General features: G+C 36.3%; 2 long non-coding RNA genes across 3 annotated transcripts; one reads left to right on the top strand and one right to left on the bottom strand.

Moving 5' to 3' along the window:
- Positions 1-26,917: 26,917 nt before the first annotated feature.
- Positions 26,918-56,931, top strand: LOC140699017 (uncharacterized). 2 transcript variants are annotated; one of them, XR_012077046.1, is made up of 3 exons: positions 26,918-27,189; positions 43,592-43,728; positions 56,752-56,931. It is a non-coding gene; the product is annotated as an uncharacterized lncRNA (long non-coding RNA). The 2 variants fall into 2 exon arrangements; XR_012077045.1 differs by lacking the exon at positions 56,752-56,931 and adding an exon at positions 44,300-44,380.
- An 11,346-nt stretch (positions 56,932-68,277) lies between these two features.
- Positions 68,278-105,060, bottom strand: LOC116285438 (uncharacterized). Its single transcript, XR_012077047.1, has 3 exons — positions 104,927-105,060; positions 104,515-104,681; positions 68,278-68,511 (listed from the first exon to the last, which is right to left on the bottom strand). It is a non-coding gene; the product is annotated as an uncharacterized lncRNA (long non-coding RNA).
- Positions 105,061-144,179: the final 39,119 nt, after the last annotated feature.

Genomic DNA, 144,179 nt, shown 5'->3' with positions numbered 1-144,179 from the left:
ATATCTACTTCTTATTTGGAAATTCTTAACAAAGATTGTCTTCCCTCCATTCTACCTGCAAACATTAAAAAATTGTCCTCCATTTCCACAAATCCAACAAAACAGTTAAACGAGAAAGAGGGAGAGAGAGAATTCTAGATTTGTGAAAATAGTGATGAAAGGCAGTTTATAGCTTTTCTCATTAATAGTAAAGGTCTCCTTCAGCTTCTTCTACTGTCTAGTCTAAATGACTCCAGCAGAGTCTTAAAAGATTTATCTGCATCAGAGTTATCAACAATAGTTTGATTTCAACAGGATATTAGTAAGTCATCACTGAGGGGAATCATACAGCTGAAGCCCTGGCCTCTTGTCACCCCAGCTGGATGTGTTCTTTTCAGAAAAGGAATTGTGGTCAGTTACTATTACAATACTTGGGGAAATGGCTCTTAAAATTTGAGTCTAACAATTTATCATCTATTTAAGAAGAGAGTGGAGAAACGACACTGTACTTTCCATCCCAACCCTCTCTCCCCCATTCAACCTCCAACGAGGTTTTAAATACTGGATTCTTCAACAGCAGACATAATCCAGGTTTTTGGAACACTGTTAAAGGCACGTGTTTCTCTCAATCATGATGGGACAGAAAATGAATGGAACAACTGAATGAACTCTAAGTCCAGATTACAGGCATGTGTTAGCTATTTGTTCACAGGAAAGAATTCAGAGTATTTTCTGTGTATCAGCCCATGTGTTTGTCTGCTGAGAATGGGGATTATTGTCAACAATTTGGGAAGGGAGACAAATGAGATTTTCCTATAAATCTAAAAAGCCCAAACAACATAATTAGACAATCCTTTATGCCAATAGGTTCACATTCTGAAGAAGACATTTTTTCTCTGGCTTTCACAGGACCATAGAGTTCTTTTTTTAAAAATAAAAATTTATTGAGTCACTCAGCCTTGTAGTCAGAGGAAAAACTTAAAGTAGAAGAAAATCTTCTGAATTCCTAATTCAGAACACTTACCACACTTCTCTAAACACTGGTCTAGAAGGATTGGACTACAAGATATTGGACAGAGAAACATGTAACACACATCAAGTGAAAGAAAATAGATTATGTAAAGCAGCTAGGACCATGTCTTAATGGGAAAAGATGTTTCACTGGTCACTATTACTTAAATAATCCACTACTTCACTTATGTAAAGGGCTAGATACACATAGCAGACTTGGTTTAAGGAGATAATCGATCTGGGAATCACACTACCTACCTACTTTTACAGAAAAACAAAACAAATCAAAAATCATCCCCATTTTGGAATGTCCCTCTGTCTGTCCTGTATCCTTGACAGTTCTCTTATATAATGGTCTTCCACTCATAACAACAGATCCATTTTTATCAAACGGAATGCTACGTGAAATTCTAACTTATACAGCAGAACCAAAGGGTGTTTTGCTGGTATAAATTATTTCACGTTTAATTCAGTTTTGGTTTCCAATTTCTTTCTCAGTTTTGTTTTTCATGGCACTGAGTTGAGAAATTCTTGATTTACACGGATAAATAGCTGCAAATGAGCTTTAAACAGTTCTATGTGCTGTCTTTCTACAGCTTCCAATTAAATTGTTCTGGAAGCTTGACAAAGAAGCAGTGATTTTTTTTTTCAAAATTAAATCACTACCTTACCAATATTTAACTAGCACTTGCTTTCTGTAATTGAATCTGAAAATGTTCCTTTGCCAACTGAAATGTTCATTGTTTGAGAAGAGCTTTTTTTTTTTAATGTTATCTCGTAACTTAGAAATCTTTAAAAAATGTCTTAAATTAGATATCTTGGCTTCATCTATTAAATCATTATGCAATATTTCAAAATAGTCAAATTTATTTTTCCTTGCATACTGAAATCAAATATTAAGTTTCAGTTTTAGTGCTGACAATTTAATGCTTACAGTTAACTACATTTAGAAGTAGGTAACTCTATGAATGTGAGTTAGATTCATTTATATTATTAATATTAGGAGCAAAGTATGCAAGCTACTTCAACAATGTCTAGGGTTTAACTATTTAACATGTCATCAGAAATTAATTTGAAATTCTCATATTGTAAACTTTCATAGAAACGTAACAGATTCCAGTATTTAAAAAAAAGGTTCACTTCAACTAGTATTACTAATAACTTGAAATAAAATGCAGTGAAAACCCTCTGACTCAAAACTTAAATAAAAATGCAATTAGTAATGATATTTTATAACAATATATTTCTAGTAATTTTCTTAACTGGTGCTATTTTCCTATGAATCATGTAATGATAGCTTACACATCTTAAAAGTTTCATAGTTTTTTCCTTATGCTGTTTTCAAATTCTCAATACAGACATCATCACATTTTTGACACCTTACTTGATAGAATATTTTTAAATGCCCAACAACTACAAAGATTTTTTTTTAATAATCACTTTCTGTTCATCTTTTTTTTAAAAATAAACACCTGAAAAATGAAGAGAAGAGCAACGTTTTAAATCTCTGGGAAGAGGCTATGCAGCGTGAAGATTTTAAATATTCTCAGCCATCAAATTAATGTACCAAGTGCTTTGGAGCCATATCTTCGAGTTCTTTTCTATACTTTTATTAGGAAACTGGGCTAGTTGTATTTTCACAGATTTTTGTACTTTTAATATATTTTTTTACAATGTCAATAGCACTGCCTTGATGAATTATTCTCTGAGACTGTGCTTCTTCCTGAGTATCAGGTGGCAGCTTGCTTTTAACAGTATTACTAGTGCATTTTCACAATCAGATGCTAATAGTTTGCCAAAAATATTCAATAATATTGAGTTAATGCTGAAAAAATCTGAGAGTCTTCTTTCAAAACACATGAACTTTTGTTTCACATGATTTGGAATTTTACTATTCTTTATTAAAATGTTATTACATAAAACACATTAAAGATGTGAGTAAATTTTATCTTCCTAAAAGTTAAATCCCAAAGGAAAAAAAATAACTTATGTCAGATATTCTAGAGTTCAAGTGATCTATGTGTAAGTTTTAATACGTTGTTTTATTTCACCTACTTTTATCAGTGTGGCTGACATTAATGAAGATATTGATCAGAACTAATATTTGACATTTCACTTTGAGCCTCATCACGTGTCATCGTATAAATGGTAGCTTTTTCTTTTATTTTTTTCTGTTTTGATCATAGAACTATTTCAAACTTTAAGAGTAATTATCCTATCACAGCAAAAATATGTTTTGTATGTGCATGTGGATATATGTGCATGCATAAAACAAGAAACATGACAAAATTATAAAGTGCTATTTTTAACATGTTGTTACCACAAGCAACCTGCATCTTACCTGTTATTGCTTTTATAAAATAGACTGGTTTTCCATGCTGAGATCTTATTCCAGGAAAAACAACTGGATACTTCCTGGTATGTATTAGACACGAAGACATTAAGAGTTGAATGAAAATCTGAAGAATGGGTACAATTTGTAAACACAGAATCAGGAGAGGTTCTTCAGGTAAGGAAAGTAATTCACTAGAGCTTTTAGAGGTAGAACTGAGGATACTGTGTTGAGTCAGAGGTGTCTGCAGGTGAGGGTGTTGTGTAGCCTGTCTGTGATGGAAACTTTAGGGGACTAATAAATGCTAATGATGGAGGTGGAAGTGGAGCTGTTCTATGTTCCTGAGAACTCTGCCTAGAGGAGTTCAAACTTTAATTTTCTGTTAGGATATTGGCAGTTGAGAGCCCTTAAAAGATTTGTGGTACAGAATTGATAAGTATAAATTAATTCCTTCAAAATCCTGGTCTAGTTTAGAGACAGGGATAAATTTTAGATAGCAGTGTGGATTCAGGAAAAGGGACTAAGCCAGAGATGAGAAGATGGTGCCTCTGCTAGGGTCTTGGCACAGAGAAAAGAAAGAAAGAAAGAGCATAGTAGAGATGTTCTCCTAGGGGTACCATTTTTTTTAATGCCATCCTATTTTCACGTGACTTCTGGATGTCCTTCAGACTTGAGGGCATTATCTTTTGTGTGAACAATGACAGAAACTACTACACAGTATAGGCAATGTGGCTTATGCTCTGATTTCATCAACTTGGGCAAATCTGTTCTGCTTATGATCTGCATTTCAACAAAGGCACTAGGAAGTGGTTGCCTCCTGTGTCCAGATCTCAGCTCATCCTTCTACATGATGGTTCAAAACCTACCGTCTTCCTTCCCCACCTGAAAGGAATTCCGTTAAAGCTTTGGGTCAGAAGGAAAAAATGAGCTATCAACAAGCCACAGTTTCTGACACCTTTCCATCTGTATGTGCATTTCAATCAATTTTAAATCACGGAGACAATAAAGCAAAGTTTTTTCAGCTTTCAATTTGCCTCTGCAGGGATGGGTGCCCTGTCTGATGTTTATAGTTCACAGTCTCATAATAATGGATGATTTTAGCACCTTGCTTCTCTCTCTCTATTTTCCTAATGCTTTCAGCAATTTCATTAGAGTTGTTTTTTAAGATGACAATTAGAATAAAATGAAAAGCTCAAGAAGCTGTTTGAAACATAACGAAAAAGGAAATGTAATCTAACTTTGGAAAAACTGATTTTTTAAATTCTGCCTCTTTCTGACAGCCTCATTCATTTTCTACTCAAAAAATTCCAGGTAAATTTTACACTTTCTGTAACTGCACTACAGAGAAGATTTCCTCCCACACATTTCCCATGAGTAACCCTCACCCTATTCCTATCCACTCAAAAAATACCACTCTAACACACTGAAACAGAAGGGAAGGGGGCAGGGCACAGCCATTCAAGAAATGGCACAGCAATTAACACCAAGATGGCAGAAAATTCAAGGCCCAGTGGGCCCTGAGGCCCAAGGTGGCAGGAGATTTGATTTCCAGTAGACCCTGCGCTTCATTATACACTCATTGTAATATATTAACATGGTAAATGACACTCTCACAGGCACCATGATAGTTCGGAGGGTGACTATGAAAGATCAAAAAGTGGGTAGTGGCCATTTCTTGGGAATTGCCACCCCTCCCCCAAAGTATTTGATATAACCCTTCCACTTGTTAACATATGAAGTTACCAGGCCCATAAAAACTAACCACTCCCACACCTCATGGCTGCTTTCCCTTCTGAGTGAGCCGGGCCACATTCTGTTTTTGGAGTGTGTATCTACTTTTACTTTAAGCTGAGCACCCAACCCCTACACCTCATGGCCTTTCTCTTGCCTTCTGAGATAACCTGCACTCTATCTATGGAGTGCATATTTCTCTGAATACATCTACCTTTACTCAACCGTGGCTCACTTTCGAGTTCTTTCCTGCTTGGAGCCAAGGACACCAGCACGCATCCCAAAGACTCAGCTGAGACCTGGGACGTGGCCATTCTCTTGCCCCGTATTCCCTTTTCCTGTGTCACCTCTGCCTTATTGGTTTATTTTACTTGGATTTATCTAGTTCACCATTTTAGTTCCACTGTCATTCTATAAAATTAATTAAAAGCGTATCTAAGCTTTATTGCCGTTTAAAAAAAATTAGGTTGACATAACAAGGTATCTTGTTATAAAGCCATTTTTTCAGTAAAAAAACTTGTTTAAAGCAGCCTCCTTCAACACCTCGTGAAACCTAGTAAGGTGTAGCAGGTTTGAGTGTTTTCTTGGAAATGAAGTATAATTTCTTATGTTAAAAATATATTCTAAAAACAACGTACATTTAAGTGGCTTGAGTGGCTGATCAGATTACCGTCTCTCAAAATCCTCCCTGGTATGAAAGTAGGTGGCATCATCGTGACCAAAAATGGAAAGACGCTGATAATTATCAATCAGGAGGTAATAATATCACATTTTAATACATAAATCACAACCATATGTTGGGAAAATTAGAATAGCAAACATGTTTTTTTTTTCATCTAATTAGAACTACTTAGTAGAAATCAGACAGCAGTTAGAATCCATGTGTGCCATTTTGGGTGCTGATTTTAATGAGTCATTTTCTAATTATAAGCGATGGAACACCTACTGAATATAGTCTAGGAAAACAGAAATCCATTGGCTCTAATAAAAGGTGAAAAAAAAAAAAACCCAACAACCAGGGTTCAACTGGACTGCAAAGTTCTAGATCAACAATGTCACACAGTAGCTTTCTTGTCAGATCTCAGCCAGACTAATTTCTACTGATCCTCACTGTCCGCAGTATAAGACAGCTTTAGTTTACTAAGCCAGTTATTTGTTTTTTTGCTTTCTGTTAAAGGTCTCTAGCATTGGTGATGTGGGAAAGGAAAGGCCTCCACATGCTAACGTGGCAACTGCTGTGGCAAGGAGAGTTCTGGGGAGTGGGCCAAAGGGGCAAAATTCCCACTTACTGCTCTTTTTTTCTCCATATACTTCTACTAAGGGCCTACTTTTCTCTGTTCCTAATTGTTGTAAAATAGGCTTTAAGAAATATGAAACACTTTATAGGTACTAATCCCATTGCTGCTCTGTGCCTAGATAATCTCTTTCAACAACGCATGACGTGAAATACATAATGGCCTCCCCAAGATACCAAGTCCTAATTTCCCGTCTAATTCGTGAATGTTACCTTATTTGGATAAAGCATCTTTGCAAACGTGAGTTAAGGATCTTGAAATGAAGGAAGCACCTTGGATTACTTGTAGGAAAGTAATGTGAAGATGCAGGCAGGTATTACGGTAATGTGGCCTTAAGCCAAGGAATGCTAGAAACTACTTAAAGCTAGGAAAGGCAGAAATTTCTCTTAGAGTCTCTGTAGAGATTGTGGCCTTACTGACACCTTGATTTTGGAATTCTAACCTCCCAAATTGTAAGGGAATAAATTTATGTTATTTTAAGCCACTAAATGTATGGTAGTTTGTTATAGCAGTCTCAGGAAATAAATCAATGCAGGGTTTAGGTACCACTTAAATGGTCGAAGGGAACAGTAGAGAGAAAAGAGAGCAGATGGCAGCAAAGATGGGAAGTAAAATAGATGTTCAGACCGGATTTTCTGCGTTAATCTATTCTGACTTGGAACACAAAACAACAGGTAAAAATTCCCTACATATCTAACATGAAACGCTTGTCTTCTCAACAGTGCTTGCAAAGAAGGTGGTTAAAAACCAATAGATAAAAAAGAAAACAGATTCTGATAATAGTATGACACAGAATCTGCCCAAACTTCCATTAAAGACATGGTGGGAGAATTGTGACATATAAATTTACAGCCTAGAAACAGGCATGAATGGTCAGCTGCGGTGGAGGTGGAGGATAAAGGATTGACTTTTTTGATAACCTCTAGCATACTTCACTTGTTTGAGCTAATTGTTGAAGTGATGGTAAGAGAGGAAGATAACCGGTATCTGGCCATCAGTGTACCATGTTATGACTACATACAATTGAAGCAAATACTCCAAGAAAAGAGGTACTTATATTGTGCTGAAATTTGAAATGAAGCCTTCTTGCTAGCCTCTCATCTGCTGATGCAAACAAGAGCAGTCCAAATTTATTCTGCAGTGGTGGAGGGCGCTGGCTTTTAAGCATTCAAGCTAAATTTTTTCTGCCCTTTCTTTCTACTTCTTCGTCTGTAGGTTCAAGGTAAGGAGTCACTGTAAGGTAGACACTATAAAGTTAGGTGTTTATCAGTCGATGTCTGTCTGTCTATCATCTCTTTCTCTCTACTATTATCTATCATCTACCATTTATCTATCTACTATCATCTGTCTACTTCTATCTGTATCTTTCTCTTTTCCTCTTTCTCTTCTCCAAATACTTTCTTGTTGATTATGTAGAGAGAAAAATTGTTTGCAGTTGGCCAAAATGGCTTTAATAGTCTCTCAGCTCGACTAAACTTTAGACGGGCTTCTTCTTGACCCTATGGCCCTTGATTTCCTTTTTTCCTAGAGCATTTTCTTAAGAAAATTTGTAATAGTATACTTGTTCTCTATTAGTGAGATGCAAATTTTTTTAAGTCTCATTTTTAAAATCCAGGAATGTCTTTCTCTCAGACCTGGGAGTCATCCATTTGAAATGTAATTATAAAGGCAGATAAAGCCTCTATCTCCTATGCTCTGTGAGGAAGTAGAATCCTAACTTGAGTGGATGTCTCATTCCAAGTAGTAAGACAATCTCCTGCCATGAAGACAGGAGAAAGTGGACTTTTCCTTTGGGTTAGGCCAATTAGCAAACACAGAACTCCCCAATCTAGCTCCATAAAACCCTGCTGCCCTTTGTCTCAGAGGAGTTTAGTTCAGACGGAATTCTGAATTCACCTCTCTCTCCTATTGCAGTAGCCTTGAATAAAGTGTTTCTCCCCTGTTTGTTATTGTTTGGTGAAATTTCTACTTTGACACAATAAAGAAGGAAGCCAAATAGCTGCTTGCTTGCTTTTTTTTTTTTTCTTGTAAGTGCAATATATTTTGTAACTATCAGGAAAAATAGAACTTGGAGGCACCGTTAATAATTTTAAGATTTCCTGGACATAAGTAACACCATCTTTTCTTGAAAGCCCCACTTAGGGTTCTGTTCATATACTGGCCTTTCTGTTTAGTGAAAGCAGAATTTTTGCTTACTTAGTAGTTTGTTTATCTATTTTAAAAAAGGTCAAGACTCAGAGTGGCCACCTTGAAATTTTGGTTAAGCAGGTAACATAACCATGCTTTTTGCACCTCAATGGCAGACCTGTTTAGTAATATTATAAAACAAGTGGGGATGACTTCATTATCTCTCATGATGGGAAAGAGTGACAAATATATGGATCAATAGTTCATGTAATAGATGGTAGGAATTTTTCAGGTTTTGTGGAGGCATCATGCATTATCTATTGACCTCTGCCTTGTTTTAGCCTTATTCTTTAAAATAAAAGTTCATCTAAAAATATTGTAGAACAAGAGAACTCTAGTCATGGAGAGAATGTTAGAAGTAGTGTAGTCAGTACTTCCCTAGATGAGAAAGTTGAGCTTCACAACGTGTAAGTGACTTGACACAGTTCATGTAACTAACGGAGTCATGTTGTCTTTGGATGAGATTCTGCTGTATTTCAATTCTGCCTCTGAGTCTCTTACCGGATGGAAGGAAGCCTAAATTAGGAATCCCACCAAAGTGTGGGCTCTTGCCAATGGCTGTGAGAGGCTTCGCACAGCAGAGGCAGAGGGATGCAGTAAACCGCCACTTTACTGCTCAGAAGGGGAAGAGGAAGGAAAGCGCTCGAGCAGAGAGAAGGGGAGAAAAAGCCCTCTACTGAGGAACAGGCGCTCAAGCTGGGAGCCATCAGCCAAGATGGACGGCAGGGACAGATCCGGCCCGGACAGCTCGGTCCACGTGGACTTTTCGGAGAGGCGTCCACCAATACTATCATGTCCTTGTTCTGGGCGTGATGGAGTCAATCAGTCCTTGTTCAAGTTTTCCAGTTCTTGTGTGGGCTTTTCCAGTTGTTGTCATGGCAACTGTCAACTGTCATGGTGCCAGTGGGTGTGTCACCAGGCATGTTAATACACAATGAGGTCCTCTGGAAGTCAAATCCTCCACCAGTTCTAACCAGTTCTGGTTTCTTCTCTGCAGCTGACTCCTGAGACTAAGATAAAAGTAACTGGTTTCTAGTTGAGGGAGGGGCAGCGGTATGATCTTGGGAGCAACAGCCTTGGTAACAAAGGTAACAAAAAGGAAAGTTGTTTTAAACCAGAATGCTTGTAATCTGGTGGACCCAGCATCCCCTCAAAAAAGTATCTCCAAAGATTCTGTTCAGCCACAGAAGTTTTAAAGGGAACTGAAGAAATATTTTCAGTTATCGCTGAGATAGGTGGTCAGAGTCCTTGCCACCCCCCCAGTGCCTGCAGGCTTGTCCTAATGAACTGCTTGAGCCTGCACTGCTGTGACTCAGGGAGGCCTGGGGGACCTCAGCTTTCCTATAAACAAGGTAGGGGAGGGTGCGCATGGTCCTGCTCCCTTTCAAGACCATTGCATTTTGAATTTTAATCTCCCTTACTAATTCATTACTTCACCACTTTTTTAATCTTATTTTGCAGTTTCCCTAATACACTCACATTGTTTTGACATTTACTTAGGTAAAATCGAATGCAGCATTTGTGAATCAGACCGTTTTTCACACTGACTTGCACTACTGAAGAGAACAGTGCCTGTGATTAAACAGCTGCCTTGTTTCAGCCCAGAGGCAGCTGAACTTCTGTGATGACTAGGATGATCCCTGTTTACGTGACTTGTAATCAATTTCTAATTGTTGTTGAGCACAATGAGGCATTTGCATGAAAGCCCCTGTCAGGGCACTGCCGTGCCTGGAGGCTGGGCTTTGCAGGCAGTCCTCAGAAAGCCTTTGCCTGCAGGAAATACAAATGAGGGCATTTCCCTTCAACAGCTGAAATTAAACTGCAGGAAATCTTGTTGACGCAGTTATATTTTAGGACAACAGCACTCCAAATGTCAGTCATGATTAATCATTATTATGATGATTGTCATCTTCAATCTATGGCTCTCTTTCCATCGCCCTGAAAAATAATTCTAAAAAAAAGATCGGATACATATTTGTAACTCTGAAGAAGTGTGATTAATGTCCTCATGTCTGCAAGAGGAGTAAGACCAAATGGTGAAGCGCAGCTTCATATTGGGTAAATTACAGCTTTGTATACAGTAACACAAAATCTCTGAGCCTCAGTTTGCTCACATGTAAAATGGAGATAATGAGAGTCTCATCTAAATGGCTGAATTTGTGACCTCCATGTAACAGAGCATACAGCTGAAAAAAAACGTAAACTATGAAAATAATTTTGGTAGTATTATGACTAAGACTCTGAAATGGCTAAATTATGACAGCCTTATAATAGAAAGTATAATTAATTATCCTTTAAGAAAGAAAGAATTGACATCAGCATTATAGTGCATATATTATAATGATTATTCACGTTTGAACATATTGTTTATATCAGCATTTGGATCCTTTTTATTCTGTTTGGATTGCAAGATCTACTTTATATGGGTTGAGGAACTCTTTAGATTTGTTACTGGACTGCGCTCTTTGGTCTGTTAAGCCCTAGTAATTTCTCTAGATATGTTAATATCTGCGTGTGTGTGTGTTAAAATGATGGTGTTTAATGTACCATTAATTTATTTTACAGGCTCTTAGATTTAGAAATACTCAGCAGTTTATTTAGTCTACCTTTTCAATTAATGTAGGAAATCCCAGCACTTATTTATAATGTTCATTGACCATTCACTACATTCAATATTAAATTATATTCTGACCTCTACCAAAATTTTTTCAGGGACCAAATCTTATCATCTCCATAGGAGCACTGTTAGCACTATTCATCTGCACCTCAGAGAAGGCATCTATTTCTCAAATCCAATATAGACCCTAACACATGTTTTATAATGGTTCAGTGAATCCATTGTGGCTCCAATAACAATTTAAACAAAATAAAAGAAAGAAGGGAAGAAAGATTTATTTGGACTTAAAGGAGGATATGTGTCTGGGCACAAATCTGAACGAGTCAGAGCTAGAAAACCATAATTAACATATTTTCCCTTGTTAGACCAACAGAAAGGTAAAACAACATTTAATTCTTGATAACAAAGGGGCCTTTTTCAGGCAGTTATGCATTCCTCAGCACCCTGGCTGCCACATCCCAGCGCTTTATGCTGTTTCCTGTGTCACTGTGCTATGACTCTCCAAAGGCCATAATCGGTTTATGAATTGTATGAGAGCTGAGGTTCATATACCAGGTAGTTTGTCAGCACAGGGTGTCATTTATGCTTCACATTGTGATGATTGTTCAGGGAAGAATTAAAAGAGCCAAAAGGAAATCACTCAGCTAATTTTCATTTCCTACATTATCTAGATTGAAAAATGAAATGCTTGTTTCCCCCCACCCCACACACACCAAAGAAGCCATATTATATTATGGTCTTAAAAGTTCAGGATTCTCTAATCAGCCTGTGAGCGGATATGATGAGATTCTGTTGGGGAAGATGCATGTATGAGCATCTTTGATCCCATTAGAACCTGAAAGGTTTGGCTTTCTGGTTAAGGCCTAAGAGAGCCAGGGTTTCTTTCCCTTGCTTGCCTAAGAACTTGACTAAGACTGGTAAGTTGCTTCCGTAGCTAACAGTATGGCTCTCTTAGACGTTCCTTGGTCTTCTAGAGATTCACATATTTGACAAGGGTGAAGTCACACGGACCTTGCTTATCATTATATCCTTGGGATCTGACATAGTGCTGAGTACTGAAGATATGTAAAATATTTAAATGAACAGATTAACTTAGTATCCAGTATGATCAACTGGATGTTCACAGGAGGGAGGAAATAAGGAGACCCCTACCTTTAGACGAAACTGAACTGAAAGATTTGAAGCATCTGGGAGGGACAAGGCATTAGCTATGTAAATATGGAAGTCTTTGGAATTTGACACAACATTGTAAAATGATTATAAACCAATAAAAAATGTTTAAAAAATACGGAAGTCTTAGATTGGAAGACCCAATAATTTATGTTCAGAAACAGAAAGCTTTTGAGAATGAAAGAGGTTGCTCTCTGGATCAGACACTAAAACAAGAGTCATAAAACATGACAGTTTGAGGTAAATCAAGAATTATGGATACCCTAGAGATAGAAAAAATTCATTTGTGTTCAAAAGGGGGGGTAGAGTTCCTTAAATTTTTATTGAGTATCTATTCTATACAAGGCTGTATTAAGTATTGAATTTATTGAATTCCAATAAAATCAAAAGGGCTTACTCAGGATGTTTATTGAATTTATTGAATTCCAATAAAATCAAAAGGGCTTACTCAGGATGTTTTCTGATTGACAAACTATGAACCACAAACTAGTCAAAGAGGGCTTGTGTTCTGCAAAGAAAACTATCAACTAAGTGATAAATCAGAAGATTAACTGCAGACATACCCATAGATCAGATGCGTGGTCCCCAGACTCGTAGGTCACTATGATCATTGCAGGAAGCATTACAACCTAACTTGGGGCTCACGCTTTCAAATTAAAGTAAACATTACAATCATCATAACCTTAAACTTCTGACAACAAACTATGTTCATCTTTGAATTTTTTTCTTCTGAAAATAAACTCAGAATGAAGCCCAAGAACAATTTATTTGTTCTACTGATAGTTTGTGGTAGGGATTTCCCAACTGTTGAATTTAAACTATTTATTTTCTTGATAATACAACAGAAAGGGGATCTACATATACTGTTCTTACTGAGGCCTAATACTTCGGAAAAAAGAGCCATTGAAAACCTTTTAAAGCTTTTTGAAGATACTGAATGGACAAAACTAAAGTCAGACATGGTGGTATTTACAGACGTACTTCTAGTATCACTTTGTTGGGTCCTTGAGGGACAGGGTGATTTTAAGATTCAACCTTGTATATACTCCATCTTCTCTTTAGTTTGAATTAGTATTTTGTTACCAGAGGGTAAGATGATTGTCCCTGCTGGTTTTCCATTGACAGTACTGGTTGATGTCTGTTTTCCTGGTTTAATTTTCAACAGTGTCACTTTTTAGAAGATAAATGAAACGATTCCCCCTACCAGAGCCTGTCAAATAGGGGACAGACAATAAGTGACTATGGGATGAATTAATAACTACGTGTCACATAGAAACTCTGTTCTATGTCAGTCGTCTTCAAATAGGATTCTTTTATTATTAAAGTTAAAAGAGTCCACACTGTTGGGATAGTGCTAAATAATCTACAAGAGAGTTCTCCAAACACCTCATTCCATACATGATACTCGGTGGCTTTCTATTAAATTAGGATGCCTCCTAAATCAGTAAGAAGTATCCCTCATATTAATTCAATGAGAATTATGCAAATAAAAAAGCTATACAAATCAATTTCTGCTAGTTTGGTCAAATTAAGAAGTAAGTTTCCAGACTGATGAGTAAGAAGATAGTGGTGATAATTGTTGCGGGTGTTAGAAAAACAAAAGTTGAAGAATCTGAATTTGTTTGATTGACTTCTAGACTGCCTGGAGATTTCCAACATGAGAATAAAAAATATATACATTTTAGTCAGCTTGACGGATTTATATCTTGTAGGAGATGTAGATGCTGACAGTGATGACAAAAATATTTTTTGATCTTCCAATTCCCCTTGTCCAGATACCTTATCTACCTTTTGACTTCCATTTTGAATCTCTCATTGCCTTCTCTTCTCAAGAACGGTGGCGTTGGCCAACCAGCAGACATCATATCATATTGGTTCAACTGGCTGATTTCCAAGTAAAAAGCATCCGTTACCACTCTAGTCGAAAACTATCTTTTGAGAAGTTAGTTGGTGTAAAACATTATGCCAGAGTTTAATCTTGTCCAAATAAAATAAAGACCCTGAAACTACTAAGATGAACACTAGATCTTAGATCATTTAGGGCAAATCAAAGTGTAGAATCTTCGAACTTTAAGTCTCAAGCATATTTGGGCCTCCTGCACATTGTCCACAGCAAGAGTGAAGAGAAAGAGGGAAAGTAAATAAGACTATTAGGCACTGCATAATTGAGGATGGCTCAAAATAGTCTTAGTGGCCTGAAAAAAGTGCAGATTTCACATCCTGGAAATAGCTACCTCTGTGTCTCAATTGGGCCCTTGGCACTTTCCTGAAGGAAAATTTGTTTGTATAGACTCACTCTTTGTGCTTTTCTCGTCTTTGCATTGTAGGTACAAGAACTATTATTCCTCATTTGCTATACTACCCAAATGGATCAACAAAAATATGGTCTGAAACTGAAGCTTTTTTCCTTAACATTCTATCTCCACATCAAAAATATATACAATTTCTGTGAAATATTTAGTTCTTCTGACATTCAGAGACTAAGATGCTCGTATTTTGTATTGTCTATCTCAATTGAAAAAGTAGGTTGTGAAGTAAGTGGGATTTCTATTTTCCTCCTTAGGCTAATCTCATCAGTGGACCTGTCTGGAAACTAGCCTTTAAAAATCTACATTCAGAGAAATATGAAAATGAAAATATGTATATATACGTATGTCTGGGACATTGTGCTGCATACCAGAAATTGACACATTATAATTGACTGCACGTCAATAAAAAAAAATAAAATAAATATACAAATGCTAACAACTTCACCATTTCGATTAAGAAAAAAAAACTTGTTCAAAAGTCTTGTTTAAATGCTGAGGAAAATCTTTGCCTTGTTATTTTTATTTAAATCCATTTTTTAAAAATCATAATATATCTGAGAATCTCTCTTGCTGAGGCTCTGTGTGAAAGTTGCTGCATTCCAAGCCTAGGGCCAGAATGGATAATGTTAGCCAGAAAGCCACAGGCAGGGAACCCTAGCATCCCATCCCAGGCTAGATGTGTGGGTGTCAATTATATGACTATTCTCTGCTCTCTGGGGAGGACCAGCTCTCCTCTTCCAGGCAAAGGCACAACACTGGGCAAAGACTGCAAACTTCTTTCTTATTATTTCTCTTTTTTCACTGAACTTATTTCTCTGCCAGGAACACTCTGTACCTATGACTGCCTTCAGGATTTTGCAGTTGCTGTCTACTCTCCCTAGAATGTTCTGCTTCCAGAACACTGCAAGTTAGTAACATCTTACTATTTAATTATCTCACATATCACCTCCTCTGGATTTTATTTTATTTATGTACTAATCCCTCTGCAAAATTATCTTACTGATTTTGTATCAGTCTTCAAATAAAAGTTGTGTGGTATCTTTGCAACAGGCACTATTTCATGTTTCCAGAATATCAAGATGAAAAAAAAAATAGTGTCTCTGCCATCCAGGAACTCAAATTGTATTCATATGATAAGCATGTGAACAGATAAAGAAATGTAGGGATTGATACGTGCTAAGAAAACCACCAACCATGACTAACTCCAACCCTGGAGTGCGTAGTAATTGAAGATGCTCATATAACTAAGTCGGGGCAACCTCTTGAAGAGATTGTGTTTAAACTTGGGTCTGAGTCTGTGACAATCTAGGAAATAAGCACTGGAAGCGAAGGCACAGAAAAGTGCAAGGAGTTGGCATAAAATTGAGACAGAGAATGAAAACAAGTGAGTGAGTGAAGGAAGGTGAGTCTGGAGTGGTTGATAGAAGCCCACATGGGGTGAGTCTATAGAACGTAGTCAAGGATTTGAATTTCATCCACGGTCAATGGGAAGCACGTGAGTATTTTTTTAAAAAGGCGGGTAACAAGATGCTATTTACATTTCTGAATGTTTCCTCTGGGCTGCCTTTGTGGAGAATGATTGGAAGAGTGTTACATTAGGTAAATTAATGCTAAAATTGTTGTAGCCACATAGAACTATACTTTTCCCCCAGTTTAACACAACCAAGTCTATTTCTCATTCAGATAAAGAGATAAAGTGAGAGACTTCCTGATTCGATGACTCAGCAAGGATATGGCCTGACTGTCATCCCATCGCGTGGTTGTAAGTTTGCCATGACAGGAAGTGATGTATATCTTCTCATAGTTCTGTTTGCAAGAACTGAGTCACATGCTCAATCTAGCTGCAACAGTGCTGGAAAACTAGGGAAGCAACTGATATTCTGGGAGCACTAACGGAACACGGCAGAGAAAGGGAAAACAATGTAGACAAGAAATATGCCAGGAGGAAGTTCTAGAGTGAGAATAAGGGAGCTGGAAGGAAAGAACTTATGCTCAGAGAGGGTGCTGTTTTTGAAACTGAGCATTTTTTGGTGAAGTACATATAACCATAGGGGTGGATTCCTAAGGTGGAAAATATCATTACTAAAGACGAAAAATTGAGAAGCCATCTATGTGAATGTAAAGTTTCCTTTTTTATCAAGAGCAATATGTATTCTCTAAATAATCATTCTCTGTATCTTTATTTCTATTTTACATTATTTTGATTGGCAATACCCTCTCTTTCCATCCTGATTCAGTTAAATTTCATTTTATATGTGTGTACGCTATTTTTTCCCTAACCCCTATGTTGAATCTTTAGTTTTTTCTGTATCCTACTGACCATCCTTCTTTTGCCCACCTCCACCCAGTTATTTCTGTGTCAGAGTCTCACACGAATCTGTTACTTTATGGAGAACAAATTGTGTTCCTTCCTTTCATCCTCTCTTTTCTTTCCACATCTTTTTAACCTACTGTCTATTATGAGCCAGTTGTATGCTGCAAGACAACAGCTCTGGACTGAGTGTAAGGAGGCCTCCCTTTTTATAGGTCAAAACAACATGGACCAACGCACATGTTTGCTTCATACTGAGCAATTTTAACCTTTCTGGGTTTCAGACTATTAAGAAAATGAGGTGACTTGCAATTTATTTTCCTCCTGTGTAAACCCAGCATTTATAATTTCTGAGACCCGTGGATGAGACACTGTGCATACATACCAAGAGTTATTAATAAAGTGTGAGTGTTCACAGTGATGTCACTGAGAAATGACAGGAGCAAAGGAGTCCATTATTTTTATTGTCTCCAGCAATTGGAATTTTTTTAATATGTATAATAGTACTCTTCTTTATACATTGTGTCCAGTATTTTGGTTTCTTTAGTTTTTCTGTATATTGCTCTAAAATAGAAGACAGTAAAACAATAAATTTTGTTTCAATGGAAGATAGAAACTTGTAAAAAAAATAAATAAATAAACCTTTTAGGAATGTATACTACACTTTTTTATGTGACGCCAAGGTTTCTGGCCAGTTTCTTTGCCTGACTCCTATTGAACTTCTTACCTCTATGTCAATTTTATATCCAGTCAGGGAAAACCAAAGGTCAGGTAAACCAAGAACTGTCATGCTTTGCTCACCAATAGTCAGATATGACCGTTTTACTCCTAGAGATTTTCTCCCCACTCTGTTTGCCAACATGGACAGAAAAGGCTTGAATGCGCCCCAGGTCTGGTGGGATTGAGCACTGAAGTGGCTTCGTCTGCCCCTGCCTGGTTTTGCTTTGTCATTGTTCCCTCTACAAGATCCTGAACAGAGTTCTGGGTCCACAAACCTCTATTTGGGTCCTCTGCCTCCAGCATATCTCCTTAAGAAGCTCTTCCCCACTCAGAAATCAGCTTCCTTTTCTCGCTTGCTACAAAAGCTACAGACAGCTTTTGACTAATTCAGTTCAGATAAAGTTTTTGTTGCTGCTGTTGCTACTGTTGTTTATAATAGTCTTTTTTATATCATTTTATACATGTATGTGTAAAGGTATATGTATCAGTATATATTATCATTATTAAAATGTATATATTATTATATATACTTATATGTCATTATATGTATTAAGAATATATAAATATATATACTCAATCCTTATTATTTTACACTATTTTATTTAATGTCCTTATTCTGAATCACTCTTTCTCCATAATCTTTGGTCTAATCATAATTAGCATAGGAAGAATTCCAGATAAGTTCTTGCTTAAAAACAAAAACTAGAAATAGTATTATTTTTCCCTCATTGGGTTCAGGTGACATGTCTCCTGAGAGAGCGACAATTTCTTTAGTTAAAGGGCTACCATGAAGAATGTAGAGTTAATCTACGTTCCTAGGAAGACAAGTGAATTATAAGTGAAGTGATTCCTTCAAGAACATATGGATTCTGTCCAGACTTGTAGCTCCAGAAAACTATTAGAATAATGAGGGCAGCACCTTGACTCAAAAGAATTATGGGGTGTGTAGGTTTTGAAAAGTTTTGAAGAATGATGTTCTTTGAAAAGTTCGGTCTCTGTATGTGAGAATATCTGAGTTGGTATGCTCTAAATGTTTTGCTCAAAGATAAGAAAATTTGTGTTTAGTGACAATCTAAGAGCAGGCTCCAGGAACTATAAATGTAAACAGAAAAACCTATGTGAATAGCGTGTCAAATAAATTAATACTAATTTAGACACAGTAAATAAATCATATGGTGATGTAGGACACAAGTAGAACTGACCACGGGAACAGGTCAATGACTTTCAGAGAACTCTTCCAGTATTTTGAAAAACGTATGTGATTAATTTGAGGCAATTCAGCAGATTAACTAAAAGACTAAGCAATCTTAGTCTTTTAGTTAATCTGCTGGTAACACAGGTAATAAAGATAAACATTTCTATTATAACCCCCTTCAAAGTAAAGAACAAATAATTAAAATCCTCTGTGCCAGGCATTGTTATTCCATTTAATCTTCAGAGCAAAGCTACTGAGCAGTTATAATTAGTTGTAATTTATAGATGTAGAAATTAAGCTAAGGTAGGTGAATTAACTTGCCCAAGGTCGTACAGAAATGAATAAAATTTCATACTAAAACTTGTTCTGTCCAAAATGCACACTGCTGCTACTATATAAGAATACACTTGAATTTGGTAAATGTAATTATACGAGCTATTTGATGCTTTTTCAAATAACTAGCTTGGCAATCCTCACCATTCAAGTTTTATTTATTGGGAGAGACTGTGTTAATATTGCTGTTATATATTGTATTATTAAAGAAGTATCAAATGAAGTACTTTCATTTAGCAAATCACTTTTAAAAACGTAAATGTTATTTTAGTTCTAATTATAAGAGTTGCTCTCATTATGCTCATTGTAAAAAAAATTGAAAATCATGAGTAGAAAAAAATTTCCAATAATTTTTACTTAGCAATAATTGACACAAAGCTCTTAAAATCTGTATTTTCTAATTTTAATGCAGCAAAAAAGCTATAGTATACACACTGCATTTTCACTTAGTAATACATAATTTACTTGAGATAGTTTTCTGAAGTATTTTATTTTATATTATAAGTATGTAATTATATATATGCAATGTAAAGTAAAACATGAGTATAAGTAATAATTTAATGAGTAGAAAGAATTAGAATAAAGTTCTTTGAGGGTTGGGGACTTTATTCATTTATCAATTGCTGTATGATCTGTGTCTGGTACTGACATATAATAGATGCTTGATAACCATTTAAAAAATAATAAATGGATTTAGTCAATTAATCTTACTATACAGTCTAATACATTCTTTAGGATAAATACTTTAAAGTGGAATTGCTGATTCAAAGCATCTGCACATTTATAATATTTATTTTATTCATATGGAGCTTTTGTTTCCCAGAACTATTGTATTAATTTTTGCTCAAACAAGTAAAATACAGGGTGCCTATTTTCTTTGGTACTCGCTCTATTAAGTGTTATTATTTCATTTTAACTGGGTAAATATACCTTTTGCAGAAGTAATCCATTATTTTCTCAACCTCAAGTGACTGCTCCCCTAACGGCAGCCCTGCCTACAAGATTTTCTCCTTCAGGGGGTCTCTGTTGTAAAGAATTCAGCCTAGCTCATCCAGAGGTTTGGGCTTTGCCCTTGGATTCCCAGAGAGAATCTCTAAGCCCCTGGAATGCCATGCTTGATAGCTATGTTTTTGTTTGCCTGGGGTCCTGGAGCCAGCCAGATAATAATGTGATTTAAGGTAGGGACTTTGAGTCCTGTAATATCAGCTCAGTCTCCTAAGGAGCTGGAAACAGATCAGCCCCATGGGTTGTCAATTATGCCAGAAGGATGGAGCCACAATAAAAACTTTGAACACCAAGGGTCGGGTAAGCTTCCACAGTTGGCAATATTCCATGTATATTGTCTCATTATTGCCAAAAGGACTTGATGGTATCCTTGACTCCATGAAGAGAGGACCACTGGAAGCTCCCCACATTTACAATCCTCCTGGACTATGCCCCATGCATTTCTTCTCATGGCTCGTGTTAACGTGCTTCCTCTCCCTCTCATAAACCATAACTGTGAGTCGAACAGCTCTCAGTGAATACCAAGTCCTTTTAGTGAGTTATTGACTAAGAAGTTGTTTTGGGGAAAGCCCTGAACTTGCAACCAGTGTTAGAAGTGAGGGTGGTCTTGTGACCTGTTCCCTAACATTGCAGTTGGCTGCTTTTGATGTTGGTGTCCAAAGTGCAATTCAATAGAAAAACTCACGGATACATGTGGTTTGGGAAGAAGAAGGGGAGGAGAGGGATCATGAACCTTTGGTTCCCAGACTCTGCTTTATGTGCTTCATCCTTTGGCTGATTTTAGTCTCTATCCTTTAGCTACAATAAATGATTAACCCATGAGTGTAACAACTGTCAGTGAGTCTGAATCTGTGTAATGAATTATCAAGCCAATGGTGGTCCTCCAGACCTACAACTTCAGAGTCAGAAGTGAGGACAGTCTTGTGGACTATGCAAATTTTAAACTTCACTGGGTATCTGAGATTTCTTTCTCCCTTTTTCACTTATTGGTCCTGGGGTTACATTATTAATCGTTAGAATTCTTCTATGCTCAGCTCACAGTTCTGTAAAGCAGTGTTTCTATGGCAGCCTCAAATTATCCTAAGTTGTGGATACATTTCTTTTCTGCTGGGACCCAAACAACTGCAGCATCTTTCAGTCTTTTTTAATTTAGTACCTATAATTAAGAATTAATTTCAGTGTATGTGAAATAGATATATTAATTATTATTTTATATAAAGTTGTGTCATTTTCTGCCTCTAGTTTTACCTTGTACTGCAATATACCTTTTGTTTATATTCACACACACACACACAAACACACACACATGGGTGTATGGGTGTGTGTATATCCTTCAATATCCACTTAACTGAATGTTCTGGAGAAGCTTCTATCCTTTTCCAGGGCTTTTAGTACTTTATTTATTGCAATATTATAATATTTTTTAATCTTTTACAATGCAGGGCTTTCTTCATTAATACTAATTTGAAAATATCTTGCAAATTTATGAGAATTTATTTACCTTGATGACTTTTAATATGTATATGTATATAAATATGTATATATAAACACATATACTTATATATACATATTCAAATATATTTAAAATTAAAAGCAATTGGGATTTGGAGAAAACTGACAGTTTATACTATGTAAAGTTTCTAACTAGAACAGGTATAAATTACAATTTTCTTCCAATTTGCTTATCTTTTAATGATGCTCAGCATAAGGCTTCATAGAAGTTTTAAGTATCTGTTATTAAATTAATTTCTAGACATATTTTGACAGATATTTTAGGGATGTTTATTCTTCTGAATATTTTTGCATATGTTTAGCCAAAATCTGATTAGATTTCCGTATTGTAGTTACTTGCAATTTGTTCTTTGAGATTTAAATTCTATTCACATTTAAAAAAATGTATGTCTTCCTTTTAAACAGAACTATGTTTTTCTATTTGAATTTTACTGTCATAGCTCTCAGAACACTATTAAGTAATGGTAGCTGGCACCCTTGTCTTCTCCTGGTTTTAAAAGGAATGCCTAGGGTTTCAACATTGTCATGTTTATCATTGATTTAAAATAGATATTTTAAATTGTTAAAGAACAACCTGAAAGATTCTACAAAGTAACACTGGGTTTTATGAACTTATGAACACTTCTTTTAGTATTTGCTGAGACAAGGTTGTGAATTTCCTCCTTTGATTTATTTATGGGACACATTATGTTCAAGATGGTACTAACGTTAAAGAAAACTTGATGCTTATTGAGTGCTTAATATGAGCTAGACATTGGGTTAAGTGATAATTTACTAATATTAAATCATTTTGGCATTTCGAGAACAATGTTAATTGCATTCTATTTTAATAGCAGACTGTGTTTGTTGTACACTTATTTAATTTAGAATTATTCTCATTTCTTCACAGAGGAGGAAGTTAAATACTGAATTTTCTTCTCAAAAGAACTGAAAAACTAGCAGAATATATTGTTACATATTGACCATAAAATAGTTTTTTACATGTCCATATCCTTAATATCCTGTCTTTCCCACTGACTGCCTTCATTTGTCACCTACTGATTTGTACTGCACTTCTCTACATTACATTTAACTGAAGAAATGGATTTTACACCAGAGTCCAGTGTAGCAGGCATGTTTGGGCGATGTTAGCATGGAGATTAGGGAACCTTTTAGGAGAATTCCTAAGAAAAATTGAGATGCACCAGTTTAATTTAACCATCTGCCTCTCAGTTTTTCCTACACACCAACCCAAATTTTTTATATTTAAAAGCTTAAAAAAAAAAAACCTACACAAAAAGCTGTTGGTTGTTTGTTTCATTTTTTTTAATCTCCATGAATGTTTCTGACTTTAATATGTGACCACCATGGGTTCATCACAATGGTGTCCATGGCATCAGAGATGCTCCTGGTAGCAGCGGTGGTGGCACATTAGAAGAGGGAGTGGCAGCTCTGGGGACAGTGCCAGCACTGATACCAGCAGGGGCAGTGCATCCTCAGTGCAGGCACGCGCCCTCTACACAGGGGTCACTGTACTTCATCTCAGACACTGATGTTTCATTGGCAGTGTGAGTGTCTCTTTTGGGCATGGTAGTAGCTCTGGCATATTTCACTCTAGTGGACAATGAAGAACTCATGAGCATAACTCATCTAAACAAATAAAGAACTGGCGATAATCAAAATAATGACTTTTCATGGACTCCTCAGAAAGCCCTTAAAGTCTCCCTGAGATATTTGAGAGTGTAGGAAAGAGATACAGTCACACAGATGCTCTTGTGTGGCTGCAATGATTCATTTATTATCTCTGTGTTCAGAGAAAAGCAGGTTCTGGTTGAAACTTTTGAACTGTTCGGTTGTTCCCTACGTTACTGACCAAAGACCTAAAAGGGATATATTGAAGTGAAAGGGCTTTGGACTATACAATTGTGAACATTTGAAATTGCCTTTAAAGCAGGATAAATACGACTTACATGCACACATGTATGTGACACACACACAGGTTAGAATTTAGAGTATCTGTATGTATTTAGAATTGAAGAGAAATGATGGTACAAAATATCCTGTTTGATGTCCACTAAAAAGCTGAAGTTTCTTTCTTTTTAAGGATATTTAGAAGAAACTATTCACAGAGAGGAAAAAAATTTAAAGACGATTGAATGTAATGAATACAGGGCTCCCTTACGCATTTTTGCATAATCCCAGTTACTGAGAAGGAACATAAATAACACAGTCAACTTTAAGTTTTCTATCTGATTTTTAAACAGTAAAAATTCTTCTCAATGCCTCATTTGGCTAATATGTAGGAGCTGAACCTCTAAAATTATCTGATATAGTGCTTTGAAAAGGTCTAACAATGAGCTGGAGTAAGGTAAAAATGGCAATTCCTGAATAAAACAGGTTGATGACCGATATAGGAAGATAGACGGATGATATTAGATGACAGATTGATAGATGACAGATGATGATAGATAGATAGAGAGATAGACAGACAGACAAAGGTGATAAACAAAGCCATATAGTGTTTGATTCCCATTTCTTTAAATACAACATAAGAATCTCAAATACTAGAAATGACAAACTTAGCCAAGTAGCAACTATATGACTATTTCTAAATACAAAGTATAGAAGCAAAAGCTGAGTGTTGTGCAAAAGCTCAGGACGTGCACTTTGAAACCTTAAGACATCATTCCACTTCTGCTAATAACTGTTAAAAAGGGATCTTGGCTTTGGTATTACAGCGTGTGGGGGGGAATCTTGGGCAAATTAACCTCCTAAAGCTCAGTTTCTTAATCTGATGAATGGGGAGGATAAACTCAGGACTTTTGTGAGAATTAATTCAGATCATGTGAGGAAAGCCCTTCGACAAGACAAAGGCATGTAACATAATAAACGCTCAACAAAGTGTAACTAATGAAATAAACCAAAAAATGAAATTAGGCGCCCTGCCTGTCAACTCCTCTTGCTATAACTTTAGTTCCATAAAATCAAGAGATCAAACTACAGCTCATGGAATACTAATTGCAGTTGCTTAATTAAAGTACTGTTTTTCAATTAATTAATTTTTTGTTCAAAGGTTACTGAATGTGTGTGTGTGTGTGTGTGTGTGTGCCTGAGTATGTGTCTTTGAAGTAAGCAGAGGAGGGTGGGAAAGGGAGCCTGGCTTCCAGGAAGAAACCCGTAGGACATGAGCTGAAATATTACTTGCTCTATGAAATCAGACATTCTACTCCTTGTAACTGTGATAGGGCTTGTTTTCAGTCTGTTGTTGCAAGTTAAATTTGTAAGTGAATGTTGGGCCAGAAAAAAAAGAAACAAAACAAAACAAAAAAAAACAGAATGTATTAACGTGTCTGTGGCATAAACATTTTATTATTTTGCTTTTTTTTTTTTTTTTACACAAAAGTACTAAGATGATGGTTCATAGAATCTTTGAGTTGGAAGGAAACTTAGCAACCATTTTCAACCCAACTGCCTATCCCCTAGTTTTCTATTTAAAATATCTTTGGGACTATCCCTCACCCTCTAATGGCCAGGTATTAATAAGTGATGAATGCACTACATACTGGTAGGCTTAAGTAGATTACGTAAGAAAGCACAGCATTGTCTATAAGCAAAACAGAGGAAGAAGATTTTCAAAAGAGGGCTTTATTGCCGGAATGAGGATTGTTAAAATCCACAGCTCAAGAAATGTACAGTTTTGTTCTTTTTTTTTTTTAATACTTAGCAGCTTTATCTTGGGATTTCTGAAAAATGATACATATTAAACATAAGCTGGGATTTTCAGTATCCAATTAACTTTGAATACAAGTTGGCCCATTAAAAGACAGAGCCTTTTTAGCCTAGCTTTAAATATATCCTATTTTACAGTATGGAATTAAAGAATTCTGATTGTTTCTTGGTCAAAGATGACCCTCACTTGACAGTGTTAATTATCTGTACATGAATGTGGCTGTTAAGTCTGAATCATCTCAAACTTTTCAACTGATTTTGCATAGAATTTTCTGTTAGCTTTCTGTTATAGGCACATATGTTGAGAGAAACTGAAAACAAAAAATACAAAGAAATACATTGTTTTTTCTATGACCTGTCTAGTGCTCAAGGATAAAAGAACCATCCATTTCAGTTACGTTCAGTTCAATTCAATTCAGTTTGATTAGATTTGATTCTAGTCAAACTGACTTGGTTTGTTCAATAAATATTTCTATGAAGGTATAGAAAAGGAGGGAAAAAAATCTCTTGGCTTTCAAGAGTTATCGTTAGTACCACTAGGACTTGAAGTTTACTTGCCGTCTGACACGATTTGGGAAGACTGCTTAGAATTGGTGGTGTTTAAACTTTGTTTTGAAGAAAGAGTAGCGCCGACAAAGGCAAGTCTATGGGAGACAAATCATGGCTGGCAAATCGGTTAAAATAAAGCTCTGATTCTGGAAGAGTTGGGAAGTTCGGAGATGGAACTGAGACCTGCAGATATGGGAACGAGGAGCAGGCCTGAGGAAAGAAGATTCGTAGGACCTCAGTTTTGGTGGGTCAAGTTCCAGGTAGGTAGTTACACTTGGTTCTGGAGACTGCCATGAGGAGAAGAGGGATGTGAAATGGCTGAACTCAAAGAAAACAATGCTAGAGACAGAGGAACGAAGACGCGGAAGTGTCTACAGGACAGTAAATGAGCCTGAAAGCCTTGGCACTGGTCCAGGCTACAAGACGAAAGGCCTGGAATTGAGCCCTCGCTGCCTTGTGCACACTGGACCTCTGGACTGTCTTTGCTTCCAAACATCCATTCACGCGGCATCTCCAACCTGCCAAACCTACAGCCAACAGTTTTTCAAATGCCAGTATTTCCCACCTCCTCCATACTGACTCATGTCATTGCTACCTTGTTTGGCCCTTAGTTGCATCTTAGGTGTTCAATAAATATGTTTGATTAGATAATATAAATTACTCCTTCTCAAAATGTTTCAGCATCCACAGCTGGTGCCACACAATTTCCAATGAACTTTTGTTGTTTCATGTGTGCTGGCTTTACACCTCAGAAAGCTATCCAGGTTTAAGGTGGTGTTTTGGACTGAACTGTGACCCCCAAATGTCATATATTGAAGACATAACCCCCATTGTGATGGCATTTGGAGATGGGGGTCTTTGGAAGGTAATAAGGTTTGTATGAGTTCATGAGGTCATGGGGTCCTTATGATGGGATTAGTGCCTATATAAGAAAAGACTAGGCGGCTAGCTGGGCGCTCTCTCTCTCTCCCTCTCCACCTCATTCTTTCTCTCTTCCTCTCTCTCCCCTGCCTTCTCTCTCAGCCAAATGAATATACAGCAAGCAGGCAGCCTTCTGTCTCTCTGCCATGTGAAGTGTAGCAAGAAACCAGAAGAGGGCTTTCACTGGGACACCATGCTGGCACCTGATCTTGGACTTCTAAGGCTCCAGAACTGTGGGAAATGAACTGCAGCTTTAAGCCACGCGTTGTATGGTATTTTGTTACAGCAGGCTGAGCTCAGACAGGTGGGGATTGTGGTTTCTACCTCTGTCTAACTATTTTTCCCCCCTTTCCTTGTTCTTAGAGTTTTAGACAGGTAACTCATTACATACTGAGGGAATTATCCCATAGAGAAATCTATTCCAAACTGGATAATATTCCTCAGGGTTGTTTTTAATTGACAATATGATACAGTAACTTTTAAAATTTTTTTGAAAAGTGAAAAACCAAAACAAATAGACCACAATCTTACTACATACTGTTGCAAATACCTGTTTTAATTAATTTTCATTGTCTAATACTATTCCAAGACATGGATAGACAAAATTTATTTACTCATTCCAGTACATCTGAATCTCTGATTCCTTTCTAGTATGTTTTCTATTATTAACAATGCTGCTATAAAGGATCTTAAAAATCTCTGCTATAGAACGTATGCAAGGTTTTCCTTAGTGTATAAATTTTAAAATAAAACTATTAAGAAATTATGTATGGCTACTCAACTTTACTAGAAAATGGCACTTTATCCCCTCTTGTGGTTTGGCCAGTTTAAATTTCCAAATTAGTGAAAAGGTATTTTAGTTGCTTGGATCAACATTGTATGATTAGACTTATTTTGACCAACAAATGAGTGTAAAATAGTGTCTCATTGTGGTTTTAATTTGCAATTTCTTCACAGATGAGGTTGCCAATATTTTATATGTATATTGATCATTTAGGTTTTTCCTCCTCTGTGGTTTTTGTGAATACTTTTCCCATTGCTTTAAAAATACTGTTTGAATTTTTCTTACCACCACAAAGGAATTCTTTTTGTATTTTCGGTTCTATTTCTTTTTTAAGCATGTGTGTTCTGAATGCCTTCTTCCAAATCATGGATTGTCTTTTCACAATAATTTTGGTGAGTATATACGCATGCGTAATTTTAATTTGTGGAATTTGACAAATTTTGTGGTTCATGATTTCTTTTTTTTTAATGGAGGTACTGGGGATTGAACCCAGGACCTCATGCATGCTAAATATGCACTCTACCACTGAGCTATTTCCCTCCCTGCTGTGGGTCATGATTTCTGTGTTTAACACAAATGCCCAAAGATGTGTATGTTCTAACACTCTCTACCATGTGACGTTGATAAGACCAAATATTAGCAAAATTATACGGCAGGTGGAGAGAGAATCCTTCTATAGAATTTTTTTTTTCTTTGCTGACTTTCCATGTTGTCCCAGAGACTTCAAGATATCTTGTCCTTTCCATTTGACGTTTATAGCAATTTTTAGTACTATGCTCATAACATTTTACAGGAAATAACTCTTTGCTGTCTTTCCACTGAAAATGAATTGTCTTCATATTGCTTCAGTTTCTGGTTCCCCGTCATTAGAGTCTGCTTTCATCTCCCAACTTGACATAGCCTCTCTCTCCGGCTCAGCCCTGCTCCCAGAGCCCCAAGTCCAGCTCTCTGCTATGGATGGCCTTGAACCCTTAATGAATGTGTTTTAGGTAGAATTTTGACCCCCATGACCTTTGAGCCTTGGTGTAAGCCTGGGAATATTTTTTGTTATGTGCAAAGGGAATTTGCAGACATAATTAAGATTACAGACATTAAGATCATAAAGTTACCCTGAATTTTCTGGGTGGCCTCAGTCTAATCACATGAACCCTTAAAAACAGAACTTCCTCTGGAGTCCGACAGACACAGCAGAAGAGAAATCAGAAAGAATCAACCATGAGAAGGATGATGTGAAGCACTGACAGTTTGAAGGTGGAGAAGGCAACAGAATGGGGAACACATGTTGCCTTAAGAGCTGAGAGTTCTCTAACCTAATGGGCAGCGAAGAAATAGGGACCCTGGCCATACACCCACAGGAACTGAATTTTATCAACAACCTAAATAAGCTTGGAAGCGAATCTCCCTCAGAGCCTCCAGATAAGAGCACAGGCCAGCTGAAACCTTGATGTTGGCGTTAGGAGACTCTAAGCAGAGTACCCCGCCAAGCCCACCTGGACTTCAGACACACAGGGCTTTTAAAAAATAAATTTCCAGTGTTTTAGTCCCTAAGATTGTGCTAACTTGTCACAGCAGAAATAGAAAATTAATATTAAATGAGGTGTGACTTTCTGTGGATCCCAGTATGTCAGGCATTTTACACTTACGATCTTATAACAATGAAATACATTTCTCCTGTTATATAGTGCCAGCTCTGGGAGATTACCGATGCTGCCTTAGAAGATCATTTTAGTAGTATCATGTTTTAATGCTTACTCTCTAGTTACTGAATGAGAGCCAGATCCAAGTCTTTGATTTGACTTCTGTGGTCAAAATCCTTTCCTTTTTATGAGTAAGAAAGGTTTCCTGTTGACCTATGGGAAACAGAAAGAGAAAATGATGCAGTACCACACTGTGGAGAATAAAGATAAATCACCACCAAGGAAAGCAGAGAGAAGAGAACCCAGGTGCCCAGTGATGTAGTCTGGGCTGATGCAATAAGCCATGATAACATCTAGAGATTTTGGCCACATGCACCCAAAATTGTTCCTTTATTTTCAAGATCGTTTGCATTAGCTTTCCTGTCACATTCGATACTAAATTTTAATTGCTACATATCTATCTATCTATCTATATATATATATAAAATTTGTTTTAAATGGTACTAACTGAACTTACAGCACATAATCACTAAGGCACCCTGATACTAAGGATGACTGTGGTCCAGGTGTGTGTTAGGTTGATTACACCTTCCCTTTTCTGGCGCATCATAAATGCCTTGAAGTCAGAAACCGTGTCTAATGCACATGATGAATGCTTTGAGACTGTAATGGACTAAGTAGTTGAGAACAATTAGATAGAGAAGGAAAATAAAGTAATAATTTGAGGGACTGTTTTCCTTCTATGGAGAAATCAAGCACTTTACATTATGCAGCATTACATAGGAAGTTAACCCTAATATTCACACAAACCTTATGATACAGATAGGCACTGAAAGAAACTGATAGGTGATACAGATAAAAACAAAGTTAGATAACTTAGGTAGTGAATATTAGTTTGCTTTTTCTTTGTGTTCAGTGTATTGAAGTTGATGAATAAAACACTGCTTGGTTAGTGGGAAAACATTTTCTATATCAAGCAAAACATCACTGTCTTAGTCCTCATGGATAACTTAATGGAATCATATGTATTTGGATATCAGATTAATTTTTTTTCAGAATCTTCAAGGCATTCAGAAAACCACCTTGAAAAGAATAATCAGTGCTACCTTTCACTTGAATTCATGGGCCAGGTGTGTATTTGGCCAAAAACTTCTTTAAGAATAGACTTAAGTAATTCAACTTATACAGAAAATTGAAAGATCTAAGTGCATTTTCATATATGCATTTCAAAACTGTATCATTCTCATGACAATAAAGACTGTGAAGAACTCTTCAGGAAACTGGTTTGAGGACAAAGCAACCTGGCTTACTTTTGTGTACTGCCTGCATTGGCCATTAAGTCTCCACTTCAGCTGTTGCTTGTTTTAGAGAATAAGGTGGGTCTGATGTGTGCGGTTCTAGCAGAGCTGGTAAAGATACATCAATACCTATTCATTGAAATGCTCAGAGCCATACTACGATTTAACATAGTTATATTCTTGAGGAGATTTCCAGGGAGTATTTTGGATTTTTACTCTCTAACAACAAGGTTTCAACAATCAGAGAAAAGCACCGAGAGGCACATTGTACAGAGTTAGATATCCTGTCCCTGCAAAGGAATGGATTCCATGGCTTACTGGGTTCTAAATATCTGAGTGGTGATATATGACATCTTTGCAGTGGAATAAATAAATAATTGTTGACTAGCCTACCAAGGGATAGATTCCTTTTCTAAAATTTCTTTGTATTTTTTCAAGCATAAAGTAGAATACATTTTACTCTTCTACATATATAACGAGCAGAAGTTTTAAACATTTAGATAAAGGCAATTTACTTTGCCAGTACTGTTGAGCATTTTCCAGTTCTAAGCAGATGATCTTATTTGAGAGAATGCTTCACTCCTAGGCATAATTTCTTTTTTTTCTCCTGAATTCTACCAGTCTGCCAATGACTCTTTGTTTAAAACATCGCAGCTCATAGCCGTGGTCATGGCTGTCACAGATAGACGTCTGTGACCAACTGGATTTCACTAAACCATGGTTTTATATACATGACTCAATTCTATCTTTTGAGCCAATGGTTATTTTGAATATATTGATAACGTCATCTACATCGTTGAATTGTAAAGCTAGAGGATGCTATGCAAGTTAATTTCCCTCCTTCTGCTGTTAGGCAGGTAAAATTCTAAGCCATCTGGCAGAGGTTCTGTTCTTCTTTGAAATATTTTAAAGAGACAGACCCCACAACTTTGACTTCTATGTGATTTAAGTATTTTTCACCAGTGGTGATCAAGAAACTCTTTCATATATCTCACCAAAATCTCTTCCATGGCTGTTTCTTTTTTTCTGACATTCTGGAAATAAAACATAAAAAGGTTTTGCTTCAAGTCACCATTCAGAACTTTACATTTTAGGTGCACTGAAGTTTCTTTTTTGTTGTTTCATTTTTCTGGATATAAAACCGCATTTTCTAATGCTTATAAGTGTGTCATATTGATTTTATAAGAGTTTAACATAGAAGTGTCCGCAGAACATAGGTCTGACTGAAGATTCGTTTTCTGTCTATAAGACATATAACTGTTATTATAAATAAAACTAAATCATTTTTATTACAGTGCCTGAAAGTCTAAATTCAAATGAGCTCACCTAGATCTTTCTCACTGATTCTCTCACAGTTATTATTATTACATTCTTTTAAATAAGGAAAGGATAGTGAGGAATATAACAGCAGAATAGCTGAATTAAGAAAGATCTGAGATCCTTCGGAGTAAATTTAAGGTTTCATCTAATCCAACCATTCATTCACACAAGGAATCAGTAGAGAAGAAGAAAAATTAAACATTTATTTTGATCAGATCAAGAAGAAAACAGATAATGAAAGGGAGTTGGATTGAATAGAGACATCTTGCTTTATTTTAGTTTTAATCACTTAAAAATGAGAGGGAGAGACATTTTCCCACCAATGACTAGAGCTGATGCTGTAGGCCTGATTGGAGAGGTCCTTGTGTCCCTATCTTTGCTTGCCTCTTACCTTTGCCTCTTTCTAGAACCTGTGAACTGATGAAAGAAAGCAGATGACTCCACAGAGAGAATAAAATCCTTTTAAACTCTTAAGATTAATTCATGGAAGTATACAAATTTAATATTTTGCTGAGTAATGTTTAATACAAAATGCAATAAGGAGCTTTATTCAACTGAATAATATAAATTCTGTTCCAGTATTTGCTCTTGTAACTTCCCAGTGGTGTTGTATGGCTGGTTCACTTACTTTGTAGTCTATGTGACTTCTCTTTCTCCCATAGTTTCTCCCAGTTTCTATATTTAGCAAGCTTTTCCTTATCTTTTTAAAATTTTTCTTCCTTTCCTTTCCTCTTTTCTTTCCTTTCCTTCCTTTCTTTCTCTTTCTTTCTTCTTTCTTTCTTTCCCCAGTTATTTCTAATTCAGAAATTTACTGCTTTCAATTTTCCTCTTTAAATCTTGACCTGTTTTGTTTTCCTGTTTGTCAGGACTACCTAGTGCTGGGTGCGTGACACAGTAGATCAAGAAGTGACCCTTAAGGGGAAAAAAAAAACTGGAACTGGAAGACTCTTGCTCAGAGAAAAGACTTCGTTCCTTCAGGTTACTAGAGCAAAAAACCAGAGACTGAGTGTCTTGAAAACTCAATGCTTATTTCTCATAGTCCTGGAGTCTAAGAAGTCCAAGATCAAAATGCCAGTACGTTCAGCGTCTGGTGGGGGGGGGCTTTTCTGGTTCATAAATGGCTGTCTTCTTGTTGTGTCTTCACGTGGCAGACAGGGCAAGGGAACTTCTCTGGAGTCCTTTTTATAAGGGCACTGATCCTGTACACAAGGGCTCCACTCTCATGACCTAACCAGCTTCCAAAGGCCCTACCTCTAAATACCATCACACTGATGATTGGATTTCAAAATATAAACTTTGCGGGGAACAGACATTCAGCCAGTTGCTCTAGGAGAATAATTTATCCTAGTAGGACAAACCCAGAAACATACTTTGGACTGACAGAGATTCAGCAAGACAAAAGCCGTTATTATTATTATTATTATTATTATTATTATTGGCATTGTTATGATCATTGTATTTATTATTTTAACAGACAAAAATTACTTACATAATGTTGTTTATTGGATTTCAACAACACAGGACAATCGAGAGGAAGGATGCCATAATTATTTTCCTGTAGCTGAGGACACCATAGCTCAGAGGGTTTACAAAGTAACCATTTCAGAAATAGATGTTATTTAGATATAAATAAGTCAGAGCAAGAGAGTATGCTAAAGGTAGGCACATCTTAGGACTCTGCAGAAAGCCAGCCTCTTTTAAGGCACACCATTAAGAATGAGGTATAGAAATCTCTCCGGAAAAGACAGGATTTGAAATCAGGGGCAAAGAAGAGAGTGAAAAAGAATAAGGTTCTGGCACTGAGAGCAAAATTCTTAGAAAGACACATATCTAGGACACATGTCAACTCTAGAATTTAGGTTGTCCAGGATTTTAGCATAGAGTTGCTGGTATATATTATATTAGACCTTTAATTAAGTATCGTCTGTCTTCCTAGAAGGGAAGAATGTGGGTAAGGGATTTGGGTAGCTACTGTGTCCTTGAAAGCACACCTTTATCCATCTAACTTCTGTGGAGTAATTATCTTATTTCCCTGTGTTGCTGATGTGACTGTAATTTGAAAAGGTACCTTCCTGAAATTGAGATGGATGACATCTCTCACTGTTTTCTGTCTATCGTTCATTTCTATTCTCATAAGATGTCAACGTGAGTTACGGCTCTTCAGCTGAGTCAACATGGTTGACTTTACAGCGTGTTGTCAAACTTCAGTGTGCATCTTAATCACTTCGGAGGGCAGTTGTAAAAACACAGCACGCTAGACCTCACTCCAAGAGTTTTCAATTTGAAAAATGGAGGCGATATATTTGCATTTCTAATGGTTTCAGAGTGACCCTGAAACTGATGCTACTGGTCTTGGGCTACATTTCGAGAACCATCATTCCAAGCCACTAACATTAAGTCAGTTGCATTGATATTATACAAAGTTAGAACTTCGATGCAAAAGTGATGGTATTTCTGATCTTAATGTGTCTCTGAATACAGCAGTATGCAAGGCAAGTGGAAATTGTCGATATTTTCCCCTGAAACCAGCTTCACAAGGAAGGATCTTCTAGGTAGTCACTAAAGATACTCACTTGGAAATACATGACAAAAAAAATTACACTTTAACATATGAAAACTACATTTTTCCAAGCATTTCATGGCTCAGCCGTTGACAACTTATTTGTTAATGCTTAATAATTCAATCTCTGAAACAGTCATGAGAACCATGCTTTCCCCAAGAGATATGGTGATTATTATTCATAGGCATCATAGTAATGAATAATATCTTGCAGAAGCCAATTACATAATAAGTCAAAGAATGTTGGCCATTTATATTAGGGCCTATAATTTCATGTCCCTTAAACTATCTTAATTATCATTTCTCTCAGCTAGGCATTTGATAAGAACTGAGGGGTACATAATTAGATATTAAATTCTGTCTAGGATCTGAAGAACAGATTTTCTGTATTGCTGATTAAACACAAAACACTCTCTTAAAAATTGGTAGCAGGGTTGACAGTCTCTCGCTAAACCTACAAAGTATATCTAGTATTCTTATTATACTAACAGAATTTAGAAATATTATGTGATCATGTGATTTTAAGAATTGACCTGTATTCTGATGTGTTTCAAAGATGAGGCAAATGAATAATTTCTTTTTCCTAGACTGGGCGCAACCTCCATGTATAATTCTAGGATTATACTTAGCACACTTTTTTTTTTTAATTACTTGTTACCACTCTTCTCCTTAACTAGATTCTAAAGAGATGGAACTTTGTTTTTTATTTTATTTCCTCTGATGCCTGGCTCCTAGTAGAAATCTAAGGAGTATCTGTTGAACTGCTGTCCAGAAAGCTTCACTCAAACTACACAAATGATACCTAGAAGATGGGATTTTAATTTTCCTAGTTATCAGGTCATTCCCGCTGTGTACTGTGGCCCTAAAACACACGACCCACCCCCATAAGGTGGTTGTTATCACTTCACAGTCACTCCACGTTGATGGAGTCTCAGTCAGACTCCTCAGCTGTGACTCTGCAGAGCTTTGCTAGGGTAAAACATTGGTTAAATCCAGCCTTTCAGCCAGGCAAGGTGTATGATTTCAGGTCATACTTATAAACTAACTACTGATGATTCATACCAAGGTAGCTGAGTTCTGTCACTAAGCGCTGAGTGAGGGGCAACCTCCTGAGGTCAGATCGTGCAGCTCTCAGTGGGGACCGCCTGACACATCTCACAGCAACGGCATCAGCAGCCGTAACCACATCACCCAGATCATTTTAATGATGCCAAACTTCAAGTCAGGGCAAAGGAGCTGTGCACAGCACACCTCTGAAAATAGCTGTCTTTTACATCAAAAGAAATTACATCTCCATAGAGACTTTTATCTCGAGAAGTAAATGTGCGGCTGAAATTTTATGTCTCTGTAGTACTGCGAAAAAATACTCTGCCCATCTTTGCTGATAGGTTTGCAATCGCTAAGTCAGACTCACAAGTAGCTGTCATTAACTCCAAGAAAATAATTTGGCCTCAAATATACGTGTATCCTCTTTCATTTATACCCCTTAAACCCTGACTAGTCCAGCCCCTCTCAAAAGGCCAAAGTAACTCAGATGTTCAGATATCTGCTTATCTCAACGATGACATTTCATTCATCTTCTTCTTGATTATGTTTCTAAAGTCACACTGGCCTTTCCTTTTCTTTGACATACTATCTCTAGTGCTTCCTTAGTGCTTTGCTGTTTCCAGGACAGCTCACAAATGCCTTCTTGGCTGATATCTTTTTGTCATTTTTTTTTTCTCAGCTCAAATGTCATCCCTTCTCCAGTTGATGTATCTGACATCCATTCTCTATTCCAGTCATCTCCATCTATATCAGTTATCTATTGACATGTAATAGATCACCCTAAAATTTAGAAGATTAAATCAACACTTATTCAGTATTTCCCACAAGTCTATGAATAATTCTACGGATTTGGGGATGAGTAATTCCACTCAGCAAGGCCAGGCAGGTTCAGATGATCTTGGGTAGGTTCTCTCCTAGATCAGCTGGTGGCTGGGCTGGGGGACTGACTGTTCTAGGATGACCCCACTCACATATCTGGTGGTGATGCATGTGTTAGAGCTGGTGCCCGGGTCACATGCTTCTCATCATCCAGCACGTTGGTCTAAGCTTGCTCTCAAGGAGCTAGAGGAATCACATAAGAGGTTCTGAGCCCCTTTCACAGAGCTGGCACGCTGTCATTTCTGTCATAGTCTTCCAAAACAAGTCACAAAGCCAACCCAGAGTCAAAGGTGGCAAAAAGACCATACTTGTTAATGGGAGGAACTACAAAGTCATATTGCAAACAGCACTGATACATGGAGAACAAGAGAATCAGGACAACTCTTGTATAAAATCTACCATGTTACCTTACGATATCTTCCTCATAACTTTTAACATCCCTAAAGTTTTTGTCTTTTAAGTATTTTTTGCCTCACATGAATTTAAGCTCTAGGAGGAGATGAACCTTATTTGACTTTTTATCATCCTTGTACATACAGGGTCTAGAGCATTGTTTACTAAGTGATGATTACAATTTGTAACAATAAAATAGGTGAATGAACTCATTGGCATTATAAGTGTCAAATCTTTCTCAATTTCTATTGTTCTTTGATCAGTAAGTTAAAGGATACTCATCCCTGCCTCAAAAAAGAAACTCTCCACACACTACAGCCTTCTAGAGACTGAAGAAATATTACTCAGAAAGGATATGTAAAAATGTGTAGCTTTCTCATTACCTTCTTAAGCAGATTGCTCTTGGTCATATTACCTTATTTTCATTAAGTGTCTGAGCAAATGTTTCTTTCATGCTTCATACAACGGCCACTTTTCAGAATTTGAGAAAGCTAGTGGGGAATCTCAGTGAATAAAGGAGTCCCTAGGTCATGAACAGCAATGTGCCACCTAGACATGGCAGCCAGGAAAGAGCTGAAGCTTCAAAACCCTTTTTGTCTGCCAAGGAGGCAGCAGTTCAGGATGAGCCAGCAACCTTGGAAACTTGGACATTTTATTTCTTGTTCTGCATCTGTGTGGGGAAAGGGAAAAGGCACAGCCATATTTGAGAGCCAATTGTGCACAAAGCGCTTTTTTGGGTGCTCGACAGAATTCTCCTCCCCCTCATGACAGAATCTATTCCTATATCATTTATGAAGATATGGCACTAAGAGAAATTAAGTGATTTGCCAAAGACCATTTAGCTTGAATGTAGTAGAAGAGGGATGAGGGATTCAATCCCATGGTCTCCTCCTCCACCATGTGTGAAGAGCTAGAAACTTAAAAATAGAAATAGCAAACTATATAAATAGAATACCGATTTGTTTGTCAGAGATGGATCATCTTTTAGTGGACTTAACCAAAAAGGGCTAGACTCTTACAGATAAACAGCCTGTCCTAAGATACACAGTCAAATGAGTTTAGAAAGTATAGCTACTGAATCAACAGAATCAGGATGAAACATGTGATTAGTGATCGGATTCGCCAAAATGTCTGGCAATCTTAATACAGGGTCTTCAAAATCTAAAATCCCATGTTATAAGGTAAAGTGACCAAGAAAAACACTGTTTATGACAGTGATCATGAAAACAAGATCGACTAGGAATAAAGAGGTCACCGAGAATTTAGGCATCACAGTCTAAAGGAAACACAGACAGGACAATATATTATGACGTTGCTCAAACGGAAAGACAGTGATTAAAACAAGGACTATAACCCGGGGAAGAGTAGTCAGCAGTACTTCTCAAAATGTAATGTGCATACAAACCACCAGAGTAGCATGTTAAAATGCAGATTCTCACTCAGTACATTTGGGTTAGACACCAAAATCCTACATTTCTAACAAGTTCCTTGTAAAGCCAATGCTGTTGGTCCCAGAACCACACTTTGAGTATCAGACTTTTGCTTGTCTACAAAAGCACTTCGGTACAATTATAAGGCACCTAATAAGTGCAATAGAAATTTTCATGGCTGAAAAGCTCTCACATTCACACACAAACACTTGCTCTTTCATACATACACCTACATTCATGTACTCCATCCAGATATATGACAAAACATGCAATAGGATTGGGAAAATAACTAAAATACCATTTCCAACCACCCAGAGAATTAAAATGGGCAATTTACATCAGAATAAAAACTGAATTCTTTGGGATATGCACAAGTTTAATGGTTAAATTTCATTGCTGGTAAGCAACATGCATTGATATTTATTTATATTTTTTGATTACTCATATAAATATGCCTTTATTTCTGGAATTCTCTCATTTGGATGGTGGATTCACTACACTGGGTTTTAGAGGTGAACACACACTTACTGACCTGTTAAATAAACAGCTTCCTGACTAAAACCTTTATTATATAAATAGTTGCAGACCAGGTACGGGTTGCATGGCCAATGTCTGCAGAGAATTCTGCCTTCTTAACCACTTAGACATTTAAAATTTAAGTTTCCTTCTGTGTCTTAGGATCTAGAAGAAAAAGAATCAAGCTGTGAGTAACACGGAGAAATTAAATGTGGTTTAAAGAAACTAAGGTCATCTATCGAAAAGATTGGGAAATGAGTTATACAAAACTAAAAAAATACCTTTTGACTGAGCCTTAAGACAAAGAACATTAATAGCTCAATTAAAGTACACAAAGAATTGTTTCAAGATGCACCCAGGATGCAACTTCTACCTGTGCACAAAGTGCAAAAGTAAGTGAAGTAAGATAGATTTCACTTCACATTGAAGATTGCCTACTTACATGTGGAGGTCTTCAACAGAGAATCGGGCTATGCCAAGAGGCTTTGTGTGTTAGTCACGTTCTTTCCAGTTGCTGAGAATTAAACATGCTCAGGTTATCTCAGATAGAGGATTTTGCTGTCAAGATTCATGGAGACAGAGGAAAAGAATGTTGGAAAACTAGGATTCCTACAAGAAAAGTTCCCACAATCCAGTCATGAATTATGGTTGGGGAAGTACCTCTAACAGCCAAACAGCGGGGATTCGAGCAGCTGCCATCCCAGAAGAATGACTCCGTGGAACCTTATTCTCCCTGTAACGTTATAACCATTTAGCTATTCTGTACCCCTGCTTCTGTTTTCGCAGCAGCCTTTGATGATCTGAACCATTGCATGCATACTTTATTTAACATATTGAGAGAAAGAGAAAGAAGGAAATAGAGAGAGAGATAACTCATTGGTTTCGTTGGTCACTGATACCATCTAGGTCAAGCATCATTCTCCTGTCTGATCACCAATGAGGCCACTGGCCAGCTTATAAATCAGTAACCCTTGAGACAGACACACAACGTTAGTCAAACAAGCCAAGTCAAGGTAAAGAGCCCATATGGTCAACTTTCCTCAGAAGAAATGTGGACATGGGAGGCATTCAAAGCATGATACAAGTTCAGAAGACTCTCCTTTGAGATCTTCAAAAATAGGACTTCCAACAAGTTCCCTGGAGTAAACTGGACAGATTGCAAAGGGAAAAAGGAGTATAGCGCTATTTGAATCACTCTCAGCTCCAACTCAATGATTGTGAGAATGAAGTAAATGGAAATCTATTGAAAGGTCCCACTGAAAGTTGTCTTTTCAATAACTATATGCGTTTACTTCTTTATTATAAAGAGATACATTATCTACAGGGAATAGAATGAAGGATTTTATAACTGAAAATAACTTTTGAAGTTACCCAAGACAATCGATTACTTTTTAGATTAGCAAATTAAGGCCCAGAAAGTCTACTAAATATGCCTGTTGATAAATAAGAATTCATGGTAAAATCGGGTGTTTTTTATTTATTGTTTTTAAAAAAAGACTCTTTGAAACTTACTGTATTAAAAGGAACTACAAGTAAAGTTGAACCTCTATTTTCAAGGGGGCACATAAAGATACGGGCTTTGTAAATACATGTGGGTTAGAATTTTGGCTCTTCTGTTCATCAGCAGTGCCTTGGGAAAGTTGCTTATCTTCTCTAATTCTTGGTCTCCTTATCTGTACAGTAAGGATAATGGTACATACTTCATGGCTATTGAAAAGTTAAATTAAGTATCAACCAAAGTGCTTGGTACAGAGCCTGTGGCAGAGCAGGTATTTGCTCAATGTAAGTTATCATTAGACTAGTTCACTGTGTACTCTCCCATATTTGCTTCAATGTTAAAAGTTTATGTAACTTTACTAGGGACAAAAAAGCTAACAAAAACAGCAGTGGTAATAATAATAGTAATATTAACAGTAATAATAATGTTTATATATTGACACATACATATATGTTTATATATTATGTGAAAAAAAGGAGTAAAGAGATTGAATATAAACTCATTTCTGGTGCTTTGTTGATATGAATGATTTACACAGTTCTCAAAATGTACAGCTTATAAAGCAGACTACCTGAAGAGACTTAAGGACTGTAACCTGCAGAAAGGTCTCCCTAGCCCATGAAGAGGAGACAATGCCTAATACGAGAAGGGAAGGGAAATGTCCTAAATTCTTAAGAAATATTATGATTTGGTAGTAAAGCAAAGACTGGTCCTTGCCCCGATTTAGATAGTCCATAGTCTTGCGTGAAAATCACACTTATTAGCTGTTTGAATCCCTGCAAGCTATCTAACTTTTTAAGCCTTAGTTGCCATATCTATGAGAATATTAAAAGTATATAACTCTTATAGATTTTTGATATTTTTACAAAATGTGTGTAAAAATGCCTGGTACAATATCTATCGCAAAAGAGGCATTCCACATATGTCAATCAACTTGCCCTGTCCTGCCCTGAAGAAATGAAGGCTGTAAGGAATGCCCTTCTGAGTTCATTTGGCCAGCTGATCCAGGTCTTCAAGAGCTGGCCACGTCTTTATTTACAAATAACATTAAGATGTCCTGACAAGGCCAGATGCCCCTTCCTCTTAGCTGGGCTGTGTACATAATAAAGTGTGTTTCAACCAACTAGAAAAGTATTTTCCCTCAACGGGAAAATGAGTTGTCTGCATTGTCTGGTTTCTTATATGATGACAGCTTTCAATGACAAATTTTATCCTCTTTTCAAATGTCAGTAAAATCATGGATAGAAAAAAAAATAAAACCTGGGGAAAGCCCAAAACTTTAGAGGAGGAAATCTGGTCAAATGAAATTGTTACAGATTTAAAGATTAAAAAGGGCAATTACAAGGGTGGAGAATATACTGAGGTGAACGCCATGTAAGTTGTGTCGCCCTGTCTGAGGTTTTCAGAAATGCAAATTACTGTCTTTGGTTTATCACCTACTGAAGGGATGTTAACTAGCGTATCCTATCTTGAGTGGAGATTTAAACTACTCTTACAAGGGGATATTTTTTAAAAACTTCATATTCTCAATGAAAAAATAAAAATTACATCATTGTTATTTCAAAGGCATATAAACAACAAATTTGTAAATATAATTTCTAAGAAGTTTTAGCTTTCCGAATTCTCTATTAAAATCATTTATTGTCTCCTCCCAAGTGATTATCAATAGAAACTTTGAAATAAATAAATAAGTAAGTAAATAAATAAGAGCAAAAACATATTACTGCTTACTTTAGAGACAGAGAAATAGCAATTAAGTAATCCATCTGATTTCTCAGGGGTTAAAAATGTAGATAAACTATTAGAACTTGTGAAACAGGGAATATGAAAATCACCAGACCAGAGTTGTTTTCTGACTGTTGAGTTTTCAGAGTTATTTGCACATTTTTTCATAAAATTTTTTTATTTTATATATATATGGCAAATATTTTCTTGCATTTGGGGTTTCTTTTTTCATTCTCTCAATGGGTCCTCTGAAGAGCAGACTTTCTTTTCTTAATTAATAGACTTTATTTTTTAGAGCTATTTACATATTGTTTACACACTGAGCAGTAATTACAGAAAGTTCACGTATTTCCTTCTTTCCTCTATACACAGTTTCTCTTATTATTAACATTTCACATTAGTGTGGTACATTGGTTATAATTGATGAGCCAATACTGGTACATTACAGTGTCCCTTAGCATCCACAGGGGACTGGTTTCAGGATGTGCTGTGGATACCCAAATCCACAGGTGTTCAAGTCCCATAGCCAGTCCTCGGTATCTATCTGTGGATGTGGAACCCAGGGACATGAAGATTGACTGTTGTATTAAAGCCCATAGTTTACATTACCGCTCAGTCTTTGTGTTGTTGAGATCGGTTGGTTTTGACAAACACACAGGTCATGTACCCAACATTACAGTATCATACAGAAGTTTTACTACCTAATAATCCTCTGTGATCCATCCATTCATCCCTCTGCCCTTTTCCATGAACTCTGAACTCCTGGCAACTATTGATATTTTTACTGTCTCTATAGTTTTGCTGTTTACAGAATGTTATGTAGTCAGAATCTTACAGTATGCAGCCTTTTCAGACTGACTTCATTCACTAACCTTTGTACATTTAAGATTGTTTCATGTCTTTTCATGGCTTGATAGCTCATTTATTTTAATCATTGAATGATACTCCATTATAAGGCTACATCACATTTATTCATCTATTAAAAGGAGTAGAGCAGATTATTTTTATTTTAATAAAATTCACCTTTATTTGCTAATATACTTTTAAGGTTTTATTCCATCTATGTTCAGGAAGGATATTACTTATCTTGTAATGTCCTTATCAATTTTGGCTTTAGGGTGATGGTGGCCTCATAGAATGAGGTAGAAAATATTCATTCTGCTTCCATTTTGAGGAAGATATTGTAGAAAGTTACTGTCAGTTCTCTTTTAAATGTTTTGTAGAATTTACAAATGAAATTATCTGGACATGGTGCTTTCTTATTTGGAAGATTCTAATTTTTTTTTTTGAAAACTCCCAATGATTATTGATTCAATTCCTTAATAGACACAAGTCTTTTCAGATACTCGGTTTTTCCTTGTGTGAGTTTTCACAGTTCGTGCCTCTCAATGTGTATTAGATCCTTTAGGTTGCCAAAGCGAATCACCACAAACTGAGGGGCTTACAATAACAGAAATTTATTCTCTTACAATCAGATCCAAAAATAATACATTGGCAGAGCTATGCTCCTTGCAATGTCTCTGAGAGAGCTCCCTCCTTTCCTTTTCTGACTTCTTGTAGCTCCAGACGTCCCTTGACTTAAGGTTGCATAACCCCAATCTCTGCCTTTGTCTTCACAGGACAGTCATTCCTCTCTGTATGCCTTTGTCTCTTGTCTAAGGAGAGCACTCATGTTGGATAAAGACCCACCCTAATGACCTCAGTTTAACTTGACTCCATCTGCGAAGACCCTATTTCCAAATTATGTCATTCACAGGTGCTGCTTGCTTTATCAATTAATGAGAGGGATATAGAGGTCTCTATATAATAGTGAATTTACTTAATTCTCCTTGTAGTTCTATCAGTTTTTGCCCCATATTGTTTTATGCTTTGTTTTTAAGGATTTTTTTTTTAAGGTAATATCTTCTGGGAGAGTTGACCTATTTATCATTGTGTAACGTCATGTTTATTTCCTTGTTGGAAGGACAGATTTGATGACTTCCAACTTCTTTACCTAGTTAAGCTGAAACCGGATGTCTCAGTACATTTTTACTAAAAAAAATTCTGATGAAGAGAATTGATGTAATATAATCAGTATGGAATAAAGACAACATGAGAAAATGTGGACTTGACTAGCAAGTGTACTCCCTCTGACTCATCATCCAAGAGTTAAGTGAAGTGAATGGTGTTTTTAGAGAGAGGGATGCTGTGGTCAAATAAGTCATGGAAATGTTGAATTTCTTGTCTCTCATTTCAAGATTCATGGTATGTATTTTCATCTTAAAGAGTTTGAAAAAATATATTTATTTATCCTGAAAAATCTTTATTATTATTTATTTTTTCTACAGAGTATGCCATAGAACAACGTAGCCTGGGAACTTCTCACCTCTTCTCTGGTGATCACTTTACCTATCTATGAAAGGTGGAACCAACAATAACATTTACATATATTATTCATAAAATTATTGGTATTGAAACTAAGGACAGAAGTGTCCAGCTTCTATAATGAAGAAAAAACCTAAAATCATATTATCATAACTCTTGCTATTAATCTAAAATCTTCTAAAACCTATTTATATATGTTGGGTTTACCTGCCCTAATGTGACAGCTACATCTGAGCACTTGACTGTGATTAGTGCAAATTGAAATGTACTTGGTTCACAAAGTTTCTCAGGGGAAATATCTCAATAATTTTTATATTGTTTACATGTTGAAATTATAATATTTTGGAAAAGCTTAGTTAAATATATAATTAACTTCATTTGTTTTCCTTTTCCTTTTTAAAAAAAATTACTTTCAGAAAATTTTAAATTACATGTTTTAGAATTACAGTCCCAATGGAGAGCACGGGTCTGTACAAATGCTTGGTTTTAATGTCTTAAGTCAGCAAGTCTGGAGAATTTGAAAAACAACAATCAAAAGTTGTTGGTGGACTGTTTGAGCTTTTATAAGAGGTTATCAAATAAATGTGTATGAACATTAGAGCAAGTTCCTGAAATAGAGTCAGAAAAAATGGTAATTGGAGAGAAGGTGGTCATTGAATGAGATGTTGGATGATTTAACTTTTTAAAATCTGAAGGCTTGAAAAAATTATGATAGAAATTTAATATAATCAGGAAGTAAGCCAGGATGTAAAATGCTTCATAAATACGGGGAGAGAGACAACATCAGCAAATGACAATAAAAAATAGGACAACGTGGGTTTTCACACACATGCGTGCCATGTCTGTTCAGAAGGAGGAGAGGGACATCCTTCTACGGGTTGGGAAAAGGTTCTAGAAGTGAAGTTTTTATAACAGAGGGGGAATAATGTTTTGAAAGTGATGCAAACCCAATCTTCCAGCTCTGAGGTACGGAGTCGAGGAAACACAAACCAGCCTCATCTTGAGAGAGATTAGGAATAGTAGCATCTTTACAGACGAGGTATATTTCAGTAACGGAAAGGGGGTAAAAAGGGCACAAATTCTCAGAAAATATTAATAGAATTGCTCTCCTTTGTAGACAGTCACAAAGTCTTGGTAGAAGGACTTAAGATGGTAGGGGAGTAGATCTGAGTAGAAAGTGTATAGAATAATATAAAGATAAGCAGCCGAGTTTAATAACAGAGCCAATTTGACTTCCGGCCATGACTGAGATAAACAGGAACGTGAGAATGGGGTTAGTCCAGGGAGTCTCTGTGCAGAAAGTGCACTGCAAAACCTTATGCTATGGTTCAGTAAGCTTTCTTAGCGCTGTGATATGCTATGAGACAGTATACCTCAAGACTGTAGGTCTTAAGAAGGCAGCTCCTGGAGTTTTAGTATCATATGAAAGCAGTAACTGACACGTGGTAGTATCTACACATTTACTAGGCAGCATTTTGGCTTCTCAAGGAGGAAATATTGCTTAGCGTTTACAAGTTTAAGTTGCAGACTCAGACATAACTGGCTTCAGGTCACGGTTTGTTCTATTTTTGTTTTAGTTACCAGCTCTTCAGCCTTGAGCAAGTTACTTGAACTCTCCAAGTCTCAGTTTTTTCCTTTATAAAATGGAGATACTAATAGTATGACTTTCACACAATTTCTGTGAAGATTAAACAAGCTAATTTATGAAGATCAGCACTTAACAAAGTGTCTGGCACTTTGCAAGAAAACAGTAGTACTAGGACTGTTATGACTGTCTCTTTAAACTCAAAAGAGCAAATTCTGAACTATCTTACCCATTTTCAATATTTGTCATTCCAGACTTGAAAAATGCATTCATTTTTCTTTTTTTTTTCTTATTAAGAAGGAATGTTAAGAGAAAGTAATTTAGTCTCTCCATTGGCCCCCAGGAGGTCTAAACTTAATATGAGTCTTTGTGCAACAGAAAAATTATTCATTCTGACCTGTTTCTTATCATCTTTCCCACAATTTCCCTGACTGCATCTTCCTATTACTTTGAAAACTGTGTGAAGACATATGAATTTTTCTTCATTATCATATATTTTAGCTGAAAGTAAATTCAGGATAATCTGTATACCAGAAATGACTTGAGAGTTACAGAAATGAACAAAATCCTTTGGAGACTCAATCATAAACCAGATGTTTAGAGGGAGAAAAATATGTCTAATGAGACCCAACGGTCTGCTGCTTTAAACTGGCCGACACTTAAACTGGTTATTAAATCAGTTATAAGTTTCTTTGTTAAAAAAAAATCAATGATCTATGTCAATTTTCTATAGTCTAAATTTGCTATTACTGTGCATGGTTAATGCTATTTAAATAGGTTACTTCTCTCTAGCTTATGACTGATTTATTTGAGCATAGAATACTATAATAAAACACCTTTTGTTATAGCTTGGGTTTTTATTTGATTTCAATTCAAGTTTGAGTGATTTAACACTACTGTCAACACTAGTAAAGTTGTTTTGGTGTCTGGTTTTCTTTCTTAATATGCCCTGTTCCCAGATCACAAAATACTTAAAACTTTTGCTCTGTCTTTTATGTCCCTTAAAAACCTGACAGCAATGTTAGCAGTCTGTTGTATATTAATTATTGTGTACTTGCTGGGATATAAAACAACATCTTTTTAAGTTTCAAGCGGTGAATTTTCTAATACCAAAATGCAAAATATATTTGAAAAGCAATTTTAGATCCAAAATTATTCCTGAACACACAATAGAAGTGAAGTACAGGTAGACCTCATTTTATTGAACTTAGCTTTATTGCACTTCACAGACAGTATGTTTTGGGGGGGTTTTGTTGGCTTTTATTTTTATTACTATTACAAGTTGAAGTTTTGTGGCAATGCTGCATCAAGCAAGTCTATGGGCACCATTTTTCCAACAGCATTTGCTCTCTTCCTGTCTCCCTGCCAATTTCTGGTAATTCTCAAAATATTTCAAAATTTTTCATTATTAATATAGTTGTTAGGATGCTCTATGAACAGTAATCTTAGATGTTACTATTGTATTAATTGTTTTGGGGCACCACAAACCAGGCCTGTATAAGGGTGACAAACTTAATGGATAAATGTGTGTATTCCAACTGCTCCCCTGGCTGGCCATTCCCCCATGTCTCCCCTCTCCTAAGGCCTTCCTGCTCCCTGAGACCCTTCACCAGCAAAAGTATTATGACTTGCTGAAGGCTCAGATGATGGTTAGCATTTTTTAACTATAAATCATTTTTAAATTAAGGTATATTTTGGGGGGAGGACATTATACTATTGCACACTTAATAGACTGCAGTATAGTGTAAACATTTTTATACACACTGGGGAACCAGATAAAAGTGTGTGATTGGCTTTCTTGACATATTCACTTTATTTGGGTGGTCTGGAAATCGAACTTGGGATTATCTCTGACGTGTGCCTGTAAATGGTCTAAAACTACAACAGTTCAGTTCTAGTTTAATTTTTTATTTCCATTTCAGATGATGCTCTTTTTGCAGTTCTGTTGGAGATTAAGAGCCTTTTGATTCCTCTTTTTTTTATTCTCAGAAGTGTAGTGTTTTCCATAAAGCTGTTCACTAAATTAATTCAAATAACTTAATAGATATGAGCTTGGCAGCTAAGATAGCCTGGGGTAAGCACAAAACCTGCGGCTGAAAGCACATTGCTTTTTGCTCATTAGCAGCGAGGTAATCTTGAATAATGTACAAAACTTGCTTTGAACTCAGATGTTTGCCCATGTATTTGTTAATCTACCAGATGGGGTAACGGATCACATTTCAAAGAGTTCTTGTAGAGAGAGAAATTAAGTCAAACATGACACTGGTAAGAAACAGATGCCCAGTAAACTGCACTGCTTTTTTTCTCCTTACCTCTTTTATCCTGTGAACTGTCTACTTTAAATTCTCTTGATCCTATGATGTGCTTATGTCAGATTTCGTTCTCTTGACAGATGTCAATAGAATATTGAGTAAAATAATAATTATTTGTTGACATGAAAGTAGAATTTATAAGGCATGATAACCATAATCAAGAACCTGTACTGATATTTAGCGATTGCTTACTCTGTATTGATATGACTTATTCTCATAAAATTTAGTCTAACAGATAAAATCCAACTGGGTTAATAATGATTGGGCATTAACTACCTGTAAATCGCCTAAGTTAGACCATGTGAGGGATTTTGAGATAAGTGATTCATAGTTCCCCAGGGAGCTTATTATATAAGCATCAAATGGAACAAGAATCAAATACATCTATCACCAAAAAATATCAATCCTCAGAAGATAAAAGTGTAAGAAAATAAAAACGGTGACAAGAAGTGGAGCTTTTGTAAATTTTTACCTGCTAATAAAAACTGAGCACCAGCTATAAATCAGATTCTGTAGTAAGTTCTTTCAACATCTTAATTCTAACTTTTACATTACTAAGGAAGCATAGTTATTGCTATCTGTATTTTGTAAGTAGGGGAACAGATTCAGAAAGATAGGTCACCAACAGCTAGAATGCATTTCAAATCCGTGTTCACCTGGTTCAGACTGACATTGTTTATTTGCACTGCAATCTACTAGAGTTGTGAGTGAGGTTCGTGAAAGATGTCGGTTCTACATGGATGAACTATGAAGGTTAAGCATGCCAGTGCGCAGAAATCTGAAGGCAGTTGAGTATACAGTAACATTCTAGGTATGAACCAGCAAAGGAAACAAAACTGATGTATCCAAAGCCGTAAAACCTAAGGCAGCAGCTTTCCCTTTGTACCACTGAAGCCCTGGAGAGAGAATATCTGCATCTGTATCCCACCTGCATCTACAACTCTACCCATATCTACATCTACAGCTGTATTTATTTGAGTAAAATACAAAAACATACCTAATAGATTACGACATATTTATTCTGTAGCGTTTATTTTCTTGCATTTGTTTTACCAAAATTCTTAACTGTTACTATAATTAACATTGTTCATATTAATTTATATTCTATGGGTAGCAATGCAAAATTAAGACGACCATTCTTGACTTTTTTAAACTTTATTTTTTAAAAATAATCTCAATGTAGAGAAATTTGTTAACTGAAATTGTCTTACACACAATAGATTTAAAAATAAATAATTAACTGTATATAATGTTTAAATGTTATAATTAATTATATATAATAAATGTCATTGTGGAAATCATTGTAAAATATTTAAGTTTATCATATAAATTGCTATTGCTAATATATTGCAGTGTTCACCAAAATTCTTAAAGCATTATTCAGAGCCTTACAGTATTTTAAAAGTTATCTGTCCCTCCAAATTTTAATACTGACATATTATGCAAAATAAAAATAAAAGTTATTTAATATGTTCAAATCTCTCTTTGATTGAGATCATACCATGACATATAATGCCCAGAAAATGGTTTCAATGGAAATTAATTTCAGAATTTTTTTTGTGTGTATGTGAATCTTCTTCAAATTTGTGCAAATGTTTTTGTTTCATTGCTCAGACTTTCATATATTTTATTGAAGTATTTTTTGTTGTTGTTGCATATTTCATTTGCATTTTTGTTTGATTTGGAAACTATTTTTTTCTTAAATATTGGTAAATCCCTTTAAATGTGATGTAGTCAAACTTGCATCTATTTCAATTGTTTGTGAAGCATTTGCCAGCCTCTTTAATAGCAATAAAACAGTCCTATGGATAAAGGAAATTCAAAATTTCCTGTTTTATGCTAACCAAGCTTTGCACTTTATTTGGAGAATCTTTGGTTGTTTTGTTGCACTCTTCTGATACAGCTTATATTTTCTCTAAATTCAATCTAACTGCTTTTAAAAAAAAAATTTAGTCAGCATTCCCGTCATGTCATATTTGCAATGTGTTTCATCAATATGTTCCATCTTTAGAGAGATCCAGAAAAATCTCATACATAATTGTTGAATTATCCCAAAGGATGTCATCATTTACTGGCACAGTTGATGTTCTGTCTTCAGTAAAATATTCAAATTGTGGGCCATTCATAACCAAAGAGTTACTCTGGATTTTGGCCAAAATTCCTTCTTGTACACGTTTTTCATTACCAATCGTGTTACCACCATTATTATACGTTTGCCCCCAATAATCTATTAAATTATTTAAAGACTAAAATGTTTTTATTTATTTTCTAAATGTAATTAAATATTGTTAAATATTTTAATATAAAATAATTGCAATGCTAGTATTCAGTGCTAATGTAGGGAAAGAATGGAATCACAGTTCTCATATATTATGTCTAGACATACTTACACACACATATACACTCATGTAACATGTCTAGACATACACACACAAATTTAAGAGCAATATGTTTAATATGTTTAATATGGCAAAATATTCTTCAGGCACCACATGAAGGTGGCGGTAATTCTCATAACTGTATAACCATGAATTAGAACCTCGAAAAGAAGAAACAGTGTGAGTGCTTGGTCATGTTGGGAAATGTTACATTACTTGAAATAAACTATTGTATTCATCGACCTCTGCTGACAGGTTAATCAATCTGGTTTTGACCTAAAAGCTTCTTCTATTCAAATCCACACATTTCAAAGCATCTCTTTAGGATATGAATAGTCTGTAACTTGTGAAACCTTTGAAAGTCCAGGGCTTCCCTGTTCAATATCTGTTTCAATTTCTACCATGTTTAAAACTGTAAACGAGATGGACGAATGAAAAACGTGGATCTGTGTATGATTAATAATTTTTCTGGAGAGTGACAGTTTGACGTGAGACTCAGGCTGCCTCCAACCCAACACAACCCTGTGGTGAGCAGATTCCAGCAGACTAGGGTTCTATCTGGATTTCAATTTCAAGCCCTCTGCTACCTAGCCAAGAGGACCACGCTGCTGTAACTTCAGTGTGATCACACAATTACTCCACTTGTTCCTCACAACAGTTCTGTAGGTTGACCAGAGTAGAAATTAACATTGGCCTTAAACAGAAAGGGAAAGTGAGGCCTAGAAAATGAAGTAATTTGTCCAAGGCAACATGGCTAGTAAGTGCCAAAACTGGAATTAAAACTGAGGATATTTCATATCGAGGCAACAAAATTTACTACATTATGTAGTCAAAAAAAAGCTCAGTTGGGAAATCAGGAGATGAATTATTAATAATTTTGAGCCTTGAAAAACAGTATTTCATCAATGGAGATATACTTGAGATATATGTTAAAAATGGAGCAAATAATGCAAGCACAGATGCTCTAAGAGAAAAGCAGTAAGGAGAGAAGGGAGAAGTCTGTGTGTATAGGGAGAAAACATGGAACCTGAGGTTTTATGAGATAAGCTGGGAAAAATAAAAATAAATAAATACATTTAAAAAAACAAAAGGATTGACACAACTCTCAACTAGAACAGTGTTACTCTGCAAGAGGGAAAAAAGACCAACTGGCCCCAGAAATTCCTTATGGACATGAAGGTTGATGAGAAGTCCAAAAATACGGTCATTAATACTTGTATAAATTTACTAAAATGTTCAGTGCTGTGTGACGCTTACTTTGTTTCATTCTTATAAATCTGATTTTAAAGACTCAGTAACAGCTATAGCAAATTCAAATATAGAGTCTGAAGATCATGAGTCCTTATACTCTCATTTGGTGTGTAGTTAGTGTCCCTCGACAGCTTCACAAAAGTATTCTGATCTAGTAAAAGGAAAATGAGCTTTTTTTTTTAAGTTATAGCTTTTATAATTATTACTTGGAATCTTGAATAAAGTATTTAACCTCCCTAGGTATCAGCTGCTGCTTCTGTAAAGTGAGGATTAACATGCCTGCACTGCAAGATCAGCGGTCAGGGTAGGACAAGGTGAAATACTTAACTTGGCCAATCTTTACTTGTGAGGCATGATCTTCAGATGCCTTACAGTATTTTAAGGATGCAATATTTACCTGTGTGTTTTTTCCATCCACCACTTAAGTGTCCTGTGGGATGCAACTGAGGATGAACTGACAATGCTCACAGTATGAATTACTACCAGTAGGTGGCACTGATTATTTTTATTTTTAAACGTCCCAGAACTGAAAATCCTATATATAATAAAGTGAGAAAAATATATAGCCCTTCAAGACAAGAAAGCTTAAGAATTTGAGAAAACCCTAATCTTTATATTTTCTGCTAAGGAACAAAAAGTATTTCTGTAGTTAATCTTTCATAAGATTTAACTTCAAACAAAGAGTGATGGGTATCTGCATCTTGGAGAATATAGCCATAAGACAGGCTATACAGAGAGAGGACTACTCAAATATGTATGCACCAAGAGTACAGAGTCTTCAAAGAGTCCAACTCTCTTGTAGGCAATCTTGTCTACTGTCACTGTCTTCACTTTCTATTCCTCACTTCAATGATAGCTATCTTAATATTGCAAATCTGTTTAATGTTGAAGGACTATTTTTTTCCTGATTACTGGCAAGCTAATGGATTCTGCAAGAAAGACAGGTAAAAATGTCAACAATAGATAAATGGTGTACATATTCAAAGAGGCTGTCTCACCCGTGTTCTGATATACATCTGTTAATATCGCACGCTAAACGTGCAAGGCTGTTTCTTTTCAAAAATCAGGTTACATGTGAGTTCAGATGACAACGTCAACCTAGCAGTTTTGTGTTGCTATGCCGAGAAGACAATGTTTTCTATTACAATAGTAAAATGTACATCTATATTATGAACAAGGTACATTCAGCTCCAGGCAGGGCTGATACAATTGGAACAATTTCCATTCACTGGCATATGAAACTCCTTTCTTCAAAGCAAATATAAATTAACTCAATCATTCAGTAGGCAAACATTGGGCCTCTTTGTTATTCCAGGCATTGGGACGGCCATTTGGAGGAAATAATCTGTCAGTCTTTGAACTGATTCTATCTGTTGCACAGGTATTGTGATAACACACTTGCAGGATTAATCCAAGTCTAGGTTGCATAACCTGCCAATTTCTAGGAAAAAAAAATGTGAGCACAGCCAACCTAGATATTATGAGCATGGATTTCTACTTCTAAAACATATCACCATCTTGTAAACAGTAGAGTTAGCAGACAAAACGCTCTCCTTATTTGGTTCACTTGAGGCTTTCTCGTACTTTCAGAGATACTGGAGAGACTAGTTTTATGCTCCCAACTTGTTTCCTTTTTCTTGCTTTCACTGCACAGTAATGAAGGCTCCTGGAGAAGATGACAGTCTGCATTTTAGCATCCCTCTTCCCACTCCAGAACTTCCAATCCAGAGAAGAGCTCAAGAATTGGGATTTTTGCTGGAGACTGATTTGGATTTGTAACTCACTGAAGGCACTGCCTCAGTTGGCCTCCATTGAAACAGATCCCACTGTTTCCCGCCTCTGCACCATCCCTGCATGTTCCCAGTCTACTTCAGGCTATTATATTTATGTTAATCTATGGAAAACAGAAGCCATTGTTAAGACTGCTAATCTATTTTGAGAGAGAGAGACAAGATAACAAATGTTTTATCTTGTATAAACACAAAATACTGAAAAGGATTCTTTATTGAAGACTAAGTTATCATTATCTCAGGGAAATCTTCATTAAAAAAGTGACTTTGAGCTACAAGTCAACATGTGTGTCTCAATAACTAGGCCTTATATCCCAACAGGTATTGATCTAAAAGCAGTGAGTTTTGACAGTGCTATTCATTTTGGCCAATGCAGGCATAAAAAACTCTGAAGCTATCATTCAGTCTACTAGCTTGCCATCGTTTCATGGATATGGGTAGAAATGCAGTAGAGAATAACCTCCGTTTTGTTGGAGGTTTACAGGGACACCATGACCTGGCCCACGGGGATGGCTGCAAGAACAAAGAATGCCTGCAGCAAGAAGATTGCAACAATCAGCCACCGCCCCCCGACCCTTATTTTTTGTATAAAAGGAGCCTGTAATCTGGCTAGAGCAGGATGGTTCTCCAAGACATTAGTCTGCCATCCTCTCCGTCTGCCGGCTTTCCGAATAAAGTCGCTACTCCTTGCCCCAGCATCTCGTCTTCCGATTTATCGGCCCGTCATGCGGCGAGCAGAAGGCGTTTGGACTTGGCAACAGAAAGAAGATTCCTGACTCCTCAGTCAAAGGTTATCAGCAACTTACTACTCACAGCAATATTTAGCCCAGGAGAATTAGTTCCCTAAACCCGTTTCCAACAGAACTTCTGCCGAGAAGGAGATCCTGAGTTGAGGGGACCTGAATCTTTTCTAGCAGGTAGTGAATGTTCGCCTTTTGTCTGAAGAAAGAAATATTATCTTTATTCTACTGGACAGTGAAGTTGTCTGCCCTATTCTCTGGAGGAAAAGAGTAACTTTATTTTCTAAAGATGTTTGCCGTACAAACATATTTGAAAAGGTAGTCTCAAACAAAGGGGAATAGGACCTCCTTTGCCGGACATATAGAAATACAAAAGACTGAATCTTCCCCAAATGTGCCACTTTTGCATGAGAACGAGTTTGAGCTGAAGGCAGTCAAGACCCTGGGGATTCATAAGAAACTGCTGCCCCTCCCTTAGCTACCTAGAAGAATTTAAATTGGAGATTTTTCCCCAAGAAAGAGTTATTACCGGAGATAAATTTTATCTAAGTAGCCGCATCTAAATGGCAGGGCAAACATCTAATTACCAAACATCTCTTCTTTGTATCCTGTGAATGACCCTCCTGTCCTCGGGAGCCCCAGCCCCCTATTCCATTCCTTAGCTCAGAGTGACATATATACCTCATTTTACCTTCCTGTCTCTGAACCTCTCATGTATGTGGGTTCCTGTACATATAAAATTAAATTTTAATTTTTCCTGTTACTTTGTCTCATGTCAATTTAATTCTAAGACCAGCAGTAAGAATTTATAAAGATTGAGGAAATTTTTCTTTCTCCCCAACAAGACCAGTGATATTTCAAGTCTTGAAATACTAGAATAAAACTATTTAAAAAGTTAAAAGAAAATTTCTTCATTTATTGTCCTATCGTGGAGACGATCATAAAGTCTCCTCCTGAATACTTCAGGGCAAGGTAACTTATTATTTCATGAGACAGGCGATTGCATTGTTCCACAGTAAATCTTTATCAAAATTGACTTTGCAAAGATTCAATCTTCTGCTGAAAGCAATAATTGCATTTTTAAAGCAGTTATACTATTTTGAATCTTGCTTGAAGCCTGTAGTCACCTACATTCCTAAATGATTTTTTTTCCCTTAACATCTTCTGCAATTAAACAGCATCTCCTCCCTTCTTTTTATATAAAATTTATTTTTTGAGGGTAAGGACAGAATTTGGTATTAGTGTTTGTTTATTTCAGCTCAGAAGGTTGACCTGCTGATCACTAAATTTAGTTCTATGCAGGAAAAAAAAAAAGTCTTTCCTAATGGATTTATCAATAGTCACTGCTAGTTACTGCAAAGGTGAGAATTTCACCAAGAGTTAATGGGAAGTCACAGGTAGAATTTGCGAATTTATTTGATTATCAAAGATAATTCTTGGTTATGACAAAAAACATTTTTTTTTAAATATGAAGTCTCTTCTTGGATTATGGGAATTGTCTTACTTGATAAAAATTAACACTTGATTTGGAAAATATCTGCTTTCTTTTAAACTCTGTAGTCAAATAATTGCTTTTAGAATGTGTTATGAATATTGGCCACATTTCATTTACATCCACAAGAACTTATTCATTCAGAAAAAAATATATTATACTGTTAAATAAAATTCAGATTGGACAAGACAATCTTTGCTTAAATGAAAAAAAAAATCAAAGAGACTATTTGTAACTTTCCCCCCAGATTTATAGTTCAATTATTTCATTTCACAAACTTTGGTTAAATGTTTTTTGGAGTATTTCACTGGAAATAGTTTATTTCATTGTTTTAATCTGAGTGATGACTTTTAAATTCTTATTTATTACTTGGAACTGTTAATCCTCCCCTCTTCCTACTTTATGGGTTAACACCTGGAAAGGAATGAGAAGAAAGATAATTACTGACTTTAATTTTTAAAATAGCTTTAGAACTTAGACGCTTTAATTTTAGTATCTACCTAAATGATGGCGATGATCATGACGATGATGATGATGATGATGATGATGAAGATTTGCTTGAATCCACATTTAAGACGTGAAAGAGGATTAAATCCACACTATCTTCAGAAAGTCAATGATAGTAGGTAGGATATGTGCGAAGTAATGCCATTCTTTAGTGTCCGTGATGGCTAATTTTTTGTAACTTGACTGGGCCACAGGGTGTCCAGATGGTCCATCAAACATTACTCTGAATGTTTCTATGAAGGTGTTTTTACATAAGATTAACATTTAAATTGGTAGACTGAATAAAGCAAATTGCTCCCCCTAATGTGTATGGGCCTCATCCAACCAGCTGAAGGTCTGAATTTTGACTGCTTTCCACAGGATATTGGCTTATTCCTGTCTTCACGCTCAGTCTGAAACACTGGCTCTTCCTGGCTCTAGTGCCTGCAGTTTTTTGACTGAAACTATGCTACTGGCTCCCCTGGGTCTCCAAGGCACTGATTCACTCTGCAGGTCCTGAGACTTCTCTTCCTCTGTAACTGTGTGACCCAATTTCTTGTAATAAACATCTTCTCCAGAAAACCCTAAAACTGTGTCTTTTGTAGACTCCCAGATAACATTTAATAACACTTTATCTATAAACATATTCTATAATTTTATTTAAGGCTCTACCTGGTCTTGTTTCTTTTCCTCCTTTGTACAAGTCCTTAAATCACATGCACATACACCACAGTAGAGTATCAGAATGCTAACTGTATAAGTGGTATATGGAATATAACATAAAGCATATGGTATCAATAGATTACGACAATGTCTATAACTTCCTAAAGCACGTTTAACCATTCCCCCAAAATGAGTGTTCCTTTCTTCTTAAGCACACAAACAGATTACATTTCCTACTTGACTGTAGTTATGTGTAGCCATATAATTGAGTACTAATCAAGGAACCATGAACAGAAATAATATATGCCACTTTCAGGACTAGCTCATACAAACTTCCCACTAGAGTGTCATATTTTTTTTCTCCCCTTCTCGCTAAGACAGAGCCTACTACTAAGGTCAGCATGTGATGAAAAGACAGACCCTCAGAGTAAGTCCCCAAAACGTACACACGAGGCAGAAATGTCTGTATCCTCCCTGAGCCTCCACTCCTGCTGACCAGGGATATCTAACTCGGAACGCTATGTGGGTGCAGAATAAGCTTCCCTGGAGCCTGAACTCAAACGTACTTGTGGTCGGTGGTTACTGGTGCCTCCACAGCACCACCTACCATAACAGGTATCTTGGTTTGGAAGAGATTAAAACTGGCCTGTAAGACAGAAGAACTGGTAGAATTCATCATGCAATGCCATCTTGCTAGGTTGAACATATTTGATTTTAATACAGAATACAAAATGAAGAGGTAAAACAGGGTTTTGAAAGTTTTACATAATAAATATTTGCTGCTTAATATGTATGAGGCTTTAGGCTAACAACTGCATCAAGTACCTACTATAAAAACAATTACTACTGCCAAAATACTGCCCTCAAGAAAACAAGCACGGTTCACACGTGCTCTATCTATACATTAAAAAAAAAAAAAAACTGTCACCTGCAGGAGATAACTCATTATTATTAGTTTTGAACCACTGAATAAAGGCCTCTAGGGAGGAATAAATAGAAAACAGTAAATTCTATGGTAACTCAGAGATAAGAGACTACTTTTCAGTAGGTGGTAAAAAAGGATTCCAAGAGGAGATAAGATTTTGTTGAGTATATTAGATAGATAGATAGATAGATAGATAGATAGATAGATAGGAAGGAAGGAAGATCGATGCAGCAAAAACTCACACATTTAGAGAGGTATGGAGAAATACTACTTTGGATAGTAGGATAGTAGGAGAGAAACAGAGAAACAGTGTAAACTTAAGGCAGTGAAAACACCATACTGATCAGACCTAGGGGTGCACATCTATAGATAAGTCACCAGATACTGGAGTGAACTAATGCTTAGAGCTAGTCAGATGCTGGTGGAGTTCTTTATGCAGTTTGCTAAGGATTTTAGCACTTATTTTGTAGGTAATAAGAGATTCATTAAGTTAAACTAAATTGGCAATTTGAGATGATCTGCAGATACTAACTACTATATATAAAATAGACAAGCAAGTTTATACTGTATAGCACAGGGAACTATATTCAAAATCTTGCAGTAACTTATGGTTAAAAAGAATATGAAAACGAATATATGTATGTTCATGTATGACTGAAGCATTATGCTCTACACCAGAAACTGACACAACATTGTAAACTGACTACACTTCAATAAAAATATATGAAAAAAAAAGTTGAGAAGTGAAAAAAAAAATAAAGCTTCTACAAACATCCAAAAAGAAAAAAGATAATCCAAGTATATTTAAAAACTGAGGTAACTGTTCCAAGGTGCTTATTTTGAATTAAAAGTTAAGAAAAAAATTGAGATTTTCTTCCTCGAGTCTTCTGAATTTTCAGTGGCTATTTCATTTTGGTAAATCACTATCAAAAGGTATTCCATAGACAATCTGTGAAATTCAATAGAATAAAAAAAAATCTCAGAACCAAGTGTTCAAGTGCTTTCATAAAGAAGTAGAATAGGTCCCTAATCATTTCCAAACGCTTAGAAGCACACTCTACTGACTGTTGCTTTTTATAATTTCAGAAAAGTGCAAAACAATTTTACTTTCCTTTTAACAAGGTGTTGAGAAGAGCACTACATTTCTTTTCATGTGTCAGATGTGTCCTTTTGTTTAGGTGACTGCTTTCAGACTGTCCTGCAGAAATCTGTTCACAATAAGTGGCAAATTGGTAGGAGCTTTGTTTTGGTTTTTCACCTCATTACATTTCTCCTGTATGTGTTCATCCATCAGAATGTCTAATCTCATTCCAAAATTACCAGCTTCACTTACCCCTTAATAATTGGTACCGCCACCCCAATAATAACAATAATATCATTTATAATAACAATATTCATAATGGCAGCTTAATTTTCTTTCATAAGAATTTTCAGGCAAATATGATTTTACAAAGTCGTTTTTCAACATGAATCTTGGGGGCAAAAAAATGATAATCTTTGAAACAGAGAAAAATACTGACGGAAGGACAACTAAAGTCATGCTGAGTTAATGCACAATGGGTGTCATGGTCGTGGTAGAGGATTTAGATGTTTGAGGATGGGACAGGAGATAGTAATGTCTGTAGTTTCTGATTTTAGTGAAAACATTCGCTCTCTCTTTCTAAATCTCTTAGAAAAAGAATGAAGGTACTACAGAAATATTCTCCTCTCAAAGTGAGTTATGAGAACTCAAAATGGCTTTGTAAGGATACCAAGCATAAGTGAACTCTACAAGAGAAGTGTGGTGTCTCAGGCAGGTTTCAAAGTTCAACCCCAAGCTCCCTTCCAAAGTGAGCAGGTACTTTAAAAAATACCACTTTTGTGAACAGGATTTCTGTGCCACTGTAAAAAGACAAAAAGAGAAAATCAAGCAAGACCCACTTCAGAAAGATATATGACAGTTTGTCTGGACGAGAAACGTTGTGTGTGGGGTTGGGGGGGCAGGTTTCAATTGTGTTATACTTGTCGTTATTAAGTGACAGTTTGCAAACAGCCACATAAATACGGCCCATGAAAAATGGACTAAGTGAAGCACCTACCTTTGGTTCACAAAATTCTAGGCTTAGGCCTGTAGAAGATCTGGAAGGTCAGACTACACGCACAGAGATGCAGACAGGTTGTACCAAGTAGTAGCCAGAGATTCAATCAATGGCATTCTTCCCCCTGCTTTGAGTTCAGCCGCTCAGATTTCCAGATCTCCAGATGACGTACACTGGATCCTCTTCCCTGCCCCTTCAGCTTTTATCTCCAATCGCTCAACTGTACTTAATTCAGTGACTCAGACACAGAAAACTAACAAACTCATGAATGCCTTCCCGTGCCATTCTCTCTTCGATCCCTACTCCTTTCTAAAATGTGTTCTCTGACTGGGAAATGCCCTCCCTCCTCAGACTAAAAGCATTTTTTCACCACTTTGAGCAGCATCTCTCCCGCTGAGCCTTCTTCTGTACTTCCCCCCAAATCAAGTGTCCTGTCTTTGCTTTTTCTCCACTATTCCTATAAATAACATGCATGTACCAGAGTTCTCACCTGTGAATATTACACATACTATTCATTGTGTCTTTCTCCTCCATGGGACAGTCATCTCCTTAGGGAGGGACCACTGCATTCCTCCTAGTATCTGCCTCATAATACACATTTCACATATTTGCTGAGAATGAATGAACCTAAACATGAGCATCTTTTCCAACTTTTTATGTATTAATCATTCCATGGAAGAAAACAACTTGATGCTTTGTCTGCACAGCCAGTACCCAGCTGTTTCCCTTACTTGTTTAGTACCTTCAAGGTTTATTTCTATCCTCCCCTTAGTTTTGTTTTGTAGAGGTTTTCTTGTTGTTGCTGTTGTTCCTTCTTCTGTTTGTTCTTTTGTTGCCATTTTAATTTCAAATTGTTGGTGAGTCTGATTATGTATGTTGTTTGTTAGGAACGGCTTTTCTTAGCCATTCTTTCAGATTAATTTTCACTCTTCAGGTCAAAATAGAAAATATAATAAACATTTAGATGCACTATTAAGTTTCCTAGCCTATAAAGCTTAACTTTCAGAATCAAACATCTAAGGTTGAAGGCTGACTCCACTCAACCCTTATCATAGGACTTGAACATGCTTTCTTCAGTTCAATTCAACTCAATTCAAAAAACATTTATTGACTGATTGTGCTTGTCGCAGGGCCCAGCAGCAAAGGCCAGGTAAGTATCACGGGATTGGAGATACGCAAAGCAGACCAAAACAAAACATACAAAACACTTGCTTCATTGCTCACAATTCGCACACTCCACAGACTGGTCCAAGCAGGGAGACTAGAAACAGGGCTAACCAACGAACCAGCCACTGCAAGGAGGGGTCTGGGAAGGAGGCGTCTCAGCACAAGCAGTGGTCTCTGGCCTGGCAGCGGGCCTTGTGGTAAGCGTGTGTGGGAAGCCGCCTTCTGCTCTGCCAGAGCCTCCAGCACCAGCCATCTGGAACAGTTCTCCGTGGCATAAAGTCAGGTCCTCCAGCAAAGAGCCTTCAAGTCTCTTGGCTGAGTGGTCTCATTTTAAGGAGTGTGCCAGTAGGGCGTAACGCTAATCCTCCGAGGGTCCTGTCGCTATCAGTTTCTCCTTCTGTTCCAGTGAAGTCTTTCTATCAATGTTGCCAAACAAATACATTATCTAAGCGAACACTCTTAATTTATCACTCTAAGACACCCACAGTCTTATACCCAAAACTACTAATATGGAAGTTAAGACTGGCCACTGTGACTCCATTTTGTACTATTTCACACAGCCTGAGTCCTATGAGTTCCACACCAGACAAGTAGGGATCATAGCACAAAAGAAACCACATCATGCAACAGCTTATCAAGAGCAAATCTGTTAGCTAATTAAGCGCGGTAAAGCTCTGAACAAGACAGACTCAGGCCTTGCCTTCGTAGCAGTATCGGTCTTGAAGGAAACATCCTTTAACCACATGCTGCAGGGAGTCTATTGTCTCCTCTGAAAGAACGGTGGCCACAAACCTTAATCTTCCAGGAAAAGATAAATGGGATGATACGTATGAAATTTCTCCCCATGGTGTGTGGCAAACTCAAGGTGTTTAATGAATGACAGTTTCTCTGATTTCCACTAAAGATAATATAAGGTAGCAGGGTAATCCTATCCTATGAAATTGTGCCAAACAAGTTTTTCAGTGATGCTTTAGAATAAATGTATACATAAATCAACTATAATTTAAGTGAAAGTACTCTGGGCAAATGGTCCAAAGACTGATTTCAAAATCTAATTTTATTATTTGATTTCTGGTAACCTTGGATAGCTTAGCTATCCTATTATCCAAGTTTTTTATACTAACATTAGGGAGGGAGAAGTCTTCTTCTACCCTTCTAATTTCTGGCTGGTCTAAGAATTAAATTGACATGAGACAGATTAATAGGAGAAACTCAAACAAAAGTTTAATAATATGTATATGTGGGAGAGACCCAGGAAAAATAAATAATTCACCAAAATGGCCAAAGCCCTCACCTTGAATACCACATTCAGCTAAAGACAAAAGAGAATGTTGGGTGTATTGGAATTTCAAAGGGGAGGAAGGTGATTTATAAGATGGAAAAGCAAATATTTAGTAAATAAGTGTTTGTAGGGACACTAGACTCTGTTTTATTATTAGGAAATAATAAAGATTAGAGCAGAAATTGATGAAATAAAAAATAATAAAAATAAAGAAAATCAATAGAACCAAAAGCCATTTTTTTGTCAAGTTCAATACAACTGAAAAAACTTTAGCTATTTAGACAGACAAGTCATACTACTGGAACCAGAAATGGAAAAGGAGACTTACTACCAACTTTACAGAAATACAAAGAGTTAAAAGAATACTAAGAAAAATTGCATATCAATAAATTAAGACAATTTAGATGGCATTACTTCCTAGAAAGCACAAATTACTGAAACTAATACAAAAAGAAATAAACAATGTGAATACACCTATAACAAGTAAAGGTACTGAATTACTAATCAAAATCCAACCAAAAAGTACAGCCCAGGTCCAGATGGCTTCACAGTTGAATTTTACCAATTTAAAAAATGATTCATGTTGATTCTTCTCAAATAAAATCAGAGGGAATAATGCCCAAATCATTTTATGAGATAAGTATAACCATGATAAATATCCAAATAAAAACATCACAAGAAAACAATAGACTAATACTTGTAACAAATATGAACCCCAAATCCTAAACAAAATACTCACAGAATAAATTCAGCAATGTATTAAAAAAATTATACACTGTGACCAAGTGGTATATCTCAGGAGTGCAAGGTTTGTCTAATACCAGCAGAAAACACCTTATCAACAGAAAACACACATGATCATCTCAATAGATGCAGAAAAAAAGCATTAAAAAACAAATCATTTCTTGATAAAACCTGAAAAACATACGTATACAAAGGAGCTTCAAGTTGATAAAAGACATCTATGAAAAACTCAGAGCTAGTATCACATGTAATAGTAAAAGACTAGAAGGAGAAGAAAGACAAAAATATTCACTCTTGCCAATTCCACGCCTCATTAGACTGAGCCTTCAGGTAGGGCAGTGAGACAAGAAAAAGAAATAAAAGGAATCTAGATGGGAAGGATAATGAGTCTATTTGGACTATATTTGGATATAGGGCTTTTAAAGAGTGATTAAGTAAAAACAAGGCCTTTACGGTGAGCCTTCACCCAAGCTGACTGGTGTCCTTAGAAGGGAAACTTTGGACACACAGAGACACTGGGGATGCATGTTGAATTATCACCATAATGTAAACAACTAGAAATCTCCCCTGCTCCCAACTTACAAATGTAGATGGTCTTGATGAAATTGGGGTGGGGAGCAGGCAGCTTTTGGTAAAGCAATCATGTCTCTTTTTTTCAGTTTTCTAGTATGATTGGCAAACCTGGCTTTGAATGGGATATTGTGCAGAGTGAATGCAGCGGCTGCTCAGAATTGATTTCATCTGTATCTTTCCAGTGGCTTGCAGTTCTTTTTTTTTTTTTTTTAAGAAGCTTGCTTTTTATTTTGCTCTCTCTTTATTATGATTGCTGTCTGCCCCTGTTCCTTTTTTTTTTAAAGTCGGAGTGTATCTGGCCAAAGCTTTACAGCCAAACGCCCTCTCATTTCTTCCTTCGCCGTCCCTACTCTACGTTTGCTGCAGCGGGGCTTCTTATAATAGGAAAGAGCAATGGGAAGCAGATGCAGTGCCATCCTGCGCCTCCCATGCTTAAGTGGCTATTTTATATTCCTTCAAAAACAAATTTATCACTTTATGCATTATTTCTCAGTCCTGCAGATGAATCCTTACTATTCTCATTTTCCTAGACAGTCAATGTCTTGGTTGAACCTAAACCCTAAAAGGTGGTATTTACATAGTTGAACATGTATATTTACCTCTTTGAACAACTTTAGGCAAATGGGACTTGACCTGTTAGAGTCTCAGAAACTCTTGAGAAAAATACACAAATTGAATAGATGCATGACATAATAATTTCTGAACAAAACTCAAAGCACAAAAAAACTTGTGAATTCAGGATAAGTTTTAATAATTGTATACTGCATTCATTACAACATTTACACACAAATTAAGACAAATATGTAGCACATAATCCCTAGCCTATTTACAGATTTGTTTAGTGCCCATGGGAATTCACAATATTTTCAAAATCTTTCTGCTGCTCTCATTTCCACTGTTTCAGAACCACTGCTCTGGGCCATTTGATAACGGGGCATAGCTAAGATGAATTCAATGCCCTCTAGTGGATATATTTCTTTTTTGTTTAGTTTTGTTTGTTTGTTTCTGTTTTTTGGATCAGGGATCTATATGGTCTGTGATGTGCTGAATTTCTGAACACACATACCTGCCTGAGGTACAGAAAAAACACCTCTGAAATTTGGACGGACTCACTGTACTCATGCTGTGGTCCACTTAGATGTACTTACTGGGGACACAGAAGGAAAGCTAAGTTTCTTGGGGTCAAATCTAGGCTGATCTTCATGTTTATTAAAGTTGGTTCCTCCATGATACCAAGTCCAATATGGGTAGAGTTGTCAGATTTAGCTAATAAATAGGGTATCAGGCTAAATTACAAATTTCTTGATAAATAATTTTTTTTTTCTTTTTTAGTATAGGTAGTGGGTAAAGTAGTATTTGGGATACGTTTTTATCTGACTTGAGAATTCTTCCTAGAACTTGGGGACATAAGTCACAGTTCAATGGTAAAGGGGAAATTCAAATACCAAGTAGATCAGTTTCTAGAACATCACATTCAAAGGGAAGAGACAGGGTCAAAGTCAGAGCTGAAGGTCAGTTAATCTACAACTGAGTGTAGATGTCGAACAGAATGAGAACAGGAAGAAGAAAAACAAAGAATTACTAGGTTTCCTTATTTTTCCTTCTCCTTTTATTTATTTTCTGATGTGATGATATTGAGTTCCTGTGTGAATCAAGCTGCATAAACAGCCAGATGTCAGTTGATTATTGGGGCAGACTTTTATATTATAATAACTTCAGTACAAAGCCAGAGGTTAAAGTAGTTCTCATTTTCTGACTCTAAGTACCAGCAGAAATTGGAATAATAGTGAAAATTCCTGGCCGTACAATCTTTAGTTTATAAGCACCCTTATTAGATTAACAAATTAATCCAACAGTTCCTAGGTGTTGCAATTGATGTCAGAAGAAGTTAAAGTACCTTTCAAAGGGGCACCTCCAAAGACAGTGTAAGAGCATGGACGAAAATACAGAAATCCTGCCATTTGCTTAGTTCTCCATGTATTGATACGGTGGACATCACATAGAAAACAAATTTTAGTTGAAGAGAAAGTTGAGGTGACACAACACAGAGGAGAAATGTGAGTCTAAACTTCAAACTCACAGGTGCCAGAACTCTGTTGCAGCTGCCATATATTTTCCAAGATGAAAATACATGAAATTCACTTAAAACTATTTAGCAAGGGTGGCATCAAAGGCAAATGGCTGTAACAAAAAGGAAGTGGTGAGAGACATACAAGTGTTACTAGACCTTCAATGGTGTCAGAGAACTGTTGACGATTACTTTTTATGAAACTTATTATATGTTGATTTTCTATGTTAGACTGCTTCCATTCCAAGGAACAGATTCAGAAAATCTTAAGAAATAGGTGTGGGATATACATGGATTAGAACTGGAATTTGCAAGCCCTAAGGATCAGAGGAAGTTCAAAAACCTAACAGCTCTTATGAGCTAGGTTCTTGCTCATCAAAGTTTAGTCCTTGGTCCACCAAGACAGATTTCACTGGACTGTTGTTATAAACGCAGAATCTCTGGCCCTGCCCTCATCCTACAGACTCTAAATCTCTATTTTAAGAGATTCCCAAGGTGACAGTTATGACATTAATTTAGGAAAAGCTTAGATTAGATGTCCCTTCTCTTAGTATCTCAGCCTTTGTTTAGGTTTCTCTCACTCCTTACTATTCAATCACATCTCTACTCTGCCATCAGATTCCAGAGAAATACAGTTAGTTTAGCTAGTTATTCTAACTTCATGGTGTGAAGCTTCTGGACCGGGCCTTTCCATGAGTCATTTTTATATTTGTAGGCACCACCTTGAGTCATGAATACATTGGTGCTCCAAGGACTGACCACTCATTTAAAACAGGATATGAAAGGATATGTGGTTTCCTCAACAGACAACTGTTTGGGGAGTGTTAGCTGGAAATGAATTTAGTGCAGCAGGTGTCATAATTCCTCATCTAATGTAGTGTTATGGTGGGAATGCATTGGGTTTTTTGATCTGTTTTGTTTTTGTTGTTGTTTTTTTAAGATGAAGCTAAAATACATTTGATACAGACAAAATGGAAGCTAATACAGACAAGAACACAATGATAATACAAGGGTAGAAAGAGAATGTATCCTGATAGAAATTAAAATTTCAGTTCCAATTCCTGAGATCCAAAGTGTCAAGCGCAAAGGTTCTATCCTCAACATTCTGTGCATTTTGACAAGTGTAATTAAAATTTCATCACCCAAAAAATGTCCCGGCGCTCCTTCCTGTCATCCCCAACTCCCATAGTTTCTGCTTTCTATCACTATAGATTAATTGTACCTGTTCTTCAAAGTCATATAAATGGGAGCATACACTTTTATTTCTATTTTTCACTCAGCAATATTTTTCTTATTTTTTTAAATTGAGGTTTACATTGTAGTGAAATGTATAGACCTTAAATGTACAATTCAGATTTTTATAAACAAATGCTTACGTGATCACTAACCCAACCAAAGATACGTAACACTTTTATCACCCCTGGAAAGCTCCATCGTGCCTCCTCTTAGACAAGTCCTACCCAGAGGCAACCACTATTTAGCTTACCATTATCATATGTTGTATTACCTCTTCTTGAACTTCAGGTGCATTAAATATCATATGACTTCTTCACATGTAACTTCTTTTGCTTAATATGTTTTATAAATCAGTTCATGTTATTTCTCATATCTGCAATTAATCGTTTGTTACAGCTTAGTCATACTATACTTTTGAATACCACAATTTATTTACCCGTTCCCCTCTTAACAGGCAGTTGTTTTGGTTTTGTTCTATCCTCCCATCTTTTCACTTTTATGAACCAAGTCGTTGTCCACTATGAACATTTTTACACAAGAATTTGTCTTTCCATTTGTGAATGTGTGTGTATCAGAGAGAGAGAGAGAGAAAGAGAGAGAGAGAATATGTCTGTCTGTATTTTCCATAGATGTATATTTAACTTTTTAAAAACTGCACTATAGTTGATTTACAATTTTGTGTTATTTTCTGGTGTATGGCAAAGTGATTCAGTTATATACATTCTTTTTCAGATACTTTTCCATTATGGGTTGTTACAAGATAATGAACATGTTTCCTCATGCTATACAGTAGGTCCTTACTATCTATTTTATATATAGTAGTGTGTATCTGTTAATCCCAAGCTCCTAATTTTATCCTTCCCCATCCCCCTTCCCGCTTTGGTAACCATAAGTTTGTTTTCTATGTCTGTGAATCTATTTCTGTTTTTTAAGTAAGTTCATTTGTACCTTTTTTTTTTTTTAGATTCCACATATAAATGATATCATATGATATTTGCCTTTCTCTTTCTGACTTCACTTAATATGATAATCGCTAGGTCCATCCATGTTAAGTGTATATTTAATTTTGTAAGTGTATTAGTTATCGATTGCCATGTAACACATTATCCAAAAACTTATTGGTTTCAAACAACAAACATTTACTCTTTCATGGTTTACATGGGCAAAGCATCTAGTCGTGACTCAGCTGGGTGCCTCTGACTAGATTTACAACATGACTGAAGTCAAGAGGTTAGCTGGGGTTTCCTTCAGTCATCTTAAGTCTCAAGACAGGGAGGATCTATATACAAGCTCACTCAACTGGCTGTTGGCAGTTCTTTGTCCTTGCTGGCTGCTGGTTGCAAACATCAATTCTTCGACACAAGAATCTTTCCACAGGCAGCTTGTTTCCTTTAGGGTATGGACTCTAAGAAAGGTACAAATGGAGAGCAGGACAGACTCTCAGTCTTGTGTAATCTAATCTTGGAAGTGACATCTCATTTATTTTGCTGTATTCTATTGATCAGAAGCAAGGCATTAGGTCCAGTCCACACCGAAAGTGAGGGATTATACAAGAACATGGACTCAGGGAGATGGAGATCATAGAGAATTATCTCAGAGGCTGCCAACCATGATGAGGCACTGCCCAACAGCTTTCAAAAATATGAGTCATTTTACACTAAAAAAACAACCATGTATGAGGGTTCTAGTTGCTCCACATATTTGACGATATATGTCTTTGCTAATATTTGGTATCATTTTTTTAATGTTAATCACTCCATTAATTGTCAAATGTCATCTTATTATGGTTTTCCTTTTCATTTCTTTAATGACTAATGATTTTGAGGAACTTTTTTGGTGCTTAATGGCAATTTATATCGATTGTTTTGGAAAGTATTTTTTTAAAAAATCTGCCCATTAAATACATTTTTTTTACATTGACTTATAAAACTATTAAGAGTATTTCTATATCATGGATACAAAACTTTTTTCAGAAATATATATCATGATCTATTTCTCTCAGGCTCTGCCTTTTTTTTTAATATTCTAATGGTTTCCAAGGATGAATAACAGTTTTATTTCAGTGAAATGTACTTTAAAAATTGTTTCTTTTATTATTAGTTTAGTGATTTTTGTGTCATAGGAATTATTTGCCTTACCCATGTTTGCAAGGTCTACTTTATTTTATTCTAGAAGCATTGTAGTTTTAGCTTTTAGGTGTAAATCTTATCTGTTTTAAACAAATTTCTGTATAGGATATGAAGAACAGTAGATCAAAATTTATTTTACAGATAAATTTATCTAATTGATTTAGCAGCATTTGTTGGAAAGCCCTTCTTTACCCATTGTATCTTTGTCAAAAATTATTTATCTCTGTAAGTGTGGTTTTATTTCTGGACTTCTGTTCCACTGACCTTAATGCCAATGCCACATGGTCTTATCAGTGAAACCTGATGTCAGGAAGCATAAATCCTCAACTTTGCTCTTTTCTTTAAAAATTGTATTATTTTTGGCCCCTTTAATTTTCAACACAAAGTTTAGAATCAGCTTTACAATTTCTACCAAAAATCTGGTAAATTTCTTGAAAACAAATCTTCAACAGCTATGGGATATTTGGTTTTACAATGTTATGTCAAATTCCAGTGTAGAGCACAATTTTTCAGTTATACATGAACATATATATTTTCATTGTCACATTTTTTTCTTTGTGAGCTACCATAAGATCTTGTGTATATTTCCCTGTGCTTTACAGTATAATCTTGTTTATCTATTCTACAGTTTTAAAATCCCGTCTATCCCTTCCCATCCTCCATCCCCTTGGCAACCACAAGTTTATATTCTATGTCTATGAGTCTATTTCTGTTTTGTATTTATGCTTTTTTTTTTGTTTTTTAGATTCCACCATATGAGCGATCTCATATGGTATTTTTCTTTCTCTTTCTGGCTTACTTCACTTGGAATGACATTCTCTAGGAGCATCCATGTTGCTGCAAATGGCATTATGTTGTCGGTTTCTATGGCTGAATAGTATTCCATTGTGTAAATATACCACATCTTCTTTATCCAGTCATCTGTTGATGGACATTTAGGCTGTTTTCATGTCTTGGCTATTGTAAATAGTGCTGCTATGCACATTGGGGTGCAGGTGTCATCCTGAAGTAGAGTTCCTTCTGGATATGAGCCCAGGAGCAGATTCCTGGGTCATATGGTAAGTCTATTCCTAGTCTTTTGAGAAATCTTCATACTGTTTTCCACAGTGGCTGCACCAAACTGCATTCCCACTAGCAGTGTAGGAGAAGGGAACCAGAAATCTTGACATATTACTCATTGTCACATCTCTTACATATAGTTCAGTTTCTAGATAAATGTTGATTCTCAGTATTTACTGAATGAATGAATGAAGAAAAGAGAAATTGTATACCTGCTGTCTTCTCCTATCTGTGAAAAGGACATTTACAAATCATATGAAGAGATGCCCATATAAAGGAAGTAAACTTAAAAGAATCCCAATGTTTTTTTAGCTTCCTGAATAAGCAGATGGATTCATTATTCCAAATAAGTAACTTAAAAATGTCAAGTTCATGGGGTCTAATGGTATGTCAAAGGGTGTGTCAGTATTTAATTCCACTGTTTCAAAAGAAAATTGTTAGCTAGTGGGTAGCAATGGCATGAGAGAGAAGATACTATGCTATCATTAGGAGCTGGCATTTTGAGGTAATCAGAGCAAAGTCTTTGGGAAGCTTATACTCCAGTGCTTTGCAAAGCTGATATATTATTAATTTAGGAAAAGCCGAAATTGGCATCAGGGAATTTTGATGGCCGGTGGAGGTCAGAAATTTGTCAGTTCTTACACCTTGAGCAACAGAGAGAGGAATTTAAGCCTCAAAACTAGACTTGTTATAGGCATGTGGGTAATTAGCACTCAGCTAGAGGGCAAGCAAAGAGAGAAGAGGTGACAATTAAAATCAGCCTTGTGGTAGCTTCTTAATAGGTTCTTTATGGCAAGAGATTAAAAATTTGATTTTCTTTGGATTCTAATGACAGTATTATCTGTACCTATAGCTATCACTGAGGGCCAACCATGTGGAAGCCCTTTACACATCTCACTAATCCTCAGAAGTGTGTGAGTTAAATAATACATTTGTAATTCTTTAAATAAGGAAACAGAGAATCAAAGAAGTTTAACGATTTGCCAAAGTTTACGGAGTGCCTACATGGCACAGTGGGGTTTAAACCACTTCCTCCCAGTGTACTCTCCTTGTCTCTTTATTCTGTGCCCTTCAGAAACTACAAATGTATTGAATTTTAGTTTATGCACAACTTCACTGTATATCATCCTATCCTTCTTGGCTGTATCTATTCTTTAGAACCACATATCAAAGCCGTACATTTCCAATCTTGGCAAATTTTAGTGTTCAATCTGCTAATGCTACTATTCTACCATGACAAAACTGCTGTTTCATATTTTCCTACACAGACTAGTTGTAGCAAAGCAAACCATTTACATGTCATGGTTCTAGTTTATTCCTGACATACTGCATATTTCCAAGAAAAAGTGAGGAGAAAGTTATCACTGAGTCACAATCAGGAATGTTTCTCTGATTAGAATATTCATGTACCAAAGAATGAGCTTATTATGTGTTTCCTCTTTTATAGAGGGGTTTTCTAACATTCTTTGCAATGCTTAAATGTGGAGGCAACTGTTCTAGTTTAAAGTATTCTGACTCCATTGAAAATAATCTAATTTCTTAAACTTTATCTGTATGCAAGCAATTTTAGATTTTGCTAGTTAAAAACAAATTATCCAGAAAATCTGTAGTTTTCCACTTCACATTTATGTCTATACAATATGAGTTAAATTTGTACTAGGTGTGAAGTTTAGGTCAAGGTCATTTGTGTGTGTGAACAGATGTCCAATTGCTCTAGCATCATTTATTGAAAAAGCTAGCTCTAGTCCACTGAAATGCTTTTGCAGCTTTGTCAAAATTAATTGGGCATGTTTGTGTGGATCTATTTCCGTGTTCTTCTATTCTGTTCTAAAAGTCTACGTGTCTACCCAACCACCAGTTCCACACTCTCTTGATTACCACAGTTACGTGAGTAAGCATCGCATGGGCAGAATTCTCGACTTTCCCCTGACTTTAGTGGGAAAACATGTACTCTTTCACAATTAAGTAGGCATCCTTTGAATACTCTTTATGAGGTCAAGGACCATGGAGAAAATCTCCAGTCTTCACATAACGAAGAGTTATTAGACTCAACATCAAAGCATAATCCATACTCCATAAAGTAAAAATTAATAAATTTGAACTCATCAAAAGTAAAACATTTTTATCTGTGAAATAAATACTATGTATTAAAGACAAACTACAGACTTGGAGAAATATATTGCAAAGCAAATATTCAACACAGGCCTTGTATTTAGTATATGTAAAGAACTCTCAAAACTTACCAGTAAAAGAACAATCCAGTTATAACAGAGGCAAAAAACATTAACAGACATTTCATCAGAGAGGATAGACAGATAGCAAATAAACACAGGAAAAGATGTTTAACATCATTATTCATTAGGAAAATATAAATTAAAACTATGATTAGATACCACTACACACATTTATCAGAACGGATAAAATGAAAAGCTGTGGTAACACCAAATGTTGGCAAGGATGCAGAAGTATTTGGGTCACTCATACATTGCTGGTCAGATTGTAAAATGATATACCCACTTAGAAAATAGTTTGGAAGTTAATTTTAAAACTAAAAATAATCCTACAGTACAACACTTAAATTGTACTCTTGGGGATTTGTTCCAGAGAAATGAAGATTTATTTTCATGCAGGAACTTACACATGAATGGATATAGCAGCTTTATTTATAAAAGCCCCAAACTGGAAAACACTCAGATGTCCTTCAACGGGTGAATGGTTAAACAAACTGTGGTACATCTATGCCACGGAACACTACTCAGCCATATTTAAGAGAAAACTATTGATATAACAACTCAGACTATCCTAAGAAATCACGCTGAATTTTAAAAAGCCTATTTCAAAATGATACATACTGCATGATTCCATTTTCATAACACTCACTAAATAACATAATTATAATGATGGAGATGATATTAGTCACTAGGAATTAGGCATAGCAGATAAGAATGAGTGTGGCTGAAAAGAGTAACAAGAGAGGATTATGGATGGTACAGCTGAATATCTTGGTCATGGTGGCAGTTATACAGGCTACTCACAAGTTAAAATTTTATGGAGCTATTCAAACATAAACAAACATACACATAAACAAACACAAATAATCCCATGCATACATGATGGATCTTCAACAAACTCTGGATCTTACCAGTGTCAACTTTTGGTTTTTTATATTGTAGTACAGTTGTGCAAGATGCTAACACTGGGGGAGGCTGAGAGAAAGGTGCACTGGTCTTCCTTGTACATTTCTTTGCAATTTCCCATGAATCTACAATTATTTTAAAACAAAAAGTTGAAAAAAAATCATCCTTTTTTCTTTCATTGCCACCAGGAAGGGAAAAAAAAACCCACTACAAAACAATCTTTAAAAACCCTAATATGCAGTTTCTAAGTGTTTCTTAAAGAAATACATTCTAACAGTAGATGTGAATTCTGGTTAACTTGTCTCTGCTCCTTGTTAGTGCCTACTCTCCCAACCCAGTGGACACAGAAATGCAACCTTCAATCCCCTGATCAGATTTGAAAGAATGGAGGTTGAGACAATGATCTCGTAAGACTTGGCCCAGGACACTGCGGATCAGGTCAGCGCCATTTTGGGACTGAGACTGGTTGTAGGGTAGGGAAAAATCAGTTTAAAAAAAAAAAAAAAAAGAGGAGAAACTAGTTGACCTATGTCAAGCAAATCTGTAATCATGGAGCTCTGGGTCGTGGGTGATCACAGCACACCAGAGGAAGAACAGCTCGTTTTCAGGAAGACAGAGTCAATAAGGAGAGAGGATAAACTGCAGAAGACCTGATCTAAAGAATGTAATTAATATTTTTGGTTCCTCATAAATGTTAGGTATATTTTCTGCCATCAGATTCTGTGAGATATGACATATCATCAACATTTTAGCGACCTCCCACTTCCTCTTTTGTTTTTAACATAGTAAATTTAATAGTTTCTATTTCTCTTATTATAAACTATTTCTTACCAAGACAGAATAGATTCCATTTTTGTATAAGGTGTGCTCATCTGGTTTCAATTTGGAGGTTATTTATGTTTCTCTTTAATTCTTCTGGCTATTCTCCCCCGACCTTGCCTCTTATTAACTGCATTCCACCAGTAAGAAACGGGCAAAAACCAGGAAGAATAAGTTAGAAAAACTTGGTAACAACGATTCAATTTCTTATGGGCATGGAGGTTAGAATTTTTGTTTTAATGGAGTTTTCAGACTGTCTACAGATTTTATTTCCACCTGTGGTAACATTCCAACAATTACGAAAGGTCATTAATTGGCTGCCACACTTTGCTCTAGGATTGGTACATGTCCTTTGGGAGATTAAGTAATATGTTTACAGCTTTCACTACCTGTCATAAAAAGGTTTTAAAGTACTATTTTTTTTTGGTGCAGAGTTGATTATAGTTATATTTTCCTGAATCTTCAAAAATTATTTTCTTACAGTTACCGATTTTAGGAGTTTTGCTGTAACATACATTTTAGTAGCTAGTATATTCTAGAAAGGAAATGAACTCAGTACTCACGTGGACCCCAGAGGGGTTGTCAGTTATATCAATACTAGGAATTGGGTAAATGTTTTAAAAGTGCACATGTTTTTTCATTTAGTCTACTTGCGAGAAATGGATTCTACAGAATTTGCTAAGGAAATGTGAGAAAATATTTAGTTTGAAGTTTTTTTGTTTTTTGTAGCCCTGTTTCTAAATAGCAAACAAGCTAAATATCCAACATAGGCTACTGCCTCACTGTGTATATATATAACTAAGCCAAAGAATAAAACTCAGTAAATAATATTTATGTAATTTAAGAAATATACATTATACACATCTAAATGAAAGCCTATAGTATAGCTATTAAGCACACTTGCCTTGACATCAGTCAGAACTGTATTCAAGAGTTGGTTCTGTTTCTTACTTATATTGAGCTACTTAATTATACTTTGATCTTCCTGTATTATTTTTCAGACTGTATGCTGTGTACCATAAACATAGTGGCTTAAAACACCAAACACTTATTATCTTGCAATTTCTCTGGATCAGGAGTTCACACACAGCTTAGCTGAGTCTTTTATCACTGTCTCAAAAAATTGTGATCTTATCTGAGGCTTGAGGTCTTCTTTCAAGCTCACTGGTAGTTGGCAGAATTCAGTTTCTTGTGGTTGTAGGACTGAAGCCCCTACAATTAGACTCTGCCTTCATTCCCCGCCAGGTGACCCCTCCACAACATGGCATTTTGTTTCTCTAAGACCAACAACAAGAGAGTGTCTTAACTGTTTAGTTTATGCCCACCCAGGATAACCTACCTTTTGATTAACTAAAAAATCAATGGATTCAGAATGCTGGTTGTATCTGCAAAATTCCTTTACCTTCGCTGTGTAAAGTAACCTAATAGCAGGAGTGAAATCGCATCAGGTTTTTGCCCACACTCAAGGAGAAGGGGTTACAAAGACGGTGTGAGTCATTGGGAACCATCTTAAACTTCTGCCTGACAAACACACTAGCGCTTCATGTGTTTATCTGTAAAATGGAACTAATAATTTACTAACTTATTTGGAATTTTATAACAAGATAAAGAATTTGAACCCCAAACATAGTGTCAAAATATGGTGTTTGTGTTCTGGTTATTTTATTAGGGTTAGTAATATCAGTATTGGAAGAAATGATTTACAAAAAACACACGTAAGGTAGAAAAACATGAGTAAGGCAACGTATCGAAATTTTACAGTGGCTATTTCTGACTGGAATGGGGCCATGGATAATTTTTATTTTCTGCTTATCTCTATTATTGTATTTATATTTTACAGTCTTTTATAGTTTGTGCAATAATTACTAACTCTTTCAATGCATTTAATACATTCCAGGGCACTGTTATAAATTCTGCTCATAAATTAACTCACGTAGTCTTCATGCAGCCCTGTGATTTAGGTGTATTGGTATCTTCAGTTGACAGCTGAAGAAACTGAGGCCAAGAGAGGTTACATGATACACTCAAGGGCACCCGGATATTAATTATCACAATCAAAGGAGTAATTCAGGCAGACTGGCTTTTAGCACTACTCCATTTTTCCTTTCTATGAATTTCATTGTTTTAGTAATAATAACAGTACAAGTAATATTGTTTAAATAAAAGATGAAACTATGACAAAACAAGGGCACCTAGAGCTGACTAAAATTAGAAAGAGAAACTGAGCTTGGAGTTCCCTGAATCTTCTTCCATCTCCACATTTTTTTTTCTTTAATGTGGTCTTTTAGAGTAGAGCTTCAAACAGTTGGTGAGCGTCTGCAGCGGACCGGGAGCCTGCTGGAGACTGAACACATTGTAGACGGAGAGAGAGGCGGGCTATTCCTGGGAGAAAATCTGTACTTTCCCAGCAGCTCAGTGCTTGAAACGGCCTCATCTTTGTTCTGAATTGGTTTGCCTCCTCTCCAAAGGCTGTCCTTTTCTTTTCCCTCCTTTGCAAGACCATTTTGCACTGAACTCCCACATAGATGTGTTTCAGCTAAAAAAAAACCTGTTCCCCTAGCAAATGGTTTCCCACTCAGTCAGACACAGGAAACATCCAACCTCGTTGACTTCCTGAAGCATTTTTGAGGTGGTTTTTGAATTATGTCTGACCCAGGCCCCACCTGCTAGCACATATTAGGACGCTAGCAGTGAGGCATGATTCACTGTCATCCTTTCTGTGTATACTTCATGTATTAAGCAACAAAATAACTTTGGTCCTCTCCTCTGAATTGTCGCTCCAATGAATCCCTTGACAACAGCTGCTCAACATTTGTTCACCCTGAGTCACTACTGCCAGAGAAAACCCTGCTTTCCCCTACAATTATTTTTTCTCAACTGCCTTCTGCATTGTTTGCTTTCTGACCTTTCTTTTGTTCTTTGCAAGTACACATATTAAAATAAAAATACCAAGGCCAAATGCCTCATTCTTGCTCCCGCACAGCACGCTATGATTTAGAGGTTTTGGGCTTGAACTGTGTGTGGGTGTTGGAGTGGGTGGAGGCAGAGAAAGAGGAAAGACACAGAGAGAGGGCGCTCTCCTTTTTTATGTTCTTGTCTTTCTTCTGTTTGTACCCTGGCATAGTCACAAAAGCAGGGAGGGCTACTCATTAATTTGTTCATTTGTTCATTCATTCACCAGATAGTGTGCTAGGCAGTGGAGCTAAAACAATGCGCAAAGGTTAAAAAAAAACAAAGCACCAGTTATAATCAGAAGACTGGTTCTCGCTGGCATTTAAAATTAATATGTGAAAACTGGAAAGTTGTTGAATAGTCCTCAGATACTTCTTGATAATCTACTGCTTGCCAGGTCCTGTGCTAATTACTGGGGATATATTAATGAATGCTAGAGAGAGAACCTCAGTCTTTACAAAGATTTTTGTCTAGGGAGCTACTTCATCTCTTTGATCCTTACTCAAATCAGGTTATACCTGATTTGTCTCCTAAACCCTTCATTACAGTTCTTTCCACTTCCTAGGCTATATTCACATGCAGACCTACTCACCCCAGCCCCTCCTCTGAGAAGAGCTCCATCCTCTCATACCCATCACTTCGCCTGCTGATTACCTCTTTTTATCTTACTACACCAAAGCTCACAGAGCTCTACCTTCCGTAGTGTGTGACTTCCATCTGTGAGGTCACTGCACGTGTTCAAGATGAACACTGGATCTCTGGCTATTGCTTCTACCTCACGTAGGCCGGGGCAAGACTTTGAGTTGAGTTAGGACTCTAGAGAAAGAGCTTTCCCAGGGTCAGCCCTGCGTTCTCCTCCCATCTCGTTGCTAGCTGTATCTAAAAGGCTGTGAAGGAAACGCAGAATCGAGCTGAACACAGCCCAGATGCCTGCCCTGTCCCAATGCAGGAGTTCTGTCAATAAGGACAAAAGGGTGTACATTTACGCGTGTGTATAGAATAAAGTAATTTATGAATTTTTAAATCTAAAATGAAGTGTATAAATAAACTCATCCAGGCAGACTATCAAGACCAATATTTTAGCTTCATGGTCAGAGAATCATCAAAATTCAATGTGGACAGTGTTTCCGGCATTAACACTGGTTTTCAGAAAGTATTTAATGCCTAGGATCCCGGTGATTTGCCTCAGATGCTTCTTTAGTTGCGTGGTGACATTTTGCAGAGGAACAGAAGGTGCAGTAAGAGGTAGACAAGCAGGTAGCACCTCCCCGGATCCTAGCTTAAATAAAAGAGGGGTCCTGCATTTGCTGATTTAGATAGCTGAGATGAGTTCAATTTCGGGGGGGGGGAAGGGCTGTTGTTGCATAAAATTTAACGTAAACGATTTGTATATAACTGCTTGTTCGTATTTTAGTTGAAAATGACTTGCCAAAGAAATCCGTAACAGGCATTAAGCTAAAGAACCTAAGTCTCTTGATTCCCAATTTAGTGCTCTTTCTACTACATTTCATTAGAATTCGCCAGAAGAATTCATACACACGTCCCTAAGCTTTGGAATTTGTGCTATTTTGCTAGCTCATGCTCTGGGGTCTTAATTGACTTATTGATTTATTCAATAAAGCAGATGCTGTACATAATGAGCAGTAACTATAAACTCAAATGAAATCAGCATAACTAAAGGAGAAACTTGCTCTAATTTAAAACATTATATGGATGGCCACATATTAAAAGTATTCTTGCATTAATAAACCTTGTGAAGCATACTGAAATGGAAGACTGTATTACTGATTCTGTTACTATTAAGATATTTTGTGTAACACTGTTTTCATAAAAAAAATTTTAAGACAATTCCATCTTAGGGATGCTTTCAGAGTTTAGACATCCAGATACACCGTTTCGTGTTTATTATTACTTTCATTTTTTACAATAAGGAAAATTAGGCTTAGAACAACTTGCTAATGGCCACATGCTTCATTGCTAGAAAATAGTGGAATCAGGATAAAATGACCACTGATTTCTGTAAACTGATCCTCACACTGGATTCAAACATCCTTCAGGAAAAAGGGGTAGTGTTTTGGTTTGGTTTTTTCTTTGGGTGGGGGGTTGGTGTCACATACAGTCCTCTCTCTCTCTACACTCTGACCTGTCCTGCCATTTTCAGAAATCCACATGCGTGTTTGTACTCACATGGAGAAATACTGGGGGTTTCCTCCCTTCCTCCTTGAGATAATGGAAGCCTTGTCCGAGAGCACTTGGCTGTCCTTCCCAGGTCAGCTTCTGCAGGTGCATAGTGATTTAGCTCCATCTTCCCAATTAGAGTTTGTTTCATCTTCCAGCCATGTTCATGGTTTAAAACTTTTCATGGATAGGCTCCATGCAGTCTACACAGACAGAGGCATCATGGCGACACAGCTGGCACGTGGCTTAACGTGAAAGCAATTAAATACCTAAAAAACCCCACAGTGGGCAGGTGGGGGGTGTGGCTGGAACCTCAGAGATTATGCTTGTTACCTGGGATAAGATTTATCTGATAAAGTCATAGAAAAATTGTCTTCCTCACTCAGCTGTATTTTTTGGGTTGGTTTTGTTTCAGTTTGTTTTTGGTTTTGGCTTCAAGGTGTGCTCCCCTGACCACCTGGAGTAGAAACTCATCTTTCAAATCTGGAGACACAGGAGTCTACATCTTCTGCCTATTTCACGTGGCTGTTAACGCACATTCAAGTTGGAGAGACACTGCCCAGCCCTGTTTGAAAGAACTCATTTATTTTGCACAAGGATGCTTTACTTGGGTTACTAAGTAAGGCAAGCATGTTTTTATTGCTTTATTGTCGCCACATCAGACAGACGTGAAGATGATAAAGTCAACATAGGTTGGCTTTATCTCCCGGGAACAGAGGTCCTGTATGAATGCAGTGTAGCTGAAGTAGTACTGTATTTGAGGTTTCAAGGAAAATTTTTGTCCCCGAGTGGTTTCTACTTTTGTTACCTTGAGAAATTAGTCAGCAATGTATTGTGTGTTTATTGTGTGGGGGGACAGGACAGAAATAAAATACTCTGTTTCAGAAAGGATTAGTTTGCCACTGGATGAAGGGGTCAAGAAAGAAAGAAAACAATACAATGACATAAACCAAGTTTATGTAATACTGGAAGCAGGCAAATCAAATACAGTTGTATATACAGGACAAGTAAGTGATGCATGCAAATGTCTGCATGAATAGCTGGCTACGTTTTGCGAAACGCAATTATTTATACTATTCCTCCTAAGGTGTCTCCTTCCTCTAAAGGCCAGACATTTTCAGTTAAGGGATGCAATCATCCTTATCTAAGTCATCTTTGACTCAAAACTAAACTAGCTAAACTGTCAGGACTTGGTCATTATCTCTCTTACAAAAGAATCAACTATTTTAATAATGTTTGAATGTCTTGAAAACTTTGTGGCTCCCTCTAATACAAAGATCATAAGAATAATTAGAATATTCTGTAGAATGTTTGTCCTTTCACTATGTAAAGATAGTTGAGCTAAAGAAAAAGGTGATTAAGACCATGGACTGGGGTTTCTATTTTTTTTAATTTATTATTTTTGCTTAGAAATTATTTTTCCAAAGATAAAAAAAATTGATTAAATTCTGTTCTTTTAAGAATTTGCTCTTGATCATTTTAAAACATTTTCAAAATGTTTATCTAAAGTCAAACAATCTCATTGTCTACGTTAGATAATTACATTCTATCATTTTCTGGAAAATAAGATTACATTATGTGAGAATATGCATTTATATGTTGCATTTGTGAAGACTATGAGAGTATTAGTTTTCTACTGCTGTCATAACAAATTCTGATTAAACAATACAAACTAATTATCTTATAGTTCTGTAGGTCGGAAGTCTAACACAGGTCTCATTGGGCTAAAATCAAGATATCCACAGGGCTGTCTTCCTTTCCAGTGATGTGAGAAGAGCATAATTCTTTTACTTTTCTGGCTTCTTGAGGTCCTCCACATTCCCTGGCTCATGGCCCCCTGCCTCCATCTTCAAAGATAGCAAGGGTAGGCTGAATCTCTTTCATGCCACCATCTCTCTGATTGTTTGCAGCCAGAAAGGCTCTCTACTTTTAAAGATTTATGTAATTAAATTGGGTGCACCTGAATTATACAGGATACTCTCTTCATGTCAAGGTCTTCAACCTAGGTATCTCTAAAGTCACTTTTGCCTTGAAGGCAACATATTCACAGGTCCTGAGGATTAGGCTGTGAACACCTTTAGGGATAGGACCATTAAACCACTCGGGCTAAGTATTAAGAGTGCTCCTAACCCCTTTCAATTTAGCACTGCCTGATTCAAATCATGCTTATTTAAATAAATTCTTGAAAATCTTTAATGTGTCTCAGTTTATCTTTTAACAGTTCTGGTGTTAAAAGCACATCCAAAGGAGCCTTCCTAGCACCCTGAGAGCAATGAGCCCACTACACTGTGCCTGAGCACTGCAGGGATTTACTTCAGAGTCTAGCTCCACAGCTCTTGTGCCATGAGCTCTCTGACTTTTATTTGACCATTTCTGTTTTTGGATTGGTTCCAGAGTTAGATTGGGTCTGACGTAAATTGGCCTGGGTCCAGTGTGAGGTCTTAGCTTGGTAAAATTTTGTTTTAAGGAAAAGAAAAGAGAAAATGGATTCTTCCAGGTCCAAAGAGTCTGAGACTCAACCATCTGGGACACCAGCTAAATATATGTATGAAAATGACAGGCCCAGAATATGTGTTTGTCTGAACAAGTGGGCTGACCTTACCAAAGAGAATCTTGAATTACACTGACCACTCTGAGGAACTTAAATCTAGATGAGTTTATCCACTTATGAGATTTCCTAGAGAAATGGGGGTCCCAAATAATGGGATGTGTTTTTTAATTGGTCTGCAAAAGCTTCTAAGAGACTTCTAAATGGATCAAAAATTGCCTCTTAAGATTCCTTATAAAAAGCAAAGGAAAACATCTTAAAGGTCTTCTTCACAAATATTAGTGAAAAAGCTTTAGCCATATTTGTGGGGAATCATAACTTATTACCACTATCGGAACACAATTTGGATCCAACTGTTCTTATAAACCAGCAAGTTTGGTAGTATAGTACTTGCCTCATGTTAAAATTTTCAAACAAAAGCTCTAAGACTGCTGTTTTCATCTGTCTGTATATATCTGTATGTCTACATATGTATGTTATAGATGTGTGATTTCTTTTTACTTCCAGATAGCATTGCCAAAATTAGTAAGTTCTATTTAATTGGCTTAAAGAAAAATAAGCACTTATATAAATTATATATTCTTTCAGAAATATAGGAACTAACCCAAAAGTTTTTCAAGTTCACATGAAAATTTAATTCTTTCGTCTGTTAAAAGGATGAAGTTTTCTTGGACTATTTTTAAGTTTTTTTTTTTTTGTCATTTACAGTTTTACTCTGATGTTTTTGCAAAATTGCTTCATCTTCAAAGAGATTCAAGGAAAGCACTCTGACAAATACAGGTTTCTGGTAATTTTAACGTTATACCACTTGGTAAGAATTTCTAGAACTCTAGTAGAAAAAACTGAATTCATAAAACTGCTAAGCCAAGATTAAACAGAGTAAGAATTAATTACCTGGGACTGAATGAACTAATGGGGATAATTATAATTTTTGACTTTTTGTTTGAAACATTGCTAGTTCTTTAAAGCTTTGCTTTCCAGATTTAAGGAAAATTTTTTTAAGATAGCTATAACTTACAGTAATTTAGTATATTACCCTCCCATAAATGAAATTGAAACATTTATTTCTTCTCCCTACCTGAACCCTCCAGAATTCAGAAAATTCTTAGTATTTGTTACTTTCATGGCAACATAGATAGTTACTTGCAGAATTTCAGTAAGGATCTATTTTCCTTGTAACAGGACACAATTGGAAACATTGGTTTTATTACCAAGGCTTTGACTGGAATTGCATATTTGAGAATGATATGTATAGAATCAGATATTACTAGGCAGGAACTAAGATGGAATTTATGGAGCCAAAAAGATCCTTAGAAAAACCATCTGGCAGCCTTGACAGGTGAGTAGGGAAGGTTACTTCCTGGCATGTCCAGAAAACTCAGGATATTTGCAGAACATCGGGAAGAGAGCAATTCATTCAAATCTATAGGTATTTAAGGCAAAGTCTGATGATGAATTCTTTGCTGGCTAATTCTAACCTCAAAAGGCTTTTAAAAATCTATTCCAAAATTCCTTATGTAAAGTTCCAGCAAACCAGACTTTTAAAAAGCCTATATAGTCAGTCATTATTCTTGCTGTGTTCTCTCAAGCGTCTTAATTATGTGCTCACGGCCACCAGTAGTACATCAGATGTTTTCACTGTGCTTGGAGGAACAGAAACGTGACGGACAAGGAGAGGAACAACAACAAAAACTTTCCATGAACTTGACCTATGAGTTTCATAACAAGATGAGAATAATTTAACCCTGACGATGACTGAGAATGACACTAGCACCAACTTTCTGGTCGATCTTTCATGTATGAGAGGATCTCACCAAAAGGGGCAAAAGGAGGAATTGTTAACGTAATTAAACAAGGCGGCCGTTAACTGTGATGGCTCTACTGCCTTGGTAACCTGCATAAACAATCTTGAAACCTAAGCCAAGCTGACTGTAAATGCACTTGTATCCAAGAAGATAACATATGAGAACAACCCATCGCAAACAACCAACTAGGCTTTCCCAAATAAGGCAACTGCTTAAGCTACTACAGCCAACTAAGTAATGCCTTTGCTTTGCTTCTGTGTCTGCTCTGTAAAAGCCTTTCCCGAAGCTTCTGTACACAGAGCACTCCTAACCAGTTTGGCACTGCCTGGTTGGAATCGATGTCTGTTCAAAAAAACTCCTAAAATGTTTAACGTGCCTCAGTTTATCTAACATAGGTCAGTTCAAAATTATTCTTTCCCCTTCCCAAAGAAATATTTAAAGGCTAAAATTTCAAATTGCAATATTTAGAATAATGGAGAGTGGGGAAAGAGTTACCATTAATCTTCCACATGCTTGGAAGGATAACAACGCTTTAGCCCTAGAGTTTAGTATAGAATTGTTTTCAAATGAGATCTTTATTCACATTTTTATTTCTTTTCATTTATGAAGTCAACTTTCACCTCTTTCCAAATGCCTCTTGGAAAGTCACCAGGAAGTTTTACAGTGATAGAATGTACTCATATCCTCAGCTTCCTTTTTGTTTGGGTTGCATGATAAATTATAGAAAGACACAGAACTTGAATATTTAAATAATTTCTATGAATAGTTCTTAAATCTTCTTCTTGTGTTAGAAGGCTTTTTTCCTTCCTTCACTTTCACTACTCCAGATCTTCATTCCCAAGAATAGTTTTACATAAACCAAGAAAATCTGTTAGAAGATAATTCAGATTTGTAATTTTTTAGGCAACCAGTATAAAGTTTTCAAAAGAAAAAAAATCAATATACCAGAATTATACATTAATAGAGAAACTAAATCTGGTCCTGGGAAAACAGATTTGGTGGGAATCTATTTCTAGTATATTTACCGTAAATCACTAGATTTTATGCAAAAGTTCTAGACAGCACCTCCCCAGAGGCCCTGATCTTTCCTTAGTATTTCCAAATTACTTCCTTTCCTCTGCCCTCTCTCCCTTTTTCCTTCCATCTTTCCTTCTTTCTCTTTTAATTTTCTTGTCTTTACTAATGCAAAAGAAAAAAAAAGGCAGATGTTGTTTTAGTTAAAATAAACAAGCCTACTTGAAATTACATTGGAAATATCAAGATATATGCTTCTGAAAGTCAAAATTGAAGATGACTATTTATGCCAGTGGTGGGTCCGAAATATTTGAAGAAAAGGTTTGCTTTAAAGCTTAGTTAATCTATCCAGGCCAAACTTCCAAATTGTAAGCTGTATGTAGGTCTCTTATTCTAAATACCAACTGAAATAATAAACAAGGAAAACTTGGGGAAATACTTAGAACAAAATGTTTAATTATTCCATTCTTTCTTCTGGTCCAGATTTCTCTTTTCGATAAAAAAAATTTACTTACTAAATTCTTGTGTTCAAATGTCATATATATTGTTTGACTTTTTAAAAATCAGGTTTTTGTTAAAATTTGACAATTACTTTATACTGATGGATGGAGCTGGGATCTTTATCCCAAAAGTAGACCATCATACATTTGAAGATTCTCTAGTTGTACTGAACAAGTGGCTTACTTATTCTAGGAGTCCCAGGTTGCTATGAACATCTTGACCCAGATATCAGTGGGCAGATAAAGCATGATACAACAAACAAGAGTAATAATAAAAATTGCATTAAATTTTCCTACTCCACTGAATGATTTTGTTCCTTTCCATTCAGTCTAGCAATGGAAATTTATATAACATTTTAACAGTTTTCTCAAAATACTGGGTCAAATTATGTGGAGGAAAAATATTTTAACATACTTTCATATTCTAAACCATATAAGTGTTCTTAACAAAAAGGTGTGTAACAAAAATAGCAAATTGCATGGAATAATCAGAAAGAAAATCTTGCAGAAACAGAAAAGCAATTTAAAAAGTAAGTTATTTAAATTTTTTTCTGACTCCCACTTTTTAACATTTACTTATAGGGATTATTATACATAGCTTTCCTAGGCCACACAGGAGAAAAAAAAAGTATTTTATTGAAAAAAATGAAGGCAGTTCATGGTTAAGGGAGAAACCTAATACTCATCCTTAAAATTCAGTGATTAGTCTTAAATAACAGATTAAAATTTTATTGCACTGGATTATTATGAAGAAACTTCTAGCATGTATAATGTGTAACTTTTCTAAAATAAATACATTAAAAGCAATTTTAGCTTTCTAAATCTCTTAAACCTGTCCCAATGTGGAAATTAAGCTGGTAACCAACCCTTCAAATACAGAAAGTCACAAGAGGAGATCTGAGTAAACTTGAGAGTTTATGTTTATACTTTTTCCTCTGTGAGACTAATTGCAATAACCATAAACCAGTGCTCAGTTTAGGTCAGCTGCTTAGATGTGTGGATTTGCTTTAGAAGGACCTGGAGACGCATGATAAAAAAAGCAACAAGTGGACTTAGAATAGCAAGTATCTACAACAATATCTTGAACACTCTACTAGGAGCTGGGAAACCAGACTACCTAGCAAGGTTTTATACACGATACAATAGTGAAACAAATGACGGAGTTTTTCTTCTTCAAAACGTTTATTCGTGGAATTTAAACTATTAAAAAAACATTTCTAAGAGGAGCTTTTTTCCCTTGATGGACTTGTAAATTTGGTGACATATTTAAAATTGTGTGTTTTATATACTTCATGGCTAAGATTAATATGATGAAACTCATTTGTGGGTATTTGGTCAAAAGCCAGTGGTAATTCTGAAGACTGGAATAATTTTGCCTTGAAAGGAGAATGATTAGAAATGATGACTTGAAAAGGTGACTTTATCAGGTATTCTAAGAGTAAAACTTAAAAAAAAAAAACAACTAGAATTAGAGCTTGATAGAATGAAAAGAGAATTTTCCAATATAAGACAGAGAAGGTGAAATCTGTGGAACATCCTGCTGTAACACAATGCTACCATGATTAGCAGAATTAAGAGTTGTTCATGGAGTCTCAGTTCCCAAGGCATCAATGTGCTTGAAGTTCAGAACATTTAAAGATCCCACACTTCCTTTCAAAATCATAGGGCTAAGAAATGAAAGGTTGTTATGGACCTTTTGTATGGTTCTAGGAAATTATTTTCACATCATGCTCCCAGGAGCCCCAGTGTGGACAATTACAAGACACCACAGTTATAATTACATGTAAAATTATTCAGGCTCTACTACTGAAGAAAGGAGCTGAGGAACAGAAACACAGCAGGAAAAGGCCCATTTGGGAGATAACTGACCTCCAAATCTGAATTCAATCAGAACTTTAGTCCATTTTGGTAGCATTTGTTTTCCATGTGAAATTTCATTTGAAGAAAATTTCCTGCAAGTTGAATGTTTGTGCATGTGTGTATAAACTCTCTGCTTTCGGCAGTTAGAAGAATTCTTTCATTTGGATGGTAAAACATTGTTTCTTTTCATTCTTCCTTGGGAAAATATACTCATAATCTATATGTACCAAAAATCAAGTATAAGAAGATTCTGAAATATGAATCCTCCAATAAAGCCTGTGCTAGGAGGAATTAATATCTAGAATGTACTAAATTATCCTGAAGATTTGACAGAAATGCTATCTCAAGTTGCCTCCATCTAGAAAGTGCCTCCATCTAGAAAGTATCTATGGAATGAAAGTTGCCGAAAGCCCAGCTTCACACCCAGAAGCCAGGAACAGAGCAGTCACAGCCGAGAGCACCTTCTGGGTCATCTCTGAACCAAGAAACATAGAGCCCTGATAATCAATGCCTTAAAAAGCGTCTCTGGCTTTAAATCCACCTTTTTCACCCATAGAAACTGGGATCCGGATTCACTGGTTTGCACAGCTGTCTCTTTCCTGTCTTCCAAAAGCGCTTTCTCAGGGTAGATTAGCCAAATCGGCTTCTGCCTGGAATTGTAGCTCACCTTATGTATTTCCTCCAGAGTCTTACTGCAATCTGTAACTAGCTGGTTGGTGGATCAGGTGAGTAGCTTGTTTATTTGTCAACATCATTCATTGTCTCCATTTTCCATAAAACACAAGCACCATGAGGGCGCCTTCAGTAATTGTCTTGTTTACCAGCCTCATCCACAGAATGCACCCACAAGCACACGATAAATAATCATCGACTAATTGAAGAAATGAGTCTCTTTAAGTCACACTCAGTAATCTAACATGAGAAGGAGATAAACTGTATCTTGTCCAAAATAACAATATGGCCTTCTGTTTCACTGCTTGAAAGGACACCTTCTTTGGTCTGTGCTGCTTAAACTGGGATGCATGTTGGCAGCCCAGGAGGGTATTTGCCACCGAATGATAAACAATGATACTTTTTTAAGCAGCTTTTTATTTTTCCCCTCAAAGATGGGAAGGAAAATGAAGCTGAATTATTTAAAACATAATTTTAAAATTAAATGTGGATAGAACAGAATGCAAATTCACTTGAATCTTTAAGATAGATTTAAAAGAATTTCTTGCTAACTGGCCAGATCCCAGGAGGGTTATATATACCTTTTCTTCTCATGAGAATAGTGGTGGGTAAAACATTTGGAGAAGTATTTTTAGGGCATTTTGTCTTCTCTGATACATCAATTAGAATTTGTAAGAAATAAAACTTCATTCCCTTGGAAAGCCAACCAAGTCTATTTTTAAGATGATTATAATGCATAGAAATTTCAAATGGCACAAGTTAAGCCTTTTTTGTTTTTTAAAACTAGAAAAATCTAAAAGCCAACTGATGAATGCAAACCAACATGTTATTCATGCATGCTGTCTTCAAAGGGCTAGATTTCTCACTGTTAACTTGCACTTTAAATGGCCTTCGCCAGAAATGCAGGAATTGCCCTCAGAGTGTTATCAATATAAAAGCATCTTTGTGTTTACTGCTGCAGGAAATCTTTTTGTTCCTGTCAAGTTTCTAGCTCTCGTTTATGAAGCTGCTTGGCCAATTTGAAATATTTTGCTCAGAGACGACTAGGGTAAGACTTTGAATGCCTTTTTCTCAGGAGAAATCATCAAACACCACTGAAGACATATTTTTCTGAATAGGAAATCCTTAATAAGTCATTTTCACTCATATGTCAGTTCTGTTTGTGAAGCCTGGTAATCACAGAGGAGAGGAAGAGCAAACGCAGTTAAGACTGAAAAAGAGAATATATTCATGCTACATAAAGCAGGGAGGTGGGAAAATTAAGAAATCGGAGCCGATGAGAAGCAACAAGGAAAATCAGGTGACTGAAGCAGATGCTTTAAATGAAGACAGGCAAACGAATGCCAAAGCCATTTTTTAAACCTTTTAAAGATGGATTATTTTCGAGAGACTTTATAGCATGAATATTCTGACAAATGCCGTTATCAATGTGTGATTTTTTTGAAATCCTTTTAAAAGCCCTTTGTGATTTCGGACTTTCACAACAAGGATAATAATAAAGTTTCATAAAAGTTACTTTAAAGAAAGGAATAAGAAACTGGCATTACATTATGAATTAAGGACCCTGGTTGTGTCGACTGAAATAAACGCACAGCCTAGAAGTTGAGGGTTATGTTTTACTTGGCGGACAGTTCTGAGGACTCGAAACCCTTGGAGCCCAGGATGACAGCCTCTCAGATGGCTCTGAGGGACTGCTCCGAAGAGGTAGGGGAGGAGCTAGGATATACAGGAGCTTTACAACAGGGACCAGGTAGTTGGAACAACAAAAGATTACTTGTTAACTAAAGAAAACCAGGCATCTCAAGTTAAAGAATTTAGTGCGTTTCTATGTATGGGAGGAAGCAAACATTTGGGCTCATTGAATTCATTCCTTTGACAAGCACCTAGCTATCTAGGGCCAGTATCCTGTCCTTTCTTATTCTGAGTCCCCTCAGGGTGCACCATGGTGCGTGGCTGCAGAGGCTGGGCTGCAGGCTGGTCTTCACTGGGGGTTGGTGGCAGCGGCTGACGGCTTGATGGTTTGAGCATTCTCTGTTTACTGATATGGTTTACAGTATTTTTCATTCACAGTTGTAATTTGAAATGTGGCCAAGCAGTGAGCCTGCCTGCTCTCTTAAAAGTGCATTCTCCCCACAGTTCACCGAGAGTTGAAAAGGACTGTGCTTTAGTACCTTATCATGACTTTAATACTATGGGCAGGCAATATTGGTGGACCCCACCTCCGCGTCTATAGGAATTTCCATGAATACCCTCTCCCCCTCCCAGCACTGACATTCTACTTGCAAAAGCATTCTCCATTTCATATGCAACCTAAGAATGGTTTGGATCATTTCAGTCATAATGATCAAAACCACCAAATTGTGTAAAGCTCTGAGACTGAAATATGGAATGAATGGTCTTTTCTCCCTGAATTATCTCCAGGTGCGCACAGGCCGTAACAGTCACTCTCCACAGTGACAGTAGGTGGGTCACCCAGGTTGTCTGTAGAGGTACAGCTGGAATCCCAAGGGAAACCACGGTGCCCTCTCAAGAGGGAGAAATAGGTTCTGAGCCACCAACGAGTGCCGCAAGGATGTAACATGCTTCAGTAAGGAGAAAGGGTGGGATCTTAACCATAGAAATCATGTGGTTCAGATCCAGAGAAACCAAAGTTCAAATTCAGGCTCTGACATACAGTTGGTCTGATTTAGGGGCAAACAAATATACACTTCTGTGTAAAAGTTTTCTTCCTATTAAATGAATCTGAAAATAATCTGCAATGTTGATGTGAAGAACAAGTGAGAAAACTTTGCTTCCATTCATTCTAGAATATTCACTGAGGTCCTATATGTTCAAGACTCATTTTCATGCGCCAGTGGGTAGCTTTCATTTACCACTAAGTTCTGTAATAGAAGTTTTCCTTTGCTGTAAGGACTAAGGAAGCATTTCTCTCGTATTTCAGATACTATCATGCAGACAGAATTAAGCATGCTCACAAATCACAGTAACTCCTCTCATGTGTCACACTGTGGCACAGCATTGGAGGTGAGAACATGCTATTAAAACTCACTTCTGGCAATTAAACCCAAAAGACAAAGTTTTGATACCAAATTTTCAGCACAAAATTTTCTGGGGTTTTAGAACTTCTTGAACATTACTGTGTGATAATAAGTTATCTGTACCTGAATATTACATAAAGTAAAATTTGTATCTTAAAATTTGTCAATAAAAATGAGAGATAAAAGGACTTTGTTATTTTATTATGTGCCAGGCAGGAATTGCTTTAGGTATATTAACTAATTTAATCTCCTTTAGAACCCTATGATTTAGAGGCTTTTATTTCCCTTCTTTTCTATTTTTTACTTTGTTCTTTTTCAGAGGGCAGGGAAAGTTTATTTTAATGGAGGTACTGGGAATTGAACCCAGGACCTTGTGCACGCTAAACAACCACTCTACTAATTGAGCTAAATCCTCCCCCTATTTCCCTTATTTTCAAATGAGAAAACTATGATCAATTAACTTTCTCAAGGTTACATGTCTAATACTTATTTTTTTGTTTGTTTACAAATGAGCAAAGAAAGCACTGCGAAGCTAATTTAATTTTCACAAAGTCACATGGCTAATATTCAGCAGAAATGGGATTTGAACTCAGGCTGCAAGATATTAAAAAAAAAAAATCTATGCTCAGCCATTAGGCTATCTTGTCAATGTCAGACTCAAAAGAGCCACCCACAGAGGCAGAATAAATAGATAAGTAAATCTTTAAAACATTTATTTTCTTAAAAAGTTTTTAAAGTTTGTTTTGGATTAGAAAGCAGTAGACGGTTATTATCAGGAATCTGGAAAACAAGCAGAATTAAGAGTTATACATAATTCCGTCAATGCTAGTACTTCTTAATACTTTGTTGTGTTTACTTCCCTATTGTTGTTATGATTTTGTTAAACAAATATTTTAAAAGTAATTTGTAGTGAATGTATAAGTATGTATCTTGCTATATATACATATATAGCTGTAAATATATATAACTATAAAAATATCTACGTAGATATATAGTTTACAATAGCAGATATCCTTTAAGACAAGAAAGGTAATAACTACATAGGATTCCATCATAATTATCCGGGCTTTTACTGCCTTCAGTGACCAGATGTGTTTGCTATATGGCTGCAGCTAAATGAATGCACTAAATAAATTTATTATTTCTAACTTAGGTGATCTTCTATTTCCAGTTTCCAGTTTGTGAAAACTATAGTGAATCTCTATTTCTCTTACATCTGTTTCTACCTAATTGTGTGAGATCCATTTCAGAAGAGTAATTACTGGGTGAGATGAGCCTCCTGATTTTGAGTAGTTCTGTGTGATGCAGTGTTTGCATTGTGCTTCCTTTAATCTCATGCCATGAGTCCCTATTAAAGGGACCAATGTGGAGACAGCCCCAGAATCTGGACTGGTCAGAATCATTCCGAGGGTAAAATCCAGGACATGTCTTGGTATCCGCTGGGCTCGGAGACAGAAAAGTCAACCTGATGTAGTGTTTTCTCTTCTCATCCCTTAGAAGGCATGCTTAGGCCTGGAAAGAGCGGAATGTGTACTATGGGGATGGGCTTCAGCAGAAGAACGCGGGGCTCTACCTCCCAATTTTCTCCCTCTTACATGGGTTCTGCCTGAGAGAAGACTTGTGTGGAGCAGGAGTGCAGGGGGCACAGAAGCAATTCCAGCTCAGCAGCTAGGCAGTCTGATCTTTGGTTCTAGAAGTGTAGAAGACTGCATGTAGAAGCCCTCTGTCCAACGGAGAACTTGACGGCTCCTGAACCAATGGGACACTGAGTTTGGATGTGGCTTCTCCCACTGAGGGGAAAGAAAACTCTAAGCAATGCGGGATGTTTTAGGCTCTCCTGCTGGAAGAGAGGGAGTCATCTTTCCCAGCCACCTCTGGCAATTCAGAGAGAACTTGAAGTGTCAATCCTGATGGCTGTCTTCAAAGTGGGGTTCTGGATATAAAATTGCACCTTCTCCCAATGTTCTTCTACTATCCCTAGAAACCACAAAGTGATGTCTTAAGCTATTAAAGACTTCTTTTCTCCAGGCTCAAGTACTGCATCAAGAAGAAAAACATTTACAGAAAACTCTAAATAAATAGGTAAGAGGAAGGGAAAGCAGCTTTGGACAGAGCTCCTAAAAGTCAAGACAGTAAGGATTTCAGGGAACAGAACTGGCTCAGGAAACAAAGTTACAAATTCCAGTTCATCCCTATGTTGAATATCCTTAAGAAATTCAGCAATCATTCCGAGCCCCAGATGCCAGTGCCTGATAATCACGCTGCATAAAATTGCATGGAGGTTACTTTTCCTTGGGTCCTCACACATACTTGTTGGTTTCTGTCTCGTTCAAGGTCTATCAGTCTACTGTTTCTTCCAGGAGTTAATTTTGTGCTTCTCTTCCTCCCCAAGAGGGTCTATCACTACTTGGAATTTATCTTCAGAGAAGTCAAGCCATCTGGCCTTGACTGTTTCTATGAGGTCCCTTGCTTTCTGTTGTTTTCCAGAAGATTCAACTCTGGATCAGAGACAGAAAGTCTGGGAGGGTTTAGTGCAGAGAATGCTCTGTAGATGTTCTGACCATTACATTCTAGACAAGCGTGTCTCTGAAAAACCAGATCACACTCATTTATGGTCAAATCCTTGGAAACTAGGGCAATGTGCGTGCGCGCGTGTGTGTGTGCATGTGTGTGCGATCTATTCTCATTAGTATTTGATCTGAATATTAACACATTACTATTAACTTTAGTTCGAACATCATCTGTTTTATATACCACTAGGTCTTTGTATAACATCAAAATTGACTTGTGATATCAAGCTGAGTCCTATTTATATCCAGAGATTAGGCATTTAGTTCTAATTCTGAAAGTGAGAATCCTTTAAAAGGAAATCCTCAAGTTGTTAAAGGAGTGAAACCACCTACGGCTTTTTCATCCCGTTTTGGAGTACTTTGGGAAAGTAGCCAAAATTCTCATTTTCCCGGTTTTCACTGTTCTACAAAACGTAGTAATTATCACCATGACAATATCTCATGTCTTTTACAAAAGCATCCAAAATCACTTGACAATTAAATCCATTTACATGTTTAATCTGAGATGCTGGCTGAATTTAGAACCTTACTTCCCCAAATTGTTTTTTTTTTTTAAATGTAAGAACTAATAGAATCCCTCATTAATACAGTAGGATTTGGCATTTTTGCTTCATTGATCTAAACTTGGGTTAATTTTAGCGCATCAGAAACACAGTCATCTTATGGAAGTTATTGTATTCCATGTGCAAGTTTGAAATTTGGAGAGGGGAAGGGTAATAGCTCAGAGATAGAGTGTGTGCTTCGCATGCAGGAGGTCTTGGGTTCAATCCTCAGTACCTCCATTTAAAATAAGTAAAAAAAAAAAAAAACTCAGAAAAAAAATGAAACATAGAAGAGAGGCTAGACTGATGAAACAAGACTAAAAGGAGTATGAGGGGTGGTGTTAATAAAAGAGAATCATTCACTTAGAAATGAGCATGCTAGGAATAATCAATACATAAATTGCTATAAGTTGTGCAATCTAACATCTGTTTCCCTGGGCAAACTTTCTCCTCCCTAATTGTAAAGTGTTCATTGCTCAAATGTGCCAGATAAATATTTATTGTAAGATGTAATTGGTGCTAAGACTGAAAGAATACTGCTCATGTTGTATGACTCATGCTCCCTAAGTCATGGATCCATTTAAAGAAGGACAAGCCTTCTGAGATGCACTCCCCTCCTGGGTCCCCAGGTTCTGCTAGGTCAAGTGGTGAATAAAGCTGACCTCATACACTCTTCACACACCTCCATCTCTATAGACTACATTGGTGATTCCATGGAATTAGAGTTTATTTAAAGATGACCGGTATTTCTAGATGTCCTATATTGGCATCAACCCTGTGTTAATATTCAAGTTCTGAATGGGATTAGCAGATACAAGGTGAGAAGCTAGGAATTGGAACTCAGCGTGGCCAAGTCATTTATTGAATGAAGTGATGCAGGTGTTGTAAAAATAGACTCAGAAAAAAAGAGTAAGAAATGTATCCTAAGACCGCTGTTTCCCCTTTTATTATTTGTATTTATTATCTTTTCCTTTCCTGTATCAGTAAAAAAAATTTTTTTTTCTGGATCATTACTGTGCTTTTGAATATATAAAATTGGCAAAGAGGAAAAAAATAGTTCTCTTTATTCGTGGAGAAAATAATTGTATAAGCAGCCCAGGTTTCTGTTTTGCCTTGACAGCACCCAGCCAATATTGCTTAAACCTGCCCAAGAAAAATTCTCTAGGGCTTTAAAGGAAGAATTAGACATGAACCTTATTTCATTTCCTAGTCACCATGAAGTCCTGCAACCCCAGGGTAGCAAGGACTTTGGAGACCTTGGATGAATGATTCATGCCACAGCAGTGACCTCATGTCCACTGAGAGGTGGTACTTCTTTATTGCTATTTACCAAGGCGGCCTCCCACAAAGAGGCCTTGACTAGGGTGACTCCTCTCTCATCAAAAACTCTCCCAGTAAATCCCCTCTGACATTAAAAATGCTGTGTCCTACCTTTGGTGAGTTTTCAAAACTGCAGACCCGGCACCTCCTAGTGAATAGCTATTCCCCTATTTGCAGTAAAAAAATAAATAAATAAATAAATAATCCAACTGTATTTTACCCAGTGTGAAGCTTGAGATTTTTTTTTTCCCTGGGTTTGGCGTATAAATCGTGTTTTACAAATACAGTTTACATAGTCTTGCTGATCTCTCCCTTGCCACTGAGTACCTGAACCTACAGTAATAGCGCTCTAAATGTTTTGCTTCTCAGCAGAAAACGATTTATTTCGTAACGTTACAGCCACCCCCCCCATTTAAGTGAGGATGGTGCTGAGGGGACTTATGAGAGTCTCAATTTTACAGCACCAGTGTCCTTATTAGAGTTCTCCATGGATGAATCAAAAATCTAAAAATATTCTGCTTTCATCCATTAAAGATTTTTCTCCCCACAGTCACACTTCTGTGATGATGTCCAAACTTTTCTTCCCCTTGCAACCAAAGGAATGGATTTGGATAATACGGCTGCCATCTAAGCTATATAGCGTTCATCCATAAGATGATAGAAAGTCTGAAGAGTATTCTGAACACTCAGAGAAAAGCCCGGATTACTGATTCTCCTCCCTCCTTTCAAGCCACTGCTGAACACAACCTTCCTGTGATATCAGCAGGCTTGTATTTTAGTTGTCGCAATCGCTCTCAGTTTCTCTGCATCCAGGCAACCCATCTCTATTCTTAACTTACATCCTGGAAGGCTTCTCTCAAGTAAATAGGACACAGCAGAACACCGTGCAAAGCAATTTTACTAAAAAGCCGACATCAGTTCAAAGGCTTTCTCTGGTTTCACTAAGGTTTTAATTGACATACACATTTAGAAATTCAAATCACTGATTTCCAACAGTCCTCATTTAGTAATGACTGACCTCTTAGCCACGCTTAAAATTAAAATTCAAAAGGGAAAGTTTTCGTTTATTCGACAAATACAACACATTACATATTACCAGTATCAGTTTGTTAAGCATGATTGTAGCTTCATATTTACCCTGGGTAAGCAGACAGAGGTCCAACAGTGTCTTGCTAACCACAGAAACTCTGCAAACAGAATCTTTCTGGAACAACTGTTGTGTGTAAAATTAGCTTTGTTTAAAATTCACATCCAAATACAACGTGAGTCTATTTATCACATTATCTTCCTTTTCCACATCTAAAAATCATGTAACACTCTAAAGCAGTCATTCTCTTTATCTTCATTTTATAAGCAACTGCTTAATTTGCATTAACAAGCTAAACAATCACCACTTCGCAGAAACAGCATTTGCAATGAAAATACCTGCAGTCCAACTATTTACAACTGGAGTATTTCTGAAACTAGCTATAGCGTTGAAAAGGCAAAAAATCTACAAGTGATGAAACATTTCACTTCCCAAAATAACCCCTAGTTTTCTTTTTTAAATTATTCTGCTGTCTATTGCAATAGAAGAACGAACCCCAGCTCTTAGTGGCTCAAAATGATCACTTTATTTTCTTCATAAACTTGAGAGAAAGGAATTTTAGAAGAACTCATCTAGGTCATTTGTCCCTGACTTACATCGCATCAGCTGGAAGGGGTCATTAGGGATGCAGGTGCCACTGAAAAGTGGCTACTTCACCATGAAACGGGATATTTAGCTTCTTTGGTCTTTCTCTCTATGAAGCATCTTATTGTCCAGGGTAGCCCTTCACGGCCTGAGCATCTCTTCTCATGATGTGGAAGTCTCAGAGCAGCTGTACTCCTTACCTGGTGTCAGACAAGAGCAACTGTCTGACAAAGTGAAAGTTGCCAAAATTTTATGGCTCACCCTAGAAAACTGGCTCAGCATCACTTCCACCTTATCCTGCTTGTCAAAACAGAGAGGAAGCCCTTACAGAAATCAAGGCGCAGAGAAACAGACCCTCCCTCTCAAAGGGACATCAATAACTTGTGGCTGTCAGTCTCCCACAGCAACAGTTTTCTCCCACTAGTCTCTTACGTCCTGTAGAATAATTCTACGTGAGACCTGATGAACTGTAGTTAAAAGATGTTGAAAGGCTTCTCTCCCAAATCTCTACTGTAAGAAAGGGCTGTACCAAAAGCTTCCAATGCTCATGATCAGCTACAACAAAGACGCTGCTCTAGTTACAGTCTATAAATCATGAAAATTCCCAAGCAAATTGACTCGAGAAATCTGGTCATCCTTGTTCCTCCGAAGAGTAGACAGTCAGATTGCCGACTGCTGAACTCTTTGTCATGCACTTTGCTTTCATGTCTTTTTCCTTTCCACAAAGTTGCCCAGAAGAGAAGCAGCCTCCAATTCTACATTCACGTCTACTCTTCAACTCCATGGGATACATAACGATCTCTCAAAACCTCCTTACCACTCTGATGACACTGATTTCCCATAATTCCATAGTTCAGCCCCACACAGAAAGCAAAGCCAGTTTCCCCTTTTTGACAAATACTTGTCATGAAGAGGGAGAAACCCTTTTCTTTTCCCTCACGGAAAAGGGACAAAGTTTTGACCCCTGTCTCTCGTGCCTGCAATTGATAACTCAGTCTTTCCTTCTTCAGTTGATCCATCTTTTAAATAGAGTTTGGCAATAGGTGACAGAATTTTTGGTTGCAAGATATTATCTCGCATAGCTTTATAATATGGAGATGTGTATCTCCTATCTTTCTTAATTTTGGGGCTTCAGCAAACTTCTGAGATAATTTCATGTTACATCAGCCTATAACTCAAGAGGAGTTTGGTCTAAATGTTCAGACTATATTTAAATGAGATTTAAGGTCATATTAAAGGCCAAAATCACCTAGAAACATGATATAGAAAGGAAAAAAAGAGGACCTATTAGCACACAGTAGGAAATCCTACCATTTATAGTTCTAATGGCATTTTAGCTCTAGTGGAGGAAGATAAGGAGATATGAAAGGAGACCAACTGTGACTACAGTTACAAGAAAACATTCAAGAGAGCATGTCATGGAAACTAAAGATTAGGGTTCTCACTGAAGCTAAATAAATTTCCTCTATCTTGTTTAAGCCAAAAGGGATTAAAAATACTATGCAGTTTACACTATTTTGGGGAAGACAGCAGACTTGAGCCTGGCTGTGTTAACAGCCCTAAAGAGATTAACCAGAGAAAAATAATCAAACCCATCTTGACCCTCCATAGCTGTCGTCTCACTGAATATGGCATCTGTGGCATTAGGATGAGAAAACTAAGAACTCTACCACACTTGCTCAGAAGAATCAGATGTATCCAGTACCATACGTGTCTGTATATCCAACATGCCTGCCTTAACACCTGACCTTAAAATCCTAGCGGTCATCAGTACAATGAAGAGCCATTTCATTTTATTGGGGGGAACAGGAGCTACCTGGCAATTTGTCAAGAGGTAAATAGGATATTAGAATGTGGATAAAGTTTATATATAAAGTCCTGAAAGATTTGACACTGAAAGACAATGGAAAAATCAGATTACAACCAGAAGCAGGCATTTATTAAATAAAGATTTTTTTTCATTTGCTTTTCTTTAGGATAATAGATATTAGCATACACTGATGTACTAATGAGAAAACACAAGCATAGTGAGATTAATAAGGTATAGATTAAGATTCAAAATCCTTAAGGCAAGAGATAATGGAAAAAAGATTGTATTTTGAGTGACTGGTCTTTTATTGAGAAAACTCTTCCTTGGAAATGAAAGGATGGATGAAGGTGAATATATGCAAAATTAAGCTTTTAGGTGAGGATAGAAAAATAGAAGCGTGCCAGCTATATACTTCATTTCCTTAAAACATAAATTTCATCATTAGCTGATACAATGATTGGAAGTGAAAAGTGGAGTAATCTCAGATATCTGGAAGGAAAGATAAGTTTTTTAAGAAAAATAGTACTAAGATTACCACGCTGTGTTTAGAGTTCATCTAATTATGATTTTAATGTGAATCCAGTCTGTTAGGTTATATGATTTGGGTGTGATTAAACTAACGGATCAGAGAGTAACCAGGATAAAATGGGGGGAGAAGACAGGAGGTTGATAAATAGTAAGAAATTCAGGACATGACCAAAGTAGAGGCCCTTATATGTTCAAGAATATTTAAGCAGAAATACTTCAGTAGAGAGGAAGGATAGGGAATTGCGGCGACAGAATAGAACACACACTTTTAGGATTTTGACATTGTTTAGAATGTGGTGGTGATACATTCTGTGACCTTGGAGTGTCTGAAATATAATGTGCTGGGGAGACGGACTGTCCATGATGATTGATGCTAGGAAACTGAATAAACTGAGACCAGAAAACAGGCTGGATCATTCACAAAGATGCCTATGGCTCCAGGTAGAATTACTGGAGTTCACAGGGAAAGAAACTGAGAATCAGTTTGATAATTCAAGTTTTCATTGACTGAGTGGAACATTTGTTGAAATCAAGAAATGAGACCAGAAAGTCGGCAGATGAAGAGGAGAAGAGCCTGGTATCTCTGTTGTGAACATCAGGCAAGTGAGAGGATGGAAGGTTAGTATTTTGAAGTATTAATGATGAACAAGGAACACAATTTCTTTTAGATTCACATTTTGCTAGAAAGGATAAGAAAAAGAAAAAGGTTCAAAAACTAAATATAATTATGTAATATGGTAAGTTTTATAAAGTTTTCCTGTGATAGCTCTGGACAAACAATGAAGATAAATGACTTGGCTGAAGTGTAAACTGATTAATTTACAACTTTTTGAATAGTCTTGATCTCCAAGTATTGAATTATTGATCAATGATAGCACACAGGAAATGTTTAAATGACATTGTAAAACCTGGTCCTTCACTGTACCCCATACAACTTGTTTGTTCCTTTAATCAATGACAGATATATGAGGAGACATCAGCAGGTGGTGGGAAGCTGACGGGGGACACTGACTGTTTTAGTTGTGAGGGACAAAAGAATCAGAATCCAAAACAATCACAAGTGTCTGGTAGGGTCAACTAGAATAAATTAAATACAAAAAAGTTTATCTTAACAGTTCCTACATGGTACGTACAAGATAGTGAGAATCACATTCTGCTCTGTTCTGTCCAGAAAGAGTACTGATGCTATTGCATTCAGATTTAGATGTCTCATTTTTAAATTAAATCTTAAGCTTCTGAGCATTTGCCCCCTGGCCTTGTAACTGGTTTTCAAGGGCACCACATTCCTTACCACATCGTGGACTTTAAACTTACTTTCTCTCTCCCTAAACACACCACTCCCTCTACCCCTGGTATCAGTACAGCCAGTCATCTCAGTGCTCCTGAGAAGGTGTAAACACTTAGATTGGGGTAGACACATATACACGCACACACAAACATGCTCATCAAAGCTTGGTTCCCCGGTGTCTAACGTGATACCTGCCATCAGAGGGCTTCTGACCAAATCTTCTGATTTATTACCTTGTTGAAAAAGCTCTTCTTTTAGAAGATTAAGATCTAAGTTGTTCTGGTGTCGTAGCAAAAGGTAGACCTGAGCAAAGCAGTTTAAAGCTACCAGGGCAGAGTTTAGCTCAACAATTGGGAACGTATTCTAAGAGGAATAATTATCCAACGCATAGACTACTTATAAAAACACTGACTTTTCCGTCATTAAAATGTTCATACATTTTTATTTATTCCTTAGGAACATTGCCTTTCACATAAAAGCATCTCAAAATTAGAATGTCTTGCATGTGATATGGTCTTAAAATTATTATAGTTATTATTTCCAGGTATTCCTGACCACCCAAAATTGTCAGCATTAAACTTGAAGAATAGCTGTTACTGGATGGAAAGGCAATCCTAAGTGTCACCTTCCAGGAGTCAAACAGCCGTGGGAAGAGTTGGGTCCACAGCGATTAGATGTGCAGTAACATTCCTGAAGCAGGCCAGTGGTGTGCTGCTCCCAAGGCTACAGATAAACAGGGGATGATTTTATGTGGAAAAAAATAACCATCTTTGACTTGTGAGTTGGTTGATTCAAAATAACAATGTTTTAGGAGTGCAGAAATTTTAGAATTCATTAACCAAATGATGTGTTTTTATTTTGTTTTTGATGTACTCACGAAAGTAATGTATGAAAAAAATCCATGTCTGGTAAGTTTTAAAGAAGCCTTTAATAAGTATATAACTTAAATGCTGAGAAAGCATTCCAGAGTAGCTTAATTGGCAGTGTTTTTTTTTCCTTTCAAATGGTAAAGTAACGCATGACCAGCAATCAACTTTATATTCTATTAAGTATGATTTAGATTCTAGATTATGCTACCTTTAAAAGAGGCTGTTGAAGAGCGTACACTGGAAATGTCTGGACAAGTGGAACCTAACGTATTGCAATTGCAATTTAACTTTAAATTTATTTGCTTAATGTTTTGGGCTGAATAGCGTCACAATGAAGATGTGCTTAAGTCCTACCCCCAGGACCTGTTAATGTGACCTTATCTAGAAACAGAGTATGCAATCGAGTTAAGATGAGGTTATATTAAACTAGAGCCCTGATTCCAACAGGACTAGTGTCCTGGTAAGAAGAGAAACGAAAGAAACAGGGAGAACACCATGAGAAGACACAGAAATCCAGAGGGAAGAGGGCCATGTGAAGCTGGAAACGGATCGGAGGTGTGACGCTGAAAGCCAAGAACACCCGGGGTGACCAGAAGCGGAAAGAAGCAAAGAAAGGATCCTCCCCTGGAGGTTTCCAAGGAAGCATATCCCCGACAAAACCTCAATTTTGGACTTGTAGTTTCCAGAAATCTGAAATAATTCATTTCTATTGCTTTAAAATCTGTAGTTTCCTAGAGTTGCCACAATAAAGTGTGACATGCTGGGTAGCTTTAAACCGCAGAAATGTATTCTTTCACTGCTCCAGAGGCTAGAAGTCTGAAGTCAAAATGTTTGCAGAACCATGATCTCTCAAAGACTCTAGGGGAGGATTTATTTACTCTGTCTTTTTCTTCGCCCGGGTGTCACTGCTAACAATCCCCCGCTTTTCATAGTTTCAACAGCGTAACTCTGTCTCCATCATCTCATTCTCCCCGTGTCTTCATTTCTTTGAATAAGGACACCAGTCATTCTGGATTTAGGGCCCACTCTATACCAGTATGACCTATTAACTAATTGCCTCTCAACCACCCTCCCTCCAAATCAGGTAATTTTCTGAGGTACTGGGTACTAGGACATCAATATGTATTTTTGGAGGACACAATTCAACTCACAACACTTGGGAAGTTCACAAAATAATGCTACTTCCCATATTGGTTAGCCAAAACTCTCAGAAGCATATCTTTAGTTTTATGATATTGAAAACATGGTTTCTTGTACATACCTCTTAATCCTTGCTATTAGGTAAAATGCTAATTTGTGTTTACAAGGTGTCTAAATCATATTTTGGATCTTAAACACTCATAAATGTAAAGAAGGTATTCCATCAGGAGATCTGACATGAAAATTTCATTACAGTATATATTTCACTGTCCCTATAAGGAAGAAATAGGGACCACATCTGGAACTCTGAAATTTTAATATTCAAGTTAATTACTAATTATTAACGAAACAAGATGGTAATATCTCATCTATTCTTTGAAAAACTAAGATTTCAAAATAGAGAATTTGAAAGACATGACGGATATACAATTTAATCATATTTCAACCTAGTAACAATAAGCTGCCAACTTAATGTGGTTATCAGTATATTCTAGATGGAACCAACTGCTTCCAAAGATTAACGGGTCCAGCTGGTGTCCACTTACATTTCCAATAAGACAGTTTAAACCCCTAGAACCCATGTTTATGTATCTTCTTTCCTTAATAAATTACGACCTAATTTTTCAATGTTGTTCTCAGTATAAGCGCCATGACTAATAGAATGAAACACGTGAATTCTTTCTACAATGATTTGGAAATTCGATTCAAAGTGTGTACCCTGTATGTGTGTACATACACGTGTGAGTGCAAGACCATTTGTGATGATGGATTCTGCTCACAGTAGGAATGAAAAAGAGCATTTCACTCAAAAACGAATTTAGAGTAGTTTTATTTTCATGGTGGAGGAGCCACCAATTTCCCTTCCAGTAGACCCAACACAATTCAAAATGTACTAACATCTAATTGGAACGCACCATCTGTTAACTAGAAAAGTGACTTGCGTCACATCTGTCAATTCATCTGTCAGGTTTGGGATGAAGAAAAAGCACTCGTGTAAACTTCTTCCGTGGTTAATATCCGGTGTAATTCATAGCAACACTCTAATGAGTCTCCTAGGCTTTAGGCTTATTTCTTGCCTCCCTTAAAGTCAACTTCTCCTCCTACCACAGAAAAAATAAGAGCGTTTCTTTCCATGAAAAATGAGACAAGCTGGTGCGGGAGTGATTGAACTATGATAAGGGAGTCTTAAAAGATTTATCCAAAAGGAATGTGATTTTAGGGGTCCTGAGGAGAGGCAAATTATCTAGTTATATCTGTAAGCTCCTGCAGGGTGGGAAGGCCTTTCAATAAACTGAAAAGAGAACTGACAACGCTTTCTCTAACTTCCTGTTGCGAAGTTACAAGGGGCTAAAACCACTCTGCTCAAGGCCCAAGGACTTCAGCTGCTCCAATGCGCCTCTGTTAACCTGGCATTAAAGACGCTGAAGTCCACTTTTCCCCACCCAGAAATAAAGAGGCGAGTCCCCTTCATCCACAGTGTATCCTGGGCGGTAGCAGGCGGCTGGCCGGGCTCCAGGCCGCGGCCCTCGTGCTCCGCGCCGCCCGGAGCGCCGGTGCCCCCGCCGGCGCGGCGCCTGTCGGGCGAGACCCAAGGCTCAGCCACGGCCCCCGCGGCGATTTTATGCTTGCAGGGCTGCCCGGGATGCGAGGTCCCCGGCGGCGGCGGGCTGCAGAGCAGCGGCTCCTTAGGAAAGTCGCGCAGAGCAGGAGCCGCTTCCAAGTTGTGTTTTTTTTCCCTCCTAAACAAGCTACCATAAAAATACTATGATCCGAAGAAGACAAGGGGTATCTGCTTACCTTCCGTATTTCTCAAGGTCCCGAAGAAAGAGCAAAAGGAAAAATATAAAAGGAGGCAGAAAATCATAACAAGCTTGGAAAATATGAAACGGAAAAAAACCTACCGTCTACAATACTGAAAAATAGACTAACGGAGAAAATAAAAACCAGGAAACACTCACCCGACAGAGCGGAGGAAAGCGTGGATCTTCCCTGGAGAGCTCGGAACAAACTAAGCCAGAGAAGCCCGGATATAAGGAGCAGGTGTGGACCTGGCGCCCCGGGCCGGTTAACAGCCCTTAATCACCGCAGCTGGCCCGGCGGAGGCCGCCTCTCCCGTCCGCCGCCTCTGCAGAGAGTAGAGAGAAGCTCTAACTTCTTGAATAAAAACTTGGGAACCACACTCAAAAGAAAGCGGTTCGTCTAGGTGCCACACCACTGTGGGTTATCAAGCCCCAGATAAAAGAACAAAGCTTGAGGAAACTCTAGACTTAATATCAGACGCTGAAAAAAAAAATGTAAGAAGAGATAGAAAGCAGCTTAAACTCAGGAATAAATGCAAGTTATGTGTTCTCCCTGGAGATTAGAAAGCACCTTGTCAGCCGAAGGGGGCTGGAGAGGGATTCGAGGAGGTAAGCTGCCCAAATGGGAAAATGCCCGAGGAGCCGACATGCTGCGAAACAGCACTTCACTCCCCTACAACAAGACGGCGCGCCCCTGGCGCTGCGCACTCTCCTTTTTATAATGATAGTGGCGCATGCGTAGTGTTCATACTGCTGACTCACGCTACTGGCGCATGCGTACATTTACCCCTCACCAGGTGCAAGCTGTTGTGAACTTCGGCCTGGGCCCCACGACCTACTTACTTAGGGCTGCCAACACACCTCTATTTTGGCAGTTGTGAGGAGCCGCAGCCTGGCTTTCTCTGAATTCCCCCTTTCACACCCAGGCCCGCTCTCAACAAAGACCTCGTTGGTCCTTCCATTAAAAGGAACAGACTGTTGGGAAAAACAGGTCTGTAGCTACAAAGGAAAACCACCCACATCAGCTCTATTCATCAACCTAATTCCTTGTGGTCCCAAGTTGTAAGCAGTGATCACCCAGTGTGTTAAAAACAACACAACAAACCCAAAACGGAGTCGCTTATACTAAGCTGCACATTGCCAAACCAAGACCTAAACTTAATTACGGTTTCGACCCTCCCAGAAACAGAAGAGTCAACCAGGAATCACCTGATCAGCACTAGTTAAGTAATCTGCCTGAGACGCCGCTACCATCCCCTAATGGAAAGCAATTGTAATAACCAACCCGCTTTTTCTGGACAGTATAACTTCCTTGTTCCCACTTGCCTCTGCCTGTAAGACACTCATATTGTACAGCTCCCCTATCTGCTAGATCGGATGCTGCTCAACTCGAACTGATTTTTATTCAAATAAATTGTTAAAAAAATAAAATAAAATAATGTGATTTGCAGCAACATGGATAGACCTACAAATTGTCATGCTAAGTGAAGTAAGCCAGAAAGAGAAATAAAATACCATATAATATCACTCATATGTGGAATCTAAAAGAAAAGAAAAGAAAAAAGGACACTATGAATTCACCTACAAAACAGAAACAGACTCCCAGACATAGTAAACAATCTTATGGTTACTGGGGAATGGGGGTGGGAAGGGATAAATTTGGGAGTTTGAGCTTTACAAATTTTAGCCACTGTATGTAAAAATAGATTAAAAATTTTTTTTCTTCTGTATAGCACAGGGAACTATATCTAGGAATAACCTTTAATGAAAAAGAATATGAAAATGAATATATGTATGTATATGCATGACTGGGACATTGTGCTGTGCTCCATAAATTGACACATTGTAACTGACTGTACTTCAATAAAAATAAATTTTAAAAAATGTCTATCCTGTATGCTACCAAATACTGAATGCATTTTAATACTTATATGAGAAATAGCTTTTGTCTATGAAATGTTAAGATAGGCCCTCATAAATCATTAGGTTTCTTTGGAAATCAGCAGATAAACTGAATATTAATATATACCCTTTGTTTATTTTCTTGAGATATCCTTATTGAAGTGCATCAAAATACCAGAAGCCAAACTTTTACTATTCATGGGGGAAAACTATGAGAATAAGATATCCTATTGATAAATGCCAGCCACAGAGAGCACACGGCAAAGATGCCGTCTGTTCTGTGCCTCTGCACGGGAAGACCGTGACCTGACGAGTGGAATCTATGGGCAAAAATGAGGCTTAATAAAGGAAAGGAGGTTCTATCTGGTCATTTAAAAGGGAAAGATTCTTTTCAGAGAGAGTGCATTCATAAAAGTGGACTTTGCAGGTTATATTCCCTGCTTTCATTTCCTTTTCCCCTTTCCAACAGCTTCTAATGTTTCTGGTGTATGTACGGGGGGTGGAGAGGGGAGTCTACGTGGTTTCTGGGAAGCCAGCTTTACTCTATCCTCCAGGGATAAAACATGTGACCAAGACTAAGCCAATCAACAAGTTTGAGTCCAGGCCATAGTGATTGGCTCCTGTTTGCATGTGACGTAAACTGGTGTTGGCAGGGTGAGTCTCAGGATCTTTTCCTGGGAGTTTGCCGACGAACGTGCACCCTCTTTGATCCATGGATATGACAGTGAATGTGGAGTGCAAACCAGTGCACATCCTCTTGAGAAGAGGGGGCAATAGGAAGATAAAATGGGCGTAAGGAAGAGGAAAGACAGGAAAGAACAGGATACAAAGAAGCAAGGGCCTTGATGCCACAATGTATCTCTGGATGGAATCATGCCTGAAGGAAGCCATATCTCTGGACCTAGTGACTGTACGTAAAAGTCAGTTTTCAAATTTTTATTTCTGTTACTTTAAGTTTTATGTTATATTTGAGCCTAAGCAAACTTATATAACCCATCACTTGAGTTGCAGAGATACAGGGTGGAAGAGAATTATAATACCAGCATTATGACAGGCTGCTGTGTTGGAGAAATTTGCTACCATTTAATTTGAGCTACTAATATTTGGAAGGGTTTCCTTTTAAAATAAGGACAGACAGATACAGGATTTTTCTATAATGACATCACCATCATTTAACTGGGAGTAAAAGGAGTATTTTAGTAACAATCATGGCAAGAATTGCGCATAGTAAGGCATTTTTCCCATTGTCTTAGCTCCTAAGTACATGTGTGCTTGTGAGTGTGAATATCATTCATCATGTGTTGCAGAGAGAAAGAGAGCAGGTGAGGATGAGTGATCTAGAAGCCTATTTCTGGAGAATGTTTCTAGGGCGATAAGACAATGAGCTAAAAACAGTAACACTGAACTAGCAACCTGAAGACCTACAAACCTTGAGATCTGTGATTCTATTTCACCTGTGTTTGCAAATCATATCCTAGAAACTGGAATCTTCTCTTTGTTTTCATGCTTTTATATCAAAACATTTAATTTATTTTCATTTCTATTTTGTCTTTCTACACTACCAATAAGTGTGATTTTTAAAAAATTTCTGAATATAGTCATTGTTGCTCTAAAAGATTCAATTCTCTTTCCCTGGCCTGTCAAAAAAATTCAATGTCTTCGTCTATAATCAAAAAAAATAAATAAATAAAGTTTCAACTCATTATGTCAGTTTCAACATTTGGGCAAATTACTTAAGCTTATTGTGACTCTGCTTTCTCAATGTAAGTGGGAATCATAATACATTTAGGTTTTTAATGAGTTTTGAATAAGATCATGCAAGTAAAGTGCTTAGCACAGAGTCTGGGCCATATTAAGTACTCAGTGATTGCCTCCATTTGACACGTAACTTAGAGGGCCCATGGAATATCTTCAAATGTTCAAACTTACACTGAGTCTAGAGAAGAAAAATACTATTATATAATATATAAATGCTATTTATATATTACAGACACCAAAACATTTTGCTAGGTATCTTTTCTGTGATGCATAGAAATAAGTTTAGCATCATTATTTCCAATCTACAGATGAAAAAACTGAGGCTCAGAGAAGTGAAGTGAATCTGCACACAAATAGAAAATGGAAAGTTTAGAATCCAACTCCAGCTGTGGTGACCCTCAGCCCAGTATTCTGTCAGTCATCCTGACTCTCAGGTGAAAGAGCTCAGAAGACATCTGCACAAGATGACATGTGTACAGATAAAGAGAAGTTTGAACAGCCTAGAAATTGGTAGACAACCTATGCCTGATACACCATCAAAGATCAATAAGAATGTGTATGAGCAGGTCCAGTGAATGTAATGTACTTACTTTCATCATGTCTTAAAAATATGGAACTTTGAAGAACTGGGGCCATTTTAGTCTATTCTTAGATCTGGATTAAAGAACATCTAGAGATTAAATAAATCTATGTTTCAACAATCAGATTTTGCATTAGGATACTACTTTAATTTTTCATGGCCACTTTACATAGTTTTTCTCACTTCTTTCTTTGTGGCATCCCTCTCTCTTGCATGCTCAGAAAAATATTTAAATGTAAAAAGGTGAAAATTATGGTTTCTAGATTGAGCAATATGAACAATCTCATTTAACATTTTCTTGTAAATGATCTGGGTAAAACTCCTTTACTTAGAAATTTCCAGACTTGCATTAGAATGTAGTTTGGTGTGGGGAAAGTGACAGTTAACTAAGAATAAGCCACAGAGCTGTACTGTGGAGTGATGTGGATTTTGTATGTAGGACCAGGTACGTTCTAGTGAGAACAAACACAGTGTAAAGTAGCACTTTTCTTTAAATTGAAACATACTTGATTTACAAGGTTGTATTAGTTTCAGGTGTACAGCAAAGTGATGCAGTTTTACATATATATAAACATATATGTTCTTTGATTATAAGATGTTGAATATAGCTCCCTGTTCTATACAGTAGGACCTTATTGTTTATCTACTTTATCTACAGTCATGTGTATCTGTTAATCCCAAGCACCTAATTTATCCCACCCTGCCCTTCTACTTTGGTAACCATAAGTTTATTTTTATGTTTGTGAGTCTGACTCTATTTTTTACATAAGTTTATTTGTATTACTATTTTAGATTCCACAAATAAGTGATGTCATGTGATAATTTTGTTTTTCTCTGTCTGACTTGGTTCACTTAGTATGATAATGTCTAGGTCCATCCATATTGTTGCAAATGGCATTATTCCATTCTTTTTTATGGCTGAGTAATATTCCACTGTGTATAAATGTGTGTGTGTGTGAATCTACATGTGTGTGTATATATATATATGCCACATCTTCTTTATCCAGTCATCTGATGATGGACATTTAGGTTGTTTCCATGTTTGCTATTGTAAATAGTGCTGCTATGAACACTTGGGTGCATGTATCTTTTCTAATTAGAGCTTTTGTCTTTTCTGAATATATGCCCAGAAGTGGGATTGTTGGATCATAGGGTAATTCTACTTTTAGTTTTTTAAGGAACCTTCATTCTTTCTTTAAGGAAAGAATACTGGGCCGAGGGTCACAACACCTGGAGGTTCTCCATAGTGGCTGCACCAGTTTACATTCCCACTAACAGTGTAGGAGAGATCCCTTTTCTCCATACCCTCTCCAGCATTTATAGAATCTGTAGAATTTTTGATGATGGCCATTCTAACCAGTGTGACATGACACCTCATTGTTGTTTTGATTTGCACTTTTCTAATAATTAGTGATAGTGAACATCTTAGGTAAAGCCTTTGAAAAAGGTAGTCCAAACACTATCACAATGATAAAAATTTTTCTTTTACTTACAAATCATGGCAAAAGTCTGGAAGTCACTGGAAGCAGGACGATATAGTGTTTCAAACACATAATCAATTCAATGCTTGGTATCAGCATTAAAGGAAGTAGAGATGAATTTGTGTGGAAATTTTCTTTTTATTTTGGGGAAGCAATGGTACATGAGACCTCAAATAGTTTTTGCAGTTGTGAAGGCCAAGGTTTAAGAGATGGTGTTATTACTCATCTGCTCATCGGCTTTTTCACTTACTAGTGACACAGTAAAGGAGAGGGCTCAGTGTGCAGACGTCTAGTCTGACCAGCTGGGCAGGAGTAGCCCGTCTTTGCCAGACGGCACCATGTACAGGGCTCCATGCAGCCTGACTTGATGACGGAGAAATCAGCACAGGCAGTTGCTAGGGAGCTAGGGCTCCAGCTAGAAAGAGGAGAAAGTTCACAGATCTGGAGGAGGTGGTGCATAAGCTGAGTGTGGAGCCAGTCTGGTTATTAAGGGTTGTGTATATCATGCTAGAGAGCTTAAGGTTCTTCTGCAGTGATACAGGATGCAATTAAGGTGTTCATGCTTTGAAGATACTGTCAATAAAGGCTCGTATTGCCACAGTCAACTTAAGACTTGGAAGAGCTGGTCCACTGGTCTGATTTAGTGCTACTATATTTTGTAATGTCCTTGTGAATCAAAAACCAAACCTATGGGATAGAATCGAAAGATTTTTGATACATCCAATACCATTTATTAAACCTAATTTAGGAGTTGAAAACTGCTATTAAAAGTTCTTGTACAATAAATGAAATAAATGCTTTTTTTTTTCTTTTCATCCTTAAATTTACATTTGTTACACACACCCAGACTCTCTCCTGAGCTTCCCTAAGGACTGCTCAAGGAGACATCAGTAGAAAACTTTCATTTAATCCCTCAAATACTGAAAGTATCTGAAAGCTCTTTTCTTCACTTACCAAGAGCTGCTACTGTTTCGCGTCGACAGCACAGATGTTTCCCCTCTCCCTGTCGTCATAATTAGAAAACTCCAGCTTTGCTGTAAGGAAGCAGGAGCGATAAGGAATACTTTCGTTGGTAAGTTGCTTTATGAGGTATAAGTATATGTCTGTATAGTAGGGAATTATGCCAATGAGAATGCTATTAAAAACATAAGGGGTTGGAAAAGGAAAAGAAAACGAAAATACAGACCTGATAGTTAAAAGGTACACTCTGTGATGCTTTAAACCCTAGAAACAAAATTGCACTTGAATTTCTTTCCAAGTCCAAAAGAAGTTTTAGGGTAGATTTCTGCTTCTGTATCCATTCAAAGTGTCTTATAGGTCTTTGCACAACCCGTTGCTAATTGTCCTAGGGTAATCTGACCCTGTCCCTTTCTGAAGTTCTTTTTTTCCTGAGAGATAAATAGGAGCCACCAAAAATCTTTGAAATGAATGAGGTTGAGCTATACTCTTACCCACAGACCCCCAAGTAAAATGGAAGCCTTACAAATAAATCCTCTCCTTCAAACTGATGCTTATGAAACAAATATTTATTAATAAGCTCTTGGGAGAAGTCCCTTTCTTTGTCCTTTCAGGAGCTCCAGTCCCACCTTACGTAAAAGTTTACTTACAATGGGTACAATAAATTCCCACAGGCAAGGTTCTGTACCTAGTAGTTGACATCCGGCATCAAGCTGGACACCCGGTCTGTTCAGGAATAAAACCTTGAGAGGAGGTTAAAACCTACAGGCTTCACTGGATTCTTACACTATGTGAGTACAGAACCGGGGGATGCTTCTAGCATACTTTCAACAGATCCAAAATACATAACCTGAAGACCTCTCATTTTACCAGGGATATCCCATCGTTAGCATTCCTCATACTGGACAACGGAATACTGTTTTTACTGATAAAAAGCCATTTTTGAGCATTCATTATGCTGATTAGCAAAACATTGGATTTTAATGGAGAAATGGATAACGGGTTGCCTGTGTACTGTGCTTTCTTTAGGGCACATAAATGGATCGGGATTAGCTCTGAACCTAAACTGCACACGTGTAACATTTCAGTAAGAAGTGAGTCGTTATTTTTTTTTTAAATAAAGTATAGACATTGCAAAATACCTCCCCAGTTTTAAACAGAGAGAATGTGATTTATGATGATAAGGCCGAGATAAAAAGGCTTATTAGCTAGTTGCAATATATCAAAGACTAAGAAGCTTGAATTATACAAGTCTGTGCTAATTCCTGATCTCTTCTCCTGCAGCTTATGAAGCAACGTCGCTCAGCTGTCTTTTGGTATCCGTGGGGGACTGGTTCCAGGACCCTCTGCAGATACGAACATCCACAAATGCTCAATTTCATATATCAAATCGTGTAGTAGTTGCATACAATTTATGCATATCCTCCTGTGTATTTTAAATCATCTCTAAATTACTTATAATACCTAATACAATGCAAATGCTATGAAAAAGCTGTATATACAATGTAAATGCTATATAAATTGTTGCCAGTGCGTGGCAAATTCAAGTTTTGCTTGTTGAAATTTTCTGGAATTTTTTCCCCAAATATTTTCAATCCATGGTCGGTTGACTCCCTCCCTGGTTGGTTGAATCCACAAATGGGAAATTCGTGGGTACAGTGAGCCAACTGTATTGTTAAAAGCATCAGAACTGTGGAATCAACAAGACCATGGCATAACCTTGGGAAATAACCTTGGGAAAGTCACTATCCACTAGACTCAGTTTTCACTCATTAAGAGGGTGGAAATCCTCACCCTGCAAGATTGTTGTGAGACTTAACTATCAACAGGATGATACCTAATGCATTACTTGGCCCCGCAGAATACAATCAACATGTGTTTCCCTTCCTTTTTGAATTGACAAAACTGAAATAGGACCTGATAATCAAAACACAAAAACGTGTGCCTAAGTACCTACAGAGTAAGATGTGGTTCCAAGAAACTTAATAGGTAAACACAAGAAAACAACAATTTAAAGACTCTTTAGTTGAGTAAAACTCAAACTTTTTACATCGGGGTTATCACGAGAAATAGAGCAAATTAGACATGAGAAATGCGTGTTTCCGAGAACTGTGGTGGGAGAAGTAACACATTGCTTTTAAGTCTGAAGTGCTTTGAATTACAGTGAATCAGTGTGGTTCTCCATTATAAAATGACTTAAAATTTCCTGCTGACAATTTTATTTTTTGATAATTGTATTTTGTTATGCTTTTTATTATCCTAAAATTACTTGTGTAACAAAAGAAAATTATTTCCCTTCAGTTCCTTCTTTCCATTTCCATTTTTTAAAATGGAATGGGGTTTGAAGAACCCTCTCACTGATTGTTAATAATTGACAGGCAAATGTTTGCACCTGTGTCTTTGAATGGATACACATAAATTGTGAGTGATACCGCTCAAAATAACAATCATTAGAATACTTGCATAATTTCTAACTCTAAAGACATTGCCTCAACCACAGGGAAAAACAACTCAAATATCAGTCCTCATAAGAAACACTTTCTTAAAATAAAAATTATCCATTTCATTGGATAAATCTTCAAAATCCGAGGAATAACTTCCGTTAGAGATATGTAGGGAGCCACTTGGACCTGCCCAGAGATTTTGGTAACTTCTTTTTGAAGATACAACTAAAATTACTCTGTAAGTTTAGGTTTGTTTAATGATAGTGTATAATTTTTTACATTACATAATGATCTTTCTACCAATAGATCAATACAAATTAAGAATTCTGCTTCAATCTTGTAACTAGGATTTTTTTGTGTGCGAGAAAAACATAGTTAAAATGTACAAGATATAAGAGGATTTAGAGCATCATTTGACATGCAGATTATTGCCTACAGTCTATGTGGGCTCAAATACATTTGCCTTGGTTCCTCAGAGACTGGAAAAACTATAAACTGGATTACAAATAATGCTAAAAACCAACAGTCATTCAGCATTTACTAAGTGTCAAGCACTCTTTTGAGAAGTTTGCTTGGACTACCTCATTCAATCTCAATATTTGATTCAGCCAAGTAATATCATGAGTAATTGAAACTTTAAAAAATTGTATCTTACTACTTTTAATTGAGAATGAATTGAAAACTTGAAAGTTTAACTTTTTTACACCCCCTTCATTGTGTTCAGTCATAGAAGACATCTTGTCCCACAGGTTTTAAAATAATTCTCCAATCTTAGATTCCTAAAATGTTCTTCAAAATCTATTTCTGCCTTCAGCTCTATTTCACTGTCTTCATATTTCTCTTTTCTCCTGATTTTTCCTTCCATATGTTTTCCACCTCATTTTTTTTTGTCTTTCCCTTTGTATTTCCCCTCTGTTCTTCTTATATCCACATCTTGGTTCTTTTATTCCTCTTTCTTTCTTCTATAGCTTTGAATTGTATCATCTCTACACTATTTTTAGTTCCTACTTGTTTATTTTGCTGCTTTTTCCCTTCCCAAATCCTTCTTGGCCATCACCATTTAGCGGATCCATTGATGCTTCTAGGTCATCTTTAGCTAAACATTTTGTCCTTATTCTTGTTTCTTCCATTTCAAGGGCCATCTCATCTAATCAAGAATCGGTGAGGACAACCGCAATTCCATGTGGTTTAGGAAGAGCTTGTTCTGAAGAAACAAGATGCTTTTGTAGTGGTGGGCAGACATGTTCAACATCGACATTGGCTTCTATTTCTCTGTAGCAAAATATCAGTAAGAAAGAAAAGCACATGACTGGAGAGATGGAATTCTCTTCTAACTCTGGGAAATTTCTGACTATGACACAAATGCTATCCCAGTAGGACTTTTCCTTGATTGTTTTGATTCTATTGAAGTTGAGAATAAAAATTAGAGAAGAAAGAAAATTTTACACATTGTAACTTTATTTTACCCATGTCTTTTTAGTTTCTTGACCCTCATGCTGCCATGCTTTGAGAAATCTGCTTGAATAACCTAATCGCTGTGGGTAGGAATACGACATAGATTCAAGCCCCACAGGCTGAAAAGTTTAAATCCGTTAATCTTTCTGAGCCTTTTCTGCCTCAATGTAAAACAGGAAGATTGATCTCTCGCCTGCTTGAAGGCTATTCGCTGTCTCCTGATGAATGGTATGTATACTGTCTACCTTATTCAATAGTAACCTGATAAACAGATGCTTAAAGCTTGCTATAACTCAATAAAGTAACTTGCTAAATTTCTATCCCCAATAATTTAATAATACCAATGATCTGTCATTTGTTTTAACCGAAATGTTCATTATTAGATTAATATTGGGGTTGCAGTGGGAGTGTCTGTAAACTAGACATAGAGTTCAGCTAGGTCTCAATGGTAAACTACTTTGTTATCTATTGTATTTCAATTTTTTAGGGCCGATTTTTCAGTCTTTCAGTTTTTACATTGGTTTGTATCAATCAATGCTCTTATATGTATTTTACTTAATTGGTATAGTCCCTAGAAAATAACACAGATGAGGTTTTAATGAAAACTTTTTATCACATAAGCCCTTTTCCCTGATTAAATTTTTATAGAAGGTGTAATACCAATTCTCATCATACTATTAATATAACATGTCATTTTCCTATAAAAAGACTTTTTTTTGAATCAGGAATAAGTGACTATAAAAGTATTTTCTTTTTTTTCTACTGTTTACATGAGTATATACGAAGTTAAATAAAATATATACTTGTGGCAACTTGTAATAAACTTCTAAAAATTGAATAATTTCCATAATTAATTGCAAGTGATTTTCTCTATCATGCTCTTCTTGTCCCTGCTTCCCTCTAGCTTTGTACCATCCAGCTAATCTCATATACTCACACCTACCTAATCTTTAAAAGCTGACCAGTTAACCAGAACTAGTTGTCAACTTACCAGCAATCACACAGAGTGTACAGAGGTGATGTGTAAATTGTCTCCATTAACAGAGATTGTTTTTTTGGTAGTCATAACTTCAATATGATGTTTTGTTGATTTTCCCTGCACAGTATAATGTGGTCTTTTGTTTGTTTTAAGACTATTGCCTTGGTCTTAGACCACTCATCTTCCTCTCGCCTTCCTGCTCCTGTTTTATCTTCTTTCTCTCTGGCCTGGTCTTAGTCTTGTTCTCTGAACATTCTTGACTGTGTTCTGCCGCCTCCTCTAAGTGTATAGATTCACTACTCTCTGGCCTACTCAGCTACTTCCAGAAAATTCAGTTGAGACCCATTCTGCTTTTATTCTTAACCATGGGGTTGAATTAATATCTAAATAAATTGAACAAATGAACCACAATGATTGTAACTATTAATCATTTCTAGGTATTATCTACTTGTTCTTTAAACCTAAACCCAAGGCTATCCACTCCCTTGAAACTAGCAGAAATAAAATGATAGTAATTACTTCATGTCATACTAAGAAAAGCAGATACATCATTATTAAACTTAACTTTTGACTCTGATCCTTTAATACATTAAGTTAAATTTATTTTATTATATTCCTCATAAGTATAAAAATCACTTTCTTTCCCGTTTTCTACCTCTTTGCTAGTTGTCTTTCAGAAAGGAAAGTTTAATAGCAGTTTTCTTGAAATTTGCCTTGGGACCTTAGGCTTCTACAATGAGCACAGACACCATAAGGTACAGCCTCTCCCTTCGGGCTGTGCAGCCTACTGGTAGGGCCATAGGATGATGACCTTGTTCAAAACTAGAGGCAAGTGACTATCAGTCAGCTTTTCCCCGTGAGCATATGGGCCATGTGATCTTTGGGTCAAGAATGGAAACTACTGGAGGCGATTTAAGATACGTTAAATAGCTCGTTTTCATAGAATTTTCAGTGAGTTTACTACATTTAAGTGCCTTAAATTCCCTTTAGGTAGAACCAATGAATAACAGCTGCACAAGAATCTCCAGAAGACTGACCACAATCAAACAAGATTTCTTTCTTAGCTGACATCTACCGGTTGTGTCCTGTGTAATTAAATGCTTGCTTTACATGATTTCTCTACTTTAACTCCGAAACTTTATGAGGCGATTGTTCTCACCTGCATTTACAGAGCAGAAATTTGATACCCAAAGAAGTTAAGTAACTGTCCCTAGAAGTCTTAGATAAAAAAATAATTAAAGCCAGAATTTAAATTCATGTGTTCCTGACATCAAAACACCTACTCTGAACTGCAATGTCAGACTGTGTATCAAAGCACTCTTTACCTCCAGGGATCAACATCCATCACCTCATACAGAGCAATAAGCTCATTTCGTAAGAATATTTTTAGAGTAAATTCCTTGTGAGTTACTTTGTCTCTGTAGTAGAGGAAGTAGAGCCTGGAATTGTTTAGGTGAATTTGTAGGGTTAGTAAGAAAATGGCTAGAGAATGAACGAGCTACCCTGAGTACCCCGGGAAATCTGAGCAATCTGTAGTATAAACACAATATTATATAATCTTTGAGGATATTGCTTCCTCTGACTCGTCTGTGAACTAAACGTTCTGGTACTTCTGTGGCTTGCAGGTGTACCTGCACAGATGTGGCTGCCGTCTTGCCAGTCATTGCATGGCAGCCAATCTTGTTTGTGGAACGTGGAAATAAAGCCATCAGTAAATGTTATCAATGTGCTCAACTTTAGTTTATGAATAGGAACTTTTAGTAACCCTTAATCACTCACTTGGTACCTTACCAGCAAACAGCCTGCAGTTGAAGATTCAAAATTAAAATCTACAGAATTGTATGCTAGCAAAATTAAGAGCTCCTGGGGGCTCACTTTGCAGCCAGCTTTCATGTCCGTTTACCTCCGTGAGATTTCATGTCATATTGGAGATTCGACTCTTCAGGCCATCCACATTTGAAAGGATAATAATTGAACACAGCTTCAAAGCTATTAAAAAGAACAGTAATTTCCCTATAGCTTACTTTTGAATGGCTCATTATTTTATTCCTGTTTGTGCAAGAATATTTATCATTTCCCACCATTCTGCCACCACCCGGTCCTTATCTGAATGGACAAAATGCATCTTTTTGACTCACATCTCAGGACTACTGTGGCTAAAGATACACTGAGTAACTTGAGCTAGGAGAAACTTCCAACAACCCACACAGTTTACGTATGTTAGAAGGAGATTCTTCATGCTAGTTCAAAGGGATTCTCCAAGCTCTCTACAACCCTCTGAGCTACACAGCCATTATTAAACTATTTCAAGACAGAACTAAGTAGAGTCAAACAGTAATCTTCTAATTTTAGCATCTTTTCAGTCTGGAAAGACTGAGATTTTCCCCAATCATCCAGTCTAGTTCTCTTTGCTTAATAATCTTCCCCTTCATTGATGTTTTAACTCTTACATTTTACTATAAGCTGCCAAAAACAAGCCAAACAGTGTCTTCAATATTTTGAAAAGTCTCCTCAGTTAAACATCCAGGATCAATTCATTCTAAGATTTCTGCAACTCTATAACCAGTACCCATGTTCCTCCAGTTTCCAGTAACACATTTCTCATTTTCCTTTGAGCCCTCACCACCAGGATTTTAATGTTTACCAACAATCTGTTTATAAAGATGGAAGTATTTTCTAAGACAGTGTAGGTTTTTCTTTTTATTGTGTTTCTCAGGTCCATCTGAGCCATCACTGAGAATGCTTTTAATGTTCATACATAGTATAGGTTTTATTTACTATGATCATTATTTCCTTTTGTGTCCTAACCAACAGTCTTCAATATTCATATTTCTAATAACTGTTTATTCAAGACAATCTAATCTTTTATTATTATTATGCTCAAAGTGCTTTCAAGTGCTATATATTAACCAATTCCAAAGCTACTTCTGCATTTTTAGGCATTCATTACATGAGGACCCCACTTTCAGTACCAAAATCTACATTGGTTTCCTATTGTTGCTGTAACCAACTGCCACAGCTTTATAACTTAAAAAAATATTTTTGTATAGTTCTGGAGGTCAGAAATCCAAAATGAGTCTCATGGAGCTAAAATCAAGGTGTCGGCATGCTGGTTCCTTCTGGAGACTCCAGAAGATGATCTGTTTCTTGCTTCTTCTAGCTGCTACAGACTTCCGGCATTACTTGGTTTGTGGCCACATCACTTAGTTCTTTTGCTTCTGCTGTGACATCTGCTCCTACTCTGACTTTGACTCCCTCGTATCTCTCTAGTACTGAATGTTGTGATTATACTGGGTGCACAGAGGTAATTCAGAATAAACTCCCCAACCTTTTTAATGACATCTGCAAAGTCCCTCTGTCACATAAAATAACATAACCACATGTTTCAGGGATGAAAATTTTGGAGGCATTATTCATATGTATGTTTGTGAGTGTGTGTTTGTGCATACATACACATACACTTTTTTTTTCCTCTTCTTTTCTGGAGAAAGTCAGCCATTCACTTTGAGATCTCTACTCTATTCTATGTAAGTATTTGTAATTCATGTAAAGATTTAGAAAAGATAAACAAGTTTCTAGCAAAATGAAAATTATCAATCCTATTTACAAAAGAAATATTAAACCTGAATAGTCTTATAACTTTTAAAACTTTAATCCAGAAAATAATTTACCCAGAATAATATACCATGCCAATAATATTTTCATGAGAGATTATAAAACAGTCAAGAAAAAATTACTTCAAACTTATACAAAATATCCTAGAAAACAAACAAAATAATAAAACTCCCCCAGATAGTTGGCAGTACAGATAGGGAAATTATAGAATAATTTTGTTCATAAAATGTATGCAGCTATTCTAAATAAGTCTAAGAAATGCTATGCAGTAGTGCCTGTAAGAACAAATATATCATGATTATGTTGTATTTGCATGAGAATAAAGTGTTTCATCAAAATAACTGAAAAAAGGAATTAATGGTGATCTTACTAAACACAAAATTTGATAAGATTCAAAATATATTTGTAATAAACTTAAAAATTAATACCACCTTAGCAAACTGGGAATAAAAAGGGCTATTCTTATTCTGGTAAAGAATATCTGCAAAATCTACATGATACATCAAATGTAAAAAGTTTTTCACTTAAAATCAGGAACATGTCAAAGACTCCCCATACTTCAACTTCTGTTCAGAAACTTCTTGGTGATCTAGTCAGCTCAGTAAGGCAAGTCAAATAAGCAAAACATAGAAGGATCACAAAGTAAGACAACTGTCTTTTTTCACAGGTGATGACTTTCAGAGGAGAAAACTGCAGAGACCATGGAATGTATTAAAATTTTAAATGTAAATGTAAATTATTAAAATTAATAAGAGAATTTTAACATTTGTTGAATATAAAATTAGTACTAATATAACAAATGCACTTTTCTGCACTAGCAGAAAATATTTAGAAAATGTAATTTTAAAATATGCCATTTAGAATAACAAAAGAAGGTATAAAGTACTGGGTAACATGCATCATAAAAAATTCATGTATCTCTAGAAAAGTATGTAATTTTAATAGACATATTAATAGAAACAAAGTAACTAAGAAAAATAGGTAAGAGATCTGCTGTGCCTGAGGATAGGACTCAATCAAATTTTTAAAAAAGCATGCATTCTCCCCAAAACCATCTATACATTAAATCAATTTTCTGGTTCTTTCCAATGTTGATCTGTATGGGCAAAGGGCTAAATATAACCAAGGCAACTTTGAAGAAGTGCAAGATGAGGAATCTTGCTTCACAACACAGGAAAACTTACTATAAAATCAGATTAATTATTGTAGTGTTATAATGCTGAAGGGCTACCAAAGTATTTCATATAATAGAACTGGAAGCCCAGAAAAAAAAAAGTACATATCTACAGAAACTTTATATATGGTAGAACAAGTTTGTAGATCATGAGGAACAGAAAGAAGAAATTAATAATTAGGGCTGAGAAAATCGATTATCTTTTTGAATATGTATTGGATCTACACCTCTCTTCGGTCACAAACATCAATTTCAGGTAGTTGAAAGACAAAAATGTAAAAAGCAGAACTACTAAATTTGCTGAAGAACATATAGGATTAATAGTTTCTAACATCCGTGTAGGGAACTGTTTCTTTTTAATATTTTTTATTGAGTTATTTGATAACACAAGCAAAGTAAACATTTAAAAGAATAAGAATTACTAACATATCAAGTAAGGAGAGGTGAAAATAGTGACTTTAAAGAAAACGGTCTCTTTAGAAAAACCTAACAAACCCCACCTTAACGAAATGATCAAACTTAGTAAATCATATTAGTGTCGTTTACCCTTGATGTGGTGTTACGAGAAGGACACTTCTCCCCAAATCCATATCCCCACATAATCATGGGAAAACGTCAAACAAATCCAGATTGAAAGATATTCTACAAGATCTTGACAATTATCCTTCAAAAGACTCACGGTAACGAAAAACAAGGAATGACTGAGAAACTATCACAGATGAGAGACTAAGACATAATGACAAGGCAATATGCTATCCTGGCAGAGAAAAATGGAATTAGTGGAAAATGTACTGGAATCTGAACAAAGTCTGTGGTTTAGTGGCTATGTTTGGCCAGTTTTAATTTCTTAGTTTTGATATATGTACAACGATTAGTTAAGATGTTAATACTGGGGAGAGCTGACTGAAGCCATAGGAACTCTTTGCAATATATCTACAAATATCATGAAAATCTAAACTCATTTCAAAATTAAAAGGTTTTAGAAACTACAAGATTTCTGATCTGACTATATATAATACCCAGAAAAAAATGAAATCTTCTTGTGTCACATGACTTTATAATTTACTTCTAAAGTCAATTTCAGGAAAAATATTTGCAATGCCTGTAACTAACCATAGATTAGTATTAAGAACAGATGAAGACACTACGAAAAAAAAGAATAACAGCATTTAAGTCAAAGACAGACAACCCAATTAGAAAATGTCGCTGGACATGAAGAACAAATCAAATACACTCATCCAGTCACTGTGGCATAGTAAAATGGCATAATTACATTGGAGAGAAATATAACAGTATCTAACCGATGAGTATAAACATATTCTTCAATTCAGCAGTTCTACTTTTTTGTGTATTCACGAAGATTCCACATATGTGAATATATATTTGCATTACCAAAAAACAATGACAAAATTTCAATCCTCTTCAAGAAGAGAACAGCTCACTAATATCAGCAATATTCTTGCAATGATATATTACTTATTAATTAGAAAAAGTAAATTTAAGCTATCTGTTTCAATGTGGACAAGTAATAAAAATTCATTGCTTAAAAAGCAAGGTAAGTTACAAAATATTATATACATAAGAATATATGTATGTATAAAATGCTATGCTATTTAAAAATAACATTAAAACATTCAAAGCCATACAGATAAGAAAGTTACAAAGATATCCATGTAATAATAAGCACCAAATTCAAGATGGTGAATCTCTCTTGGAGGAGGAAGTAATGAAACAAGAACACAAAGTGAGGCTTCAGTGGTATTGGGGAAGTATAAGATGCATTTTGCATAAATTATTTAAAAAATTCATAATGTTAGCTATTAAAGGGAAGCATGATGGAATGAAAGAGGATTTTAATAGATTTATATGGAAAAAAATGAAGGCTCTAACTGGAGTGGAGCACACTAAAAAATATTAGACACATCATCATTTTAAATGTCCCCTAGATTTCAAGATCATAATGCAGAGGGAGATGGCTGGGTTGCCATCGAGTTGCTCTTTACCAATTACTTTGTAAATAGTTATAAAAATTCTTAAACCACTTCTCTCATTGTGTTGGCATTGATCCCTTCCTTTTAGTATTTTGCAAAACACTTATTTACATGTTGCACTCATTCTCTAGGGGCTAATTTTGTGAGCTTCAGAACAAAATTAAACAAGCTCAAAGATTATATAAACTCAAATGCTATATTTAAATGATCGAAGCCACTAAGGCAAAATGTCAGCACGATTAACAATACTTTGCTAGGAAACTAGTTCCATATAATAGAAAATGTAGCCCCAGACCCCCTATCCCATTAAAATGTAAATACACAAACATCCCAATATGTTTCTTCCAAACTTTTTTCACACAAATTGAGCTGTACTTTATGCATGAGGCTGTAGCTAAAATTGTCTTGTTTCACATCTGCATTGTGATTCCTGGAGGTTTTAGCATTTGATGCCAGAAGAGATGAAACTTACACTCAGAAATCCATCTGGAGAAAAGTAAGGGTAATCTTTCATTTCTTGTGTGTTATACATTACTGGATCCAATTCAGAAAGTTTGCATTAATTTGAATCAACTTGGAAACTTTTTTTTTTAAGGGACAGATATTTAGTTAATGTGAGATGCTTTAGACAGAATCGACAATGCTCTAATGTTTCTTTATACCTGAGAGACACTTTATAAGAATGAAACATTTGCATATATTTTCCAAAATTTTTTCTCTAGTCAGGTATCACTATACTTCCTGAGAACTGAGAATATGATGGTTTAGAACAGCATCTTGGGAGTAATATAGCCTGGCATCAAATCTGTGCTCATCATTCATAAACTACATTCATGACCAAGAAATAAGTTCCCTAACCTCTCAGGGTTCATTTCCATCATCTGAAGTGCAAATGATAAGCACATCTACCTTGTGATGCTTTTGCACAGATCAGATGACATAAAGTACTTAGAATGATATCTTGGACACATTAGGATGATTTCAGAAAGGAACACACACACACACACACACAGAGAGAGAAATAAAATTATTCTGAGCATATTTCTGCAGGACATAGTTAAACAGTAAATGGAGAACACCAATGAGGGTAGATCAGTAAGCACAATTTTCTAGAAGCTGTGTAAGTATTTTTTTCTCAGAGTTTGCTGTTGAAAAAATTATTAAATAAGGACCACTTTGAGTTATAGTAGAGTCTATCTGCAAAAGCTTTTAAGTTCACGTTGTAAAACCATCAAGAAAGTTAAAATCATGCACCATGAATCACGTAGTTGATAATACTACAGTGGAGTTATTTAGGAACTGTGTACAAAAAAAGGGGGGAAGTAATAAAAATAACTTTAGATTAAGCTCTTTCCCCCTCTAGATTCTCTATTAAAGTTTTATACAGGTGAGTTCATACTTGCTAAAGATAAGAGATGACTCTGAATTTCACTTAGCTTCCAAACATCTGGACAAAGCTGTGATCCATGAGGGATGACATTTAATGAAAGATGAGCTATGGATTTTACACTAATTTGGGTCTCACCAATGCCACGGTCGGCTCCTCAGGCAGACTAGACATCATGGTTTGTCTTCATGGGGGGCCTTGTTCTCTGATGAGAATCTGCAGTTCAGTGGACGTTGTTCATGACTGAAGGGCTCACACTGAATCAGAGGACAAGGATCAGCTGACTTCATGTCTATGTACAGAAAACATTCCCTGCAGAGAAACAAGATCAAAGAAGTGAAGAGATGCTTATACGTTCCTCTTAGAAATTGTTCTTAATTCCAGTTAGGCCCAAACATGACATGCCACTAACTTAGGATATTTACTCTCAGTAGGATGAGATTGAAAAATACGGTCTTGGAAACTTCTTTTGGAATTGCTGATCTATTACCCTCAGCATTTCTAAACTAAAATTCTTCTAGGGAAAAAATTGATTCACATGGTAATCAGGGAAGAAAGTTTTTAGACCACTTTATAACCTGTATTCTAATGGAGAATACCCTACAATAATAGATGCTGTGCTAAAAATTATGCCCTGACTACAAACAGAAGAAAATTAGAAAAACATCTGAAATATATATGATTTAAGCAATTTTTTTATCTTAAGAAGATAGGGAGATTTGAATACATGTGATTTTAATTGGATTTTTACAAAAGTATTTACATTTCTCACATTAATATTTTAAAGCCCAAACTAGAATCATGCTAAAATTTCATGTTCTAATGTTCATAATTACAATGTTAAGAGGCAGTGATTATAAAATTTGAAATAACGATATTGTTTCAAGCTGAAACTGATTATCTCACAGTTGTTTACCTTCAAATAAATCATTTACGTTTGAGAACCTCTGTTTACTAATCTCTAAAATGAATATAATGTCTTACTCACAAAGTGATGTTATTCTGTTTTTCCCAGCCCTGCTTGACCTACAGCAATAATAATAGCTCCCTCCATGGGCTACCACCTAGTCAGTAGGGCAGCGGGGCCCAAAGCTAGCAGCTGCATGTTCAGGACCAATTCCTCACTGGCAGACAGGGTCTGGAATGGGTTTAGGATAAGAGTTTTCTTATATCAGCACAGAGCCAAGATCCCTTTTTTATTATAACATATGAGCTATTTTCATTTAAAAGTCTTTTTTTAATACATCATCTCAAATTATTTAATAGAAATAATTGTATATATTAATTGTTAAAATCTTTCAATACAGCTAAACTCCAAGACCAGGAAACTCATATCCTACTATGTAACACCAAGCACAGTTTAAAGTGACGTTGAATATATTATTATAGTAGATAAATCAAGTAGAATAGAATTTCAAATGCTCACCACCAAAAATATACAATAAAACTGATAGAATCCAAATCTATGAAAATTTCTACCCTTATTCTATGTCCCCTTCTATGAATGGTGTTTTCACATATTTCCAGGAGTTGTATAAATGAAACAGAGGATATGTTTTATTGACTTTCCAATGCAAGACCTTCATATATAGGAATTTATACTGTAATGCTGTTAACTTTTACTTCAGACCAGATTCATCTATGCAGTTTCAGTCTTGCGTTACTCTAATGTGGTTACAGGATGACAGAAATGTAACATTCCCACTCTAAAGAGTGAAAGGTAAAGAAAAGTCTTTTCTCTGTTTTCTATAAGAAAAGCCTCTCATATTTTCTGTTCGGTTTTTAGGCGACAGTATTCTGTATTGTCAGGTGGATAATATAAAACTATACCTAAAATAGACCTTTAAAGTTAAAATCTTCTTCCAAATTATAATTAACATCCAGCTTGAGTTTCATGACTAAGTAGCTTTTGAATTTTTATCAACATGTCCTATAAGTCAGCTTTAACCTCCATATTCCATTTTTACATGCATTTTATTATAACATGTAAGCTATTTTCATTTAAAAGTCTTTTTTATAAATCAACTCAAATTATGTAATAGAAATAATCATATATATCGATTGTTAAAATCTTTCAATATAGCTATGCTGGAAGACCATAAGTGATGGTTGAGCCCCTAATTGTGTTACATGCCCCAGGAGTCTCCTAATGTCTTTCCATTCCTTTATCTTCCACTCTCTGATTTATTACCTTTAGCACGTAAGGAATCTATTGAAATGTTAAGCCTGCTCAAACATTTCTGCCTGTGTTAACTCTTTAGATCTTCGAGTTAGAAAAGGTGTTTGCCAGTCTCTTCCTGTCTACTGTATTTCTAATTCCTTCTGGCAAATTCAGAATTAATTTTCCAATAATATGACTGTACATTCTGCTGGTGAAAGAACTCCATTTCCACTTTAAAAGCAGAGGCTAGAGGAGGCATTCATTTTGCGTCCAAACAGCCTGAATGCTGTATTCTGTAACTGTCTTGACTTGCTGAAGGGGAAAGTTTGGTCATCTCTTTGTGTTGCAAATTCCTTCCAGAAAAAAGGAGAAAATGATACCTAACTGATTGTGATGGATGAGTGTGAAATAGTCACACTCAGCACTCACTAAGGAATGGGCACTGAAAACTAGTCTAAGCATTGCTTTTTTTTTTCCATTAAGTTTTCAAATGGCATCCATGGACATTTTTTATTAAATTCTCCCAATACTCTGGTAGGAGAGTACAGATATAGAGATATGGATCAATCTGTTTAAAAATCTTTGTCCTTATGTAAATCTTTCCTTCTGAAAGTCCTTTTCTTGTGGTTACCATGGGGATTACATTTAATTACTGCCCGTTTATATACCTTTATTTATATGTTTGTTTATTTATTTACATATTTTGATTGTTGTTTCTGTGCTGATTATCAGGCTGAGGTGTAAGTTAGTATCTTAGGTCTTTCCCTGAAAATTAGCTTTCCCATGTTCTCTATACGTGCAGTTTGTTTTTTTTTTTTAAATCCTAATCTTTAATGGCTGGCTCCCCAAAAAGGAAAAAGTAAAACAGAAAGGGAGAATAAAAGGATGCTGACTCTTTAAACTCCATGAAAATTAATTAATCCAGAGCGGGAGGGGCTTTCAACAACCATGGCTGCCTACCTATCTGTCTGCACCTTTGTGCTGAGAAGCAGCAATCAGGAATCAGAGCACAGATCCCTAGTATTTGGAGAACGCACCCCAATTCCCACACTAGGTGCAAGGTGCTCCAGGAACTCATACACCGCTGCTAACCTGGTGGCTGGGAGCAGTGGATAGGTAGCTGCTACTGTTCTAAGAGCTGAAACTGACCAAAATTAACCACAGTTCACTGTCCAAGTCTTTCTCTGTAAGTCCTAAGCCTTCTACAGATACCTGAGGTCCAAAATAATTATATAAGATTCTGCCAGTGCAATTGCTGTCTCCTTTGGGAGACAGATCCTGGTCTTCCCTACTCCTCCAATTTCCCAGAATCCTCTCACAAGTTACTCTCAACAAAATGTTTTTCTGTTTTCTTTTTAAATTCTTATTTTTCTATTGACATGTAGTAGATTTACAATGTTAGTTTCAGGTGTACAGCAAAGTGATTCATTTATACATATACATACACACATAAAGATGTATATATTTTTTCAGATTCCTTTCCGTTAGAAGTTATTACAAGATATTGACTATAGTTCCCTGTGCTATACAGTAGGTCCTTAGTGTTTATCTGTTTTATATATATATAGTAGTGTGTATCTTTTAACAAATACGTTTTAAGCTGATTATAGAACAGCATTAGAACCACATTTTAAACAGGAAGTTGACTGTAGAACACGGACTAATTATTTCTCTGATTGATGTTCAATACTTTTAAGACTATACTCTTGAGGGCAAGGAATTAATTTCTTTTAAAAAAATATTGGGGAAGAGGGAAGACACTGCTAAAAAGCTGTAACATCATCTTCTAGACGACTTAGGTGTGGTTTCTCATGAAAGCAGTGTGAGGCACAGCTGCCTGTAAGACTGATGCGACTTCAGACCATCAACATAGAAATTAAAATGAGCAGCATACAATTAGCAATATGACAGGTGTATTCACCAAAATAGGAAAAAAGGAAAAAAATCAGTCTTCGGGGACTCATCAGTGTAGAGGCCCTTGCTTTGTCTCCACGCTCAGGTTACCACCGTGCAGCGAAGTCCCTGTGCTATCTTCCCGTCCCTTCCCTCTCCCTCTAGGAGACCTGCCAGCCACTAGTTTCTCTTTGATAAATTAAAAGCAGATGGTGTCTCAAGGATGGCTATTAATCTCCTTACAAGATGAAAGTAAGGGGAGAAAAGCCGGGCAAGGCTTTGTAATTAGTGATTCATGCACTACTCACACAGGAACAAAAAGATCTTTGAAGCGGTTTTTCCCCTGGAAGGTGGATACGTTTTAATTGATATGTAGTTACCTTCAGAAATCAGAATGCACCAAATGGAGTAAACTTCATCAAAGCTTCTTACTTGGAGTGACTATTACCTTAACATATGTATTTGCTGAATTTCTTGTTGTCTTGGATTATAGAAGGGAAAAACCAACCTTGTCTATTCTAGGAGGTGCCAAATAACTAAAGTTTTCTTCTTGGTAATTGTTTAACTTAGGTTATGCCATCTACTTAATTGTATTTTGGAGCTAAAACACTGCAATAAAGTGATTTAAGTTTTAGAAAATAAATTTCTTTAAGAGTATATATCTATCTCCAATTCTACACTAGCCACTGGAAAATCTTAATACTTTTCAAAAGTATTTTGTATATGAGAATCCCTTTTATTTTCATGCATATTATTTAATATCATTTAAATTATTAATAATTAATCAATATTTAACATCTATAAACACTAAATATAAATTTAAATTATTTCAATAGAAAAAATAAGGATCCAACAGTTCTGTGAAATTACAGTTAAAAGAATATGTATTTTACTAGTCAAAATAGTCGTCTCATCTAAATGAACTTAAATGAGTTAATTGTGTAACCATATCATAATTCGTATCACTTACAAACGGCTTAATAAATATATTTTTTCATAATTTTACCCATAAAAATAGTAAGATGAGTAATACCATATTCCATCCCCAGCTTTTGCATATGAGTTCAATACTACTTGGTGGTAATTCAGTAGCTTTCTCACAGAATTCATAATCAGAAACCCAAGGCCGTATATAGCAGAGCTTGTAAGGGACAAGTATGTAAATGCATAAATCAAGAAAACGCTTCCTCTGAGAATTCCAGAACCCTTTATTAACTGGTGTAGGTTGGAATCATTTGGGATGAATTCACAGTGGAATGTGGAATACCTTTATTTCCATATGATTATGTTATCTGTTTCTTTAGGTTAGCCAACCTAGATGATAACAAAACTATTTGATTAATTAAATGTCCTAAGTATTTAATAAGCAGCTACTTTGGGCAAGCTCAGAGGTATGATTACTATCTTCATGGAGATTTCAGTCTAGTGGTGGTATACAGAGGCTGAAATTATTAGTGATTACAAAGTGAATTTAAAATAATCTAATGGGAATACAAGTTAAGTGGAGATTAATCATAACAGTTCATCAAAGAATTGGTATACCTTATCAATAAATAAATGATTGCTAATTTCATAGATTTTGATGACTAGCTATCTTTCCAGTGCATTAACTTCCAATAAGATTGTTTAATAAAAGAAATCCCTAGAAAGTACAATAAAATTCTCAGAAATCGGAGAGTTTTTGCCTTTCTTAAAAAAAAAAAGTTTGATAAATTGCTTTGGCATCAAACCTAAAGACAAATTATTTTATTTTACTTTAAAAAGACATTATCTCATCATTTCAGAACACTAGTCCACTTGAAGTTAGAATTATTTGTTTATAAACCACAAATAAATGTAAAATTGCCAGTAATTTGTGGAAAATATTAATTGTTGTTCCTAAGTGATTTTTTTAGCCCTAAAGAATTTTCTATCCAACATTTTGATAGTCTTTATAGTATTTCTGATAAAAAATATGTCTCAAGGTATATTAAGAAGTTCCATTTAAAATTTATTACATAAGCCAATGGATAATATTAGTTAAGTATTTTGAATGTAAGAGAAATATCTTTTTTCTATCAACATAATACATAATTCTTTATTTTGTCTTATAAAATTATAAATTTTTACTGATTGCATGTATATATGTGTGTATATACTGTTGTATCTGTTCATATTTATATTATTCAGCTTTTTTCATCCAATTTTTTGACTGGTTGATAAAATGTAATAATATTCATGAGCTTAACATTGATACATAAGGAAGATACATTTATTATTTCTCTACAGAACCACTTACATTTACTCTAGTTGCAAAAGTTGTCAGGGATTTTATTTTAGCACTTTGGGGTTCTTAGTATCAATATATTGATTGAGAATATTTTTAGATTCAATAAACTTAATTCTCTCATATAAATGCTCTAATACTTCATATATCTAAATGATATGGTGATTATTAAAGTAGAATTTTACTTGAAAGCCATCTGAAATATATTGTGGTTTTGGTCACTTTACATTTTCTAAATTAAAAAACACTGAAATATCTGTGTACACATATGGAAAGCTGTGAATGTTTTACGGTAACCACATCCTTAACTATGAAAAGCGTGGGCTGATCATCCACATTTCCTTCTCCTGATGCCATTCCCCAAAGCTTCTGTGCAGTATTTGTATATGAGGGAAAAGGGGGAGACACAAGATCATTTCCATTCACTAGGATATCCTGATCAAGCTTGACACACAAGTTACTTTCTTTTTCTACAGGAAGTGGACACTGATTTCATATGAAGCTACAGAACTCTAATTACAGCATCGTCAGCAAGCTATGTCTTTCTACAAGTAAAATGATAGAGAGTGGTGTTGTCATATGCTTTCGAAAGTCATGGAACATGCATTCTAGATCTAATCAGGGCTATTCAATAATTTTTATGCCATCTTACAACATATATAAATATGAACTGTCCTATGTGATTGTTAGAACTGTGGCAATTAAACCCCAAAGTCCTGCTTGCCTCAGCTAGAAGGTTGGGTTAGGGTATCAGATGACAACTGTTATCCAATTCTTACTTTTTGTCTTGAAGCTTAGTTGCACAGACTGGATTAGTCATAAATGTAAATTAAAAACACATTATTACTGTTGAAACATACATGACACTTTTAAAATTTATTTATTAAAAGATAACCTTTTAATCATGCAAACCAAGAGCTAGAATGTTTCAACTGACTTACATTTACTTGTTTGAACCACTCCTGTCCCATCCTACTGCCTCCCATAGAATGATTTACTGCTATGACTTTTTTTAACTTAGTTTTTCTTGTTTCAAGTTTCATAAATTAGGTAGTGCTCTGGGACGATTTCCAGCTTTATCTGTTAAATAATTCTCTATTTTGCCAGTGACTACTGCCATCTCCACCATATATCAACATTCTCCATGCGCCCAAGTCTCTTAGAGACACTCTATTCCATTCCATTGGTCAATTAGTTTATCCCTCTACAAATACATACTGTGTTAATAAATTAAAAATTGACTTTTTGCTTAGACTCATTCTAGAAAATACTCTTAATTCCCTCATTTAACTCTATTCAAGAAGAAAATGAGGTTTGAATTGCAGAGCATTTGCCCCACAAAAAGGAAACAATATATTATTTTTTTAAGTTACTTTCAGACATTATATAACTGGCTAGCATTTGATAGACAGTCAGAGGCAAGACATTTCCTTTATATAATAATGTTGAAATCTTAGTCCTTAAATTTATTATTTGCAAAATTGTATCTAGAAGAATTTCTTCAATTAAATGTAGGGATTCTCAAGATTTCTCTTCTGAGCTATGTTGGTATAGATTTTATCTGGACAGTGTTTGCATTGTAAAGTAAGAAAAGTTGAGAAAAGACAAAACAAAACAAAACATAAGGAAAAATAAGCACACATATTTTCAGCAAGGGCTCCTGAGGCTTCCACAACAAGACGTGCCATAACCCTTGAAAGATGGAAAATACAATTACGTAAGCCTAACAGTCCACCTCAGCTTTCTTCTTGGAACCCTTTCCAAGCCTTAAGTGGAACAGAAGGAGAGGCTAAAAAGCTTGACAGAGGACAGCCAATGTGCTACAGAGACACTGCAGAGATTTCAGCATTTCATAGAAATAGGGAGGAAGGAAATGACATTTGGGTTTGACAACCTCAGCAGATGAAGCTTGTGTAGCCAAGATCCTGGAGAGGAGAGATATGCCGATAAGGCTGAACATGATGCTCTACCTGGCTCTCTCCTCATGCTATTATCCAAATCTTAATGTACACTGGGACAGATGCTGAGAATTCTAGTGGAAACAGCTGAAATGTTTAATAGAGCTTTTGACAGTGTTACAACACTGAATATTTAGCTTTTCTAAAAATAAATTGGAGTTCAGGACCTGGCAAGTTGGAAGGGGGTGGACCTGAAATAGATCAAGCATTCAGTGTGAAAAGCAGCCTTCAGCCAGCTAAGTTGGTTATGGATTAAGGTGATCTTCCTCTACTTTAGAAGTCTGAGGCAGGATTGGGTGATAATTCTTTGAAGGAAGATGACATTATTAAAAGCCTCCACTGTATTTCATAACACAATGCCTGACACACAGTGAAATATTATCAGGCATTATAAAAGGAAGAATCAGGAAAAAAAATTGATAATAGAAACAGTTTTCATGTGGCCTAGATGCTGAAGTTTTGGATATGAACTTTAATATAACTACAATTAATATGTCAAGGAAAATAAATAACACGATGGACAATTTTCCCAGATTACTGGAATATATACTTAAGAAGTCAAGTGGGAATTTTAGAACAGAATAGATGAAAACTGTGAAATTAAAAAATATGGATGTGTTTAGGATCATACTGGAAAACTGAAGAGCTGACTTGTTGAACTGGAGTGGAATAGGTTAATGGACACTATCTAGACTGAAACATGAAGTAGAGAAAGAGAAGAAGAAAGAGGATGAGGAGGAGGAGAGGGAGGAGGAAGAAGAGGACAAGGAGGAGAATAAGAAAGGAGGAAGAAAAATGCAAGAAATATGGGATATTGTAAAAATACACAACTTAATAAAAGAATTATCAGAAGAGCAAAATAAGAAAAATAATTGATATTCAAAAAGATAATAGCTTAGAATTTTCCAAAGTGGATGAAAGACATTCAGCTACATATTCCAAGAAGCACAAGAAACTCCATTTAGGATAAAGACAAAGAAAATCAATCTATGCACTTTGCAGTAAAATTGCAAAAAGTCAAAGACAAAACAAACAAACATTTTAAAGGTGATAAGATCTTAGAACCTTTGCCCACTGTCTAGCACTTCAGATAAGTAACAAGGAGCTTTTATTTTTTTCTTCCTCTCCTCTCTGTTAATATGTTCTCTTTTAAGTTCTGTGTTAATTTATTGTTTCCTCTATCCATGTATTTTTTATCTCGCTGGGCATCTTCCTATACTTTCTTCTTGTATTTTTATCTTTTCGTTTTTCCCTTCTTTCACAAAATCTCTCTCCTGTGACAAATTCATGTTTAATTTGTTACAGATCTTCCTCACATTCTCATAAACTATTCTTCTAGGTTGTCAAATATGTTGGCTGTGCATAGTAGTCTCTATGACTGTTTGTATTTCTGTTGTATCAGTTGTAATAGCTCCTCTTCCATTACTGATTTTAGAATTTTATTTAGAAAATCAGAAATGAAAGAAGAGATTTTTATTGATTTCTAGTGTGGGTATTGCAAAAAAATAAAAACAAAAACAAAAAACAAGAGAACCTGACATTCCATTTATTCCAGCTATTTAGCTAAAGAGTTAAGTTGTAGCACTGACAAGAAAGGGAAAGGAAAAGGTTTTCTCTTAATAAAGATACCTAATGTAGTGCTCAATGATATAAAATCTCAAATTTCTGTATTTTGAGTTCTTTTTCTATCCCAGTTATTATGTCTCTATTTTTCCTTAGAAGAAAGTTGAAGAGAAATGGGGCTAATTATACTAAAGTAGTCACATAATTGATAGGAGGTTTGTGTTTTTTAACTCAAAGTGAAGATAAAAACTGGTGTTTGTCCAACTTTGGTTATCTTAATTTTACAGTGTGAAGTTCTAACCTTTAGGCCTTTTTCCATTACTGTCCAGCACACATTAAAAGTCACTGTGAACTATCACCAGAAACATTTAACTTTGAGTAGTGACACCATGCTTTACTTTATTCAATATGATGTCTCTTCTAAATGAAATATAAGACTAAATTAACAGTGTTTCCTTTCTTTAAAATCAGCTTTTCGTTATAAAGTTGACTTTTAATGTTCCATTTTGTTAGGCAAACAGCATTATTTGAAATTAGTTACAGGTTTCTTATTTTGCACAAGCCAAGCTTGATTACAAGTCTTTCTTTTTTTATTTTTTTATTTTTTATTTTTTTATTTTTTAACATTCTTTATTGATTTATAGTCATTTTACAATGTTGTTCCAGTGTTCAGCACAATTTTTCAGTCATTCATGGACTTATATATACACAAAATGTTATGATAACTCAGAGAGAAAAAAATGTGACAATGAGTGATTACAAGTCTTTCTATAAAGCTTCTATTCAGTTTAATAATTCATACTTCTCCCTTATCAGCATTAGAATTCTAAAGGAGGCATTTGCCTATAAATCTTTCTCTCTGCTGCATTTTATTTTAATTCACAGCAACAGAACACTGACATAATTGGTGCGATCTGTTATTTACATATGGGTGGTGAGACGCAGGTGGCAACTCTTTTTAAGTGTTGTAAGGAAAAGTAAGACCTTCCTTGCAACTTGAGTTATATGAATAAAAATTGTGGTGGGCTTAGGAGAGCAGCCACTGTCACTAGGGGTGTTCCTTAATTTCTGCAGTAAATCTTTTCCATATGGAATCTTTTTCGAGTCTACTCTACACCAGAATGCTTATTTTCTGTTATGAACATTTATTCTCTAAAAAGTGGCCCTATAAAAGAATATTGCTGGGTTTCATATGTGTAATCCTAAGAAATGTTCAGAATAAATTGACTTGTGATTTTGTTCTAATAAAAAACTCGTATAAATCCTTTCTGAAATCTAAAATATACACCATGATTTTGTGCCTTAACCACAACTTTTAAATATAAAAACAATAAAAGTAAAGCTCAGTGACTTCACTTGTCACATTTTGACATGTTTGAATAGGATGAAAAATTTTTAATGAACATTCTAGTAAACAACTTTGAAAAACAACTATCTAATAAATGGACTCAGTTGACGGCTAGACAGTACAAGCCCACATTGAATTAACTACAGTCTTTCGGGCAAGGTATAATTTGGAATTCAGAATTTCTTAAGTTTTCTAAGGTAATATGGTCATATATTCCTGAGATAAATAATTCCAAACAGACTGACTTTAGTTCTCCTACATTTTGCATCAATTTTCCATTTTTCGAGATTTGGGGTTTAGAAATTATACATAAGTGATTCCTTAATATGTATAAAGTTGCTGATACTCCAGCAAAGCCATTTTTTTGTCATTTTATTGCTGTTGTTCTTTATTGACCTATTAGCAAGTGTCCAGAACAATGAATGGAAGATAAAAACACTTAAAAGATAGTTGTTGAATACATGAGTTGAATGAACATTTGAGAAAATTTGAAATATTCTTTTAACTGTCATTTGTTTGGTTAAAAGCATTATCCAGGGATCCGGGGGATCTAAGGTTACATAATAACATAATAGTAATGTAAAATAAGAAAAGTTAGCATTTACTGAAGTTTACATTGTAATGATGCTATTGTCTCGTGGAACTCTCCAAACAAGTTTGCAAGAGGCTTACTATTATTTTTATCATTTTGGATATATGAAACCTGAGGCTTAGAAAGACACTTGCCAAATTGTCATAAATAATAATATTGGAATTAGTAATTAAACCCAGGCAATTTACCTTGGAGCCCATAGAATTAAAGATCTAGATATTGTGACTACGTCAGCAAGTAGATAATATAAAATGCCGTATGTAATAAAGATAAGAAAACTCCCCTCAAAATTGTTTTCACATAATAGAGAGATTACAATGGCTGTAATAATGAACGAGGGCCTCACCGAGGTGGCAGGGGAATATAATTCTTGGCGGATACATGTAGAATTTAGAAAACGTGATATTGAGAGAAATTATCAGATAAATGCGAAATTCACAACGAGCTGTTTTAAGAATGCTATCATATGTAAAGCAGCAAGAAAACTCTGCATTCATGGTGCTGATGACAGAAAATTGAATTTCCAGCAGATTTCAGATTTCAGAAAAAACAATCAATTTTAGAAAAAAATACCATCACAGAAAACAAAACACAACAAAACACCTTTCTTGACTCCATACCCCCTGTGTAGTTTCACTTATATATTTCTCATTGATAAAACTTAGTGGAATATTTCATGTTTTCTGTACCTATTTCATCAACTCATATTTGATTCTGCTCCATGAATACTGCTGTCATCACTCACTATTGTCAAGATCATCACTAACAACCACTTCTCAAATTCAGTGATCAATTCTCAGTCCTTATCTTATTGTACCTCTCAGTAGTATTCAATAAGTGTGAAGAAATTTGTAAAAATCTTTTTCCCTGAGCTTATTACATGCATTGCTCTGATGTGTTTTTCTCCTCCTTCCCTTGCTACTCCTCCGTCTTTTTTCTTGGAGTTTCTCTTCATATTCCTGAACGCTAGAGTGACCCTGCTCAGTTCTCCAACCACTTTCCTTCCCTATTTATATCTCCTTCTTTATGATTTCATTCAGTCTTATTATGCATAGTTCATTCTCAAATTTATACCCCAGTGTGCTATAGAACGTTACAGCTAAGAACCTTATAGCCTAGTATCTATTAAAACTTCTGCTAAATGAGCTTAACGGTCCAGTATGTAACTCTGCCTTCTAGTGTAAATGAACTCTACGCTTCCCCATCTCAGCATTCATCATTTACCCAATTGCTCAGACCTAGAAGTCATCCTGGATTATTATTTTCTCTGTCATCCTGAACCGTGTTCATATGTCTTGAACAATCAGCTCTCAGGATGCACTGAGTTAAGACCACTTGTCTTCATTGTTACCACCAGCACACTAGTCCAAGCCGCCACCATCTCTCTGATATCTCTGTCACTTCAGTGACCACCTTGGTGGTTTATTTACTTCTAGTCTGGCCTAGATTACATGGAGCCATCAGAATCATCTTTTAAAATCTTAGCTAAGACCATATTGCTCTCGTATTCAAAATTTCCTGGTGGTTTGTGTCACACTTAGAACAGAATCCAACTTCCTGACTCAGGTTCAAAGCCTCATGTGATTTAATTTCCAATCTAGACACCTTCCCGCTTCAATTATGCTTGCTCTGTCTTGATCACACTGACCTTCCTGCAAGTCCTTAGAACACACCTAATTGTTTCCTGTCTCAAAGACTTTCACCTGTGTTTCCTACACCAGCATGCTCTTCTTCCTCCTTATGTGAGTCCCTTCCCTTCCTCTCTTTCTTCAGGGCTCTCCTTAAATATCACCTCCTCACAGAGGCCTTCCTTGACCACCTTAAGCAAAATAGAGAACCTACCACAGTTCTACCACTCTTTATGCCCTTACTTCGCTTTCCTTTTTTTTTTCCATATCACGTATCACTAGTTAAATTTAGCTGTATATGCCTCTTAATGTATTGATTCATGCAGAAGTGCCTGCTGTTCATAAGGCAAGTGATCCTACCCTAAGAGATAAAAACGTTTTGAAAAATGTTTCGCAATATTTAGTATTAAAAGTATCAAAGTGATATGAAGAGGCAGCTTATGCATCCAAGACACAGGATGGCATAAGCTTCCAGAACATATCTACTTTTAGTAATAATACGTTGATTTAAAGTGTGTATATATATATATGGATATACACACACACTTTATATATATGTGTATATATATATGTATAAAGTGTGTATATATATACATATATGTATATATGTATATATATATATGTATATATATGGTAATATCATAAAAATGGTTATCATTTTAAATTCATTTACCATTGTGCATAAATTAATTGTGACACCATTGATTTCATTTGAATAGATATTGCACACCTCAAATGTGTCAAACAAGGGGATAGCTCTTAGAAGAAAAAGACAGGTCCCTTTCTCTGTCTTTCCTGAGATGCTCTTAGAGTAACAGAATTAAAATATTTGAATACAACTGACAGCTAATGGTATGAAATGAGTACTAAGAAAACATATATATTTATATACAAACTTGAAAAGACTGTGATTGTGGAGCTGTTGATGATTAGGTATAATGAGAACTCTTAACTGCAGGCTTAAAAAGAACTTTGCAGTTGTTGAAAAATGGGCCTCAATTTGTAATTGAGAATTTAAATTAGAACATCCATTTATATAGAAGTCTACCATTTAAGTATATGTGAACTTATATTTCAAAAACATACCAATTAGAGTACAATTTGACAACAGTAGCCTAGGAATAAAAATCACAGTCTATCTGCTGTGAAAGAACTGCTTACTTTCACAGGTCACATTCAGAAAGTCTTGGAACAATTGTCTTACTGCTCCAAACCAGAAAGAATCTTCAACTATTTGTTGTGGGTTGGCATGTCTGCTGCTGTCTACACTGTAAAGAAAAACGATCAGAGCACTAAGAACAGATAACAAGTATTGTCTTGTTCTGTATAATTCTCAGAAGAAAATGTATTAGTTCTGTTGTAACCTGTTTTTGTAAAATGAGTTACTTCATTTAAGGTGTCAATGTAGGAACAGTCATGACCATAACAAATGATGTCTTGTGGTGTTGCTATTTTTCTCACACACAGATTTCCCAGAAGAATCTGATTTCTTTTTCTAGCTCTTTCAAAAGCAAATTGTATCAGAGCAGTATGTCTGTTTCTTCTGGTTTTACACTCATGTCCACAAGAATTGAGTAGAAACTCTTTCTCTAAATAATTAGATTAAAAAAAGGTTTCAGATAAGTTAACATTCCAAGGAAATGAAGCCTACATTTTTACCCACCAAACTATTTGAGAACTAGTTTAAAAGGGTAACATTTCATATAAATAGGTATCATAATTGCAATTTGATCTTTTCACCTTGTCCTTAAGCATATAAAATATTAAAATAAGATACACCAGCATGAAATCAAGAGCAAGTAAAACAATCATTACTGGCTATTTAATAAGCTCTTACGAGCCAACACTGAATAAGCGCTTAATGTTTTTTCCCCACTGAATCCTCATAACAACCTGTTACCTATGTATCATGTTTGTCGCTTTTTGAGAGGTTAGAAACCGAGGCACAGAAAAATGACTGAACTATGCATTTAACTAATAAGGTCATTGGTATTCTAATCCATACAAGTTGACATAAAAGCCTGCGTCTTAACATCTACAGCCCTTGTTAAATTCTCATTCATTCACCTTTTCCTTCTGTTAAGAATGTAGCAAGACCATGCTTTCATGTTTGGATTATCAACATGTGGGTCCCCACGCTGCCCCATATTAATGTCTCATCTTGACTAAATTACTTCCTCTCTGCCTTAGTTTCTTCATTCACACAATGGGAACAGTTACTAGAACGTACAACAGCATTGTTAAATGGGATAATAGATGCCAGTGCATGACATGAAGAATTACTCATTAAGTGTAGGGTATTTTTTCATTTAAGAAACATTACAAGGCACTTTGAGAAACTCTCCTGTCTCTCTTCTACTAAAATCACTACTGTGTTTCACTGTCATATGCTCCTTCTGCACATTCCAATGCCTCTGTCTGTCTGTACTTATCATTTATTCAACAAATATCTTCAGAACTACCACTTAATGTACACTAGCTGCTGGTACTGAAAGATCAGAAATGTATGTGTCCAAACCTACTATGAAGACATATCTGGACTTGTCTGAAAAACTGATGGGGTAAATCTAATTTACATCAATTTGTGTGGCACGAGAACACATCTCAAAAGAAAAAATAATAACTGAAACACACTGAGTGTTTAATAATGTCAGTTTTATTTAAATGCTACTGATGGATACATGGGAGCCAATTTCATCTCACAGACTAAATGGCAGGTGGCACCACTGTAATATGGATTTTATTTATGTGGAATGTGAGGCCCATGGAAATTGAATAATTTGTCAGAGATCACTCAATAATTATGTTGTGGAGTCAGTGTCCAAATACAGTCAGTAAGGTTGAGAACCTACTCTTAACCACCATACAATTTTGGACCAGAAAGAGGATGTCATAATCCAGGGTTGGAAAAGAATTTCTCTGCAGAGCAAGGTGCTAGACAATTCGTTTTCACTCTCAGTCTCATTATCAATACCCCACAGACTTCTGCTAAGTTCTAGAGACAGGGAATTATGAATAAAAGCAAGGACTTTTTTTTACTGAAAACTTTATAAGACTGAGGTTCAAGAAGCAATTCTATGTTGCCTATGGAATGGAATGAATAAATTAAATCAGCGGTATATTATACTTCAACAATGCCACAGAATATCACTCAAACGTGACATCTAAAAGGCTTCTACAGGTATGATGCCTGGCTGGAGAGGGCAGTAGCAGAGCAACGGTGTCCAATACAGAGAGTTGTGGAGGTTTTCAGCCAACAGTGCCCAGGATGGGGGTGACACTGCCCAGACAGGGCAGCATCAGGGCCCGGTTGTCAGTAACCAGCAGAATCTGCAGTGATGTGCAAAAATTGAGTAGGGTCAATTGACAGGGTGATACCCAGGGAAAGAGGAGCCATGCCAAACAAGCAAACAATAAACCAATGAGCCAGAAGTGTTCATGTCACAGCATCTACCAGGATTCTCAAAACCACTTGTGGGATTATTTTAGCCAGTGGAATAATAGCCATTGAAATGTGGGTAATGACTTTGATCGTAATGCTGATGTCACATTCCTTGATGTGACCTTGCAGATACGCAGTTATAGATCAGGTATGGTCTCTGCTCTTAAGAAATCCGTGGTCTCTTAGGTGAGGCAGACATGCAAATACTTAAAACAGGGCGCCATAATTCAGTTCTACACAAAGTTGGGTTGGAACACGTTAGTGAAGAGGAAGATTGACCCCCGCCGCTGTTAACATTCCACCTTCTTCTGCTCCATCTCTCCCCAAAGTTTCCTTTCATGGCTGTGATTGCTGCTCGAGTGTGCATGTTATAAATCTTAGTTCATAGGGGCAAATTCTTTCTACAAATCACACGTTTGCTCCCTCTCGTGTCCTATGCCGCGTAACAGAAAATAGAGCAGGAGAAATAGATAGCCAAGTTTTAAAACTTTTGTGGTAGTTAGGTTCTGTGAAGTCACTGCAAGTCCAGGGAGTGACTCCTGAGTCATTTATGCTAGAGGAAGCACGGGTTAGGTTCCCGTGAAGTTCTGGTCAAATTTTCATCAACCGATCAATATAGAATCTCATTTTATACGTGCTTCTGTTGAAAGACTCTTATTTAATATATATTGTTGATTTATCAACATTGACTCCACGCCTGTTCCGAATTTGTCTAACAGACTTATTTTCTCTGTAAGATGCATCACATCCTCCTTGCACTTAGGATTACCAGACAGCGCTTCAACACTAAGCGTGGGGGCCACTTAAAAACCCAAATTGCCAACAAAGAGCACAAACATGCAAATAGAGGTGACAATAAATACAGAAAAAAAAAGATACTTGTTTACAGTATGAGAGCTGTAAAAAGCAGTCAGTCACCTTGTTTGACTTCAGTTGGAAATGCACCCCCCCTACCCCGCCCTGGGCAACTCAACAGTTACCTCACCTTGTTCATGCTTGCAAATGACTGGAAAGGACCACAAGTATTAATCTAGGGGTTCCAAATAAATTTTAGAGAGTGGAAGAATTTGCAAATACAGAAACCACGAATAATGAGGACTGACTGCACTGGGCAAATAACATCACCTGACTGACTTCCATAAAATCATGTTCACAAAAAAAACTGACTCTAATTGGGATCTTAATCATAATTAAAACTGAATGTATTTTAATCAGTTAAATGAGTTATCTTTGCCCATAGCTGATCATGTATAATACACTAGCAAACACATAAAATTCTAAAAGATCTCTTGTTTATTATGATTTAATAATCACTTAATTTTGCCTAATATTGCACTGTAGGTGTAGATACAGACATGGATATAAAAATCATCATGGCAAATCTATGAGTTTGGTATTTTCATCAAAAGGAAAACATACTCAGTTCTATTCTAAAATAATTTCCTCCAAATGCTTTTTTTCTTAAACAAGTTAACAATGGCATATCATGTTCAGACAGTGAATTCAAAGTTACCATTCTGGCCACAGTTGATTATAGTGATAATTGGTTTGTGAGCCAAAGTCAACTTGGTTAGACAGCTCATAATGAAAGCCAGCTGCCTCTGAGGCGGCATGGTACAAAACCATTTCTAATGGGGGTGGTTCACACTGGATGGTGATAAACTAACCTAGTACAGTGATACGTCTTGACAATAATAATGTTAGGTTTGTATGGAGAATGTGAAATACTACACTTCTGGTTTATCTTATATGATGCTTGATTATTTTTCCATTTAACTACATCATTCTTGTTTTGAAACTCCAGGACCAGGTCTGTTATAAAATTGCTAACACAGTTTCCTGTACTATGTCATTTCACCACAAAACTTTATAATAAACCCCTGCATCAAAGGTAATCTGTGTCTGTTACCAGCAACAGAAGCACAGCTGATTATCGCCAAGGCTGTTGAGGCTCAAGACATCTGAGTGAGTTGGTTAAGGTCACACAGTCAGCGGTGACATTAGCCACAAACCCAATACTCTGACTTTAGGATTTCTCTCATGCATACCATGTAACAGCTACTCTGTTTTTTGTTTCTGTTTTTTAATAATACCACTATCAAGGTCACAGTATCGGGACATGTTTCCATGGCTTCAGTGAACAATTAAAATTATTTGCATGTTAAAAACCCACTCGAGAAGAGGAACTCAATTTTACTCTCAGGCATGGACACTGACCATAAATTATTTTCCCTTCACCTATAACTCATTGTGTTTATCTAATTTATCTAATCCTTTTTAATAGACAACTGTTAAATCAAAAGAGATTTTAGCATAGTGGAATTCCCTTGTGGGGGAAGACGGCCCTCCATCTACACGTGGGAGATAAAATATTCACAAATTAAAGGAAAACTCATCTCTAACCTCGGGCTTATTGAGTAAAGCCTTACAAGGACAAAACACTTGACTTGATATTAATCAAGAACCAGCCTCCCGAGGCAGGAGAGACCTGAACAGGTTGGACTCATGACGTGACGCTTGTGAAGTGCCTGGAAATACCGTCACCCCTGCTGAGGCTCCTGATGCTGCCACTTCTCACGCCAGACCTGCTGTCTATCCCTGCTGCCCTCTTGTTCACGCCACTTTATGCCCATGTCCAATGAGCCAAGGAACACGTTCAAAATCTACCTGTTCCCGGGGAAATAAAATCATTTTTAGCAACCAAATTATGAAATGCTGGGGCTAAAGATCAGTAAACGTGATCAATTATACCCTAGAGCTTGCGTCTGGAAAGGGAAATCCGGAAAAAACAGAAAGCCATCAATCTGGAGCTAAAATAAAGTGTTTCTCTAAGTCATTAGAATGAAAAACAGAAAAATTGAAGGTATCTATGTAATACTGAAGGCTGGCATAATAATTTAACGATGACTATCATTACAAAGACCTAAATAACATATTAATAGAGATTTATGAGCCAGATTAGACTAAGAAATACAAAAGTACATCTTATTACAGATTGTCAAGTAAATATGTATTTAATTGGTTTTTGTAACATTCATTCATATGCATAGAGATGTACATATGCTATTAACAAAATTTCCGGAAATTTTCTTATCTTCACTAGTTTTTTGTTTTTTGCCATTTTCTATTATTATTGAAAAACAAACACTGCAGATATTGTATGTGTATATCTGTTATTCATTCAGCTATCCCAATTCATGAATTGAAACATTTATAGTTATATATTTAGGATCTATCATAGGATGTGCAT

The sequence above is a fragment of the Vicugna pacos genome, chromosome 10 (genome assembly GCF_048564905.1).
Source record: "Vicugna pacos chromosome 10, VicPac4, whole genome shotgun sequence".
Taxonomy (NCBI): Eukaryota; Metazoa; Chordata; class Mammalia; order Artiodactyla; family Camelidae; genus Vicugna; species Vicugna pacos.
This window is presented reverse-complemented; position numbering and strand designations above follow the sequence as displayed.